Raw genomic sequence first — 144,179 nt, 5'->3', positions numbered from 1 at the left:
CCTGTGTGGAGTTTGCATGTTCTTCCCGTGCCTGCGTGAGTTTTCTCAGGGCACTCCGGTTTCCTCCCAGATCCCAAAACATGCGTGGTAGGTTGGTTGACGACTCTAAATTGCCCGTAGGTGTGAGTGCAAATGGTGGTTTGTTTATACGTGCCTTGCGATTGGCTGGCGACCAGTTCAGGGTGTACCTCCCCTCTCGCCCAAAGATAGCTGGGATCAACTCCAGTATGCCCGTGACCCTTGTGAGGATAAGCGGTACAGAAAATGGATGAATGGATGTTTCACTCTGTCACTCTGCCTATACATTTTGGCAGAGGAAAACTGCACTTTCATTCTAAAAAGTTCCCACTCTAGTTTGTATGGTGTCTCAGTTTAGCCTTTCAAGAGTTCCAGATGGATGTGGAAATTTATGTAAAAAATAGGTTGTTTTATAGAAGGTACATACAGTTTATAGATCTACTGTTATCTCTAAGTTGCAACTGTAAATGAAAACATCCAAACATCCATCCATTTTCTGAGCAGCTTATCCTCACTAGGGTCACGGGCTTCTGGAGCCTATCCCAGCTATCTTCGGGCGGGAGGCGGGGTTCACCCTTAACCGGTCGCCAGCCAATCGCAAGGCACATAGAAACAAACAACCATTTGCACTCACATTCACACCTACGGGAAAGTCTTCAATCAACCTACCATGCATGTTTTTGGGATGTGGGAGAAAACTGGAGTGCCCGGAGAAAACCCACCCAGGCATGGGGAAAACATGCAAACTCCACACAGGCGGGACCGGGATTTAAACCCCGGTCCCCAGAACTTTGAGGCAGATGTGCTAACCAGTCGTCCACCGTGCCGGCTAAATGAAAACACTGATTCATAAATATTGTTGACATTTTGTGATGAAATTTGAGGTTGCTCATTTGATTTGAAACAAGATTGGCAAGATAAGAATGAATAAATGTGAATCTTTTCCCAAATGTAGTTGTAATTATGTGCACCCCAAAAAAATGGTAAAAAAAAAAGAAGGTTGAACTGTTGTTATTTATAGCTTATAAGGCAACTGATATACTGGGCTGGCCCACTTGAGATCAAATTGGGTTGGATGTGGCCCGCAAACCAAAATGAGTTTGACACCCCTGCATTAGATTGCAAAAACCAGAGATGTAATTGCGGCATCTGCGAAATGGTCCAAAAATCCCGCTGCACACAGTGGGCACTATTTTCATGATTGGTATAAATCCGGCGTGGCAGGCAGTGCAACTGTGCACCAGAGGCGGGTTAGACCGGTGTTGGCAATTTCGTAGACGAGCGCAGCCCAGCGGACCTAATAGTGGGCATACTGTGCTACTGTGGGTGTGTTTACAGCCAACTTAATTCACCACAAAAAAAACCGACTCCTTTTATTCCCTTTAAATGTGGCCCAATGACAGTCTTGACAGAGACATTTCTGTGCGGAAGAGTACGATGCGTAATCGCAGCGATCATGCGTGAGTGGAAGATTGTCACTACTCTGGCGATGGTGTGGCGGCAGACAATTCGAGTGGGTACACAAAATGAGCTGCTGAGAACCGCTGGAGACTTAAATACTGTGTCCACAGAGCTCAGGATCAGTCTAGCTGGGACCCATAAAATTCACCAAAATCACATTAGTCCAGCAGTCAAGCCTGTTAAGACGTGATCTGAGCAGGCATAGGTTTAGACCGACTCTCTGCCCCCAAATTGTCACTCTGCCAGGTGCATCTCAAAGGACACACCTTTGCTGTGCCGGAATGCCCAGCTTGGCTCAGACCGGTCTGCTAAATTGGCAAACACGCGCAATGAGCCTTACGCTTGCACTAAAATCAGAATCCGCTGGCATTTGCACCCCATTGCATATGCGCTGCCTATGAAAATCGAGCCCAATGTTTCCAATAGCACAGTGGGCTCTAGTTGATCTCAACTCTTATTTGAGATTTTTGGCTCTGACTGATCAGTTTTCCTGGGAAGTTGTCCCAAACTTGAGTTATTTAGGAATTAAAGAGGCCGCTATTGATCTTGGGATCATTAGTGTAGCCTTATCCTAATGTATGCTCCGCCATTATCCTATCGGTGAGCACTTGGGTCTTGTTTTTCAGACGTATGTAGTTTTCAAAATCATGTCATTAATTCCCGTGAAGGAGTCATCTTAAAGATGATCAGTTTGCACAAAGTTGGAAACATAATTTTCCAAAATATCACAATGGGATAAAATTATAAGTACAGGTAACAAAGACTATTTGATTTAAGGTACTCCCAAGTCTTTAGTTGTCTTTGCCATTGCAGCTAGGACTCTGCTTCCAATGTTTGAATAGTTATCTCACTTGGGGACACACTGGAATTAAAGTTTGCCATAGCCGCTGCTGAGATTTTGGGGTGTCAGATTTTGTGTGTTCATAACGGTACTTGAAATTTTGATATTTTCCGCCATCGAGTCAATGTCATTATAAAGACAGATTACACTTTAATTTGAGCTGGCCTTTTATTAGACTCTGAATATTTTGTTGTCCATACAAACTCTATGTAAACAATTAGAAGTTGCCAAATGAGATACACTGTGGTTGTCCTTGACCACACATTTCTAGCTTCATGAGTAATCATTTTAGGTTGGTTAATCCATGCTTATTCATTTGTAAGGAATTGAATTGAACTTACCAACTGTTGTGAATACTGTGCACACGAAGAACATGGAGCCAAAGAAGGTCCAGCTGTCAGGTTGCTGGAGCCATGAGGTCTGAAAACCATCTTTAATCATAAGCTCCATCTCCTTGACTATGTCTTGGTGGCTGTATGATGCGCTATCTATAATTTAAAAAAGTTCGATCATTTGTGTGTGAGGGGTAAGTAACCTAATTAGCAAATTCTGGATATGGATAAGTTTAATGTTAACCTGCAAAAGAATGCACACTCCATGCAGTAGGTTTGATTCAGGATTAGAGAAAAGCAAATGAGATACAGTAAATGAAACAAAATGCAATTGCAGCAATCAGCATTAATTGTCAAACGTACTGGTGCGATGTTGGACATGCCGGATAATTTGTCCCAAGAAGTAATGGTACTCCTGTTTGGTGGGGGGTGCTCTCCCTTCAATGTATTGGAACAAAAGCGCGCCCAGCGCTGCGTAAATTACCAGAGACAGGCACAGCATAATGTGAGGAAGCAGCTTCCAAAACCGTGCAATACAAGCGTTAGGCTCGCAGATGGGGTTTATTTCTTGCTTGTCTAGCGCAGATTTCATTTTCTCCCTCCTCCTATGTCCTCGTCTTCTTGCACCGTTGCACAAGCTCTGACAGTTGCCGTTGGAAGCGTCTATGCTCCCGTCTTGCCTTGATGTACCACAAATGTGCTCAGGGTCTGCTTAGTCAGTGCGCACGCACGCACACACACACACACACACACACACACACACACACACACATACACACACACACACATAAACACATTACTAACACAACACTTGCACTCCCAGGGGACATCCACTATGTACCTAAGTGTATTGCTGCCTTAGTGCATGGCAGAGAAGACACTTGTACTTCTTTGGAAATTTAGCTCACTAAAAGGCCTATAGCTATGGGAATATATATATATATATATATATCTATATCCATCATCAATCCATCCATTATCTACACCGTTTATCCTCTCACTAGGGTCGCGGGTATGCTGGAGCCTATCCCAGCTAATTGCGGGCAGGAGGCGGGGTACACCCTGAACTGGTTCAACCATTCGCACTCACATTCACACCTACGGGCAATTTAGAGTCTCCAATTCATGCATGTTTTTGGGATGTGGGAGGAAACCGGAGTGCCCGGAGAAAACCCACACAGGCACGGGGACAACATGCAAACTCCACACAGGCATTACATTATTCACTGTGAAAACAAGGTAAATGTTAAATTATGCCCCATCTTGTAATGTGACCAAAAGAAAATATATGTATCTGCACCTTTTTTCAGGATCAGCTCCAATATCTAATGGGTTCTTCTTTCTGGCTCTTTGGTTTTTCCGACCCCTCCCCTCCACAAAATCGGCAGTCTCTTTTGTGTTATCCTGATAAGTAATAATAAAAAATGTAGTACCAAATTGCACTTACAAATGTAAGACGGCAGCAAATCCAAGTTGCATGAATACATCACATATCAACAGTACGCCGCATAGTAGATGACATCAGTGCTAATGCTTAGGAAACACGATCTTCAAAGCAATTATATGAGACATCACGTTTGCATCATTGTCTTTGTGTGTGACATACTTTTATTCCCCCTCCACACTATGTCATATGTTTATACTGTATCATCCATTGTATATTCATGAACGGTAATAATATTGAATCAGCGTAGTTGTGAGACAGGATTGAAAAAAGGATTCACTGTAGCTGAGAAAACAATAATTTTAGACCAGACCAGACTTGGAAAGTTGGAAAGGAATCTTTCTCCCAACATCAAATTGGAGCACAGTATCAAGATTAGGGATAAGAATAATACATGTAATCGAACGGGCATAATAATTGATTAATCTTTTTTTTCTGTCCTGTTTGGCTGTTAGGTGAAGCAGAATGGAGGATCTGCATCCCTTTTATGCCGGAACAGTTTTAATGTGTCACAGTGGAGTTTTTAAGCTGCCGCTGTGGTTTCTTAGTATTATAATTGATATTTATGGAGAATCAGAGTCGATCAGTCGAACAGAACAAAGTTTCGAGAGGGGAGTGAGAAACGAAGACAAAGGACAAAGCACTAGTTGTAAACAAGATGAGAAAGGTAAAGCATTACATATCTAGAACAATGAAACATTAGATATGAGTGTTGTATGGGCAGTAGTGCTACACTCTGTGAGGAAAGGACTGGACAAGATAGGACACGACTGGACAGGACAAGAACAGGAGGGGAAGCATGCAGGACAAGGGTCGTGAATCCGGCTCTCCAACTGAAGTGTAGTGGGAGTGGCTATGTAAATTATAAACGTCTACAGGACCAGAGAGTGAGTGAGGGGATACCCAAGAAAGTCGCATAGTCATAAGTCAATTGTCACAATGAGTGAGTGTTCCCACACCCAGCAAGAATGTCCCAAGGGTGTGTGCCTGCAGACACATGCAAGTGAATTGACACCATTTTGCATGCACAATGACCATCAGAAGTGTCCCAAAATTGCTGTGCCTACACCACGGTGGCTGAGGACCCCACCCAATCAATCGAGAGGCAGGATCGAGCCCAGGAGTCCACCCTAGAGCAGATCGGCGGATGGCACACGTCCCACACCGAGGGACCCAGGGCGGTCCGCGGGCCCCACTGAGACCCCCCGACAACTGGCCACCCAGTGGGGGCCGCAGGGATCCAATGCAACCCCCTAGCCAACCCCCCCCCCCCCCCCCCGACCCCCAAGAGAACAAGATGACCCCCCCAACCGGCAGGGCCCATGATGCAGCCCAGGGCGCCTGGCCTCAGGAGCACCGCCATGAAGCTTAGTGAGAACCCACCTCCCCCCTGTTACATGTCCCCAACCGGTGTGGTGCATTAAAATCTGAATAGGCCATTGAGCTGGGGGGGGGGGGGAATATTGCTAGGCTATGACTCTAAAACAATCAAATGAAAAAACGTAAGTACAGAGGTCACCGAGCGTACATTCTACCCCATGATGACATTCTTATGGCGCTGTGCCTAGAAATTCATTCCATAAAAGTTATGAACAGAATCAATGACAAGGGCAGCCTTGTCAGAGTCCCAACACTCACTGGAGACGAATCTGACGTGCTGCTGGCAATGAGAGCCAAACTCTGACACCGGTCCTACTAGGACTATATTATGGGTCCCGGAGCACTCTACACAGGACTCTCCAAGGGACACGGTCGAATGTAGACTGGTTGGGGAACTCCCATGCACACTCTAGAACCTTGCAGAGGGTGTAGACCTGGTCCACTGTTCCACAGCCAGGATGTAAACCACACTGCTCCTCCTCAATCTAAAATTCGACTACCCGATGGACCCTCTTCTCCAGCACCCCTAAATAGACTTCACCACGGAGTCTGATCCCTTGCAGTTGGAACACACCCTCTGGTCCTCCTCCTTAAACAGGGGTACCACTACACCGGTCTGCCAATCAATCAATCAATCAATCAATCAATCAATCAATCAATCAATCAATCAATCAATCAACCAATCAACCAATCACTCAATCAATCGATCGATCAATCAATCAACCAATCAATCAATCAATCAATCAATCGCAGGAACTATACAAAACCCAATCCCTCCAATCCTCACATATATAGTGGGTACGGAAAGTATTCAGAGCCACTTAAATGTTTCACTCTTTGATATGTTGCAGCCATTTGCTAAAGTAATTTAAGACATTTTTTTTTTAGCTAATACAGCCATGCGTCTTTTTGGAAGTTTTTCACCCCTGGATCTGGGGATCCTCTGCCATTCCTCCTTGCAGAGCCTCTGCAGTTCTGTCAGGTTGGATGGTGAACATTTGTGGACAGCCATATTCAGGTCTCTCCAGAGATGCTCAATTGGGTTGAAGTCAGGGCTCTGGCTGGGCCATTCTTAGCTTTGTGCTTAGGGTCATTGTCTTGTTGGAAGGTGAACCTTTGGCCCATTCGGAGGGCCTGAGCACTCTGGCGAAGGTTTTTGTCCAGGATAATCCCTGTATTTGCCCGCATTCATCTTTCCTTCGATTGCAACCGATCGTCCTGTCCCTGCAGCTGAAAAACACCCCCACAGCATGATGCTGCCACCACCATGCTTCACTGTTGGGACTGTATTGGACAGGTGATGAGCAGTGCCTGGTTTTCTCCACACATACCGCTTAGAATTAAGGCCAAAAGGTTCTATCTTTGTCTCATTAGACCAGAGAATCTTATTTTTCACCATCTTGGAGTCCTTCAGGTGGTATTTTAGCAAACTCCATGTGGGCTTTTCATGTGTCTTGCACTGAGGAGAGGCTTCCGTCGGGCCACTCTGCCCTGGTGGAGGGCTGCAGTGATGGTGGACTTTCTAGAACTTTCTCCCATCTCGTGACTGTATCTCTGGAGCTCAGCCACAGTGATCTTTGGGTTCTTCTTTACCTCTCTCACCAATGCTCTTCTCCCCCGATTGCTCAGTTTGGCCGAACGCCCAGCTCTATGAAGGGTTCTGGTCGTCTCAAACGTCTTCCATTTAAGGATTATGGCGGCCACTGTACTCTTCGGAACCTTAAGTGCAGCAGAAATGTTTTTGTAACCTTGGCCAGATCTGTGCCTTGGCACAATTCTGTCTCTGAGCTCCTCAGCCAGTTCCTTTGACCTCATGATTCTCATTTGCTCTGACAGGCACTGTGACCTGTATGGTCTTATATAGACAGGTGTGTGGCTTTCCTAATCAAGTCCAATCAAACACACCTGTACTCCAATGAAGGTGTAGAACCATCTCAAGGATGATCAGAAGAAATGGACAGCACCCGAGTTAAATATAAGAGTGTCAAAGCAAAGGGTCTGAATATTTATGGGTGTGTGATATTTCATATTTAATTTTTTAAATAAAATTTAAAAAAATAAAAATTTCAACAATTCAGTGTCCTCCTACGATCAGCCAGTTTTGTAGGACCGTCCTTGGCGGAGCAGCATCTGGCGGGCTCGCTCCCAGGTCCTCCTGCAGCGTTTCTCACCAAGGTCAATGCAGCTGGAACCGTGGATTCTGGGGCTATGGCAGGAAATGAGAGATGGTTGGTAACCATGCACAATGTGAAAAGGCGATAGACCAGTGGATGCAGAGGGGAGAGAGTTGTGAGAGAACTCGACGCAAACCAGTGTCTGAGACCAGGATTGTGGCTCCTGTGAAGCGAGACATCGGAGCCCAGTCTCTCGGTCCTGGTTCAGCCTCTCTGTTTGTCCGTTGGTTTCAGCATGAAACCCATATGACAGACTGACTGACCGTAATCGTGGAATGAATTGGGGGCCAGACTGCAAAACTCTTTCCAAAATCGTGAAAAGAATTGGGGGCCCCTATCTGCTACCACATTCTTGGGAAAACCATGAAACTTGAATACATGGTTAATCATCAACTCTTTAGCTGAGCGGAGTTTCGGAAGTGCAATGAATTGTGCCATCTTAGAGAACCTGTCAACAACTGTGAGAATGGTAGTATTTCCTTTAGAGGCCGGCAATCCCATCACAAAGTCTACGGAGATGTCTGACCAAGGACGTTGTGGTATTGGCAGGGGTCCCAATTCCCCCAAAGGACGTTGAAGAGAGGGCTTGTTAGCAGCACACACCTGGCAAGCATTGACGTAATTGATAACATCGCTCCTAACATTAGACCACCAAAAGCGCTGTTTGAACACAGATTGCGTTTTGGCAATGCCTGGGTGACATCCAGTTCGTGTGAGCCCAGTGGATGACTCTTCCCCTTAAGGTCGGGACCACATAAAGCCTGTCTTCAGGGCAATTTTCAGGGCTGAGTGTTATTCAGAGCCTCTTTTACCACAGTTTCAACGTCCCAAACAAAAGCAGAAATAAAACGTGTTGGGCAAAATAGTTTTAGGGTCGGACAAAGAATTTTCGTCGCAGAAAATACGTGACAAAGCATATGGCTTACCATTTTCAGAACCAGGTCGGTAGGATAACATGAAATTAAATCTGGAGGAAAAATCGTGCCCATCTGGCCTGCCTTGCATTTAATCTTTTAGCAGATTTAAGATACTCGAGGTTTTTGTGATTGGTCCAAACTAAAAACGGAGTCTATGCCCCCTCCAGCAAGAGCCTCCACTCCACCAAAGCCACCCTGACCGCCAGCAGTTCACAGTCACCTATGTCATAATTTCTCTCGGCTGTAGTCAGTTTTTTAGAGACATAAGCACAAGGATGTAACTTACCATCCTTGAGACATTTCTGGGAGAGCACTGCTCCTATTCCGGCATGAGACGCATCAACTTCTCCAACGAACTGCTGGTTAGGATGTGGCAAAGTGGGGACGGGAGCGGAGGTAAAGCTCGATTTCAGTTTCTGTAACGCTAACTGACAAACCGGGTTCCACACAAATGGTCTGCGTGGCGAGGTAAGATCATGCAAAGGCGAGGCTATAGAACTGAGATTTCTAATGAATCTTTTGTAAAAATTTGCGAACCCTGAGAACCTCTGTACATCCTTGCGTGACGTGGGAGTGGGCCAATTAATCACGGCATCAACCTTGCAAGGTTCCATTGTGACTTCACCTTGAGCCAGCACGAACCCCAGAAAAGAAACGGACGCCTTGTGGATCTCACATTTCTCAGCCTTGACGTAAAGTTCATTCTGCAGTAGCCGCTGCAACACAGAGCGCACATGAATAATGTGAGTCTCCTCACCCGGGGAGTATATCAAAATATCGTCCAAATAGACAAAAACATACACATTGAACATGTCACGCAAGACATCATTGACAAGGTTTTGGAAAAAAGCTGGAGTGTTAGTGAGTCCAAAAGGCATTACCAAATACTCATAATGTCCCGTTGGTGTGTTGAATGCTGTTGTCCATTCATCCCGCTCCCTTATCCTGACTAGATGATACGCATTTCTTAAGTCCAGTTTGGTGAAAACCTTGGCTCCCTCCAGGAACTCAAAGGCGTTGGAGATGAGAGGAAGAGGGTACCTGTTTTTCACAGTTATCTCGTTGAGACCCCGGTAATTGATACAGGGTCGCAGGGTATTGTCCTTTTTTATCCACAAAGAAAAATCCTGCTCCCGCAGGGGATGAAGATGGGCGAATGATCCCGGCTGCCAGTGATTCTTCCACATACTCCTTCATCGGCTTGTGTTCCGGCCCTGAAAGAGAGAACAACCCCGTGGAGGTGTGGTCCGAGGCAGCAAGTCAACTGCACAGTCATAAGGTATGTGGGGTGGAAGGGATTTGGCCTTGGATTTGGAAAAAAAACGTTTCTAATGTCATGGTAACAGGTGGGCACTTGAAATAAGTCAGGATCCCCCGATCGGGTCTTTGGAATTTCATTAGAAACATATCCCTGAACATTACATGGAGGCTTGAAACATTTCTGGGCGCAATTGCTGCCCCATGACATAACATGCCCAGAGGACCAGTCAATGTGGGGTTTATGTCATTTCAACCATGGGTTCCCTAAAATAAGGTCATAGTTCGTGGCGTCAAAAACATGAAAACTAATGCGTTCCGAGTGAGAATCAGGAAATGTCAATGTGAGTGTTTGGGTGCGGTGAGTGATCTTGCCCATAAAACTGCCGTCTGCAGCATAAGTGTTGCGGTGGTGCCTTACTTGAAAGGTTCTAAGGTGCGTACGTCTAATGAGGAGGGAGTTGAGTAAATATGCATCAGAACCGGACTCAATCAATACAGGTGTATTAATCTCTTGATCAGGAGAGCATAGTGTCACTTTAGGAAGAACCCTGGTAGGGTCTTCCTTAATAGAATTTACACTCACTGCTCCCGTACCCTTGCTACCGGCACCGGCAACCTTGACGTGACAGTTGCTCACGGAAAGACCCAACTGCCCGCAGTAGAAGCACCGCATTTCCCTCAGCCGGTGTTGACGTTCCTCAGGGAAGAGACGGAACCTGCCCAGTTGCATGGGTTCATCCGTGGTGATGCTAGCCAGTGGATTGAGACCAGCAACAGGGGATCTGCCTTGGTTTGGCTGGTCACTGAGGCTCGTCCTCCAAGTGCGCGGTGACGCATCCTTCCGCCTATCTCGGTCCAGCTCGGGATCCAAAAGCCTTTTGTCGATCTTCATGGCGAGAGCGATGAGAGTGTCCAAGTCGATCGGCAGGTCTAGTGGGACCAAATGATCCTTGATGGCGGGGGATAGTCCTTGAAATTGAACTGGCGACCAGAAAGAATGAGACAGGAGGTTAAATGCATGGGGTAATTAGGGTAAACGAGGCACAGGTGGGGAAGATGCTCTCAGGAGCAAGTGTGTACGAGACAGGGGGAAAACAACAACCAATATCTAAAATACAATTAAGAAGGGCATCAATTGGACCATCAGGAGAAATGGCGATGTTCAGCTGTATGTCATCAGCCTAACTGTGGAAGCTGATGGCTTGTCTCCTGATGACATCCCCAAGAATTGGACCTAAAATTGAACCTTGGGACACCCCACACTCAATTTCATATGTGCTGGAGGAACACAACACACAACAGGTATGGATACATCATACCGACAAAGAAACTGCAATCTGTGAGATAAGGGGCTTAACCAGGTAAAAAGAGAGGGAGACCAGGTTTCGGTCTGGTTAGTAAAATGTTATGATCAGAATCAGAATCAGAATCATCTTTAGTTGCCAAGTATGTCCAAAAAACACACAAGGAATTGAAGGCAGTGCTGTGATACAATAGAACCAAAACAGTGAGTTTTTGTGAATCTGCATTGCAACGGATGTCATTTAAAATCTTTAAAAGTGCTTGAAACCACATTGCTATTTCTCTAAAACATTGTTTTTATCTAAGAAACAATTAAATTGGTTGGCGGCATGGTGGACAACTGGTTAGCACATCCACCTCACAGTTCTGAGGACTGGGGTTCAATCCCCGGCCCCGCCTGTGTGGAGTTTGCATGTTCTCCCCGTGCCTGGGTGGGTTTTCTCTGGGTACTCCGGTTTCCTCCCACATCCCAAAAACATGAACTGTAGGTTTATTGAAAACTCTAAATTGTCCCAAGGTATGAGTGTGAGTGCGAATTGTTTTTTTATATGTGCCCTGCAATTGGCTGGCAACCAGTTTAGGGTGTACCCCGCCTCCTGCCCACAGTTAGCTGGGATAGGCTCCAGCATACCCGCGACACTAGTGAGGATAAGCGGTGTAGAAAATGGATGGATGGATGGAATTAATAGGTTAAGAGCCAGTTTTTCTTGTATTTTACTTCAAAATGTTGTAAACAAATGTGTTAAAGAAAAGCAATGAGGGCTGTCAAAGATCTTGCAGTTATAAAATATCTTTGACAACAACAATTTACAATAATATTAAAATCCCTTTTGAAAGCACCAAGGGCAACAGGTGCTGTGGAAGATCTATTTTTAGGTGACAATCCAGAACAAGAGAGCAACTGGGACCACTTTCCAAAAATACTTCAACACTAAAACATTCTGTTTACAAGACTGAAACTTTCAATTTCTAAGTCTCCTGATCCTGGCTTTTAACAACGATGATCAAGGTGTCATAAAATTTTATAAATTTCTTCTGAATTTCTGAACCAACAGCTTGGACTTCATTGATTCACTGTTGATTTGCTTTTGCGGGTTGTGTCTTTACTTTAGTTTGGACTAGCGCTTTGTGAAACAGCTGTCCTAAGCACTAATGGCTATTTAGGTGATTTTTTTTTATCGATTGCTTTATTAATTACTTTTGACCAGCATCATATGCTGTATCACCAGCATATTTTCAGCCCCACATTATATTCCTGTGTCATCCAGAACCTCATAATATCCCCACCTAAAACAGTATAACTCGTCTTTCCCTTCAGCCCAGAATTGTTTCATTATACACATCTACAGTAAAAAGATTAACATTACAAAGGAAACAAATATAAAAGCATTTTAAGATGGAACAGATGTTTTGTTTGTTGTTTTAGTAATTTAAAGGTAGCGCGTTTGTAGCGTGGCTTCATGTAAATACATTGCTCAAAGCTCAAGTCGGAGGTTCACTCTGCCAAATTTTGCTAATGACCAAAAGTAGCTCATGGCCACCTCTTTAAGTGTGACACTGTAAGAGAAATGGAAGAGACGGACACTGCAATGGCTTCATTTAAAATGCAGACTCGATGTTATAAATCCATTTACAAGGCCCCCGGTGGTTATATACTGTATTTCCTATACTGCTTATCCCTTGCAGTGTCCATTCACAAAAATGGTGGGGTGTCAGGAAGGGCATCCGACATAAAAACTATTCCAAACAAATCATGTGAGTGACTCGCTGTGGCGACCCCAGAGGGGACAAGCCAAAAGTTGCAAAGAGAAAAAAAAAGATTCACAACTTTTATTGTCCTTTTAGTCGGGAGTATGATTTTGGCTGTAACAACCCAGCAATCACAATAGGTTGTTATAAATCATGAGAATAAGGGATGTCCTAATGAAATTAGAGTCCAATCAAGTTTGGGTAACTGGACTGAGGATTGTAAAGGATGTGATGTAATCAATGGTGCATTGCTGCTTGGCACTGCCTCAGGTCCCTTGTGTCAGTCTTCAGTAATTCTGATTTACAGTACTTACGCGTTTGATAAGTTCTGTTTGTAAAAGCACCATCCTCAATATTTTGATATTCACAATTGATGTTAAACACCGAAATGGAATGTGTATCCATGAATGTATGCGGTATACGTGGAATATAAATGATAGCTTGAAAACATGTTCGTTGTTAACAGCCTCTATGTCTGCTTGCCATCAATGGTTTCTCGCTGGCATAGTTTGTTAACACAAACACCATAGAATCACTGTGCTCTGGACTCATCACATTATCTGGCATGTGACATCATACCACAGCAGCTAGTCAGAGATATAAATGGACCTCATGCCTCAGACCACACTTTTAAAGGCAAACAGTGTCAGTTGTGATGGTGTAAATGTGACTAAATGGGGGATTGTGGCGGCGAGCTGCGTGGAGTTCAAATCGAGAAGACTTCTCAGCATTATAAAGTTAGGTCCAGAAGTATTTGAACAACTACAGAGTTTTTATCATCAGTGTGAAGCGTAGACGTTCAGTTTTAGTTTAAGAACATGTTTGTCTGACATGTCCGCCCTTTGTCATTCAAACAGCCTATTGAGCATATGTCCTTCAGGGTACAAATACCTATAAATGAGTGACCATGTTTAGTTAGCACAGTCCAGCTGTAAAGCTTTTTTTTTTTTTTTTTTAATGATCATGAATTAATCAGGCCTGCACAAATGCTAATGTTGCATTTTGAGGAGATATTGAATTTGATAAATATATCACAATGTAGATATGGTTGTACCAAAGCTCTTGATGACCCAAAGGGCCAATGCCCATCTGGAGGAAGAAAACAGAGCAGCATTGTAACATCATGTCTCAAAATCTGTACATACTGGTTTCCAATATTCCAATAAATAAAGGTGAAGCTAGTGTCAAGCAAAAAAAAAACTTGAACAAAGCACTCCACATAAGATCTACTCAAATATTGTATTCACTATATGTGGTATGGAAGATCCATTAAGCGCTTAACCTACACAAATGCAGTTTAATCATAATTTTATAAGGATTAATTATTCATAAAAAAACGTGAATATGTAATGTGCTATGGTAAAGTACTGATTAGCACATCTTCGCAGTCGAGAAGACTTGTGTTCCAATCTCAGCTCAGGCATTCCTGTGTGAAGTTTGCATGTTGTTTTCATGCATGGGTACTCCCCTGGCTTCCTCCCACATTCCAAAACAATGTATGTAAACATTCTAAATCTCAGTTGTCCTTTGGTGTGAATGTGAATGGTTGGTTGTCTGTACGTGATTTTGGACAGACCAGTCCGGGCTGTATCCCCGCTCCCGCACACGACCCAAATGAGGACAAACGATATAGGAACTGGATGAATAGATGGATGTAATTGATCCCTTCTGCTCAAAGAGGATTTTGAATGCACCTCAATCTGAGAATCATACTGTAAAGACATTACTGCAATCTAATCAAGTCTTGGGCAGTTCTTTCTATGGTGAGATACTTATTTCCAAATAGATAAATAGACAAATGTTGCCTCTCTTCCACAGCTCTTTGTCTGTCTTTTGCTTGAAACCAGGGCTACCACTGGAAGGAGGAGGAATAAGTTTTAAACACACTCTTACATTTTTATAAACACAGTATTTCACAAGAACAGCAGTATAACAAAGCGAGAAGCAAATTCCTTGGATCACCGTGGTCTTGACTTTTTATATTCCTGAAAAACCCAACAACCCATATTTCATAAAAAAGAAATGTATATGCCGTGACATAAACAATGCCAAAGTCAATTTTATTCACACTGTATAGCGACAATTCACAACAGAAGTATTTCCTTTATAATTGTTGCTCTTTGTTGTTTGCCAACTTCATGAATTATAATAGCAGCCTGTCAGACTAAGGTGTTAATGTCAGCTTGAGTGGATTGCATGCTTTTAACTAACATTGGGACAACGCTTTAGGACAACACAAAACCAAGCAAACCTGCAAAAGTGTGATTATATGGTTAACAGTGGACGACCGGTTAGCACATCTGCCTCACAGTTCTGAGGCCCCGGCTTCAAACCCGGCCTCACCTCTGTGGAGTTCGCATGTTCTCCCTGTGCCTGTGTGGGTTTTCTCTCGGTACTCTGATCTCCTTCCACATTCCAAAAACGCGCATGGTAGGTTAATTGGAGACTCTAAAATTGTCTGTTAGTGTGAATGTGAGTGCGAATGGTTGTTTGTTTATATGTGCCCTGGGAGTGGCTGGCAACCAATTCAGAGTGTCAGTCAGCTGGGATAGGCACCAGCGCGCTGGTGACCCTAGTGAGGATAAGCAGTAAGGAAAATAGATGGATGGATGTGTGATTATATAATGGTGTGTCAAGTCTCACTTACCCCAGGCTCCCATGCACCTTTAGGCACTGTGAGACTCCTGACCGGTTCTCCGTTTAAAGGGTTAAAGCTCCCTGTTGTCCCTGCGTATTACACAGTGGACCATAAACGTCGACAGGAGCTTGCTTAAGCCGGTGCCAGGAAGGATTCGTCTAGGGTCTCACGGCCATCTATGACGGGTCGGTCCCGCTTATGTTCGGCCTCAACGCATGTTGGGTGAAACGCTAACCATGCTCCTTTAAATCTGCTCCCTCCTTATTGACTTGTTGCACTTAGAATGACCAAGGATATTTAGACGGTCTTGCTACGACAGTCAGGACCTGTTGTTGTTTATATTATAGCTGAAACAACCTTTCAAGAATTGGAGTAAAATATTTATGAGCTGTGTGGATAAAGTCTTATTACTGCTAACATTAATAACAATGTGCTCATTACTCTTAAGATAAAAGGGACATTTTTCCATAATCAGAAAAAGGCTCTTTAATAGACAGAGTTTGGCAAGGGCTAAAGCATCAAATAATCAAAATTATGAAATCCACAAAAAGGAACTGTAAATAAAACATCTACTCACTCATAAATGAGAGAAAATATTTCAGGCTGATTCTCTGAAATTAAAACCAAAAAACAGTCCAAAATGTGAAAATTCAAAACATGACAAATTGGGTATTTGACTAGGCCAGAAACATCAAATAATCAAAGTAATGAAATTCACAGAAAGGAACTGTAAATGAAACATCTACTCACTCATAAATGAGATCAAATATTTCAGGCCGATTCACTGAGATGAAAACCAAAAAACAGTCCAAAAACAGCAGTTCAGGGCAAAAGTTGGTAACATTCAGAGTCTCTTATGTTGGTAAATTAAAACAGTCCAAAATGTGAAAATTCAAAATTTGAAAATAATGGAATAAATAAATAAATGAAAAATAAAAACCAATTCAAAAAAGGAACATTCGATTGATCAGGCCGAGCATTCCTCCAACAAGCTTGTTCTTCAAAATTATATTACGATTAGATGTGGGTTTTGAGGAGAGAGGTCAGGGTCTCTTGTCCCTAAAGCTACGGCATAACTCCTCAATTTGGCTGAATATAATCTTTGTCAAGGACTTTTCAAGCTATCTTTTTAGAAGCAGACTCTCTAATCATCCTGCGTCTTACACAAAGATAGAATCAAAGCTTTTGATAGTACCTCAAATGCTGGCTGACGGGAGGCAAAGAGCACTAAAAACTGGATTTTTTACTTATAAGGCACTCTCTCTCTCGTACAGTGCAGACATTTTTTTGCTCGCTCTGCTTGCTTCGCTTCTGTTTACATTTTTTTCTTGCTGATAAGCTTGTTTTTCTTCTAAAAAAATTTAGAAGCAGCAACTCCTGGATATTTTTAAATCTGTGGGACTGTACTTGTTTTTTGTAGATACAGTCAGCTGTTGCCATATTCCAATATTTTTTGATACCCTGTCACCATTACGTGAGCGTGGCCGGCTAATTAGCACAAGCCTGCTATTATCAACACGACCAGCAATCAAGATGCCTCCCTTTTCCACTGAGGACTATCACAGACTGCTGCAGAGGATGTCAATCTTGGAAACAAAAATCCACCGTCTTTAAGTGTAGGTGGATGTAAATGGACAGTCAGGGAATGAAACCACTCTACCGATGTATCTAAATGGTGAGCAGAAGTGTGCTAACAGACAGCCACTTAGCTCAACAAAGAGGACGGATGTGGACTGTGGAAATGGTAATGGACCATCCAGCAGTTCTCCCTAGAATTTACTGGGAGCAAAACCGAAAGATATGGGACAACATATAAAAGGGAGGAAACAACACCAGCAGATTAGAGGGGAATCTGGCTGGCCTGTGTTGCGGGCTGCTTCAACGCCGAGTGAGCGGCCGTGGACGGTCGCGACAGCAAAGGGCAAGAAAAAAGGACGCGAGTCAATGCAAAACATTGACATCAGACTTACAAATAGATTTGAGCCACTTTTACAAGACCCTGGCCAAGAATGCTCATCCACCACAACCCCTGAAAGGTATGAAACTAAATCATACAAGAAAAAAATGACACCCCAAACGTTAATAGTTGGTGATGGAGCTGTCAAGGATGTGAAACGTTTGTGCAGTGAGAAGAACACCAAAGCACTGTGTTTTACCAAAGACATGAGTGGTTTTCCAAAATCCTGGAGATCACTAATCAGCACCCAACTGTGAAATCTGTCCTTATACACACAGGGGCCCTGGGTGTTCTTAAGCAGCAATCAGAAATTAAGAAGCGAGATTTAATTGATCTCCTAACAAAAGTGCAATGCTTGTATCAGAATCAGAATCAGAATCATCTTTATTTGCCAAGTATGTCCAAAAAACACACAAGGAATTTGTCTCCAGTAGTTGGAGCCGCTCTAGTACGACAACAGACAGTCAATTGACAGAGAACACTTTTGAGACATAAAGACATTGACAGAAAAAAAAAAAAAAACAGTCACTGAGCAGTTAAGGGTTGCAAGTTATCTGGTAATGCCGGTACATTATTTTTTTTTTTTTTGACAAATGTGCAAAAAGATGCATAGTCCTCTAGCACTTAGAGCAGTTCGAATGACTAATATTGCAATAGTCCGGTGCAATGACCATTGTGCAAAGGGCGCCGAGACTTCAAGGAGTCTATGCGGTTTAAAGTGACGAGTAGTGCGATAATCTGGGACAATGTTGGTTGTGCAAATGTTGCAGATACTCCTCAATCAGTGTGCAAATGGAGCAGATGCAACTCTGGCATGAGTGGCCAGTATTGGTCAACTACAGATATGCAAATAGTGCAGCGTGGTGAGACAACTACAGTGAGTGCAGGAGTAATGTATAATTGGCCCCACAGAAATGTGACAACGAACTCAAGTCAAAAAATTGCCAGCATGTTGTAATGGAATTGTAGGTTAGGTGTTTAAGAAGTTGATTGCAAGAGGGAAGAAGCTGTTGGAATGTCTGCTAGTTTTAGTTTGCATTGTTCGGTAGCGCCTACCTGAGGGAAGGAGCTGGAAGAGCTGGTGACCGGGATGCGGAGGGTCCGAGAGGATTTTGCACGCTCTTGTCTTAGTTCTGGCAGCGTGCAAGTCCTCAAGGGTGGGTAGGGGGGTACCGACAATCCTTTCAGCAGTTTTGATTGTCCGTTGCAGTCGGAGTTTGTCCTTTTTTTGCTGAGGTTTTTAAAAGTGGAACTCCCACTTGTACGATTTGGAGATGAATGTCCCAAGACCCCTATGAAGAATACATTCAATGGATCTAGGTTTCCCTTGCTCGGACGCGGGTCACCGGGGCCCCCCTCTGGAGCCGGACCAGGAGGTGGGACTCGAGGGCGAGGGGGATTCTCTTCCACTCTGGAGTTGCCCACGGAGAGAGGCGCCGAGTAGGTGTGGGTATACTTACTGCCCCCCGGCTCGGCGCCTGTACATTGGGGTTCACCCCGGTGGACGAAAGTGTAGCCTCCCTCCACCTTTGGGTGGGGGGACGGGTTCTGATTGTTCTGTTGTTCTGTTTGTGCCTATGCACCAAACAGCAGATCAGAGTACCCACCCTTTATGGAGTCTTTGGGGGGGTGCTGGAGAGCGCTCCCCCTGGGGACTCCATCGTTCTGCTGGGGGACTTCAATGCTCTCATGGCCAATGACAGTGAGACCTGGAAGGGCGTGATTGGGAGGAACAGCCCCCCCGATCAGAACCTGAGCGGTGTTCTGTTATTCGACTTCTGTGTTCATCACGGATTGTCCATAACGAACACCATGTTCCAGCATAAGGGTGTCCACACGTGCACTTGGCACCAGGACACCCTAGGTCGCACTTCGATGATCGACTTTGGTCGTGTCATTGGACTTGCGGCCGCGTGTCTTGGACACTCGGGTGAAGAGTGGGGCGGAGCTCTCAACTGATCACCACCTAGGGGTGAGTTGGCTCCGATGGTTGGGGACGATGCCGGTCCGACCTGGCAGGCCCAAACGTATTGTGAGGGTCTGCTGGGAACGTCTGGCAGAAACCCCTGGCAGAAGGAGTTTCAACTCCCACCTTCAACAGAACTTTGCTCATGTTCCGGGGGAGGCGGGGGACATCGAGTCAGAGTGGACCATGTTCCGCGCCTCCATTCCTGGGGCGGGCGACCGGAGTTGTGGCCGTAAGGTGGTTGGTGCCTGTCATGGCTGAAATCCCTGAACCCATTGGTGGACACCAACGGTGAGGGATGCGGTCAAGCTGAAGAAGGAGTCCTATCAGGCCTTTTTGACCAAAAAACTGTAGAGAAAACGGTTCAGCAGCTGAAACCATCGAGCTAGAACGCTGGATGCTCCCATGTTAGCAAGCTATAGACCCATCTCAAATCACCCTTTCATAGCCTAGATTTTTGAGAAAGTTATTTTTAATCACCTCAGCAATTTCTTGAACTTAAATTAACTTTTTGGCAAATTTCAACCAGGTTTCCGAACTCATTACAGTACAGAATCTGCTCTTATCAAAGTACTAAATGATATAAGGTTGAATACTGACTGGGGAAAGGTGTCAATTCTGGTCTTGTTGGACCTCAGTGCGGCTTTTGATACGGTAGATCATAATATACTGCTGAACAGGTTGGAAATGTGGGTAGGACTAAATGGAACAGTCCTTAAATGGTTCAGGTCCTACCTGGAGGAAAGGAGTTATTTTGTAACCATTGGAAGTGTTCAATCTCATCGAATGGCAATGTCCCTCAAGGGTCAGTTCTTGGACCCGTACTGTTCAGCCTGTATTTGCTACCCTTGGGTGAAATTCTTCAGAACTTTAATTCTAAAGATATTTAATGTTAAAACTGATAAACTTGATCGTTAACTTCGAATTTTATGGCTGCAACACGTTCCATAATAGCTGGGACAGGGTCGCGTTGTTGTTCTGGGAGCTGTTCACGAACCAGGTCCCAGGATATTAACAGTGAGTGAACCTTTTTATTTTCTATCATGGATATTTCCATCCACAGCGTATTCTGTACACGCTATACTGTATAGTTAGTAGAATTCTGGACTCTATGGGCAATGCCAATTCCAAGGTGCAGCAGTGACAAGAGTCACCAGGTAACAGTTCCTTGATGAGTCAAATGCCTCTGTCCTAAAATAAACCATCAGGTCCTGATATTAATTTTAATTTCATTTGAAAGTGTTTGGAGGTCTTTCATGCCACAGAGGATGCTGAACCTGCCAAAGTGGTCAGCAAACAAACTGCCTCACGCTTTACAAAAACCTGTCACCTCCTGTGGGATATTTGTGTTGGAAGTAAGTTCATTTCATGTGGGTAAGCACCTTTTCATGCAGGTTTCATATCTAAATGACATACTGTTATAATTTATTCAAAATGGATTTAAATAAAGCTGCATGGAACTTGTATGCATTTACTATAAGTTTTTTTCAATCACACAATCCTAGTATGCCAAAAAGGTGTTGGCAGAGGAGCCTCCTATTTTTGACCGGCCCGAACAGGCAGTATACTGTATGGACTGGTGATACTATGACATTTTGTCAGTGTGGCTACACTGCTGCATAAAACTTGTTTTTTGTGTGTTATTTTGTTTTCTGTCTTTCCAGGGTGAAATATATTGTAGCAAATGGATGGAATGCAATTTTCCGTCAAAGCTTGATCTCTGTTTAAGTTCTCGAGATTTGGAAGTGCACCACGGTGAAAGCAATAGAAGCTAGTCAATAGTGCCACCCTCGCGCTGAGCTGAGTCCCCTTGAATAATCCATCCATCCATTTTCTGAACGGCTTATCCTCACTAGGGTAACTACGCATAAAAATAAGAATTTGAGAAGGGGGCAAATACTTTTTTACAGCACTGTTTGGACACACCATTGGCTGGCGATCAGTTCAGGCTGTACACCACCTCTTGTTGTTCAAAATGTACTGAAAAATCGAACAGATGGACACTCACAAGTTGAGATGTAGTCAAATTAGGTTCACCTGTAAAATATATTGTGTATTTCAGGTTCATCCTCAAAAGTGTGTTTGTCTGTTGTGGCAGATCACAGTTTCAGTGTGGCACACAGTCATGAAGCAATTATGCTTCATTCCGTCGTCTCTCGCGGCCCTCTATTGCTCGAGTTTACAGACATGACTTTCAAATAGGCATGTGTTAATAGTAAAATATTATATAATATAAAATATAACAGGCGGCAGGTTGGATGACTGGTTGGCACATCTGCCTCACAGTTCTGAGGACCCGGGTTCAAATCCGGCCTCGCCTGTGTGGCGTTTGCATGATCTCCCCGTGCCTGGGTGGGTTTTCTCCAGGTACTCCGGTTTCCCCCCACATCCCAAAAGCATGCGTGGTAGGTTGTTTGAACACTCTAAATTGCCTGTAGGTGTGAATGTGAGTCTGAATGGTTGTTTTTTTTACATGTGCTCTGAAATTGGCTGGCGACCAGTTCAGGGTGTACCCTGCCTCTTGCCCCACGATAGCTGGGATAGCCTCCAGCGTGCCTGCGACATTAGTGAGGATAAGTGATACCGAAAATCCATCCATCCATCCATCCATCTTCTACCGCTTATCCGAGGTCGGGTCGCGGGCGCAGTAGCTTTAACAGGGACGCCCAGACTTCCCTCTCCACAGCCACTTCATTCATCTCTTCCGGGGGGATCCCGAGGCGTTCCCAGGCCAGCCGAAGGACGTAGTCTCTCCAGCGTGTCCTGGGTCGTCCCCGGGGTCTCCTCCCGCTGGGACGTGCCCGGAACACCTCACCAGTGAGGCGTCCGGGAGGCATCCGAATCAGATGCCCCACCCACCTCATCTGGCTCCTCTCGATGTGAAGGAGCAACGGCTCTACTCTGGGATCCTCTCGGATGACCGAGCTTCTTACCCTATCTCTAAGGGAGAGCCCGGACACCCTGCGGAGGAAACACATTTCGGCCGCTTGTATCCGGGATCGCGTTCTTTCGGTCACGACCCACAGCTCGTGACCATAGGTGATACCGAAAATGACTGGATAAAATATAATACTTTTTTTTTAACCCTTGTAAAATAACAATGACATATTCTATTTAATCTAACCCAGAAGTTTTCCTCACTACTCATTTATTTCAGTAGTTAAATTTAAAAAGTGAAACTCATACTTTACAAATTCATTAAACACAAGTGAAAGAATTTTTCAGAAAGCCAATCCCGACCTAAATGCTATATTAAAAAACATTTCTATGATATTCAAGAAATATCTTGGTGTGAGTGGCATGTGGAGGGAATGTGGCGGCAAGATACTGAACCCAAATGTGCTCCCTGTGGGCCTGGCAGTGCCTTGCGTGGCAGCATCTGCCCATTGGTGTATGAATGGGTGAATGAGAGGCTTTGTAAAGCGCTCTGGGCACTGTGATGGTGTTGATAAAACCGCTACCTGTATATAAGTGCAGTCTATTTACCATTTACTTTGTACATCCATCCAGGGGCGGGGTGGCAATTGGGAATTTTGGGACAATTCCCGAACCACGTCATATTTTTACAAGTTTAACTTGAGGCGAAATGACGACAAACCTTTGTAATCCGTCTCTTAACGGAAGGTGGCTACATTTTAAGAATTTTGAGTTCTAGACTTTAGAGGTTTCGTTCGGAACCCAAGCACAAATATAATCAATCCAAGTGGTGAATTTTATAGAAAATGTTATAATAAAAAGGGCTTTCTACAGGATAAAACACAGACAAACACAAAACAAACAAGGTATCTACGAACATTGGCGAAGGAAGGGATTTGTGACGTGAGATGAGCAGAATGGGCGTGTAGTGAATGTGTATTGCTGAGGACTCCTGGTCTCGTTAATATAAACCCAAATATGCACTAATCCGTACTTTTAGTAGACCGCAATGTTGGATTTACGTGTCTGGAACATGTTTGAAGAAGGCGAGTCGGGCTCCCGAGTGTTCGGCGGGCCCGGTCCGCACCGGCAACAGGTGGATTTGACGCGAGGGAGGAATGGGAAAACAGGACCAGCCAGGAGGCCAACGAGTTCTCAGGTAGGACGTCTCGCTGCGTCCGCTTCCGTTCCCTCAGACTGAGTTCGGGCCCCCAAGCAGGGTGGCTCGGAGCGCTTGCAGAAAGCGGCAGCCGGGGATCGTCCGATGTGTCCTTGCCACCTCGGGTATGGTGGGCGTCCTTTGGTCGGAGTAACCAAAAAGACTTGCGCACCAAGACTCCAAAAACATCTCAACTTCTCCCAGCTCCGGCCCCTTTTATGGCCAGAGCGGGTCAAACAGGAGGGTTTTACCCCCTTCTCCCCGGCTCCTTTTCTACCACCTTCGCGAACACCGAGGGGCTGGACTGCCTTTTGGCGTTATTTTTCCATTCTAGAATTATTTTGTGCCTTAAAACCAGTGGAATAAAATATGAATTATTGCATTTAAGATAACGAGACCATTTCCCCACCCTGCATTGCTGCGCGCTCATTCTCTTTCATATCTGTAATGAATGTTTCAAATGTTATGTGGTGTGGAGAACATTACTATTTTCATGTGACATTTGTGGCGTGGGGTGAGACATTCCATCTGGTTCAGTTAACAACAGATTTGACGTTAGACATTCAAGTTTGCAGCAATAAAGTCACTCGTGGCGTTCATGTAAAGTTCTTAAAATATTGATTCCCCGTCGAGTCACAGACTGTCTTATGAACCCATGTCTGTAGTGTCGTTCCATCGCCCGTGGGTGTCGCTGTTGCCTGTTCCAACTCCCAAGTAGCAGCTCTCAGCAGGGTGGAGGCGTCGCTGCAGGTCCAATCCTTCGACTGGCGGGGAGTTAATTAACTCAGCATCCTTGTGTCTCCGCTTTGAAGTACCAGGCAGACGTGATCCACTTAGCGTCGGCATGGCAAAGCAAATGTCTGTGTCTTGTTGAAGATAGTTTATTGTGTTAATCCGTTTAGAGTCTGCGTGTGACTCTGGAGTTAACGTCTACCTCGGCGGGGAGCGGTGGTAGTGCGAGGCTGGGGTGCCGGGTGGCATATTTTGCGTGGCATGTCCGCTACAGAAGGATCCAGCAGCACCACTACAGGTGGGCACAGTGGGAAAATGGCAAAATATTAGACCAGGAACAGGAAGCAGCAATAACCAGACCGGTAGAGATGCCGCGTGTACTGGGTAGGATATTGTATGATGCATACAGTGTGCACAGCAAAAATGATGACCGCTCAGTGGTTAGTATTCGGGGCTTAGTTGCAAGGCAGGAGGAATCCAAAAAATTCGGTGGACTCTCCATCTAAATTCCAGGGCTGAATTTTGGACCCATTGGGAGCATTTTCAAAATGGCCTATCCTCACTAGGGTCGCAGGTGTCCTCGTGCCGATCTCAGCTGACTTCGGTTGGGAGGCAGGGTACACCCTGAACTGGTCGGCAGCCAATCACAGTACTTTGTACATGTCATTGACAAAAACTCAACGTAAATGCTGATGCACATGCCTTTATTGAACTACAGGTAATTTGTTGCACGATAACATGACACAAACAAGTAACTAAACAAAGTACATCTGCTAAAATCAACATGTTAGTGTTCAGTTGAATTTATTTCCTGACTGAAAAGAACTTCAAAAAATGTTGGAATAGCAATGAAAATTGTATTGCTACTATAAATGTTTTGGGGTTTTTAAAGTAACATGTTGGAGGAAACTAATGATTCTGTTTTGTAAATTTTAATTGAAAATAAAAGGAAGTTAATCTATTTATTGTTATTTATTGCCAATAAATATTTATTACCTCCCAGCACAGCTTGATAGGCATGTACACTACAGACATTTGACCATTAACAAAATAATTCTGCCTTAATATTATTCACCAGAATCTAATAAAATGTCCATGACAAACCATCTAAACGTGTATACAAACCCACACAAAAGAATAACCTGCCTACTAACCGTCCCCCTGCAGGCCATTTGCTTTATCTCAGACAAGGGCAATAGTATTTGTACGGGAACTGACAATGAAAGAATACGAGTATTTGGAAAACTGTTGACTTCCAACTTTGTCCAACAGTTTCTTTTTGTGGATAGTACCTACAGAAGACCTTTGGTAAGGTCAATGGTTTTAGCTCCCAAACTCAGCTCATTTCATCCCAATTTGTTTGATGGGGTTGTTTGTCAGGTTCTTTGACACCAATCTCATCTAATCACACCGTTACGGCTTTGCTTTGTGCACTGGGCCACGCAGTTGGAAGTACAGAATTATCTTAAATGTCTTGCTGAATGGAAATTAAAGCTTGAGGGAGAACGAAAAGCGTTCATCAAATCTGTGATTGATTCCTTATTAATGAAGATTTGTGTCTCAAATTATTACTTGAAGGAACCCCCCACTGGTCACAGAACATGTTATCACTTAGCATTATAAATGTGATATCAAAATCTCTTTAGAGGATTTTCCTGTCTTAAATATACAAAGGAATATCAAGACTAGCTAAGTCACCATTTTTTAATTTTTTTTTATTTTGTCTTATCGCCTGGCTCCCATTAGTTTGCACGAGACTGCTGAGCATCAAATCAGTTTGATGACACACAAATTTTATTATAGCGACAGTACTGTGTGAAAGTCTTAGACCACTATGTTTGAGCAATGTCCTCAAACTGGAGTCCCTGGTCCCCCTGGATGTCCGGGAGGAGTAGCTCGGGCATCCGCAAAATTATTTGTAAGAAATTATACAATATAAGCAATAATAATAAACTAATTATGCCTTCTTATATTATATTTAAGCCAATTCAAAGGTCTATGATTGTATATATTGTATATCATTACATAAATCTGACATTACCGAATGAATAAAGTTGATTTATTTTTTTTCCGCAGGGGACATAGAAACAGACCACCATTTGCACTCACATTCGCACTTACAGGTAATTAAGAGTCTTCAATCAACCTCGCAGGCATGTTTTTGGGATGTGGGAGGAAACCGGAGTGCCTGGAGAAAACCCACGCAGGCACGGGGAGAACAGGCAAGCTCCACAGCGAATCACAATCGAATTGTTATTGCTTGTAGTATTCCAAAATAAGTCCAACAAATGAAAAATCCAATTTATTTATTATTTGAAAACTATATATTGAACCGGTATGCTAGCAAGCTTGCACGTTTTGACTGAAGCGTTTTAGCCGCCGCATCTCCGTAGAGTTTTTCTTTTTTTTTTTTAAAATGGCTTACTTTAACGAGGATCCCCGGCTGTAACTTGGCCACAGGTAGCATCCTGGCAGGGCCTGTTTCTTACAGACCGGACCAAGCTGCCACCTGTCCAGCTAGCCTGCTGACTACCTAGCCAATCTGGCTTCATGCTGTGTTAGATCAACTTTCTCCCATTAAATCTGCCACTGTGCTGCGGTCACCCTCTCCAGCGATGGCTCCTTTTCCATTTCCGTGACTTCTATGTTATCCCTGGAGCTCATTGGAGAACTAGGCTAAACCCAAGCCTCCGTCAGCGGATAGCCCCTTTTTTAAATTTTTTTTTAACAAACTTCATGGCGGTCTCAGTGACCCTACAATGCATACATGCGTAAATTTTTGACTAGAAGTAAGAAATATTCTTGCTAAGATTTTGAGTTTTTTCAGTGGTGGACGAAGACTTTGCCACAGTACTGTATAATACAGCATTTGTAGTTTTAAATTGTATTTTGAATTTATTGTACTCATTTTAATCACTGAAAGATAAATAAATGAAGGAGTCATGGGAGTCTCCAACTTATATCTCTACTGTCATTTTAGATTTCAAGATCTTATTCAACGTTTCAATGATGCTTTCCTTGTTGTTGGCAACATTATAGGCAGTTAAATTCACGAGAGTGTCAAAATCCTCTTCTGAGTAGGAAATGTTTTCAGTGGTGTATGGAGACTCGCTGCTGCACACATCCACCTCTCCAGCTTTTATTTCTTCTGCAGTCTCGCGCTTCACACCTGTAAAGTCACAATGAGGAGGATCATTGTTTGTGTTGTTCTATTATGAAACTCATTAAATATATCTGTTGATCCAAACAGATGGATAAAACTACTATAAAAGGAACACATACTCATCAAAATAGATCAATGGATCTTGATAAGTTAGGAAGCAATAACGATTATGAATGAATTACAGTTGCTGGGCTCTATTTTCGCACAGCGCAAATGCTGCCGAATTTTGCTGCTGGATTTTCATCCAAGTGCAAGGCTGGTCTCGTTTGCCAATTCTATTGTCGTTATCACTATCATTAGTATATTTTTTCAAATCATCCCACTGGCTGGCACAGCTATGTGGGGGTGGCAGGGTCACACGAACGATCACGGATGGGGATAGATACATGATGTCCGTGGACATATTTAAGTCGCCAGTGGTTGTCACCAGCTCATTCTATATTTAATAAGGGCTCCCGCTCACATTGTCTGTTGCCACACCGGCCAAGAGCAGTGACAATGCTCCGCTCACGCACGGATCGCTGCGGTTACGCATCGTCCTCTTCCGTGCAGAGATGTCTCCATACGAGACTGTCATTGGGCCACATTTAAAGGAAATGAGAGCAGCCGCTTTTTTTTTTTTTTTGTTGACATGATTGAAATTGGTTGTGTTCACTCCCACAGCCACACAAACCTCCCTCTTTTAAAAACACCGGTTTGCACTTGTCTGTGAAATGACCAAATCCTCAACATCTAACCCCGCCTCTGCACAGATTTGAGCCACCGGTCACGCCAGATTTTATGCCGGTCATGAAAATAGAACCTGCTTTTGTGAAAATTTGACAGTCAACATGTAGAAATGAGGGTCAAAATAAGCAAGGCAACCCCTATTTAGGAATTGTTTCACACGTGGTAGCACTAGATCACAGAGGCCATTAGGAAACAGCTCCAACACCAAGAGATGTGGAGGGGGCTTTAGGAGGGCAACATCCCAGCAGACTGCGAGCAATGCCCGAGCCGTACAAATTGACCTCCTACAGGCCTATACTCACAGCTTGGCAGTGTGCATCCCAATGTGCATCCCAATTGCCAGACAAAACCAGAATTGGCAGATATGCCATTGGTGTCCTGTTCACATCACAGATGAGAGCAGCTTCACACTGAGAAGACGTAAGAGAGTCTGGAGACACTGCAGATTCTTTATGCTGCCTGCAATCTCCTCCAGCATGACCAGTTTAGTGGTGGGTCAGTTATGGTCTGGAAGTGCATATTTTTGGAGGTTTGCACAAACCTCCATGTGGCAAGCAGAGGTACCCTGACTGCTGTAAGGTACCAGGACAGATCCTAAGAAGCCATTGTTGCAATGAGCCCTGGTTTCCTTCTGGTGTGTGCCAATACAGCATCATTTAGTCTTAGTGTGTCAGTAGTTCGTCGATGATGAAGACAACGGTGCTAATGACTGGCTCACCCATTTCCTAGACCTGAATCTAATCACCCCCCCCCCCCCCGCGGCACATGGTACAATGGTATATCCCTGCCACATCGCACGACAGTCCACAGGCCGTCGATTGCACCCCTTGGCCGAACGTCAAAGGGGACGGGGGGTGGGGTGGTGCTGTTTGAGATTTGCCTCCGGGAAACTTTGCGCACCTTTGGCCGATCATCAACTGGGGGTGGGGGGATATCAGAAACCGCCCCTGTATACAGCCTAGTGGAGACCATACTGCGCCACATCACAAGTTGAGAAGTTGCTAATGCCTGTGAATTCATTTTTCCCATTTACGTTAGATGATTGTCATTCTATCACTCATTTGATTATGATTTGGGTTTCAGTGTTTTTGAGTAGTATTTATCTATCCATCCATTTTCCATACCGCTTATCCTCACTGGGGTCGCAGGCATGTTGGAGCCTATCCCAGCTGACTCTGGGCGAGAGGCAGGCTGCGACCTGAACTGGTTGCCAGCCAATCACAGGGCACATATAAACACCACTCACATTCACACCTATCGGCAATCGCGAGTCATCAGTTCACCTACCATGCATGTTTTTGGGATGTGGGAGGAAACCGGAGTACCCGGAGAAAAGCCACGCAGGCACGGGGAGAACATGCAAACTCCACACAGGCTGGGCCGGGGATTGAACCCCGGTCCTCAGAACTGTGAGGCACATGTGCTAACCAGTCGGTCACTGTGCCGTTGTAGTATTTATCATTTTATTAAATACAGTTATGTTATTTTTTACACTCATTAGTTAAAGGTTGCGTGGTTTATAATCATTCGTTTTTGTACATGCAGAATGAATCCAGCCCTTTAAATTAGCATACCTGGTTGTTTGAAATGTCTGAATGAAATATTGACAAGTGGGAAGTGAATCACTATCGGTGCCCTGGGATTGTCCTTATCTTCAAAGATGTAAACCTCTCTCTGAGGTTCGCCTTCCACAGTAGTAAAATCAATATGGGGGAAGGGGATGTCATGGTCTTTGCAGTGAACTGCTGTCTGCTGTATCTCCTGTTGACATGAGAGCAATGATCATACTTATGGAACATTGTAATTACTTTCAAACAGATCAGCTAAAAAAGACGTTCACTTTCACCTTGAAGATGTTGTCTGGGTGCCAGGAATTATCAAACACAATTATAACATCCACTTCTCTCTCTGGACGTAGGACAGGGGCACAGCCAATATTGATGACGAGACCAGAATCAATAAGATGCAGAATGGAGTCGCGGGGTGTTAATAAGTTTGGAAAGGCATCAGGGTGTGTTTCTGGGAAGAGAATGAATTGGGAGTGTGTCACAGAAATTCTTTCCTTTGAAAGTAACTCGATCCTTGTGCCAGCATAACCCTGACACAACTTCCAACCTAATACTATAGATAGAAAATGGATAGATGGATGGAACAGAATCCTGATTAGCAGTAGCTCACTATTTTTCAAGAATCCACACCGATAGAAACCGTTTATTATTCTCACACCCCCTATCAAAGTAACATACCATTTAAATAAAAAGACTGTCAGAAAAAAAACAGGAGCACATGAGGGAGCGCGAATGCAGGACAGACGTTTGTCCATGTTGTTGTTCAGAGGCCCAAAGCGTGGACATGACAATGAGAGACGGATTCGACAAAACCGATCAGGAGGCTCGGAAAACTTGACCAGGAGACCTCAGGGCCCGCAAGCCTTCATATGGGAAAAGGATATCGGAAAGATATGATGGGTTTATAACCAAACCAAAGAGGTATTTTCACATATATTGTAATTTAAGTCAATTTTAATATTAAAAGTCATGATAAACAACAAGTTAATTTATAGCAATAAATTAACCTGTGTTATTATTAAGATCTGCAAACAATAAAACAAGGTTTTAACATGAATGTTGATTGATGATGTCAATGCGCTCTCTGCTTGGTCTGAAGCGAGGGATGTTCACTTATTCTCATTCATATCAATTAGCTCATAATGCATTGCTATAAAAAAGCTTGTGTTTAAAAAAAAAAACACTGAGTGCGTACCTTTCCAGGCTGTGAAGTTGCTATGCGTGTTGTAGTTTGAGTGCAGAAAAAGACCGTTCATGAAATTGTATACTTTAGAACTAATTGGGCGATTCTTCACGCAATCACTGATGAATCTGGAGACAGCTGTGGACGAATCAAAGAGTTGTGTATCAAGAGTCGACGGCTCATTTTCAGGCTCTGCCAAAAGAAGGAAAACACAAGCCCTTCATTGATCATTGATATGGAATGTTGGTTAAATTCTGGATTCAACAAACTTGAGATATCAAAGACAAAAACAAACAGGTAGGAACACTCCATGATGAAGTACACTGTCAACAAAAACTACAGTGGGTATAAGAAGTTGACATTACTTTCAACAGGGGTTATGTCCTTTTAGAGTTGAATGACCGTAAAGCCAGTCGTCATCCTGTCTCGCTTTATCTACCCTATCACAGTGCCCAAAGCGCTTTACAAAGCCTCACATTCATAAACCAATGGGCAACGGCTGCAAGGAGAAAATTAGGGATCAGTGTCTTGCCCAAGAACACGTCGACATGCGGACAGTTGGAGCCGGGATTCGAACCAGCTCCCCTTCGGTCACTGGATGACCCACTCTACCTAATGAACCACAACCTTACACAGCCAATGATTTGACTTCACTGCCTCAGATACTGCTGGGCGAGTATGGATTTTGTTACCATGATTAGTTGTGGAGCAAAAAGGGCTGCATGTTGAGTCGGAAAATGCCTGTCAAAAATGCGTGTGCCAACTGTGAAGTGACACAGCATGGACTGAATTTTCTCTCATGGAGTTTAAACCTGATCTAATCCCTGCCTGATTCATTTAAAAAAAAAAAAAAATTTCGTGAGTCCTTTTTACTGTCTGCTAAACCTTTATTAAATGATCCTGTCTTGCTTCATCGTATGCCATCCATCCATTTTCTGAGCCGCTTCTCCTCACTAGGGTCGCGGGCGTGCTGGAGCCTATCCCAGCTGTCATCGGGCAGGAGGCGGGGTACATATAAATATTAAAATCGTAGACTTGAAGCACTAAATTGCATTTCTAGCAACTGTCATTGTAATATTCTGCTAAATTCCAAAAATGCTGGAAAAGCGTATAATAAATGAGCTTTGTATGTATGAATAAAATGGATGGCTGAAGAAAAACAATGTAAGAATTGTAAATGCAAATATATATATATATATATATTCTCAGTACTTTATTTAGTCCTGTAGCTGTACCTGTTTGTTGGATATCTGGTCTGGACTGGGGCTCTCCAGTGGCGACTTGAAATAATTGAACCAGGTTGACTGAAAAGAAACTGCTCCATATTCCTAATTGAAATAATAATAATAAACATTACCCTTACATTTTTTTTTTTACAACGTATATCATTGTATTAACGTGACAGTAGCAAAACTAATATTCATTTTCTTATCAATCTCAGGACATTGAATTGATCATATCTGGAATGTTCTGGTTGTCTTAGAAGACGTTTCACCTCTTATCTAAGCTACCAATGGAAATTTGCCTTTTGGATGTAATTGGGTGCTTCTACATTTGTTATGAATTTGTTAAAAAATGTTCATTGATGTACATTGTCCCTCTACAACAAATAAAGGAAAAAATGAAAGCAGGCTTCATCATTCCATGCACAAGGCTGGTTAGGACAGCACTGGCCTGTGTGTTTGTGTGAAAACTAGGGGTAATTTCACATTTTATTTCTAATATATTTAAATCAGTTTTTAAAATCAGATTATTCACTTGAATTGTGATTAATCTTGATTAATCAGAGGCACCAAATATATCAAACATGATAGCACATGTTTGAGATGGTATTTTAAACTTGATGTGCTTCGATGAGAGAGCTCAGCACTGCACTCGATGCAAATTACGATTGTTTTATTGAACGACCAATCGGGGTGACTGGCACACCAGTCGGCGTCTCCTCACACATCTTTGCACCAGCGTAAGCATTAAACTGATCACCGACCTTACAGCAACTTGCGCCACCTTTCAGCTATCCATCTGCAGTTAAGGTAAAATACCATGGGCGCTCAAAATAGTGTGAGTCATCTGCGTTAATACGTGACTAATGTGATAATTGTTTGTGATGAATCATATGCATTAACACATTAATTTTGACAGCCCAAGTGGAAACCCAATTATTTGTCCTCTGATTTAGAGGCACACCAAAACTTTGGAAGTGATGAAATAAAGGCATTGTACAGTATGTGAGAGATAAGTGGTGTTGTAAGCCTCCTCCCCTGTTTCGAGACTTTTAGATCTTTCTGACTTCAGACTTTAGTCTTTCAACCTTAACATAGATGGCCACTTTCACTCCTCTTTCAAACAATTTGTCTTCTCAGTTCAGAATATGAACATTTTGTCCTCTAACGAGTGCTGTTTCTTTTTGAGGTGCAGATAGAGCGCATGCAGTTTCTAAAGGTGACTGGTATTGTCATTCATTCATTCGTTTCCCATACCGCTTATCCTCACTCGCGGGCATGCTGGAGCCTATTCCAGCTGACTCTGGCCGAGAGGCGGTATACAACCCTGAATTGGTCGCCAGCTATGTGCAGGGCACATATAAACAAACAACCATTTGCAGTCACATTCACACCTACTGTCATGGGTGTGTGTTCCGGTTTTTGTCTTCCCCCTGTTTCACACACAACTGCTCCTGTGAGCATCTTCACCACCTGTGCCTCGTTCACCCTAATTACCCCTTGTATTTAACCTCGTGTCTCATTCCCTCTCGTCGCCAGTTCGTTGTACCTTGTCGTCGCGTTCCAGCATTCCTTGTTTCCACGTCACAGACTCACAGTAAGACTTGACCCTGTTCCGATTATCGACCTCGCCTCTTTGCCTCATGTTTTTGGATACTGTTGCCTTTCTTGGATTCCCTGCCTGTGTACCGACCTATGCCCGTATATTAAACCTCTCTTTTAGGAAACTGTCCATTTGTTTTGGAGTCGTGCATTTTTGGGTCCTATCCTCTGTTCCGTTCATGGCACCTACGGACAATTTTGAGTCTTCAATCAACCTACCACGCACGCATGTTTTTGGGATGTGGGAGGAAACCGCAGTGCCCGTAGAAAACCCACGCAGGTACGGGGAGACCATGCAAACTCCACACAGTCAATGCCAGATTTGTGCTGCACTGCACTGGTATTTTGAAATTATTTATAATAAATGTATCCAACAACATTATACGGTGCATACATTTCTAGATTTAATCTTTATCTATTCTAGAAACACATTTTTACATGACTGTCATTATTATGTATATCAAAATAATCACTTACATTTATGTACTTCCTTGTCCGTTGCACCATGTAAGCAAGCTTTTCATCAGTCAATGGCAGTTCCATACCCCTCGCTTTTCAAGTCCGGTCCACACTTGGCTTCAAGGGCTATACACCCCCTTCATCTTAGCCCTCGGAATTGGGACACCCATTTGTTCTTGTGCATGTGCAAAACCAAGGGCTAAGACGAAGGGGAAGGGCTAAGGGCTAAAATTGAGATTGGCCCTTGATTTGAAGAGTTATCCCTCTACGTTATGTCATGCGCCTGCACAATTGTTGCTTCTGTGGCAGAATAGTTACACGCCCACCACAAGGGGTAGTATGGCGGTTTGTTACTTGGTGGGTGCCCATAAATACCTGTACTCCCAGTCGGCATCTTTTTGCCTCTCGCTTGCTCTCTACCTCATGAAGTCAACACACGTGTGACTGTGTGAGACGTCCTGGCTGTTGGTGTTGGATTCTCTACAAGGTATGCATGTTCTGTTGTTCAGCTCAATCCATTAAGTTACATGGGTGCGATGTTTACTCCAGTTCTACTCCATTACAACAGTGTGGTGTGACCTGGAGCTGGGCTGCCTTGTGGAGTCTGGTACAGGGTGCTTTCTGCGGGTAATGCATTTTGTCCGTCTGTTTTACATCTCGCTGCTGATGGTCTTGTGAGGGAATTCATGATTATTCTCTCCAAGCCATCAATTGCAGGATCAAGCTGCCTGCTTCCTTTTCCCACCACCTGATTCTGACCCTGCTCTCCGGTAGGGAATCTTTAATTGTAGTGTTTGTTCATTTGTTTTCTTCCAAACTTGGATTCTGATTAATTTTGTTTGTTCATTTTTCAGTGTGGCTGTCATTCACTCCTGTCTTGGATTTTCTGACACTCTTTTGAGGTTCCCTCATGAAACGCTCTTTTTTTGTGAATTGCTCATGAATTCAATTGTCTTCATTTACCAGACACATGATTGTGCGGCTCATGTGTAAATTGGGCATACTGTCACCCAAGTTGCGTAGAGTGGTGTGCCCTGATCGAAGATCACCTACTGTTTGTCTGGCTCTATTTATCATTAGTTAATTCGTCTGTTTTTTTTTCTTTGTTTTAAGGTGTTGTTTCCTCCATCCATCCATCCATTTTCTGAGCCGCTTCTCCTCACTAGGGTCGCGGGCGTGCTGGAGCCTATCCCAGCTGTCATCGGGCAGGAGGCGGGGTACACCCTGAACTGGTTGCCAGCCAATCGCAGGGCACATAGAAACTAACAACCATTCGCACTCACAGTCATGCCTACGGGCAATTTAGAGTCTCCAATTAATGCATGTTTTTGGGATGTGGGAGGAAACCGGAGTGCCCGGAGAAAACCCACGCAGGCACGGGGAGAACATGCAAACTCCACACAGGCGGGGACGGGGATTGAACCCCGCACCTCAGAACTGTGAGGCTGACGCTCTAACCAGTCGGCCACCGTGCCGCGTGTTGTTTCCTGTTTTTGATAATTTATTGTTTAATTGTTAGTCATGTGTGGGCAAGTTTATAGTGGTATGAAAGCTGCTGTAACTGTATGTACTTAATCGTGTTGTCTTTTAGATTGTTTGACAGTTGCTGAGGGCCCTGGAGTGACTTTTTCACTTATTTTGGTTTGCTGTTTCGTGGGTGATTAGTAGTTTTGGATCCTCCTCTTTTAAGTTACCCCAGTCCTGTCTGTGTTTTTTTTCTGTTTGCTGGTCTCGTAGCACTTTTAATTTAGTCTGCTAATCATTACTCTTTGTTTAATGTTATTTTAACTCTTTCAATACCAGCCATCTTCAGAAAGGACAGCCTCTAAAGTGCCAGCCAATTTAGAGCATTATGACTGATCTTTCAAGGCCGACAGAATATTGTGTTTTTTGATTATGTAAACATGGAGACTACCAAATGAAAGAAGATGAAAGACACCTTGAATGCGTAGCTGGTTTGTGGGTCCGTAAATGACAGGTTTGGCTTGGCCAGAGAATGTGCGCAGTCAGAAAAGTGCACAGATGCACACCTTTTCTGACTAACGTACATGGGAGAATATAGTCGAAAGTACCCATGAGTTGGTTCATTCTTTTGGGGTTAAGATAATAATCATGACCAATTAAGTACATTGCTCCCCACGGTTTCGAGGCGACAAGCTGTCGTAACCAAGCCACAGACACCATCTTACCCCCACATCTCACGTTCCTTTCATTATTTATTTTTGTTTCTTCCCTCAAATATCATGCATGTAATATTTACCCCTATATTGTCCAGTAAACTCCGTTATCACAAAGTGCTCCATATTCGTGGACTGCGCAACATGTGGTAGATCGCAAATGGTGCGCATCTTGATATTCGTGCCACCGCAAGGCTCGCTGCACGTGGCAGACAGGCATGTGCCAGGCATGCGCCAAGCTTGGCGGTGTCGGCAAAGCGGGGATGTGTCCTTTGACTTCCGCCCGGAGCATGTGGTGTTTGAGGGACAATGGGCTCTATTTCCAGTGATGCATCTTCATTTTCGTGCAAACGCAAGATGTGAGGGTATGTCCTGCTTGGTGGTGTGACATTTTGGTGTCAAAAAGTCCATCTCAACAAGTTGTGGCATGGGGATCTAACGCAATATTGGTGAATCTGAACCATGCACATGCAGGCAGAAAGGCATGCAAGGTCCTTGGACGTGTGTGGTGACAGATTAACTTCAACAGTGGGGTTTCAAAACCTCTTGATCATTCTCATTTCATTGAATGCATTATTATTATTATTTTAATTCTGCTTACTAGCGGGCACACCGCCATGGGGGACGTAGAGGGGTTGGTGGTAATGAACAATCGTTTGAAGGGATATGAGGTCTGTGGACACATTTAAGTTGCCAGCGATGTTTCACCTTTTAATATTACCGCTAGCATTCAGTGCTCCAGTCTTGGACGGCCCCTCTTCCGCATATATGACGTCACCATATGCGAGACTATTTGCGCCACTTGTAAAGGGAATGAAAGAAGCGGCTTCGATTGGAAAGTATTGAAGTATGCCTACAGCAGTGCAAACGTACAATTTTCAATGCGCTGGGGGTACAGCCACGAAAGTATCAGAACAGGGTCCAGCTCGCCTCCTCGCAGAGTGAGTAGAGAGATGCAGGAGCTTTTTATGTTTAAATGACCCAAGTGGCAAAGACGTATGTTGGGGGGAGGTGGAACATGCACAAACGATCATGCATGGGTTCCCCGGACATATTTTAATTGTCCGTGGTTAGTCGGTATATCACCAGCTCATCCTGTATTTAATGACGTTGTCTTTTGCCACCCAGCCAAATAACGATGGCACGTATTGCGCTCTCCATGGGTCCGTTTCTCTTTTGGTAATTGGATATAATGTTTGGAGACAGATCCATCCATTTGCTGCACCGCTTATGCTCACTAGGGTCGCAGGTGTGCTGGAGCCTATCCCAGCTGACTCTGGGCGAGAGGCAGTGTACACCCTGAACTGGTCACCAGCCAATCGCAGGGCACATATAAACAAACAACCATTCACATTCACACCTACGGGCAATTTAGAGTTTTTCAATTGACCGACCATGCATGTTTTTGGGATGTGGGAGGAAACCGGAGTACCCGAAGAAAAGCCACGTTGGCACAGGAGAACATGCAAAATCCAGACAGGCGAGGCTGGATTCCAACCCTGTCCTCAGAACTGAGAGGCAGACGTGCTAACCGCTGACCATGGCGTTTGGAGACAGATATTCAAAATAAAAAAACTATTGGTTATTTGATTTTTAAAATTGAAAAAAATAATTTAAAAGAGCTGGTTTTCGTTTTTTGTTTTATATTTGTTTTGGATTGGCGGAAGTTGTCACCGACAAGAACAGTGCTCATGCTGGCCGGTAGAGGATGACAGCGTGGTGCCTACACATGCCAACCATTGGAAAACACTGAAGAAGAACGAGGTGACGCAATTATTTGCCTATAGTTGTGGGAGAAATCAAATTAGTGGTACGTAGTAAGCACTTTTGAGATGAGATAGAGATGGAACATTATATTGTCTTCATTTGACTTCTCTTCCTCCCACACCTACAGTCTACAAATCTCATTAATTGCGCCCCTTCCTCCTTCTTTCGTGTTTTCCGACGGTTGGCATGTGTAGGTACCACTCTGTCGCCCTCTACTGGCCAGCATGAGCACTGTTCTTGTCAGTGAAAACTTTCAGCAATCCAAAACAAATATAAGATGGTCAGGAAAATAGAACACAAGAGTCTAGTCGGAGTTTTGTGTATGAGATTATTAGAAAGACCAATGTTCTCCGAGTTAAACGCTCATATGTAACGCACCTTCAGATAAATTATTGAGAGGGTAACCAGTGTTTCTCTGTTCACTGCTAATCAAAGACAGAGTGGCACTCCGCTGTTAACGTCGGCTAAAATAGCTTTGAGTTAAACTTATGAAGCAAAAGATTTAATCAAGTTTTTGACCGGATGGTGGATGGTGACATCCAGCTCTCACTTAAACAACTAATTAATTCTACATTCAAATAGTGATATATACTACACTGTGTGGGTGGTGTGAGTCAAAATGTATGTCATTGTTGGTTGTCTGTAAACCCCATCATGGTGGCACCTTTCGTCTCCAAAAGCAACTTACTGTGTTGGGCATCCTCACGTGTGAACTTATTGGTTTTGTCCGATGTGCTCGGTGAATGCTTGCACTTCTTTGCTTCTGATTGTAACCCAAGTGCCAATGACTTTGAACTGTTCCCTTAAAAGAGTTCAGACCACCCCTTTCCATGTCCTCCATGTAAAGGTTGGCCACGATGGGGGATAGCAGAGAACCCATAGCCCCTTTTTGTCTGTAAAAAAATTCCCATTAATTGAAAAAATGTAGCCCGTGACCCGAGTGAGGATAAGCAGAACGGAAGATGAATGAATGAATGAAAAAATGTAGTGTTAAGACAAAGTTCCAGAAAGTGTCAAATCTGTTGCAGGTTAAGTGTGAATCTGTCTTGGATCCTGTGATCAAGCAGTAACCGTTGCCTCACAGTTTCCACTTGATCCTGGGTTGAGTGACCAAGGAGGTAACAATGAATTAAACCATAGTTTTCACACAAACAGCCAGGCTAGTGATTCTCTCGTACAGTGCAGACACTTTTTTGCTCGCTATGCTTGCTTCGCCTCTGTTTACATTTTATTATTGTTGATAAGCTTGTTTTACTTCTAAAAAAATTAGAAGCAGCGACTCCTGGATAAATTTTAAATCTGTACTTTTTTTTGGTAGATAGTCAATTGTTGCCATATTGCAATATTTTCTAATACCCTCTCATCATTACGTGAGCGTGGCCTACTAATTAGCACAAGCCTGCTATTAGCAACAAGACCAGGAATCAAGATGCCTCTCTTTTCCACTGAGGACTATCACGTACTGCTGCAATGGATGTCAATCCTGGAAACGAAAATACACTGTCTTGTTGTGTATGTGGATGTAAATGGACATTCGGCGAATGAAACCAGAAAGCAAAAAGCAGATTACCGAGGAATCCGGAAGGCCTCCGTTGCGGGCTGCTTCAACCCCAAGTGAGCGGCCGTGGACGGTCGCTACATCAAAGGGCAAGAAAAAAGGATGCCAGTCGATGCAAAACATTGACATCAGAGTTACAAATAGATTTGATCCACTTTTACAAGACCCTGGCCAAGAATGCTCATCCCCCACCACCACTGAAATGTATGAAACTAAGTCATACAAGAAAAAAATGACACCCCAAACGTTAATAGTTGGTGATGGAGCTGTCAAGGATCTGAAACGTTTTTGCAGTGAGAAGAACACCAAAATACTGTGTTTTACCAATGACATGGTGTCTGATATCTCTAAAAAAAAAAATCCTGCAGATCACTAATCAGCACTCAACTGTGAAATCTGTCATTATGTATGAGGGGGCCCTGGATGTTCTCAAGCAGCAATCAGAGGTACTGAAACGAGTTTTCATTGATCTAACAAACATGCAATGTTTGGATGCTGAAGTTTTTATAAGTGGACCTCTCCCACAGATAAGGCGACACGAGGTGCAGACGGATTCATCAGTGTCATCCAAATAATCAGAGGAGCGAATGAAAAATGAGATGAGCCAGCACGTTGAATCTCCCACACCCCTCCCTGCCCCATTGGAGCAAAGCCCAACGCAAAACTCATGCTCTACTAGCCTGAATGCTCTGGTAGGTGTGACGGACAGGATGAAGACTATTGTCAATATTGGAACCCAACGCACCAATATAAGGTCACTGGGTACCAAATCAATGTTGATTAATGACATAATTACAACCTATAATCTGGACTTTTTGTTCCTAAATTAAACGTGGTTAACAGAAAGTAGCTGTGACACCATTTTAAACTAGGCAACACCAGAACATTTTTATTTTATGAACAAGTGTCGAATAGGGAAAAAAGGCGGTGGTGGTGCCATTATTTTTAAGTCATTTTTTACATTTCAGTGTAAAGAAATGACACAAGGTGATTTTAGCTCTTCTGAATATTTCTGTTTTTTAGTTAAAGGTGACGCAAAGGTGATTGTTTTAATACTTTATAGGCCTCCAAGATACAATACTAAATTTATGGAGGATTGTTCAGAACTGCTGTCAGTTATTTCTACTGACTACAACTATTTTGTCATAACGGGAGACTTTAACATTCATACTGACAAGAACAAAAAAAAAAAAACTATCTAAAAAACTTTCTGCTATACAAGACACATTTGACCTCTCTCAACATATTAAGAGTCTAACCCACACTGAAGGTCACATCTTAGACCTGGTAATCTCTAAGGATGTTGAAATTCTATCAATTGACATTAAGGATATGGCTATTTCTGACCATTTTTGTGTATTCTTTGAATTACAGATTCTTCCAAAAGTTCAGACAACCTCTATGTCTATTAAGAAAAGGTACATACATGAGAGTACCGCCACTAAGTTTATTGAGACCATAGCTGTGCCACAAACTGTGAATGTTGAGACAGTTGATGAACTTTTGGATAATTTCACCTGGAAAATCTCAAATGTCATCAATGCTGTCGCTCCTATTAAAACTAAGATCTTGAGGTGACCTAGAACACCGTGGAAGAGCACAATGATGGTAAGGACATCTTAATCAAAGTGTCGGAAAGCAGAACCTAAGTGGAGAAAAACTAAACTCCAAATTGACTATGACCTCTACAGACAAAGTCTTTGTAATTTTAACCAAGAGTTAGTCAGGGCTAGACAGCAACACTTTATTGAAAGTCAGAACTTCAACAATACTCGCACTCTGTTTGCTGTGGTTGACAAGTTCACAACCCCCCTGAAGCAGATAGCTCCAGAACTCCTCTAACAGCAGATAAATGCAATGAATTTGCTCGTTATTTTAGTGAAAAAATACATTCATCAGGTTAAATATCAGCACAAATCAGCAAAATGATACTACATCTATATCTGAAGCCACCCAGGAAAAACTCTATTACCATATCAGAATTTGATACAGGTGACCAAAAAACTGAATAGAAAAAGGTTCAGCAGCTGAAACCATCAACAAGCTGTCTTTACTCAATACCATCTGACTTTTTCAAAGCTATTGTGAAGTCTGTGCTCGCTGATTTGCAGCAAATAATCAATTGCTCACTTCAGTCAGCGAGTTTCCTAAAGCTCTTAAAGTAGCTGCCATTAAGCCTCTGCTAAAAAAAAAAAAAATAGAGCGCTGGACGCTTCCATGTTAGCAAGCTATAGACCCATCTCAAATCTCACTTTCATCGCCTAAGATTATTGAGAAAGTTATTTTTCATCAACTCTGCAATTTCTTGAACTTAAATGGACTTTGACAAATTTCAATCAAGTTTTCAGAATCTGCTCTTATCAAAGTGCAAAATGATATAAGGTTGCATACTGACTCGGGAAAGGTGTCAATTCTGGTCTTGTTGGACCTCAGTGTGGCTTTTGATACGGTAGATCATAATATACTGCTGAACGGGTTGGTAACGTGGGTAGGACTAAATGGAACAGTCTTTAAATGGTTCAGGTCCTACCTGGAGGAAAGGAAGTGTGACCTATGAGGTCCCTTAAGGGTCAGTTCTTGGACACCTCCTGTTCAGCCTGTATATGCTACCCTTGGGTCAAATTCTTCAGAACTTTAATTCTGACTGTCATAGCTATGCAGATGACACATAGTTATATCTAGCAGTGTCTCCAGATGACTACAGTTCAATTGAGGTGTCGTGTCACTGTCTAAAACAGATAAATAACTGGATGAGCCAAAATTGTCTTCTATTAAACCACAACAAAACTGAGATAATTGTTTTTTAGCAAGTGTTTTTAGCAATAAAGAAAAGAGGATTCCTGTTAGTAAATACCTGGAGTCACTCTCTTTAAAAGCCAAAGACCTTGGTGTTCTGATAGATTCTGACCTGACTTTCAACAGTCCTATCAAATCAACTACTATAACTGCCTTTTACCATCTGAAGAACACATCCAGAGTGAAGGCTTGCATGTGTCAAGCAGACAAGGAGAAGCTCATCCATGGTTTTATCTCAAGTAGACTTGACTATTGCAAAGGTTTTATGACTGGACTCCCCAAAAAGAGCATCAAACAGCTGCAGCTCATTCAGAATGCTGCAGCTCGGGTTCTGACCAGAACAAAGAGGTCAGAGAATGTTTTTCCAATTCTAAAGTATTGGCTTCCAGTCAGCTTTAGAATAGATTTTAAAGTTCTGCTACTGGTTTATAAATCACTAAACGGTTTAGTTCCTGAATACGTGAATGAAATGCTAATGGAATATAAACCCAATAGGGCTCTGAGATCGAAAGATTCAGGTCAAATAGTGGAGCGCAGAGTCCAAAGCAAACATAGTGAAGCAGCATTTAGCTATTATGCTGCACACAAATGGAATCTGTTGTCAGCAGAAATGACGTCAGCCCCAAGTGTGAATGTTTATAAGTCCCGGTCTCATGCTTTTTAGAGCATTTTCACTTTTAAATGATATTTCTTGCACTGTACACTGTTTTAATTGTACTTTTATTTTTTTTCTCTTTGTTTTAAATGTTTATAAGCTGTCTTTTGGGTTAAATGCGCTATATAAATAAATTTGCTTTGCTTAGTGCTGTCCCAGCTAGCCTTGAACTGATGAAGCCTTCTTAGATGAGAGCCGAAATGACAGCCTGAACAACCAGAACAGTCTAGCTGCGATAGATTCAATGCCCTGAGAATAAAATGACCTGGGTGAATGAGAATATTCATAGGCACATTCTTACCAATCAGATAAGGGATACGAACTTCTGGAAGTTTTTTGATGAGATGACCAAGGAAGAACTGACTGCCAAAGTCTTCAGTTCGCACAAAAGCTCCATACTTTTGAAAGCCAACTTCATAGGGGGTGAACTCGCACCATTCTGGTCATTTGTATTAAAGAGTAAATAAATATAAAAAAAAAAAAAACTTTAAATGCTCTTAATGTGATGCATTAATGTTGACAACATCATCAAATTGTCACTTATTAATATTGAGCTTGAACAAAATGTAAGTACTATATATATACAATACCTGGTAAAGGTGCCAAAAGAATACAATCCCTACAATGGATATTTACCAGCTTCTGGTTCACAGCCTATGTTCTCCTTCATATTGACAGCAGTGTATATGGGGAAAGGGTTTTGACCTTGATTTACTGTCTTCTGCTGCTCAGACAGGGTACTGATAATTTTCTGTAAGTATTGACCAATATTCTTAATATTCTTTTTAAATTAAAAGGTATCGTCTGAATACAAATATTGATTAAGTTTGCAGTTACTCACCTTCCCAAAAATGACATGTTCAAATAGCAGCCCTGCTACATCAGTATCTGACACAATATGCCCTTCATTATTTTTTTTTTCCAGTTCTTGCTTGTAGTATTCCAGGTTTTCCAGACTGAATAAACTAAGTAAATTCTTCGATATCTCTTTTCTTATTTGAGCGATGGTACTGTCTATACCATCTAGTGACCAGTTTGCTTCTTTAGACAAGGCAGCCATAGTCCTATTAACAAGGAAAATGCCAATAGTGTTAAAAGTTCAAAACGAATATGTAACCTTATTTCTAAACAATGTATGAAAAAAAAATCATCCTTAATTTAACATGAGAACAATTAATTAGTTTAGTTAATAAATTACAGTCTGGGAATTTTGTTAAATCACTCAACATTGTGGTATACAAAATTTCAAAACTAGTCCTTTGTGGTAAGGTTTATCCATATCCAGCGACATTTCCACTTTTTTTTTTTTTTTTTTAAACCACAGCATAAGATTACTATGGAGTTACATTTCAATGTCTGAAACACTTAACTCACCAAGTAGATCCAGACACTCCTGTGATATAAGAGACAGTATCCAGAACATTTATTTCTTTCAGGCTCTTTAAACTGCCAAACAAGCCTGTCATTGCTCTGGATCCTCCCCCTGAACCCACCAACGCTATAATTGGCACCTAGATAATGAATACACAGGTGGAAAGAAGACAACAAGTGAAACCTAAGAGACGCTTTGGATCAAAAAAACAATACTTATTTCCACTTGGTATAAATATTTCATTTATACAGTGGAAACTGTGAAGTCAAACAAAATATATTCCAGGTTGCTGGTCAAGCTCTAATTCATTCCCCATTTAGAATACATTTGCCCATGAGAAATAATTGGGATAGAAATGATCTGTTCCAGGGATGCTTATGCTTGGACATGTGGCGCTCCATATAAAGTAAATAATTATAAGTAATAATTCCAAGGTCTTAATAAATGTATTTAATTTTAAAGTGTTATGCTATATTTTTTAGTTCCAAATACCTGTGACTTAAAGTTTTTTTGCCTTAAAATGCAATCATGAGGTGTAGACTCAAGTCACATGAATGGACTCGAGTCAGACTCAGTAATGAATTTGATGACTCGACAAAAATCGACTGACAACTCGACTTGGACATGAACATCAATAACTTGTGACTTCAGACTCGAGCCCATTGACTTGAAAAGACTTGCCATTTCTACCGAAATATTGAATTACGAACACTCTGCAGCACGCTCTCAAGAGCTTACCATGCAAAAGTTCATTTTAATACAGGAATTTCAGAATGATGTAACCGTAATGTTGATGTTTTCCACGGATATGACCCAGTCGGAAGTGACCCACCATACTAAAGCTTTTTTAAAGCGCATTTCTTTCAATCTGTTGGCAGTTCGTGGAGTGGTCTCTCAGGCACTACCATAAGTAATTATTTCATTAAAAAACAAACAAAACAAAAGAACAACTGCAAAATAAATCAACAATAAATGTGGCAGTTACATAAGGTATACATTCCACAAAGTACTGGTAACATACATAGGAACGACAACAATTCATGTTAATTATTTTAAAAAATGTAAAAAAAAAATCCACATTACATTGTGGGAATCGCACGGCTTGACATCATGTATGCTCGTTTTCGTTAGCATTAGCAACTAGCTTTGTGAGCGATCATGCAAACATGGCGTGCGGGCCAGCCGTGCGCTCTCTGGGCTTCCTATTCATTACAGTCTGGTTTAGTCAGTGTAGTGTTCTCAAGAATTAGTCTTGTACAGTATTTCTTTTTTTATTCACTTTATTTCATCACACAGCAAGCATCAATTCAACATGAAACTACATTCTTCTTCGTGTACTTTTCTACTTCGCCTGTTATTTATGTAATATTTTGTTGTTGTGTTGTGCCCCCTAGTGTTCCGACTGAGATACCACAGTTGGATAAAATTGTGCCTTTATAACAAGATGACAAACTTGTGTTCCTCTTTTTTAAAATGAATGCTTTGTTTTTGATGCTCACAAGAAATGCCAAATTTATACTGAAACCTATTTATTTGTTTTATTTATTTTTATCTGTGTTTGAAATTGCATCACTAGAAATGTTTGCAGACAAGAAAATGCAGTTTCCTCCTGGAGTAGATGCACATCATCCTCATAAGGGTCACGGGAGTGCTGGCGCCTATCTCAGCTGACTCCGGGCGAGAGACTGGGTACACCCTGAACTGGTCACCAGCCAATAGCAGGGCACATATAAACAAACAACCGTTTGTACTCACATTCACAGCTCCGGACAATTTTGAGTTTTCAATTAACCTACCATGACAGACTGGCTTTTGGAAGAATGGGTAAAAATTCCCATATATGCCTATATAAGTATATAATATATCAGTTAAATATTGGACAACTGGTTAGCATGTCTGCCTCACAGTTCTGAGGACTAGGTTAAAATCTGGCTTCACCTGTGTGGAGTTTGCATGTTCTCTCCGTGCCTACGTGGGTTTTCTCCGGGTACTCCAGTTTCCTCCCACATGACCAAAACACGCATGGTAGGTGAATTGACGAAGAAATTGCCAGTAGGTGTGAATGTGACTGTGAATGGTTGTTGGTTTTTATGCGCCCTGTAATTGGCTGGGGACCAGTTCAGGGTGTAGCCTGCCTCTCTCCCAGAGTGACCTGGGATAGGCTCCAGCGCGCCAGCGACCCGAGTGAGGATAAGCGGGACAGAAAAATTATGGATGTATGCTGTTAAAATGACTCGAAAGGACTCGAAACTCAAAGTGAAGGACTTACTTGTCCTGACTTGATACTTGACAAGTGATTTGACTTTCAAAGCAATGACTTGGTCCCATCCATCCATCCATTTTCTACTGCTTATCCTAGGTCGGGTCGCGGGGGCAGTAGCTTTAGCAGGGACGCCCAGACTTCCCTCTCCCCAGCCACTTAATCCAGCTCTTCCGGGGGGATCCCGAGGCGTTCCCAGGCCAGCCGAAGGACGTAGTCTCTCCAGCGTGGCCTGGGTCGTCCCCGGGGTCTCCCCCCGGTGGGACGTGCCCGGAACACCTCACCAGGGAGGCGTCCGGGAGGCATCCGAATCATATGCCCCAGCCACCTCATCTGGCTCCTCTCAATGCGGAGGAGCAGCGCCTCTACTCTTTCGGTCACGACCCACAGCTGATGACCATAGGTGAGAGTAGGAACGATCTCCCATTCCATTCTGTTTGGTGCATAGGCACAAACAACAGTCGGGACCCATCGCACCACCCGAAGGCGGAGGGAGGCTACCCTCTCGTCCACCGGGGTGAACCCCAACGTACAGGCGCCAAGCCGGGGGGCAATAAGTATACCCACACCTGCTTGGCGCCTCTCACCGTGGGGAACTCCAGAGTGGAAAAGAGTCCAACCCCTCTCAAGAGGACTAATACCAGAGCACAAGCTGTGTGTGGAGGCGAGTCCGACTATATCTAGTCGCAACTTCTCAGGCCCGGGCCCCATGGGTGCAGGCCCAGCCACCAGTCGCTCGCCTTTGAGCCCCACCACCAGGCCTGGCTCCAGAGGGGGGCCCCGGTGACCCGCGCCCAGGCAGGGGAAACCTAGATCCATTTGTTTCTTTCTTCATAGGGGTTTTTGGAGCCGTGCTTTGTCTGGTCCCGCACCTAGGACCTGAAGCCCCAGACAACTTAGCTCCTAGAATCATTGGGACACACAAACCCCTCCACCACGATAAGGTGACAGCTTCCAGGAGGGTTGACTTGGTCCTACCTGTGGTTATTATGCACACATGTACATGACAAACTGAACAAAAACTGAACAAAATTATCTCAAGAAATCTGAGATTGTTTTGTAAAATAAAAAAAGTCATTGGATCTAAAGATTTTCCAAATGCAGTTGTTTTGTTTTGCATTTAAAACAAAAGGAAGCACTTGTTAATACATTATTTATTATTATATTAAGTATAGTATGATTTTCGTGAGAGCGTTTGCCTCACAGTTCTGCGGACCGGAGTTCAATCCCAGGCCCCGCCTGTGTGGAGTGTGCATGTTCTCCCCGTGTCTCCGTGGGTTTTCTCCAGGCACTCCGGTTTCCTCCCACATCCCAAAAACACATGTGGTAGGTTGATTGGAGGCTCTAAAATTGCCTGTTGGTGTGTCTGTGAGTGCGAATGGTTGTTTGTTTATGTGTGCCCTGCGATTGACTGGCGACCAGTTCAGGGTGTACCCTGCCTCATGCCCGAAGATAGCTGGGAGAGGCTCCAGCACTAGTGAGGATAAGCGGTTCAGAAAATGGATGCATCGATGATTTTAGTGGTCCAGCCACTTTGACATCAAATTAGGCTATATCTTCTTCTTTTCCTTTCGGCTTGTCCCTTTAGGGGTCGCCACAGCGCGTCATCCTTTCCCATGAAAGCCTATCTTCTGCATCCTCCTCTGGAACACCAACTCCCCTCATGTCTTCCCTCACGACATCCATTAACCTTCTCTTTGGTCTTCCTCTAGCTCTCTTGCCTACCAGCTCCATCCTCATCATCCTTCTGCCAATATACTCACTATTTCTGCTCTGGACGTGAAGTCTGCTTTCTCTAACTTTGTCTCCAAAACATCAAACCTTGGGTCTCCCTCTGATGAGGTCATTTCTAATTTTATCCAACCTGGTCACTCCGAGAGCGAACCTCAACATCTTCATTTCCGCCACCTCCTGCTCTGCTTCCTGTTGTCTCTTCAGTGCCACTGTCTCTAATCCGTGCATCATGGCTGGCCTCACCACTGTTTAATAAACTTTGCCCTTCATCCTCGCAGAGACTCTTCTGTCACATAACACACCCGACACCTTCCTCCACCCGTTCCAACCTGCTTGGACCTGTTTCTTCACTTCCTGGCCACACTCACCATTGCTCTGGACGGTTGACCCCAAGTATTTAAAGTCCTCCACCCTTGCTATCTCTTCTCAATGTAGCCTCACTCTTCCCCACCACCCCTCTCATTCATGCACATATATTCTGTCTTACTTCGACTCATCTTCATTCCTCTGCTTTGCAGTGCATGCCTCCATCTTTCTAAGTGTTCCTCCACCTGCTCCCTGCTTTCACTGCAGATCACAATGTCATCTGCACACATCATGGTCCACGGGGGTTCCAGTCTAACCTCATCTGTCAGCCTATCCATCACCAGTGCAAAAAGGAAGGGGCTCAGGGCTGATCCCTGATGCAGTCCCACCTCCACCTTAAGTTCATCTGTCACACCTCACCGCTGTTATGCTGCCCTCATACATGTCCTGTATTATTCTAACATACTTCTCTGCCACTCCAGACTTCCACATGCAGTACCACAGTTCCTCTCTGGGTACTCTGTCATAGGCTTTCTCTAGATTTACAAAGACACAATGTAGCTCCTTCTGACCTTCTCTGTACTTATCAATCAACATCCTCAAGGCAAATAATGCATCTGTGGTACTCTTTCTAGGCATGAAACCATACTGTTGCTTGCAAATACTCACTTCTGTCCTGAGTCCAGCCTCCACTACTCTTTCCCACAACTTCATTGTGTGGCTCATCAACTTTATTCCTCTATAATTTCCACAGCTCTGCACATCCCTTGTTCTTAAAAATGGGCACCAGCACACTTTTCTTCAATTCCTCAGGCATCTTCTCACGCGCTAGAATTCTATTGAACAAGCTGGTCAAAAACTCCACAGCCACCTCTCCTAGATGCTTCCATACCTCCACAGGAATATCATCAGGACCAACTGCCTTTCCATTTTTCATCCTCTTTAATGCCTTTCTAACTTCCCCCTTACTAATCATTGCCACTTCCTGGTCCACCACACTTGCCTCTTCTACTCTCCCTTCTCTCTCATTTTCCTCAATCATCAACTCCTGTATTATTTCCATCTATCTAGAACACTACTGGCACCAGTCAACATATTTCCATCTCTATCCTTCATAACCCTAAGCTGCTGCACATCCTTGCCATCTCTATTCCTCTGTCTGGTCAGCCTGTATAGATCCTTTTCTCCTTCTTAAGTGTCCAACCTGCCATACATGTCATCATATGCCTCTTGTTTGGCCTTTGCCACCTCTACCTTTGCCCTGTGTCACATCTCAATGTATTGCTTTCACCTCTCCTTGGTCCTCTCAGTGTCCCACTTCTTCTTAGCTAACCTTTTTCCTTGTATGATTTCCTGTACTGTATGGTTCCACCACCAAGTCTCCTTCTCTCCTTTCCTGCCAGAAGGTACACCAAGTACTCTTCTGCCTGCCTCTCTGATCACCTTGGCTGCAGTGGTCCAGTCTTCTGGAAGCTCCTCCCGTCCACCGAGAGCCTGTCTCACCTCTTCCCGAAAAGCTGCACAACACTCATCCTGTCTCAGCTTCCACATGGTTCTCTGCTCTGCCTTTGTCTTCCTAATTTTCCTCCCCACCACCAGAGTCATCTTACACACCACCATCCTATGCTGTCTAGCCACACTCTCCCCTACCCATACCTTACAGTTGGTAACCTCCTTCAGATTACATCGTCTGCACAAGATGTAATCCACGTGCATGCTTCTACCTGCGTTATTGTAGGTCACTTTATGTTCCTGCCTCTTCTGGAAAAAAAGTGTTTACTACAGCCATTTGCATCCTTGTTGCAAAGTCTACCACCATCTGTCCCACTAAGTTCCTTTCCTGGATGCCATACTTACCCATCACCCCTATTACCTTCTCCAATATGTCCATTACAATCTGCACCAATTACGACTCTCTCTGTCTGGGACGCTCAGAACTACTTCGTCTAGCTTTTTCCAGAATTTCTTTCACCTCTAGGTCACATCCTACCTGTGGGGCATAGCCACTAATCACATTACACATAACACCCTCAATTTCAAGTTTCAGCCTCATCACTCAATCTGATACTCTTTTCACCTCCAAGACATTCTAAGCCAACTATTCTTTTAAAATAACCCTGACTCCATTTCTCTTCCCATCTTCACCATGGTAAAATAATTTAAACCCTGCCCCTAAACTTCTAGCCTTACTGCCTTTCCACCTGGTCTCCTGGACACACAATATATCAACCTCTCTCCTAATCATCATGTCAACCAACTCCAGAGATTTTCCTGTCATAGTCCAAACATTCAAAGTCCCCACATTCAGTTCTAGGTTCTGTGCTTTCCTCTTCTCTTTCTGCCAAAGAACCCACTTTCCACCTCTTCTTCGACTTCGACCCACAGTAGCTGAATTTCCAACGGTGCCCTGCAGGTTGACGCCGCCAGTGGCGGACATTGTTAACCCGGGCCACGACCGATCCAGTGTGGAATTCTTTGGATGAACGCTCATATTTGTTTGGCAAAGTTTTAAGACGGATGCCCTTAATCTAAGATTCTGATATAGTGCCCAAAGAAGGACAACCACCTCTAACACTGCACCACATCTTTGGTGTGGTTATATCCAGTAAGCGACTCCCGTTAAAATAACCTAATAGCTAAATGTCTCTGGGGCTGTCCAGGAAGACCTTAATTCAGATCACTGAAGTAGTCACCAAACAGTTTGGTGCCAAAATAATGGGTGGATATCTTGATAACAATAACTGCAGCGAAAACATAAGCCTTGGCATTCAACGCATTTTTCCTCACCAATCCTGTAGGTTATGTCCATCGATCTAAAGGCACCATTAAGAAGAATATCTTGAATGAGGACCTCAGGGTAAGAGTGAGCACACTGGCCATCATAGGAAAAGTGCCAACAATTACATTTTTGACAGTGATTAAAATATACTGTAAATTGTGCCCAAAGTCAAGGATGTACTGTTTATTTAACATCATAACATAGTTCTGTACCTGGTCTGGTGATGGTGGAGATGCAAGGCCAAAGAGCTTTTGCATATTCTGCCCGACAATGAGCTTCCTCTTCTTCAAAGACTCTTTCTCTTGTTGTGGAATGTCAAAATCCAGACGAACTGCAATTTGGTCATGGACCCTGCAGATTTTCATGGGGAAAAAAGAAAATGGTTGAAACCAACAGTTTGTAAATATGGATAGTCAGTTAATCGACATTGCATACTTTCATATTTAGAGCACATAAAAAAGAAGGATGTTTACCATTCATGTGTCTCAACCTTTAAATCCACCGTATCCTGTGGTGGAGGGGAAACACCAGTCGTTACAACCAATTTTCCACCAAGTTTTTTTTTTTTTTTAAACTTACTCATACAGTGGGTATGAAATGTTTTCAGATCCCCTTCAATTTTTCACTTTTGTAATATTGCAGCCATTTGTTAAAATAATTTAAGTTCCGTTTGTTTCTCATTAATGTACACAGCACCCCATATTGACAGAAAAAAAAGTGTAATTGTTGAAATTTTTGCTGAGTTATTAAAAAAGAAAAAATGAAATATCACACAGCCATAAGTATTCATACCCTTTGCTGTGACACTCATATATTATCCATTTCTTCTGATCATCCTTAAAATGGTTCTACACCTTCATTGGAGTCCAGTTGTGTTTGATTATACTGATTGGACTTGATTAGGAAAGCCACACCCCTGTCTTTATAAGACCTTACAGCTCACAGTGCATGTCAGAACAAATGAGAATCATGAGGTCAAAGGAACTGCCTGAACAGCTCAGAGACAGAATTGTGGCAAGGCACACATATGGCCAAGGTTACAAAAACATTTCTGCTGCATTTAAGGTTCCTAAGAGCACAGTGGCCTCCATAATCCTTAAATGGAAGACGTTTGGGACGACCAGAACCCTTCCTAGAGCTGGCCGTCCGGCCAAACTGAGCAAACGGGGGAGAAGCGCCTTAGTGAGAGAGGTAAAGAAGAACCCAAAGATCACTGTGGATGAGCTCCAGCGATGCAGTTGGGAGATGGGATAAAGTTCTAGAAAGTCAACCATCACTGCATCCCTCCACCAGTCGGGGCTTTATGGCAGAGTGGCCCGACGGAAGCCTCTCCTCAGTCCAAGACACATGAAAGCCCGCGTAGAGTTTGCTAAAAAACACCTGAAGGACTCCAAGATGGTGAGAATAAGATTCATTGGTCAGATGAGACCAAGAGAGAAATGTTGGCCTTAATTCTAAGCAGTATGTGTGGATAAAACTAGGCACGGCTCATCACCTGTGCAATACAGTCCCAACAGTGAAGCATAGTGGGGGCAGCATCATGCTGTGGGGGTGTTTTTCAGCTGCAGGGACAGGACGTCCGGTTGAAATCGAAGGAAAGATGAATGAGGCCAAGTACAGGGATATCATGGACGAAAACCTTCTCCAGAGTGCTCAGAACCTCAGACTGGGCCGAAGGGTCACCTTCAAAAAAGACAATGACCTTAAGCACACAGCTAAAATTCCGAAGGAGTGGCTTCAGAACAACTCTGTGACTGTTTTTGAATGGGCCAGCCAGAGCCTTGACTTAAACACAATTGAGCATCTCTGGAGAGACCTGAAAATGGCTGTCCAACAACGTTCACCATCCAACCTGAGAGAACTGGAGAGGATCTGCAAGGAGGAATTTCCGAGGATCCCCAAACACATGGCTGTATTAGCTCGAAAGGGTGCTTCTACTAAATACTGAGCAAAGGGTCTGAATACTTATGGCTGTGGCTTTTTGGGCGTGGACTGGGAGGAGTCGGCTACTCCAACATGTGCGCTCATTTCCACGTTGATTGGAATGTACGAAGGAAATGTGCTTGGATTCATGAGTACGCAGAGTTTCATACATCGGAATATTTTTGTGCGTACGACGTTTTCTGGATTTGAGCATATGCCATGTTTTAGGAGGAAATCCACACAAGTCTTTGTACATGAGGCCCCAGCTGATCTGCGTTCGTGAGTCGACACTGCAATCCTTGCTCTGATGTACAACATCAGTGCGTAGTAATTGCGGGGAAATTACTAGCTTCATACAAAATCCCAACTTTACCTTCTCTCACTCTGAGTCAACGCATTAAACACTCACACGCTCATTTAGTTTAGCCCAGCGACCACACACGATGTCCTCTTTTCCATTTTCGTACGCCTCATTCTCTTCCTTTCGTTTACCCTTGGTGTTATTTGCTTGTTGTAGTTGTGTGTTTCATTAAATATACCATAAAATTCCAAACGTGGTCGTATTTTGTGTGTGTTCTGAATTTGAGTAAACCTCTGTGACCTAGGACTCAAAATGTCGTAAAGTGTAGCAACCTACAGATCATGAGACTGATTTAAAAAGGTTTGTCGTCACTTCGCCTAAAGTTAAACTTGAAAAATTTGACGTGGTGCCCTTTTCGAGACATTAGTTTGATTTTAACAATCGAAGCAAATTTACGATAAACCGGAAGTAACGCAAACGTCGCTCCCGGGTTATTACTTTATCCTAAATTAATTAAAATTTCCCCTCCTTGAGCCGTCACCTTGTCGTGGTGGAGGGGTTAATGTGTCCCAGTGATCCTAGGAGCTAAGTTGTCTGGGGCTTTATGCCCCTGGCAGGGTCACCCATGACAAACAGGTCCTAGGTGAGGGACCAGACAAAGCACGGCTCAAAGACCCCTAATGATGACGACAAACAATGGACTTCGTTTTCCCTTGCCCGGATGCGGGTCACCGGGGCCCCCCACTGGAGCCAGGCCTGGTGGTGGGGCTCGAAGGTGAGCGCCTGGTAGCTGGGCCTGCGCCCATGGGGCCCGGCCTGAGCTGGTGTGTGAGGTCGAGAAGTTCCAACTAGATATAGTCGGACTTGCCTCCACACACAGCTTGGGCTCTAGTACCAGTCCTCTCGAGAGGGGTTGGACTCTCTTCCACTCTGGAGTTGCCCACGGTGAGAGGCGCCGAGCAGGTGTGGGTATACTTATTCCCCCCCGGCTCGCCGCCTGTACGTTGGGGTTCACCCCGGTGGACGAGAGGGTAGCCTCCCTCCGCCTTCGGGTGGGGGGACGGGTCCTGACTGTTGTTTGTGCCTATGCACCAAACAGCAGTTCAGAGTACCCACCCTTTTTGGAGTCCTTGGAGGGGGTGCTGGAGAGCGCTCCCGCTGGGGACTCCATTGTTCTGTTGGGGGACTTCAGTGCTCACGTGGGCAATGACAGTGAGACCTGGAAGGGCGTGATTGGGAGGAAGGCCCCCCCCGATCAGAACCCGAGCGGTGTTCTGTTATTGGACTTCTGTGCTCGTCACGCATTGTCCATAACAAACACCATGTTCAAGCATAAGGGTGTCCACACGTGCACTTGGCACCAGGACACCCTAGGTCGCAGTTCGATGATCGACTTTGTGGTTGTGTCATCGGACTTGCGACCGCATGTCTTGGACACTCTGGTGAAGAGAGGGGCGGAGCTGTCAACTGATCACCACCTGGTGGTGAGTTGGCTCCGATGGTGGGGGAAGATGCCGGTCCGACGTGGCAGGCCCAAACGTATTGTGAGGGTCTGCTGGGAACTTCTGGCAGAATCCCCTGTCAGAAGGAGTTTCAACTCCCACCTCCGGCAGAACTTTGCTCATGTTCCGGGGGAGCCGGGGGACATCGAGTCCGAGTGGACCATGTTCCGTGCCTCCATTGCTGAGGCGGCCGACCGGAGCTGTGGCCGTAAGGTGGTCGGTGCCTGTCGTGGCGGCAATCCCTGAACCCGTTGGTGGACACCAACGGTGAGGGATGCCGTCAAGCTGAAGAAGGAGTCCTATTGGCCCTTTTTGGCCTGTGGGACTCCTGAGGCAGCTGATGGGTACCGGCTGGCCAAGTGGAATGCAGCTCTGGTGGTCGCTGAAGCAAAAACTCGGGTATGGGAGGAGTTCGGTGAGGCCATGGAGAAAGACTTCCGGACGGCTTCGAGGAAATTCTGGTCCAGCATCCGACGTCTCAGGAGAGGAAAGCAGTGCACCACCAACACTGTGTATAGTGGGGATGGGGCGCTGCTGACCTCGACTCGGGACTTTGTGAGTCGGTGGGGAGAATACTTCGAAGTCCTCCTCAATTCCACCGACACGCCTTCCCATGAGGAAGCAGAGTGTGGGTTCTCTGAGGCGGGCTCTCCTATCTCTGGGTTTGAGGTCACCGAGGTAGTTAAAAAGCTCCTCGGTGGCAGGGCCCCGGGGGTGGATGAGATTCGCCCGGAGTTCCTAAAGGCTCTGGATGTTGTGGGGCTGTCCTGGTTGACACGCCTCTGCAACATCGCGTGGACATCGGGGACAGTGCCTCTGGATTGGCAGACTGGGGTGGTGGTCCCCCTTTTTAAGAAGGGGGACCGGAGGGTGTGTTCCAACGACAGGGGGATCACACTGCTCAGCCTCCCTGGCAAGGTCTATTCAGGGGTGCTGGAGAGGAGGTTCCGTCGGGAAGTCGAATCTCAGATTCAGGAGGAGCAGTGTGGTTTTCGTCCTGGCCGTGGAACAGTGGACCAGCTCTACACCCTCGGCAGGGTCCTCGAGGGTGCATGGGAGTTCGCCCAACCAGTCTACATGTGTTTTGTGGACTTGGAGAAGGCGTTCGACCGTGTCCCTCGGGGAGTCCTGTGGAGGGTGCTTTGGGAGTATGGGGTACCGAACCCCCTGAAACGGGCTGTTCGGTCCCTGTACGACCGGAGTCAGAGTTTGGTCCACATATCCGGCAGTAAGTCGGACTCGTTCCCGGTGAGGGTTGGACTCCGCCAAGGCTGCCCTTCGTCGCCGATTCTGTTCATAACTTTTATGGACAGAATTTCGAGGCGCAGCCAAGGCGTAGAGGGGGTCCGGTTTGGTGGTCTCAGTATTGCATCTCTGCTTTTTGCTGATGATGTGGTTCTGTTGGCTTCATCAAACCGTGAGCTCCAACTCTCGCTGGAGCAGTTCGCAGCCGAGTGTGAATGGGCTGGGATGAGAATCAGCACCTCCAAATCTGAGACCATGGTCCTCAGTCGGAAAAGGGTGGCGTGCCCTCTCCAGGTCGAGGATGAGATCCTGCCCCAAGTGGAGGAGTTCAAGTATCTTGGGGTCTTGTTCACGAGTGAGGGAAGAATGGAACGGGAGATTGACAGGCGGATTGGTGCAGCGTCTGCAGTGATGCGGACTTTGTTTCGGTCCGTTGTGATAAAGAAGGAGCTAAGCCGAAAGGCGAAGCTCTCAATTTACCGGTCGATCTTCGTTCCTACCCTCACCTATGGTCATCAGCTGTGGGACGTGACCGAAAGAATAGAGCCGCTGCTCCTCCGCATTGAGAGGAGCCAGATGAGGTGGCTGGGGCATCTGATTTGGATGCCTCCCGGACGCCTCCCTGGTGAGGTGTTCCGGGCACGTCCCACCGGGAGGAGACCCCGGGGACGACCCAGGACACGCTGGAGAGACTATGTCCTTCGGCTGGCCTGGGAATGCCTCTGGATCCTCCCGGAAGAGCTGGATGAAGTGGCTGGGGAGAGGGAAGTCTGGGCGTCCCTGCTTAAGCTACTGCCCCCGCGACCCGACCCGGATAAGCGGTAGGAAATGGATGGATGGATGGATAATTAAAATTTGTATTTCATACATAATCGCTACATATATATATATATATATATATATATATATATATATATATATATATATATATATTTATATATATATATATCCACCCATCCCTATCCATTCTTAATACCACTTATCCTGTGGGATGCTGGAGCCTATCACAGCTGATTTTGGGCGAAAGGCGGACTACACCCTGAAATGGTCTCCAGTGAGTCGCAGCTCATATATACTGTATATATACTGGATGAACCTCGATTTGTGCACTGATGCACAGCCGTGTTGGAACAGGAAGGGACCATGTCCAAACTGTTCCCACAAAGTTGAAGATGTCCAAAATATTACCCCAGTGAAAGGAAATCTGAATGCTTCAGCAAGAGATTTTGTACAGTCAAAAGGTTTAGGGATTACCCTTTACTGTTCTAACATGTCTGCACACCAGTGCACAAACCAAGGTCCAAGACATGGATGAGAGAATTTTGTATACATTAACTTGACTGGCCACACACACACACACACAAAAGGCTGACCCTGACCAAATTGGGGCCCTAAGCGAAATTTTATTTGGAGGTTGCTTTCTGACCTCCTGGATGAGTGGTGGCTGTGCTCTTGGGGCAATTTAGGTAGGTCGGCCACTCCTGGCAAGGTTCACTACTGTTACATGATTTCTCCATTTGTGGATAATTGCTCTTGGTTTGCTGGAGTCCTAAAGCTTTAGAAATTGCTTTGTAACCCTCCACAGATTGATAGATGTCAATTACTTTGTCTCATCTGTTCTTGAATTACTTTGGATCGTGGCATTTTGGAGCAGCTTTTTGAGATCTTTTGCCCGACATGTTCTATTGAAGGGATTTCTTGGTTGAACAGGACTGGAGATAATCGGGCTTGTGTGCGGTCAGTGAACATGAACTTTTTCCCAAACATTTTATTAGCCACAGTTAATTCATATATATATATATATATATATATATATATATATATATATATATATATATATATATATATATATATATATATAATATTTTTACTTACTTCTCTACCACTTTTATTGTTCACTTTATAATTTCCTCAGTTCACAAGAATGAGGCTGTTCAAATTTGTACTGAATCATCCTGGATTTTGATACATAAATTATTTCTTACCTGATCAATGACAAGGGACACTTTGCTCGTGTCTTCAGGTCGTAACGGCTGAAGCCTTGTTGAACTCGAGGTGGTATCAACAGCAGAGGACTGAAAGACAATAAGCAGAGGTACTATAGACCCTAATCCCGCCACTTGCATCAGGTTTCAAGGGAAACCACACAGCCTTGAACCAATACCAACACAACATACAGACTGACTACAAAGACATACAGTACATTTATTTGACAGAGGTAATAATCAACCCCAAGTTATATTATCTATACAAAAACTCACTGCCACTCCAAGTTCAGTTTCCAAATCTCTGTTGACATAGAAACGCAGCTTGGTGATTTCCTTCGCCGACAAACTCTGATTCTCAGGACAGGCACCATGAACCTTTATAATTTTACCCAGAAAATCTATCAAAAGAAGGAAGAAAAATATTGATTGATTTATTATGTTTGATGTTCAGGGATATACTGTACATATACATCTCTGCATCAGTCGCGAAGGTTTGTCATAACTTAAAAAGTAGTCACCATTGCTAGCATTCGAGAAGGCCATTTTTGAATTGTCCTAACCATTGTATATCAAAACAGTTTCTAATGTCAGTGGATATTAAGATTCATGTTACAAATGTGATCAATCAAACTGAGTCATTGACAAGTGTAAACTTTAAGTCTTATACACTGTATCGTTGAGCAAGAACAGAATTGTACATTCCACTCTAATTTATTTGGCTAGGCAGACACTAACATATTGTACAATACCATAATTGTTTAGAAGATTGTCAACACTGATGTCCAAAACAGAGAATGGGCCAGCCTAAAGGAAAGATGCATTAGACATTCTAATAAGTACTACTGAACATGTAAACGCAACAGAATATAACAGTTTGATATTTGACATTACAGTATTTATTTATGTTTTGCTTTTGATTTGTTGCTGCCTGGTGTAGTGTAGTTCAATTATGAAATGATGTGTGAAATTGATCGTCTGCTCATGTGGGTGGTTTCATGTGTTCAGAGAACGTACACACAGTCGCACCGGAATGGGTCATTTGAAATGTACACGTTAATAGACAATCGCTTAATGTGGTGAACACATAATGGTGCTATTAACGTGTCTCACCATGAGGATGCCATTACTGAGATATTCACACGAGGGCTCCTCACTAAAAATTTGAAAAGATAGAATTGATTAAATAGCGTATTTCTTAAATTGGACAGCAAATATTTGATCAATATGTTAAAGGTCTATCACCTGTGAAGCATCTCAAGTTGAATACAAATTTGGTCCGTTGTCTGAAAAAAAACAAAAAAACAAGGTCGGGGTTAGCAGAGAGAACATCTCACTATGATCTAGTGTTGTAGTCAATACACATAAACCAAAAACAAGACATTGATTCGATTACACTAAGTCAAGGCCAAGACCAGGTTAAAGCATCTACAGTAAGTCCGGTACCTACAAAATGGTACTGAGGTGTGTGTATATATATTATATTACGATGGCCTGCAAAACAATATAACAAATTGTGAAACACTTTTCAGAAAACAAATTCACAAAAATCAAAACACTTCAATTCACAAAAGACGAAACAAATTAGAAAAGACGAAACAGCTGGAAAGGGAACGTCCCATTTCACAGACATTCTTAGGAATCCCACGCCCTTTCTCAGCAAGACCCGCCCCGCTTCAACATGATTGGCTCCTGCATCGCGGGAAGGGTAGGCTACGCAGATATACCAAGATGTCCATCCCAAATATCATTTTTTTTTAAACTAAGAAGTTTCTGATGGTTAGGTTTAGGACTAGGGTTGGGGTTACGGCAGTTTCGGATGAGTTAAGGTTCGGATTATGGTGGTTGAGGCTGGCGCACACCGAGCACCGGAGCCAAACCCGACTGAACTATGGCGCAGTGCGCGTGGCTTGGCAACTGTTTCCTTGAGCGGCTGGTCGGTCGGCCACTGGTTTTGACGCGATTCAAAATGATAATGTCCGTTGCACGGTGTCTTCACGTCCCAGTTTACATTCCATCAAAATGCACAGAAGCGTTCCCATGCATGCTCTCCCCGTACCTGCGTGGGTTTTCTCCGGGCACTCTAGTTTCCTCCCACATACCAAAAACATGCATGGTAGGTTCATTGAACACTCTAAATTGCCCGCAGGTGTGAATGTGAGTGCAGATGGTTGTTTGTTTGTATGTGCCCTGCGATTGGCTGGCAACCGGTTCAGGGCGTACCCCACCTCCTGCCCTATGATAGTTGGGATAGGCTCCAGCACTCCCGCGACCCTTGTGAGGAGAATCGGCTCAGAAAATGGATGGATGGACTTTAAGCGTGGCCGTTTCAGCATGGGAGACATTTATCATATAAAACCAAGTCGGCATAAAAAAAATTGCTAAATTAGGCTTTATTTTTTTTGTCTTTACCGTTATTGACCAAATTACATGAAAATGACCCATGTGCTGATTCACAATCCTGGTTATTTCACAAACAAATCCCACAGTGCATTGGTGAAATACTGCTGTCAGTAGTAGCTGGTCTTGAAACGGCTTGACAATATATCCTGAGTTTGAGACGAGACTGAGATCCCCCAAAAGTATTGTTTGCATTTACCTCAGAATTTAAGTTGAACGCGATTCTTTCTTTCTTCCCTAGGGTGAGGTTGTTGAGATCGAACAGAACAGTTGAAATGATGTCATCATGTGAAATGGGGTCCTCGTCATGTAGCTTGATCTCCAAAACATTCTGAGGAAACATTGGCCATTCTTATTATTCACAGTCTGCAGTCATGAAATCCTCTTCTGCTCTACACGTCAAGACAATGAAATATATGCAGCCTTTTTAAAATGTACAAATACACCAGACATCAGAACAAGATTTTATAATAAAACAGTCCCTCCTTTCATCTGATGTCTGTTGATTTTCTTTGGACTTACTTTCAGATGGGAGGGGACTCTGAAGGTGAATGTTTCATTCCACACTGGATTGCACTTATTGTGCACTGTCGTCGTGTTGAAAGCACTTGCGGTCGCCGTAGGAAGACAAAGAGTGACATAGTAGTCTGACTCTGAAACTGTAATTTCAGTTAACCATTAAGATTCAATGTTTGACCTTCAAAATGCATGAAGAGAATGTTGTACTTACAGTAATCGCTGGAAGAGCTTGTTTTGGCTTTTAGTACGGTAACATTTAATTTCCAGTAAGAAACCACTTCCTTCTGTTGAACGACCCAACAGAAAAAAATTACCAACTGAAAAAATGCGGCAAATGCCGGCATTTGGATTGACTTATCTTGTTTGAATAAAACAACGGAACATAACTCCAAGCTTTCAGTGCAACATGGAGAAATGAATAACATAAGTGACCAATTGTTATTTTACAGTACCTACAGTATTCCAGTTTGCAGTTTAATAGAGTTTCAACAAAAATGTTCTTTCCTCAATAATTCACTGGGGTTTATAAAAAACAAAAACAAAACCTTCCTGCTTGATAACTCTGTCATGGAATTTTAACTATTTTCTGCTGTAGACCACTAGTACCTGCTAGACCACATAATCTCATTTATCTACAGTAAATGTCGGCGAGCCAGGACTCCTTGGATTAGAATGCTTGCCTGACTTGTGCTTAAACAATCTTCCGTTTATTTAAAATGTGTTCATCGCTGTTACCGTCGCATTCACATTCTTTATTGCTGCACATTGATGGATGTCTTACCCCCGAATGAAGGCCTTTGAACGGACTGGCAACTTTCCTGTCACTAAAGAAACGATAAAGAGTAACACTTACACATTTCTCTAATTTCCATGCATTTAAACAGTCAAAATCAAAACAAAAACGTTACCTCTCCTTCAGGTCAAAGGCGATCCAAAGTTTACCCTTTAAAGATACAGACGATACACAGCAGTATAAGGCAAGGAATACACACGCGATTACATAATTGACTTTGATATGAACGGCCCGTTCACATGCAGACTACAACAAAACTATACTAAGTATACGGTACATATGTCCAGTATATACAGTAGGTCAATGTCAAATAAAGCTACTAAAAATAAATTTTTTTAAATGATTTTCAATATAGATGTAATGCATATTTTTCAGTGCCGAACAATGTATTTGAAGTCTCATTTAACTTAACTTAACTCGAAACGTATTAACAAATTTTTTGAACAGTATTTTTAAGTTCACGACAAAAAACAAAATGTCAGGTGGGACAGCCAAATATTTATAAAACAATATATACATTCTTAATCTTTTTTTTTTTTTTTTAATCTTTTTATTCAACTTTTCCAAACAATACACAATAATAAAGTGTCTCGATAAAACGTTAAGAAAGATAAAACATTTTTTTAACAATGTGCTTTGAAAGATAACAATAATATTGCGAACCTAAGCACAAAGAGCTTGATCAATAAACAATTATTTTCCCTATTTTTTTCTCTTAATGAGCCACACATACCCATACACACATATTGACATCTGTTTATTATATAACCTTGCCCGAGCCACCTCATCTGTGTCCTCTCGATGTGGAGGAGCAGCGGCTCTACTCTGAGATCCTCCCGGATGACAGATGACCCTATCTCTAAGGCAGAGCCCGGACACCCTGCGGAGGAAACTCCTTTCGGCCGCTTGTATCCGGGATCTTGTTCTTTCGGTCACGACCCACAGCTCGTGACCATAGGTGAGGGTAGGAACGTAGCTGGACAAGTAAATCAAGAGCTTCCCCTTTCGGCTTAGCTCCTTCTTTACCACAACGGACCGATACAAAGTCTGCATCACTGCAGACGCTGCACCAATCCGCCTGTTGGAAACGACCGGAAACGAGTCCGACTTACTGCCGGATATGCGGACCAAACTCTGTCTCCGGTCGTACAGGGACCGAACAGCCCGTATCAGGGTGTTCGTTACCCCATACTCCCGAAGCATCCCCCACAGGATTACCCGAGGGACACGGTCAAACGCCTTCTCCAAGTCCACAAAACACATGTAGACTGGTTGGGCGAACTCCCATGCACCCTCGAGGACCCTGCCGAGGGTGTAGAGCTGGTCCGCTGTTCCACGGCCAGGACGAAAACAACAGTGCTCCTCCTGAATCTGAGATTCGACTTCCTGACGGACCCTCCTCTCCAGCACCCCTGAATAGACCTTACCAGGGAGGCTGAGGAGTGTAATCCCCATGTAGTTGGAACACACCCTCCGGTCCCCCTTCTTAAAATGGGGGACCACCACCCCAGTCTGCCAATCCAGAGGCACTGTCCCCAATGTCCAAGCGATGTTCCAGAGGCATGTAAACCAGGACAGCCCCACAACATCCAGAGCCTTGAGGAACTCCGGGCGAATCTCATCCACCTTGCCACCAAGGAGCTTTTTAATCACCTCGGTGACCTCAACCCCAGTGATAGGAGAGCACGCCTCAGAGAACCCAGGCTGTGCTTCCTCATGGGAAGGCGTGTCGGTGGAATTGAGGAGGTCTTCGAAGTAGTCTCCTCACCGACTCACGACGTCCCGAGTCGAGGTCAGCAGCGCCCCATCCCCACTATACACAGTGTTGATGGTGCACTGCTTCCCCCTCTTGAGACACCAGATGGTGGACCAGAATTTCCTTGAAGCCATCCGGAAGTCTTTCGCCATGACCTCACCGAACTCCTCCCATGCCAGAGTTTTTGCTTCAGCGACCACCAAAGCTGCATTCCACTTGGCCAGCCAGTACCCATCAGCTGCCTCAGGAGTCCCAAAGGCCAAGAAGGCCCAATATGACTCCTTCCTCAGCTTGAAGGCATCACTCACCGTAGGTGTCCACCAACGGGTTCGGGGATTGCCGCCACGACAGGCACCGACCACTTTACGGCCACAGCTCCGGTCAGCCGCCTCAGGAATGGAGGTGCGGAACATGGTCCACTCAGACTCGATGTCCCCCGCCTCCCCCGGAACATGAGCAAATGTCTATCAGAGGTGGGAGTTGTAACTCCTTCTGACAGGGGATTCTGCTAGACATTCCCAGCAGACCCTCACAATACGTTTGGGCCTGCCAGGCTGGACCGGCATCTTCCCCCACCGTCTGAGCCAATTCACCACCAGGTGGTGATCAGTTGACAGCTCCGCCCCTCTTTTCACCCGAGTGTCCAAGACATGTGGCCGCAAGTCCGATGACGAACTGCAACCTTGGGTGTCCTGGTGCCAAGTGCACGTGTGGACACCCTTATGCTTGAACATGGTGTTCGTTATGGATAATCCGTGATGAGCACAGAAGTCCAATAACAGAACACCACTCCGGTTCTGATCGGGGGGCATTCCTCCCAATCACGCCCTTCCAGGTCTCACTGTCTTTGCCCACGTGAGGATTGAAGTCCCCCAGCAGAATGAAAAAGTCTCCAAAAAGGGTGAGTACTCATAACTGCTGTTTCGTGCATAGGCACAAACTACAGTCAGGACCCATCCCCCCACACGAAGGCGGAGGGAGGCTACCCTTTCGTCCACCAGGTGAACCCCAATGTACAGGCGCTGAGCCGGGGGGCAATAAGTATACCCACACCTGCTCGGCGCCTCTCACCTTGGGCAACTCCAGAGTGGAAGAGAGTCCAACCCCTCTTGAGAGGACTGGTACCAGAGCCCAAGCTGTGTGTGGAGGCGAGTCCGACGACATCTAGTCGGAACTTCTCGACCTTACACACCAGCTCTGGCTCCTTCCCTATTTGGGAGGGCTATTAAATTTAGATCACTCAACAGCCGAATATTAGGGAAGATCGGAACCTGACAGTTGAAAATTTAGGAGAGTTTCTGTGTATCTAGTGACCGGAAGCGCTGTACAGGTGTACAAGGCCAAAGAGCATGAAAGTAAGTGTCCGGAATGTTTTTCGTATAATGAGTACATACAGCATGTCTGACTGAAATTAGCCCTTTTTATGCATCCTATATTGTTTAACGTGTGATCTAATCCAGTACCTTTCACTGGATTAGCTGTAAATTACTGTTTTTTCTCATTGAGAATGTGTTTCTGCAGATTTGCATCCAGTGGACACTGACAGGTCTTTTTCCCATTTTGCAATTGGTAAGTCTATTGAATTAGTCCTTGAGATAAATTTGTATATGCTTGAAAGTATTTTTGTTTTGTTTTTGGGAGTAGTTCCACTATTTTCGAAACAAAAACGTGTGATTCTGAAGTACTCACGAGTGTTGGGAATTTTTTAGGATTTAGGATAGTATTGAAGCAAGTTACCACCTCTAATTTGAAAGTCTTGGAATAAAGTAAAGGGGTATTGTTAAAGACCCCCAAAACAAAAATCCATATTTTGTTTCAAAATACATTAATTATGTTTGAACTTAAGTGCTGAAGATGTGCAAAGACTGAGAAAAATATATTACTGGATTGTTGAGATACGGTTTAAAACTCTTAAAACTTAACTCTTCAACATTTTTGGGCGTGGGTAAAGGCTATCTCCGTGACATCTTGAGGATGCGGCTCCCCCACTATATCAACACAAAGCGCCCTTATTCCATGCAGTGGCCATTAGGCGGAATTGCACTTCCTTGTTCATAAACAACTTCACCCAGTTCTACCAGTATAGCGTGCACATGGCCATGAACTATGCCCACAACTTAGAAAAAAATACATCTTCCCTGAAGTGTAATGTGTTTTGTGTTGGGCTATGTGTTTTGCCATTTGCCACCACGAGTTGGGTTGCAAGGCAGGAGCCACACGAGAGCCGAACTGGATGAGATCCGCCGCCCATTGCTGGCCTGAATGCGGTTAGAGAAGCCGCCAGAGGTCCAGTAAAACAGCATTACAGCCATCAGCCTCAGTTTCCCAACTACATGTTGCGGGAACGAGAAGGGAGGAGAAGGAGAAAAATGTATCCATGAGGACCGGTGTGCTCCGTGCGCTGTGGCTGCATAGGGTGCGCTATGAAAGTGTGTATTATCTCCATCGCTGAAAATTCCGCTTATGACCTGTAATAGAAGGAAGTATTTGACATCTGAAAGGTCCAGGAAGGCGGGATTTTCAGAGCTCTCATGCGACATGCCCATAGCATCTGGAAGCTAAAAGAATGCCTCAATTCTTGACCATTTTGAAGCCTGAGTTCACATAACGGTACTTGGTGATTTATTTTTTTAATCGATTCATTCATTGTCCAACTTGTTAACAAGAGTCATTTTTTGCTCAATTCTGGGGGTCTTTAATCTCAAAATTGGGATTATGCAAGATCGGGGTGAATGATATGATGCTGACTGAGATTGTGTGGTTTTGAGATTTTTCCACCAAGATGATATTTACACGTAACCCGACTGAACAAAGTGTTGGCCATTGTACCTGTGGCTGGATAGCAAATTCCTTGATTTCCCGCTTCCCTACTGTCAGGGTGCTGATATCAAACCTGATTGTTTGAATCAAATCGTCAAATAGGAGGTCCTCATCATACAGCTTAATCTGGAGAGTCGTCTGGGAACAGAAGAGAAAACATTGAAGACTAATGTTTATGACATATTGACATGCAGTGAAATGTATTTCATTATATATGTCTCTTGTGTGCACCAGACTGAAATCTAGTATAACACACACGCACGCATGCACACACACACACACACACACACACACGTATACATTGGGAACCTTAATGTAACAGATACCAATTTAATGGCAAGTTGATGTAACAGACAGTTTCCAGTGTAGCGTTTATTGCGAGACATCAAATTGTGCGTAATTTAGAAGAAAACCATGAGTTGGAAGCGGCGCCTGCGTCACTTCTGGGTTATCGTAATTTTAAATTACAGCATTATAAATCAAGATATTTGATAGATATGAGGGGCACCACGTCATATTTTTACAAGTTTAACTTGAGGCAAAATGATGACAAACCTTTATAATCAGTCTCCTATCGGAAGGTGGCTACATTCTAGGAACTTTGAGTTTTAGACTTTTCCAGAGGTTTGGTTCCGAGCCCAAACACACACATAATCAATGCAAGTGGTGAATTTTATAGAAAATTTAATAATGAAAAGGGGTTTCTACAGGATAAAACAAAGACAAACACAAAACAAACGAACATTGGTGAAGGAAGGGATTTGTGACGTGAGATGAGCGGAATGGGCGTGTAGTGAATGCATATAGCTGAGGAGTCCTGGTCTCGTTAATATAAACCCAAATATGCACTAATCCGTACTTGTAGTAGAAAGCATTGTTGGACTTACATGTCTGGAACACGTTTGAGGCAGGCGAGTCAGACTCCCGAGTGTTTCGCCGGCCCGGTCCACACCGTGAGCAGGTGGATTCGACGGAAGGGAGGGAGGAAAAGCAGGAGGCCGCCGAGTTCTCCGGCAGGACTACTCTCGGGTGATGTTCGGAGCGGGCGCATTGCGTCCGCCTCCGTTCCCTCAGACTGAGTTCGGGCCCCCAAGCAGGGTGGCTTGGAGCGCTTGCAGGAAGCTGCTGCCGGGGATCGTCCGATGTCTCCTTGCCACCTCGGGTGAGGTGGGCGTTCTGCCTGGCTCGGGCGTTGGCGAGTTGGTCGGAGTGACCAAAAAGGCTTCTGCACCAAGACTCCAAAAATGTTTCAACTTCTCCCAGCTCCGGTCCCTTTCATGGCCGCAGCGGATCAAACAGGGGAGGTTTAGCCCAGTCCCCCCTGCTTTTCTACCACCTTCGCGAACACCGGGGGCTGGACTGCCTTTTGCGTTATTTTTCCATTCTAGGATTATTTTGTGGTTTAAAACCATCCATCCATCAATCCATTCATTTTCTGAGCCGCTTATCCTCACAAGGGTCGCGGGAGTGCTGGAGCCTATCCAAGCTATCTTTGGGCAGGAGGCGGGGTACACCCTGAACCGGTTGCCAGCCAATCGCAGGGCACACATAAACAAACAACCATCCGCACTCACAGTCAAACCTCGGGGCAATTTACAGACTTCAATTAACCTACTCTGCATGTTTTTGGGATGTGGGAGGAAACCGGAGTGCCCGGATAAAACCCACACAGGGACGGGGAGAACATGCAAACTCCACACAGGCAGTTCCTCAGAACTGTGAGGCAGACGCTCTAACCAGTCGTCCACCGTGCCGCCGGTTTAAAATCAGTGGAATAAAATATTAATTATTGGTTTTAAGATAACGAGACCATTTCCCCACCCTGCATTCATCCACGCTCATCCTCTTTCATAACTGTAATGAATGTTTCAAATGTGTGGTGTGGCGAACATTACTATTTTCATGTGACATTTGTGGCGTGGGGTGAGACATTTCATCTGGTTCAGTTAACAACAGATTTGACGTTAGACATTCAAGTTTGCTGCGATTGGCTGGCAACCAGTTCAGGGTGTACCCCGCCTCCTGCCCGATGACAGCTGGGATAGGCTCCAGCACGCCCACGACCCTAGTGAGGAGAAGCGGCTCAGAAAATGGATGGATGGCATTCAAGTTTGCAGCAATACAGTCACTAGTGGCGTTCATGTAAAGTTCTTAAAATATTGACTCCCCGTCGAGTCACAGACTGTCTTATGAACCCATGTCTGTAGTGTTGTTCCGTCGCCCGTGGTGTCGATGTTGCCTGTTCCAACTCCCAAGTAGCAGGTCTCAGCAGGGTGGAGGCGTCAGCAGGCTGGGTCCAATCCTTCGACTGGCAGAGAGTTAATTAACTTAGCGTCCGGGGGCGAACCCAGCATCCTTGGGTCTTAACTTTGAAGTCCCAGGCAGACGTGATTCACTTAGCGTCAGCGTGACAAAGCAAATGTCTGTGTCTTGTTGAAGATAGTCTATTGTGTTAATCCGTTTAGAGTCTGCGTGTGACTCTGGAGTTAACGTCTAGGGGAGCGGCGGTAGTGCGAGGCTGGGGTGCCGGGTGGCATCTTTTGCGTGGCATGTCCGCTACACCAGTTTCTAGTTTCAATCAAAATCGTGGTTGACAAAGTCTGGTAGTTCCACAACTGGCCATTGTTGTTTACTGGTGATGTGAACCAATATAGGCAGGTCCTGAGCGACTGCAATTCCCAGGAACTTAAAGGTCTCGACGGTTGACACAGGGCAGTTGGACAGCGTGAGGGGCAGCTGTGGTGAAGGATGCTTCCTGAAGTCCCCGATCATCTCTACAGTCTTGAGCGTGTTCACCTCGTTGTGTCAGCCGCATCGCAGCTCCACCCACTCCACTTCCTCTCGAGACGCAGACTCGTCACCGTCTTTGATGAGGCCAATGATTGTGGTGTCATCTGCAAACTTCAGGAGTTTGACAACTGGGTGCGTTGAGGTACAGTCGTTCGTGTAGAGAGAGAATAGCTGCGGAGAGAGGACAAATCCTTGGGGCGCCCCGGTGCTGATGGTGCATGTGGATGAGGTGGTGTCCCCCAGCCTCACCTGCTGTGTCCTGCCTGTCAGGTAGCTGTAAATCCACTAGCAGATGGCAGGCGAGATGCTGACCTGGAGAAGCTCGGAGGAGAGGAGTTCAGGGATGATGGTGTTGAACGTAGAGCTGAAGTCCACGAACAGGATCCTCGGTTAGGTCCCCACGCTGTCGAGGTGTTCTAGCATGAAGTGCAGTCCCATGTTAACTATGCCATCCACAGACCTGTGTATTTGGTAGGCAAACTGCAGGGGGTCCAGCAGGGGACCTGTGATGCTCTTGAGATGGTCCAGTACGAGGCATTCAAAGGACTTCGTGACCACACACCACAACAGGCCTGTAGTCATTCAGACCCGAGATTGCACGTTTCTTGAGGACTGGGATGATTGTGGAGCGTTTGAAATATGATGGTACTTTCCACAGTTCCAAAGATCTATTGAAGATCTGTGTGAAGACTGGAGAAGACTGGTCCACGCAGACTTTGAGGCAAGATGGGGACACAAGGTCTGGGGCTGCTGCTTTGTTGATCTGCATAATTTCTCTTTGTGATGTTAATTTCTTTAGTCAGCTGGCTTCTCGCGCACTTATACAGGGCTCTATCCTCACTTCGATAGGCGTCCTCTCTAGGCTGGCGAAGTTGCTTCAGTTTAGCGGTGAAACACGGCTTGTTGTTATTGAACGTGTAAAATGACTTTGATTGTACACAACTGATGTAGGATTTAACAGTGTCCATATATTCATCCAGGCTGCCAGTTGAAGTTTCAAAGACACGCCAGTCTGTGCAGTCTAAACAGCTTTGTAGTTCTATCTTTGCTTCATTGGTCCACTTCTTCACTGTTTTCACTATAGGCTTTGCCCATTTACAGTAAGTTTTTACCTGTATGTTTGTATTAAGTGAATTAAGCAGTGATCAGATGAGCCCAGAGGTGCAGGCGGGTAAGCACTGTTTGCGTCATTTCGCGTAGTATAACAATGGTCTCGAATGTTGTTTTCCCTGGTAGGACAGTCCATGTCCTCCTTGTATTTAGGGAGTTCGTGGTTGAGTTTAGCTTTGTTAAAGGCCTCGACAATAATGATGGGAGAATCTTCGATAATTGACTTTGTGGACACGTCATCACAGTGGGATTGGCAACCAATCACCACCTGGTGGTGTGTTGCCTCCAATGGTGGCGAAGATGCCGGTCTGACTTGGCAGACCCAAACGTATTTTGAGGGTCTGGTTGGAACGTCTGGCAGAGTCCACTGCGAGAAGGAGTTTCAACTCCCATCTCTGGCCGAACTTCAACCACGTCCCGGGGGAGGCGGGAAACATTGAGTTCAAGTGGGTCATGTTCCTTGCCTCCATTATTGAGGCGGTTGACCGCAGTTGTGGCTGTAAGGTGGTCGGTGTCTGTCCTGGATGCAGTCAAGCTGAAGAAAGAGTCCTATCGGTCCTTCTGGCCTGTGGGACTCTGGATGCAGCTGATGGGTACCGGCTGGCCAAGCGGAATGCAGCTTTGGTGGTCTGGGAGGATTTTGGTGAGGCCATGGAGGCTTTTGGAAGGGTTTGAAGAAATTCTGGTCCACATCCGATGTCTCAGGAGGGGGAAGTAGTGCACCATGTGACACCAACACTGTGTCAAGTGGGGACAGGCGCTGCTGACTTCAACTCGAGATGTGGTGAATTGGAAGGGAGAATACTTTGAAGACCTCCTCGATTCCACTGACATGCCTTCCCATGAGGAAGCAGAGTCTTGGCACTTTGAGACAGGCTCTCTTATCCCTGAACTTGAGGTTACCGAGGTGGTTAAAAAAGCGCTTTGTGACAGGGCCCCAGGGGTGAGTGAGATCTGCCTGAAGTTCCTAAAGGATATGCCTCTGGATTGGCAGACTGGTAGTGGTCCCTTTTTTTAAGAAGGGGGACCGGAGGGTGTGTTCCAACTACCGGGGGGGGGGGGGGGGGTGACACTCCTCAGGCTCCCTGGTAAGGTCTTTTCAGGGGTTCTGGAGAGGAAGGTTCATTGGGAAATCTAATCTCAGAGTCAGGAGCGGCAGTGTGGTTATCGTCCTGGCTGTGGAACACTGGACCAGCTCTACACCCTCAGCAGGGGGTGCATGGGAGTTCGCCCAACAAGACTACGTTTCCTTTGTGGACTTGGAGAAGGCGTTCGAGCCTGTCTTCCCCTGGGGGTATAATACTCCCAGGAGAACTCAGGACCGGAATCGATTTGTGATGGTGGGTATCCGGCGCCTGGCCGGGGGTTTTCAGATTGGGTGGGGGTTAAAATTCAATACACACTTACCGAATATCTTATAAGAAATAAAAATATTTCAAGAAAAAAATACAATAATTTCAATAAACAAACAAATGTGAAATCAAACACTTACAGCGCTCTCCACCAACTTTTCCATTGGTAGCACTGGACGAACCATGATGTTTGTAGTCTCACGTAATTGGCATATCGTAGCTTTGTATATAATTAATTCAACAGTGACTCCAGTTATATCTGAAAAATATTTTACTGTGAAGATGAAGTTTGTCTGCAACAAGCAGTGGCTGACTAAACAGGTTATATCTTTTTTATACTTGTAATTTTAAAAGACAATGGAAACTTCAGATAAAAGCAAAGCATAACAAAAGGCATGTATCTCTTTACATGTAGTGTATGTATTCTGCTTTTTTCACTTTTTATAAATGCTGTACTTAAAATGAATGTAATAGCAGCATCCCTTAATATCAGCATAAATAAGATGGGTTACAATAAGGGAAAAACAATGAGTGTGATTTGAATATAAAACGTTTCTTTGTCAACAAATGAGCAGAACTTGATTTTTGGTAACAATGTAGTTGTTTTCAAAGCATGCAGTATTGTACATAAAATTGCAACACAATACTTTTGTTGGAACTTTTTCAAAATTATTTTATGAACAACGTGGCTTTACAGTACAAATCCTGTGGCCATATGAAGTCAAGTGGGATGCTGACCTGACGCTGTCTTGTATTAATGGTGGACATGAGACTTAACAGTTGCATATACAGTATCCCCGGCCCCACCTGTGTGGAGTTTGCATGTTCTCCCCGTGCCTGCGTGGGTTTTCTCCGGCCACTTCGGTTTCCTCCCACATCCCAAAAACATGCATTAATTGAAGACTCTAAATTGTCCATAGGTGTGAATGTGAGTGCGAATGGTTGTTTGTTTCTATGTGCCCTGCGATTGGCTGGCAACCAGTTCAGGGTGTACCCCGACTTCTGCCCGATGATAGCTGGGATAGGCTCCAGCACGCCCGCGACCCTCGTGAGGAGAAGCGGCTCGGAAAATGGATGGATATACAGTATACTGTATCCTTATTTGTTTCACAAAGATCATTTACATCATTTTAAAACTGTTTAACTGTGGACAAAGGAGTCAATTTACACGTTGGGGGGGGATTCATCGTGCTCGGCAGTGCAGCTTTGGTTGGCGGCATAATCCTAAACTTAAAAGGTCCTGAAGACTGTACGCAGGCCTTTCCAAGCGAAAATACACACAAATACCAACGAAAACAGTACCGATTGTGCTGTGATGAGACACCATTACGCCGGCTGGAGCAGCGTCACTGGCAAAGGGAAGGATCGATACTGTCTGAAATGTCGCTGATACCAGAAGAACGTGTCTCAAAATTAAATATCAATACTTGTAATACTTTAGTAATTAGCGAAACCGTACTTTCAGCATGGTAGCAGAAAGAAAATCGGTGGTATGGATCATTAGCAGACAAACAAAAGAAGCACATCACGGCACAATTTCCACGCAGAAAAAGCCAAAATCGGCGGGCAAAATTCAATTGTGGCAGCCTGCCACAATTGTACAACCCCAATTCCAATGAAGTTGGGACGTTGTGTTAAACAAAAATAAAAACAGAATACAATGATTTGCAAATCATGTTCAACCTATATTTAATTGAATACACTACAAAGACAATCTATTTAATGTTCAAACTGATAAACCTTATTGTTTTTAACAAAAAACAAAAAAATTCTTTCCCATTCTTCCTTGATGTACAGCTTCAGCTGTTCAACAGTTCGGGGTCTCCGTTGTCATATTTTACGCTTCATAATGCGCCACACATTTTCAATTGGAGACAGGTCTGGACTGCAGGCAGGCCAGTCTAGTACCCGCACTCTTTTACTCTGAAGCCACGCTGTTGTAACACGTGGAGAATGTGGTTTGGCATTATCTTGCTGAAATAAACAGGGGCGTCCATGAAAAAGACGTTGCTTGGATGGCAGCATATGTTTCTCCAAAACCTGTATGTACCTTTCAGCATTAATGGTGCATTCACAGATGTGTAAGTTACCCATGCCATTGGCACTAACACAGCCCCATACCATCACAGATGCCGGATTTTGAACTTTGCGTCCATAACAGTCCGGATGGTTCTTTTCCTCTTTGGCCTGGAGGACACGACGTCCACAATTTCCAAAAACAATTTGAAATGTGGACTCGTCGGACCACAGAACACTTTTCCACTTTGCGTCAGTCCATCTTAGATGAGCTCGGGCCCAGAGAAGCCGACGGCGTTTCTGGGTGTTGTTGATAAATGGCTCTTGCTTTTCATAGTAGTTTTAAGTTGCACTTACGGATGTATCGCCGAACTGTGTTTACTGACATTGGTTTTCTGAAGTGTTCCTGAGCCCATGTGGTGATATCCTTTACACATTGATGTCGGTTTTTGATGCAGTGCCCCCTGAAGGATCGAATGTCACGGGCATTCAATATTGGTTTTTGGCCTTGCCGCTTACATGAAGTGATGTCTCCAGATTCTCTGAACCTTTTGATGATATTATGGACTGTAGATGATGAAATCCCTAAATTCCTTGCAATTGTACGTTGAGGAACATTGTTCTTAAACTGTTCGACTATTTTCTCACGCACTTGTTCACAAAGAGGTGAACCTCGCCCCATCTTTGCTTGTGAATGACTGAGCAATTCAGGGAAGCTCCTTTTCTACCCAATCATGGCACCTACCTGTTCCCAATGAGCCTGTTCACCTGTGGGATGTTCCAAACAGGTGTTTGATGAGCATTCCTCAACTTTCTCTGTCTTTTTTGCCACCTGTCCCAGCTTGTTTGGAACGTGTTGCAGCCATAAAATTCTAAGATAATTATTATTTGCTAAAAACAATAAAGTTAATCAGTTTGAACATTAAATATCTTGTCTTTGTACTGTATTCAATTAAATATAGGTTGAACATGATTTGCAAATCATTGTATTCTGTTTTTATTTATGTTTAACACAACGTCCCAACTTCATTGGAATTGGGGTTGTACATGTGGAAAACCCTGCTGGGTATTGTGGGGAGTGCTCCAAGAGTATGGGGTATCCGACCCCTAACACGGGCTGTTCAGTCCCTGTACAACCGGTATCAGAGTGTGGTCCGCATTACCAGCAGTAAGGGGGATTCGTTTCCAGTGAGGGTTGGACTCCGCCAAGACTGCCCTTTTTCACCAATTTTGTTCACAACCTTTATGCACAGAATTTCTAGGCTCAGCCAAGGCATTGAGGGGGTCCAATTTGGTCATGTCAGTATTACGTCTCTAAATATTTTCGATATGATTCTTTCTGAGGGCATTTAATTGATCATAACTGGACTTTTCTTATTCTCTTAGAAGACGTTTCACCCGTCATCCGAGTAGGCTTAGTGTGGAGAATCTCCTATTTATGCCACACAAAACCACACATGGTATCATTCTTTTGGAATGCAAATAAGGGACAGTCCACACCAAGTCAGGCTCGTGTTGTCCTAACTAAGCCTTGTTGCATTAACTGATGAAGCCTGCTCGGCTGAGAGGCAAAGCATCTTTTCAGACAACCATAACATTCCAGTTGCGATTGATTCAATGCCCTGAGAATGAAATGACCTGGATGAATGAGAATATTCATAGGCATGATGTGGTTGTGTTGGCTTCAACATGCCACAATCTTCAACTCTTACTGGAGCAATTTTCAGCCAAGTGTGAAGCAGTTGGGATGAGAATCAGCACCTCCAAATCTACAACCATGCTACTTTGTTGGAAAACGGTGGAGTGCCCTCTCCAAGTGGGGGATGAGAACCTTCCCAAAGTGGAGGATTCAAGTATCTTGCTCATGAGTGAGGGAACAATGGATTGAGGGATGAACAGGCGGACTGGCAAGACGTCTGATTTGCCTGTCGAGCTACTGTACATCCCTACCCTATGGTCACGAGCAGTAGTTCATGACTGAAAGAACAAAGATACAAACCTCGGTATCCCCCCGGAAGAGCTGGACGAAGTGGCCGGAGAGAGGGAAGTTTGGGCTTTCTCGGTTAAATTGCTACCCCACGACCTGACCTTCGATAAGCGGAGGATGGATGGATGGATGGATGGATGCTGACCTATTCTAAAGTGTTCAAAATGTCTTGCTCTTGCTGGTAGTTTTGCACCAAAATGAAAACGCTTGGCCAAAAGTGAGGAAACCAAAACACCAAGTTAAATTACGATGCCAATTGTAAGTAAAATTGCATTTATACAGTAGGTATGTCTGCAGAGCTGCCAACCTGTAGAAATTCATTTCTAGAACAATTTTTCTGAATTTCCATATTTTTTAAATTATGACAAGAGCATTACCACCTTTGGAACCCACTCCAGCGCATGTCCTGCAGCCACATTCCGAACCTGTTCTGATCGCGCACGTCCTGCGGCTGCCTTCCAAATCTGTTCCGGTTGTGCACTTCCTGCGTCCACCTCCCGATCCCGTCCTGGCGTTGCACGTGCTGCGACCTGTCACCCACCCTTCTGCACCATGGCGCACGTCTTGTGGCCACACCCTGACCCTTTTATGATGTTGCACGCCATGCTTCTGCCTTTCAACACTCTTCTGACGGTGCACATCCTGCGGCCATTTTCTGACCCTGCACATCCTGCACCTGTCTTCCGACTTTGAGTGGCCTCAACATTCCTCATGCACCTGGCATCACAGCTGTTGTGCAGAGGGGTGTGAGCGATCTCCTGTTGGGCGTCACGGGCACCAACCAGACTGGCCTCAATGGGTATTTTTCTCTGGTTGTGATCAGCCTCCAGGTACAGCTTTAGCTAGCTGGCCATAGCTAGTAGGTAGCTGGGGCAGTGCAAAATAGCCTGCAACAAGCATTCCCCGATACAAACAGCAGAAAGCAGGGAGATTGTTCAACGCCATTAGTTTTGTTTTTTTAAAATAATATAGCATACACAACCGCGTGCTTTGCTTGCATTATCCCAAGATCCTATTTCGGCCTTTTTATTTTGACGGCAGCAGTCTTTCGGACGAAAACCAAATTTGGTGGGCGAAGGTTCAGTGCATCACCAAATAATGGCTCATCAAAAATCCTTTTTGGGGGGTTTTCTGAAAAGTGATTGTTTGGGAGATGTGAGGATTCCACCGAGCAACAGCGATATGGATGTTGAAAAGATGCAACACAACTTCTTGAGCATCATCACTCCCCCAAGACTCAGGCTAGGGACATTCAATCTTTTGTTGCCTGGATCCCTGCATTTGTTAGAGTTTTTTTTGCAGACTAATACTTGTAAAATAAATACCTATATGTACAGTAAGACATACCATTTTTATTAAGTTAGTTGATAATAATGTTTCCCAAGAAATGTCTACTTATTTCCTACATTTTTTGCCATGTGTCTGCTATTCACATGAAATTCCATGTATTTGGAATCTTTGAAGGTCTCACCTGGAAATTATTATGGAGTCTGAAATTAAAGCTTTGGTTCCACTCTGGGTTTTTGTTGTTGGCCACAGTATTTGTCTTGAAAACAATTGCAGGTGGGAGAGTCAGGGTGATGTAGCAATCAGACTCTGACCCTGAAATACAGATCAGCAATAACACAATTAGGACAAAATAATAAATAATTTTCTTGGTCTCCCAAATTTTAGGCAATTTAAAATGGCAATTTAGATACACACTTGAATTTTAAAAATACGAATGACATATTCATGAGAATTAATATCACAAATACAACCATGTACATTTATTCTGTTAAAAATAAAATGACATTCTCACATACAAAAGTCTGATGAGCGAATGTTTTCTGCCCTCAGTATGGTGACACTCAGTGTCCAGGAGGAGACAGGCTCATTCTGTAAAAACATGCAAAACACATAACACTTCTCTTGTTCGGGTCTGATGCAAAACATCATGCAAACCAGCTAGCTTAATGATCATAGTTTAAATACCAAATATGAGACATTTGAGTTCAATATTTTTAGCTGAAAATTTGCAAGTAAATGCTTTTCGGGGCACAGCACAGTATAATATAAATGCAAACATGTATTGCCTTAAATGGTAGTCTTCGTATTTATTATTCAGGGCAAAGTGAAGTACCAACACAGTAACTCAAAGTTTCTGCACTAAAGTGCAGCGCTCAATATAAGTACACCTCAGCAGATTTCTTAGAGAACCTTGAGTCTTTCAGAATATATTTTCTATGGTATACCATACACGACAGTACTAAAAAAAAAAAAAACTCAATCCTCATACAAATGTTGGACATTTGTTCTAAATGTACACACTCATGCGCACGCGCACACACACGCAAAATATTTAAATTTCCAAGACAAACTGCTTTTAGCAGGCAAGTGTAGTCAAAATTCTGAAAAATGTTCGGCTCAAAAGCTCACTCTTCTACGTGGGTGTACTAATTTATGTATTGCTCTGATATTCCATGAATTGAAGTGACATATTTCTTCAGCAATTAAACATTTTATTTTCAAATGTGTTCCCCAAATGTGTTAAATGTTTTTAGTGATTACGAGAATAATAGACCAGACACAAGAACTGAAGTCTATTGCTTCAGCCAGGAAAATTGTCGTGTACAATGAGTCAAACGAGTCCTGTCAGTGGACTGATTGGAGAGGTCTACTTAGTACTCGAAAAGGTGAACGACTGTCATCAAAGCACATGAAACTACTCTTACTATAGTATTATTACAGTGTTCACTAATACCCACTGTAATGTGTATGTAAACCCAGTTTATTCTCAGGGCATGGAATCGATGGCATGCCCTGAGAATGCAATGACCTGGCATAAACACAGTTTGAAAGCAAAGCCTTCCTTGCATAATAAGGTTTCCATTTTACTTCAACTCAGTGATAATGCAAATGGAAACAAAACATATTTTTACACGAACACAAACTATCAAGTCAAAGCATCATTATTATCAGCACTAAATGTCGCTAAATTAAATCAACTTACCATTGCCATTGCGACCGTTACAGCTCAATACAAGTGAATGAACAGTCTCACTCAGTGAGCTCTCTCTGAACGATGATACATTTATAATGCAAATAACGTGCATGTGTATTTATATTTCTGCTTGAACCCATCAACTACTCCCTCCACCCAACAGGTGGTTCTACAAGGTAGCTGTAAGGTTTATCTTAGCCTCATTTCCAGCAAATGGTACAGTTTGGTTTAGTACATAACATTCATTTGGTTAGCATTTCCATCGCTGGTGTGTTGCTGATGGCAGATTAGCATAGCAGATAACTATATGAACTCTGTAACTAGCTTGAAACCATAGCTGCAGGACAGCATGCAAGAAAGAATAAAACAAGTAAACAAAACATCTTTAAACTCTAGACTCCGGTGGTGGCGAGGTAGATAAAGAAGACAAAGACAGAGCAGAGAACCATGCGGTGGAAGCTGAAAAAAGGAAGAGTGTTGTGCGACTTTCGAGAAGAGGTGAGACAGGCTCTCGGCGGACAGGAGGAGGTTCCAGAAGACTGTACCACTACAGCCAAGGTGATCAAAGAGTCAGCCAGGAGAGAACTTGATGCGTCTTCTGGTAGGAAAGGAGAGAAGGAGACTTGGTGGTGGAACCTTAAAGTACAGGAAATCATACAAGCAAAGAGGTTAACTAAGAAGAAGTGGGACACTGAGAGGACCAAGGAGAGGAGGCAAGGTAATAATGTGACGTAGGACAAAAGTAGAGGTGGCAAAGGCTCAACAAGATGTATGCCAGGTTGGACATTAAAGAAGGATAAACAGATCAATATCGGTTGGTCAGACAGCGGGATAGAGATAGATTAAGGATAGAGATGGAAATTTGTTGACTGGTGCCAGTAGTGTGCTGGATACTGGATACTTTGAGGAGCTGATGAATGAGGAAAATGAGAGAGAAGGAATAGTAGAAGAGGCAAGTGTGGTGGACCAGGAAGTAGCAATGATTATTAAGGGGGAAGTTAGAAAGGCACTAAAGAGGATGAAAAATGGAAAGGCAGTTGGTCCTGATGACATTCCTGTGGTGGTATTGAAGCATCTATGACAGGTGGCTCTGGAGTTTCTGACCAGCTTGTTCAATAGAATTCTAGAGAAGATGCCTGAGGAATGGAGGAAAAGTGTGCTGGTGCCCATTTTTAAGAACAAGGGTGATGTGCAGAACTGTGGCAACTATAAAGTTGATGAGCCACACAATGAAGTTGTGGGAAAGAGTAGTGGAGGCTGGATTCAGGACAGAAGTGAGTATTTGCGCGCAACAGTATGGTTTCAGGCCTAGAAAGAGGATCACAGATGAATTTTTTTGCATTGAGGGTGTTTTTGGAGAAGTACAGAGAAGGTTGGAAGGAGCTACATTGTGTCTTTGTAGATCTAGAGAAAGCCTATGACAGAGTACCCAGAAAGGAACTGTGGTGCTGTATGCCGAAGTCTGGAGTGGTAGAGAAGTATGGGGACATGTATGAGGGCGCGGTATGGTGAATGCCTGGTTACCATATATGCCTCAAAGTTCTGAGGACCAAGGTTCAATTCCGGCCTCGCCTGTGTGGAGTTTGCATGTTCTCCGCATGCCTGTATTGGTTTTCTCCAGGTACTCTGGTTTTCTCCCACATTCCAAAAACATACATGGTAGGTTGAATGAAGACTCTAAATTGCCCCTAGATGTGAATATGAGTTTGAATGGTTGTTTATCTATGTGTGCCCTGCGATCGACTGGCGACCAGTTCAGGGTGTACACCGTCTCTCAACCAGAGTCAGCTGGGATAGGCCCCAGCACGCCCGCAGCCCGAGTGAGGATAAGCGGTTCTGAAAAAGGATGGATGGATAGATGAGGGCAGCAGAATGGCGGTGAGGTGTGTTGTAGGTGTGACAGAGGAGTTGTAGGTGGAGGTGGGTCTGGATCAGAGATCAGCCCTGAGCCCTTTCCTGTTTGTAGTGGTGATGGATAGGCTGACAGATGAGGTTAGACTGGAATCAACATGGACCATTATGCAGTGAAAGCAGGGAGCGAGTGGAGGAACAGTTAGAAAGGTTGTTGTCATGCACCGGAAAGAAGAGGAATGAAGATTAGCCAAAGTAAAACAGAATATATGTGCATGAATGAGAGGGGTGGTGGGGGAAGAGTGACGCTACAGGGAGAAGCGATAGCAAGGGTGGAGGACTTTAAATACTGGGGGTCAACAGTCCAGCCTAATGGTGAGTGTGGTAAGGAAGTGAAGAAACGGGTCCAAGCAGATTTGAACGGGTGGAGGAAGGTGTCAGGTTTGTTATGTGACAGATAGGATGAAGGGCAAAGTTTATAAGACTGTGGTCAGGCCAGTCATGATGTATGGATTGGAGACAGTGGCACTGACAAGACAACAGGAAGCAGAGCTGGAGGTGGCAGAAATGAATATGTTGAGGTTCTCTCCTGCAGTGACCAGGTTGGATAGGATTAGAAATGGTTTCATCAGAGGGACAAGGTTATATATTTTGGAGACAGAGTTAGAGGGAGCAGACTTTGATGGTTTGAACACGTCCAGAGCAGATATAGTGAGTATATTGGTAGAAGGACGATGAAAATGGAGCTGCCAGGCAAGAGAGCTAGAAGAACACCTAAAAGAAGGTTGATAGATGTAGTGAGGGACGACATGAGGGCAGTTGGTGTTCGAGAGGAAGATGCAGGAGATGGGCTTACATGTAAAAGGATGACACGCCATCGTGACCCCTAACGGGACAAGCCGAAAGGAAAAGAAGATTACATTAGTTGTGCAAAAGATTCAAGTAAAATTGGCTCATTGCCGAGTGTAGCGGACATGCTCTCGCCCAATGGCACCGTGACCCCAAACTCCAGACCGAGCTGCACCGCTGTCTCCCCCGCTGAGGCAGACAATCACGGGGATTCCAGATTTCACGTCGCACACAGACGCTAAACGAATTACAAGACAGTAGCATCAAAGCTGAGACACAGACACCTGGTTTTGCACCCGGATGCTAAATTAATTAACGTCCACCCCCAGCCAGCCTGAAGAGGCTCACCAACAAAGACTTCTCTTTCCTGCTGTATTCAGTGACATAGGGGTCAGGTGCAGTGCGAGCTGGGCGGTGGCCGAAGGCGGGGACCTTGGCGTTCTGATCCCCGGCTACAGAAACTGGCTCTAGGGACGTGGAATGTCACCTCTCTGGCCGGGAAGGAGCCCGCGCTGGGGTGTGAGGTCGAGAAGTTCCAATTAGATATAGTCGGACTCGCCTCCATGCACAGCTTGGGCTCTAGTACCAGTCCTCTCGAGAGGGGTTGGACTCTCTTCCACTCTGGAGTTGCCCACGGTGAGAGGCGCCGAGCAGGTGTGGGTATACTTATTGCTCCCCGGCTCGTCGCCCATACGTTGGGGTTCACCCCGGTGGACGAAAGGGTAGCCTCCCTCCGCCTTCGGGTGGGGGGACGGGTCCTGACTGTTGTTCGTGCCTATGCACCAAACAGCAGTTCAGAGTACCCACCCTTTTTGGAGTCCTTGGAGGGGGTGCTGGAGTGCGCTCCCGCTCAGGACTCCATCGTTCTGTTGGGGGACTTCAATGCTCACGTGGGCAATGACGGTGAGACCTGGAAGGGCATGATTGGGAGGAACGGCCCCCCCGATCAGAACCCGAGTGGTGTTCTGTTATTGGACTTCTGTGCTCATCACGGATTGTCCATAACGAACACCATGTTCAAGCATAAGGGTGTCCACACGTGCACTTGGCACCAGGACACCCTAGGTCGCAGTTCGATGATCGAATTTGTGGTCGTGTCATCGGACTTGCGGCCGCATGTCTTGGACACTCGGGTGAAGAGAGGGGCGGAGCTGTCAACTGATCACCACCTGGTGGTGAGTTGGCTCCGATGGTGGGGAACATGCCGGTCCGACTTGGCAGGCCCAAACGTATTGTGAGGGTCTGCTGGGAACGTCTGCGGAATCCCCTGTCAAAAGGAGTTTCAACTCCCACCTCCGACAGAACTTTGCTCATGTTCCGGGGGAGGCGGGGGACATTGAGTCCGAGTGGACCATGTTACGCGCCTCCATTGCTGAGGCGGCCGACCGGAGCTGTGGCCGTAAGGTGGTTGTGCCTGTCGTGGGGGCAATCCCCGAACCCGTTGGTGGACACCAACAGTGAGAGATGCCGTCAAGGTGAAGAAGGAGTCCTATCGGGCCTTTTTGGCCTGTGGGACTCATGAGGCAACTGATGGGTACCGGCTGGCCAAGTAGAATGCAGCTTTGGTGGTCGCTGAAGCAAAAACTCATGATCGGTGAGGCCATGGAGAAAGACTCCTGGACAGCTTCGATCCGGCGTCTCAGGAGGGGGAAACAGTGCACCATCAACACTGTGTATAGGGGGGATGGGGCGCTGCTGACCTCGACTCGGGACGTTGTGAGCCGGTGGGGAGAACTCCTCAATTCCAAAGACACGCCTTCCCATGCGGAAGCAGAGTCTGGGTTCTCTGAGGCGGGCTCTCCTATCTCTGGGGTTGAGGTCACCGAGGTGGTTAAAAAGCTCCTCGGTGACAAGGCCCCGGGGGTGGATGAGATTCGCCCGGAGTTCGTCAAGTCTCTGGATGTTGTAGGGCTGTCCTGGTTAACACGCTTCTGCAAAATCGCATGGACATCGGGGACAGTGCCTCTGGATTGGCAGACTGGGGTGGTGGTTCCCCATTTTAAGAAGGGGGACCGGAGGTTGTGTTCCTACTTCAGGGGCATCCCACTCCTCAGCCTCCCTGGTAAGGTCTATTCAGGGGTGCTGGAGAGGAGGGTCCGTCGGGAAGTTGAATCTCAGATTCAGGAGGAGCAGTGTGGTTTTCGTCCTGGCCGTGGAACAGTAGACCAGCTCGACACCCTCGGCAGGGTCCTTGAGGGTGCATGGGAATTCGCCCAACCAGTCTACGTGTTTTGTGGACTTGGAGAAGGTGTTCGAACGTATCCCTCAGGGGGTCCTGTGGGGAGTGCTTCGGGAATATGGGGTACCGAACCCCCTGATACAGGTTGTTCGGTCCCTGTACGACCGGAGTCAGAGTTTGGTCCGCGTATCAGGCAGTAAGTCGGACTCCTTCCCGGTGAGGGTTGGACTCCGCCAAGGTTGCCCTTTGTCACTGATTCTGTTCATAACTTTTATGGACAGAATTTCTCGACGCAGCCGAGGCATAGAGGGGTCCGGTTTGGTGGCCTCAGTATTGCATCTCTGCTTTTTGCAGATGATGTGGTTCTGTTGGCTTCATCAATCCGTGATCTCCAACTCTCACTGGAGCAGTTTGCAGCTGAGTGTGAAGCAGCTGGGATGAGAATCAGCCCCTCCAAATCTGAGACCATGGTCCTCAGTCGGAAAAGGGTGGCGTGCCCTCTCCAGGTCGGGGATGAGATCCTGCCCCAAGTGGAGGACAGGATCAAGCGGACAGCACAAATCAACTCCAAACATATTGCGAGCAGCGACACCGGGGCTCCGGCCGTCCTACCTGGGAACTTTTTGTGCTCCTTTTTTTCCTTCCTCCTTTCCGCCAAATCCACCTGTTCCCCCGTGCGGATCGAACCGGCTGAACATTCGGAAGCTCAACTAGCCTGCCTCAATCGTGTTTAACACATGTAAATCCAATTTGCGGTCTACTAAAAGTACAGATTAGGGAATATATGGGTTTAAATTAACGAGAACCTTCCAATTACAAAACTGAGGAAAAAAGGTTTGTCATCACTTTCCTTAAATTTTATCCACATCAAAAGTGACGTGGTATCACTTTACTAGATAAAATAGCCTGATTTATAACGCTTTAACTTAAAATTACGCTAAACCGGCAGTCACGCAGGCATCGCTTCCGGCTTGATCTTTTCCCAAATTAATTACATTTTTAGTTCATCCTCATATACGCTACACTAGTTTACACATTACTTAACATTTTAAGTCGTAACAAACACACATTACGTTTATTCAAATAAAGACATTCAATAAAACATCTTCTATTAATTTAACTCCGTAGGACATTGAGTTAAATTCATTTTCATCTTTTCATCTTTCTTACTTAGGTTTGTTTTCTTTAAGGTTTACTAGTATTTTCAAGTAAACTCAAATATTTCGGGTGACCAAGGAAAAATCTTAATCCTTTAGGACACAAGAGACAGGACAAGCACTTTGAGAATAATGAGAGATACAATTTATTGAAAATTGGCATACAAGGAAACAGTTCAAATCCAACCTGATGGGTGCTTTTTAAGCAGTGTCTGCCTATTTCTCCGATCCCAAGGCAAGGTCATGTATACACACATGAAAAGGTTGTCATCATATGCCTCATGCAACTGCCCCCCAATCTACGAACCACAGACATCAAGCTTTGTCTCACAGCAACGCGATTTTACAATATCAGAGAGAGAGACAAACAATCTTATCTTTGCACTGAAACAAAAGGCAGTTATAATTAACATACAATAAATTCTATAAGTCCAAAGGCATATACTTATCTAACACCGGGTTTACAGTGCACTTCTGTACTGTTCAAATACTTTTTAGGAGAGTTCCATTTCCTATTAATTGAAGGAGAATATTTAATAACTAATATTTCCCTGGTAATTCAAAGCACAAATGTTTTTAATGTCTAATAGTGAGCACTAGAGTATACAAGACTGGACACAAGAATGCAAGTAAGATGCTGAAGTCTTATGTCTGGGCCAGAAGAATTATAGTGTACAATATATAAAGGAGTCAAGTAATGAAGTACAAACATTTTAGGTTATTTTTTTTGTATAGTATAGTATTTGATGGCCAATGCGCTAAAACCTATCAAAGTTTAATGGAAATGAGATTTGAAAAGCAAGCATTGGACTAAGACATCGTAATGCAGTATTTATAAGTTCAACCATCAAGAATTTTCATGTCTGACTTATTTCCCTCGATCTCATGCAATTTTAGCTTTCAAGACCTTGTGCAATGTATCCATGATGGCTTCCTTGTTGTTGGCGACATTATAAAATGTCAACTGCACCAGAGAGTCAAAATCTTCCTCTGAGTAGGTGAGATTCCCAGTGGTGAATGGAGAGTTGCTGCTGTGTACGTCCACTTCTCCAGCTTTTATTTCTTCCGCAGTTTTGCGCCTTACGCCTGTGAACAACAAGGATAACCATTGTTTGTCATCCTAAGGTACAAAACATCCATCCATCCATCCATTTTCTGAGCCGCTTCTCCTCACTAGGGTCGCGGGCGTGCTGGAGCCTATCCCAACTGTCATCGGGCAGGAGGCGGAGTACACCCTGAACTGGTTGCCAGCCAATCGCAGGGCACATAGAAACAAACAACCAGTCGCACTCACATTCACACCTAGGGACAATTTAGAGACTTCAATTAACCTAGCATGCATGTTTTTGGGATGTGGGAGGAAACCGGAGTGCCCGGAGAAAACCCACACAGGCACGGGGGAGAACATGCAAACTCCACACAAGCGGGGCCGGGGATTGAACCCTCAGAACTGTGAGGTAGACGCTATAACCAGTCGTCCACCGTGCCGCCAGGTCCAAAACATGAAAATACATTTTTGGTTCAAAAGCGGGAATCAATAGATTCCTTGAAAAAAAAATTAAAGGAACACAATCTTAAAAGTTATTCAATGGATATCAATCAAATGGGTAGCAATAATGATTGTGAATGAATTTCACCATTATTGTTTAAAAATTTGACAAACAACATGCAGAAAGGAGGGTACCCACAGATCACAAATCTCCCTTTCTGGTTTATTTTTGGCAAGTTTTGTATTTCCCCAGTGCCGTTGCCACTAGTGGTAGCTTGCATTGGTATCGTCAGCCTGTATAGGTGGCTGAATTAGAGTCGTTCATCCTCCGTAGCCCGAAGGTTTGCTGTGTCTCCCAGCACAATGTCAAGAGCATGTAGGTGGAGGGAGCCATAAGAGGGCAACCAACCCAGCATGAACACTATCTGCTTCTTTGTGCAAGTGCCAACGAGAGGTAACCTGGCTGATGTCATCCTCTGGCCCATTGTCAGAACATATGCTAAGGCAATGGGCCTTGGGCAGGCTGTGCAGGACAAAGTCCAGCCTAATTTTGTTTGAGTATATCAGTGGTTCTCGGATGATGAAGGCCTTGATGCTACTGAAGTCAATCAAACACCTCCTGTTCATGTATCGTTGCACTACAGAATGTCCTGGAGTTAATTGATGCCCAGATCCAAGTCTGGAAGACGATTCCCTAGTAGACCAGCCACCATCATATTAGTTGCATGCCCAGACATTAAAAGTGCATGCAGGCAAGTGGAGGGCATAAATCATTCATGTGCCAGATCATTAGTTGTCTTTCGGCAATTAACAGAAGTTGGTTCACCCTGTGATCCAATTTTTCACCTCTGACTTTGAGTGTGATTGTAATTCTGATCCTCAATGCATTGATGATTTGGATTTCCAATGATCATTCTTGACCATTAGTTAATTATGGATTAAATAACATTTAATCATTTACTTTTGTAGACGCAGCATACCTGGTTGTTTGAACTGTTTGAATGAAATATTGACAAGTGGGAAGTGAATCACAATCGGTGCCTTGGGATTCTCCATATCTTCAAAGATATAAACCTCCTTCTTAGGTGCTTCTTCCAGAGTGGTAAAATCGACATGAGGGAAGGGGATGTCATGGTCTTTACAGTAAGCTGCTGTCATCTTTAGATCCTGTTAACAGGATAATAATGATTACATGAATGGAACATTGTAATTACTTTCAAACAGATCAGTTGAAAAGAGGTTCGCTTTCACCCTGAAGATGTTGTCTGGATTCCAGGAATAATCAAGGGATATGATAACGTCCACTTCTCTCTCGGGACGTAGGACGGGGGCACAGGCAACATTTATGTGATGACCAGAATCAATGAGCTGGAGAATGGAGTCGCTGGGCGTCAGTAAGTTTGGAAATGCATCAATGTGTGTTTCTGGAGAAAGAATAAATACAATCAATGAATACAATAAATGTATGAAATTGATACAGTCTGACAAATAAGCAGTAAAACTATGTACTGTAAAACAGATGAGCATTACAATATGTATCAGACTGGCAACTTTATCAGACAGAAACTAATGGGAACAACAGGGACAAGGGGTGTATCCAGAAAGTACTCACAGCGCTTTACTCTTTCCAAATTTACTGTTACAACCTCATTCCAAAATGGTTAAATCAATTGATCACTCAAAATTCTGCACACCACACCCCATCATGACAAAATTTAAATGTTATTCACATTTTCTCCCTCAAATGCATAAAAAACTGAAATCACATGTCCATATTGTTAGTACTGACTACATTTGCTCAGTATTTTGTTGATGCCAGAAGCTTGGCAACTCTTTGGTCAGTTTATGTGCTGGAGAGGAGGAACTGTCGGGAAGTCGAGTCTCAGATTCAGGAGGAGCATTGGAGGTTTCGTCCTGGCTGTGGGACAGTGGACCAGGACTTCACCCTCAGCAGGGTTCTGGAGTGTTAATGAGAGTTCACCTAAACAGTGCACATATGCTTTGTGGACTTGGAGAACGCGTTCGACTGTGTCCCTCGAGGAGACCTGTGGATTGTCTTCATAACTTTTATGGACAGAATTTCTAGGCACTGTTGAGGGGTTGCGGTTTGGTGGCCTCAGCATTGCTTCTCTGCATTTTGCAGATGATGTGGTGCTTCATCAAGTAGTAATCTTCAACTCTTGCTGGCGCGATTCACAGCCGAGTGTGAAGCGGTTGGAATGAGAATCAGCACCTCCAAATTTAGGCCATTTTCCTCAGTTGGAAAAGGGTGGAGTGCCCTATCCAGGTCAGGAATGAGATCCTGCCTCAAACTGAGGAGTTCAAGTATTTTGGGTTCTTATGCACGAGTGAGGGAAGAATGGAGCGTGAGATTGACATGGGGATGGATTGATGCAGCGTCTGGAGTGATACAGACTCTGTATCGACCTGTCATGATGAAGAAGTAGCCGAGCCGAGAGGAAAAGTTCTCAAATTACCGGCCGCTCTATTGTACGTTCCTACCCTCACCTATGGTCACGAGCCGTGAGCCGTGACCAAATAAATAAAATAAAAAAGATTGTTGTTACAAGCGCCCGAAATGAGTTTCCTCCGTAGGGTGTCCAGGCTCTCCTTTAGAGATAGGGTGAGAAGTTTGGTCATCCAGGTGGGGGTCAGAGTTGACCCGCTCCTCCACTGCCTATAGAGAGTGGCCAGATGAGGTGCCTCGGGCATTTGTTTAGGATGCCTGCTGGATGCCTCCCTGGTGAGGTTTTCCGGGCACATCCCACCTGGAAGAGGCCCTGGGGAAGACCCAGGACACACTGCAGAGACTACCTGTATGTCTCTCGGCTGGCCTGGGAATGCCTCAGGATTCCCCCAGAAAAGATGGAAAAAGTTGCTGGGGAGCAGAAAGTCTGAGCTTCTCTGCTTAGGTTGCTGCACCCTGCGACCCAACCATGGATAAGCGGAAGAAAATAGTTGGATGGATGAGCTGTATTATTTACTATAGTTCAGTATGTATTGCAGTATTTATTAATTGTCTTTAATTTTTTTTCTTTAATGATATTCAAATGTTAGTGCTGTTCCAAGGTCAAGGTTGACATGGTTACATAGACGGGTAGCTGTCCTGTGTTCCAGCCTCAAGGACACATACAGCGCATCTCGGTGCCTGGTTGTTATACCAACACAAAGCTTTACTAAAGATCCTGTTGATTCACCTAATGTCAACTAAATATGCTGTATTTGGCCTTAATATAGTATCCATGTCTTTAATATGCCACAAATAGCTTTGACATTGCATACATAGACATGACAGGGATGTAGAACTGAGTAAGTTGTTGCCTGTGACCTAAAAATGCGTGTCACGCTGGTGAGGAGTTGAAGTTTGGCACCCGCTTCTACGTGTGTGTGAGTGTGTGTGTGTGTGTGTGTGTTTATTATCTCTTTGCTTTGCTCCTAAAACAGAGACAACAAAGTGCAAATTCTTTTGTGAACTAATTCTTTTTCCATTTCAGAAATGCCACTGCAATGATGAGTGCCTACCTTTCCATGCTGTGAAGTTGCTATGTGCATTGTAGTTTGTGTGCAGAAGGAGACCATTCATGAAATTGTGTACTTTAGAACTAATTGGGCGATTCCTCAAGAAATCACTGATGATTCTGGATACATCTGTGGATGGATCTATGAGGTGTGTATCAAGAGTTGAAGGATCATCATCAGTCTCTGCAGAAAGTGGGAAAACATAATTACTTCACTGGACCATTAAAATAGCATTAAAATGTATATTAAATCAACATTTAACTAGTGTATATAAATAATATTGGTTAAGATTTGCATTCAACAAAATTGTTATCAAAGAAAAACAGGCAGGTCGAAACATTCCAGGATAAATAAATATGAAATGAATATGTATTGTACATGGTTATGTCAGCTTTATATGCTCAACATGGCGATGTAATCATCCTGAAGTGTCCCTACGTCAGTGAATATTTTTGGAGAGATTATCCCTGTATTGCTGGAACCTATCCCAACTGACTCTGGGCGAGAGGCGGGGTACACCCTGAGCTGGTCGCCAGCCAATCGTAGGGCACATATAAACAAACAACCATGCGCACTGACATTCACACCTACGGGCAATTTAGAATCTTCAATTAACCTACCATGCATGGTTTTGGGATGTGGGAGGAAACCGGAGTGCCTGGAGAAAACCCACGCAGGAACAGGTAGAACACGCAAACTCCACATAGGCGAGGCCGGATTTGAACCCGTGTCCTCAAAACTGCAAAGCAGAGGTGCTAACCTGTGGTCCACCGTGCCTCCTGACCAAAAAAACTAAATACCAAATATATTTTTCAACTCAAAGCACCCTTATATTCCTATACTTGTAGTGGAAGCTTTACCTATGTTGTCGATATCTGGCCCAAACAAGGAGTCAGACTCAGCTTCCGAACCAGTGGCGAGCTTGAATAATTGAGTCGGATTGACTGAGAAGCAACTGCTCCATATTCCTAATTGAAAAGAAAAATGTTAACTTTAAATTGCTTCTCGATTATTGTATATTGTAAAATGACAGTAGTAAAAACAATATTGTATAGTTACAAACACACACATACATATACGCATTATATACAGTGTGAGGGAAAAGTATGTGAACTGTTTGGAATTACTTAAATTTCTGCATAAATTCATCATAAAATGAATACAGAAGAAATAATCAAAAACAGGAAGAGATGTTAAGTTGTCCCTTGTGTCAATTTTGTGCCATTTTAATAGAGCTCATTTCATACACAAGGTAACTCAATGTGGTTTACTTGAGCATTTAAAAACAAAGAAAGAAAAAACTGCTTATAAACATCCATCCATCCATCCATCCATCCATTTTCTGAGCCGCAACGGTCGCGGTTTGGCTGGAGCCTATCCCAGCTATCATCGGGCAGGAGGCGGGGTACACCCTGAACTGGTTGCCAGCCAATCGCAGGGCACATACAAATAAACAACCATTCGCACTCACATTCACACCTACGGGCAATTTAGAGTCTTCAATTAACCTACCATGCATGCTTTTGGGATGTGGGAGGAAACCGGAGTACCCGGAGAAAACCCACGCAGGCACGGGCAGAACATGGTGGAGTCCTCAGAACTGTGAGGCAGACACTCTAACCAGTCGGCCACGGTGCCGCCTGCTGTTAGGAGTTCTGGAGCTATCTGATTCAGGGGCTTTGTGAGCTTGCTGATGATTTCAGAAAAGTGTAGCTGACTTTGTCTTAGTCAATTTTGAGTTTAGTTTTTCTCCACTTACGTTCTGCTTTCCTCCACTTTGATTTCATTGTGCGCCTTCATTGTATTCTAGGTCGCCTCAAGATTGTCTTAGTTTTTATAGAAGTGACAGCATTCATGGCATTGGAGATTTTCCAGGTGAAATTATCCAAAAGTTCATCAACTGTCTCAGCATTCACAGTTTGTGGCACAGCTAAATTAGTGGCGGTAGTCTCATTTATGTACATTTTTTTAATAGACATAGACATTGTCTGAAATTTTGGAAGAATCTGTAATTCAAAGAATACACAAAAATGGTCAGAAATAGCCATATCGTGAATGTGAACTGATAGAATTTCAACATCCGTAGGGATGACCAGGTCTAAGATGTGACCTTCAGTGTGGGTTGGAGTCTTAATATGTTGAGAGAGGTCAAATGCGTCTAGTGTAGCAGAGAGTTGTTTAGATTTTTTTTCCATGTTATTATCCATAGAACTGCTCGATGATCCATTACCATTTCCACAGTCCACATCTGTCCTCTTTGTTGAGCTAAGCATGCTTCTGCTCACCATTTTTAGACATTGCTAGAGTGGTTTCATTCCCCAACTGTCCATTTACATCCACATACAGTTCAAGATGGTGGATTTTCGTTTCCAGGACCGCCATCTTTTGTAGCAGTTTGTGATCTTCAGTGGAAATGGGAGGCATCTTGTTGCTGGTCTCGTTGCTAATAGCAGGCTTGTGCTAATTAGCAGGCCATGCTTACATAATCGTAAGGGGGTATCAAAAAATATTGGAATATGGCAACAACTGACTGCATCTAAAAAAAGGTACAGCCCCACAAGTTTAAAAATATATAGGAGCTGCTTCTTCTAATTTCTTTGGAAGAAGAAAAACAAGCTTATCAGCAAGAAAAATGTTTACAGAGGCGAAGCAATCAGAGCGAGCAGAAAAGCGTCTGCACTGTTCTTTGGATCAGTCCTCAGATTGTGTCCCATGCACAGCCATCCCTGAAATTCAACCTGTTGTTCTCATGATCTTCATCTAAATCATAAGAATGAACAAACAGGCTGCTTAAACTAATACCACAAACAATTACAGTATATTTTTTCATAGAGCATAACGTAAATATTCACAGGGCAGGGAGGAAAAAGTAAGCGAGCCCTTTGGATTTAATAACTGGTTGACCCTCCTTTAATAAAAGTTTCAGTTTTGCAAGAATCCTGTGATGTCTGGTGGGAAAATCTCTCGAAGTCATTCCACAGCATCTCAATCGGATTGAGGTCAGGACTTTGACTGGGCCACCGCAGAACACACATTTTCTTCTTCTGAAGACAATTGCGCTGTTGATTTGCTTTTGTGTTTTTAATCATTGTCCTGTTGCAACACCCATCCTCTTTGGAGCTTCTACTGTCGGACAAATGGCCTCAAAGTCTTACGCAAAATATCTTGATGAACTTGGGAATAAGTTTTTCCATTGATGATAACAAGTACGCCTGTGCCATAATGCTCCGTCCACCAGGCTTCACAGTTGGGATAGGGTTTTGATGTTTGTGTGCCGAGACATTTTTCCTCATTGTTCCGCCGAAAAAATTCTATTTTGGTTTCATCTGAATATTTTGCCAGTCGTGCTGTGAAACCTCCAAATCCTCTTTAGCAAACTTGTGTAACAATGTTTTATATATATATATATATATATATATATATATATATATATATATATATATATATATATATATATATATCGTCCACACATTCACACCTAAGGGCAATTTAGAGTCGTCAATCAACCTACCATGCATGTTTTTGGGATGTGGGAGGAAACTGGAGTGCCCACGCAGGCACGGGGAGAACATCCAAACTCCACACAGACGGGGGCCGGGATTTGAACCCCGGTCCTCAGAACTGTGAGGCAGAAGTGCTAACCAGATTATTCAATGTTCAAACTGATCAACTTTATTGTTTTTAGAAAATAATCATTAACTGAGAATTTTATGGCTGCAACGTTCCAAAAAAGCTGGGACAGGTGGAAAAAAAGACTGAGAAAGTTGGGGAATGCTCTTTAAACACTTGTTTGAAACATCCCACAGGTGAACAGACTAAGTGGGAACAGGTGGGTACCATGATTGGGTAGAAAAAGAGCTTCCCTGAATTGCTCAGTCATTCACAAGCAAAGATGGGGCGAGGTTCACCTCTTTGTGAACAAGTGCGTGAGAAAATAGTCAAACAGTTTAAGGACAATGTTCCTCAACGTGTTCTCAGTCTTCTGTGGTCCGACGAGTCCACATTTCAAATTGTTTTTGGAAAATGTGGACGTTGTGTCCTCCGGGCCAAAGAGGAAAAGAACCATCCGACTGTTATGGATGCAAAGTTCAAAAGCCAGCATCTGTGATGGTATGGGGCTGTGTTAGTGCCAATGGCTTGGGTAACTTACACATCTGTGAAGGCACCATTAATGCTGAAAGGTACATACAGGTTTTGGAGAAACATATGCTGCCATCCAAGCAAAAAAAATGTTCATGGACGCCCCTGCTTATTTCAGCAAGACAATGCCAAACCACATTCTGCACGTGTTACAACAGCGTAGCTTCGTAGTAAAAGAGTGCGGGTACTAGACTGGCCTGCAGTCCAGACCTGTCTCCCATTGAAAATGTGAAACTACAAGAACGGAGACCCCGGACTGTTGAACAGCTGAAGCTGTACATCAAGCAAGAATGGGAAAGAATTCCAGCTACAAAGCTTCAACAATTAGTGTCCTCAGTTCCCAAACGTTTATTGAATGTTGTTGAAAGAAAAGGTGATGTAACACAGTGGTAAACATGACCCTGTTCCAGCTTTTTTGGAACGTGCTGCAGCCATAAAATTCCAAGTTAATGATTATTAGCTAAAAACAATAAAGTTTATCAGTTTGAACATTAAATATCTTGTCGTTGTATTGTATTCAACTATATATAGGTTGAACATTGATTTGCACATCATTGTATTCTGTTTTTATTTATGTTTAACACAACGTCCCAACTTCCATGGGGTTCTAAGTGGAGAAAACATGTGCAAAGACAGAACTTCTTCTTTTCCTTTCGGCTTGTCCCGTTAGGGGTCGCCACAGCGCGACATCCTTTCCCATGAAAGCCTATCTCCTGCATCCTCCTCTAAAAACACCAACTGCCATCATGTCTTCCCTCACGACATCCATCAACCTCTTTGGTCTTCCTCTAGCTCTCTTGCCTGGCAGCTCCATCCTCATCATCCTTCGACCAATATACTCACTATTACTCCTCTGGACGTGTCCAAACCATCGAAGTCTGCGCTCTCTAACTTTGTCTCCAAAACATCGAACCTTGGCTGTCCCTCTGATGAGCTCATTTCTAATTTTATCCAACCTGGTCACTCCGAGAGCGAACCTCAACATCTTAATTTCCGCCACCTCCAGCTCTGCTTCCTGTTGTCTCTTCAGTGCCACTGTCTCTAATCCGTGCATCAAGGCTGGCCTCACCACTGTTTTATAAACTTTGCCCTTCATCCTAGCAGATACTTTTCTGTCGCATAACACACCTGACACCTTCCTCCACCCGTTCCAACCTGCTTGGACCCATTTCTTCACTTCCTGACCACACTCACCATTGCTTTGGATGGTTGACCCCAAGTATTTAAAGTCCTCCACCCTTGCTATCTCTTCTCCCTGTAGCCTCACTCTTCCCCCTCCACCCCTCTCATTCATGCATATATATTACTTCAGATAATCTTCATTCCTCTCCTATCCAGTGCATGCCTCCATCTTTCTAACTGTTCCTCCAGCTGCTCCCTGCTTTCACTGCAGATCACAATGTCATCTGCAAACATCATGGTCCACGGGGATTCCAGTCTAACCTCATCTGTCAGCTTATCCATCACCACTGCAAAAAGGAAGGGGCTGAGGGCTGATCCCTGATGCAGTACCACGTCCACCTTAAATTTGTCTGTCACACCTACAGCACACCTCACCGCTGTTCTGCTGCCATCGTACATGTCCTGTATTTTAACATACTTCTCTGCCACTCCAAACTTCCCCATGCAGTACCACAGTTTCTCTCTGGGTACTCTGTCATAGGCTTTCTCTAGATCTACAAAGACACAATGTAGCTCCTTCTGACCTTCTCTGTACTTTTCCATCAACATCCTCAAGGCAAATAATGCATCTGTGGTACTCTTTCTAGGCATGAAACCATACTGTTGATCGCAAATACTCACTTCAGTCCTGAGTCTAGCCTACACTACTCTTTCCCATAACTTCATTGTGTGGCTCATCAACTTTATTCCTCTATAGTTGCCACAGCTCTGCACATCACCTTTGTTCTTAAAAATGGGCACCAGTACACTTTTCCTCCATTCCTCAGGCATCTTCTCATGCACTAGAATTCTATTGAACAAGCTGGTCAAAAACTCCACAACCACCTCTCCTAGATGCTTCCATACCTCCACTGGAATGTCATCAGGACCAACTGCCTTTCCATTTTTCATCATCTTTAATGCCTTTCTAACTTCCCCCTTACTAATCATTGCCACTACCTGGTCCACTACACTTGCCTCTTCTACTCTCCCTTCGCTCTCATTTTCCTCATTCATCAACTCCTCGAAGTATTCTTTCCATCTAGCTAGCACACTGCTGGCACCAGTCAACATATTTCCATCTCTATCCTTAATCACCATAACCTGCTGCACATCCTTTCCATCTCTATCCCTCTGTCTGGCCAGCCTGTATAGATCCTTTTCTCCTTCTTTAGTGTCCAACCTGCCATACATGTCATCATATGCCTCTTGTTTGGCCTTTGCCACCTCTACCTTTGCCCTTTGTCGCATCTCAATGTATTCCTTTCGGCTCTCCTCGGTCCTGTCAGTGTCCCACTTCTTCTTAGCTAACCTTTTTCCTTGTATGATTTCCTGTACTGTGAGGTTCCACCACCAAGTCTCCTTCTCTCCTTTCCTGCCAGAAGATACACCATGTACTCTCCTGCCTGCCTCTCTGATCACCTTGGCTGCAGTGGTCCAGTCTTCTGGAAGCTCCTCCCGTCCACCGAGAGCCTGTCTCACCTCTTCCAGAAAAGCTGCACAACACTCGTCCTGTCTCAGCTTCCACCACATGGTTACAGTTGGTAACCTCCTTCAGATTACATCGTCTGCACAAGATGTAATCCACCTGCGTGCTTCTACCTCCGCTCTTGTAGGTCACCATATGTTCGTGCCTCTTCTGGAAAAAAGTGTTCACTACAGCCATTTGCATCGTTGTTGCAAAGTCTACCACCATCTGTCCCTCCAAGTTCCTTTCCTGGATGCCGTACTTACCCATCACTTCTTCATCACCCCTGTTACCTTCACCAACATGTCCATTACAATCTGCACCAATCATGACTCTCTCTCTGTCTGGGATGCTCAGTACTACTTCGTCGACCTCTTTCCAGAATTTCTCTTTCACCTCGAGGTCACATCCTACCTGTGGGGCATAGCCACTAATCACATTACACATAACAACCTCAATTTCAAATTTCAGCCTCATCACTCGATCTGATACTCTTTTCACTTCCAAGACATTCTTAGCCAACTCTTCTTTTAAAATAACCCCGACTCCATTTCTCCACCATGGTAAAATAATTTAAACCCTGCCCCTAAACTTCTAGCCTTACTGCCTTTCCACCTGGTCTCCTGGACACACAATATATCAACCTTTGTATATCAACCATTCAAAGTCCCCACATTCAGTTCTAGGCGCTGTGCTTTCCTCTTCTCTTTCTGCCGAAGAACTCGCTTTCCACCTCTTCTTCTTCTTTGACTTCGACCCACAGTAGCTGAATTTCCAACGGCGCCCCGCAGGTTGACGGCGCCGGTGGCGGACGTTGTTAACCCGGGCCACGACCGATCCGGTATGGAATTCTTTGGATGAACGCTCATATTTGTTTGGCAAGGTTTTAAGCCGGATGCCCTTCCTGACGCAACCCTCTGCATTTATCCGGGCTTGGGACTGGCCTACAGCTTGCACTGACTTGTGCCCCCCATAGGGCTGCATTGTGTGCAAAGACAGAACAATTTATTTATTTATTCATGATTATTATTTATACTTTAACCTCTTCTGTTCAGCTGCATGGCCATGCAGAATGGTGGATCTGTATGCCTTTTGTGCTGGAACAGTTTTGCTGTGCAGCAGGGGAGTTTGAAATAGTGCCTCTGGTTATTTTTTAACTTTGTTTTAATTCTTCTGATGTTTATTGAAAATGCAGCTGGACAGAAAAGGCCTTTAGGGGGCAGAAAGAGAGACAGAACAGACAAGAGGAATAGGGGTGCGAAACACAGTTGTACAGTAGTTAGACATTCTAGATATTTGACCACAAGTAACGTTACAAAGGTAAAATCGTGTTCTTATTTGTAGATGGGGGGGGGGGGGGGGGGGGTGATGTATGTATGTTCTTACCAATCAGATAAGGTATGCGGACTTCTGGAAGTTTTTTGACAAGATGACCCAGGAAGAACTGACTGCCAAAGTCTTCAGCTCGTACAAAAGTCCCATACTTTAGAAAGCCAACCTCATAGGGGGTAAACTCGCACCACTCTGGTAATTGATAAAACAGAGTAAATAAATATTCTGGGGGGAAAAAAACTGAAATGCTCGTCATGTGAATTGCATTTTATATTGAATCCCCAACCTTTATTTGAACTTTGGCACACATTTTTGAATATAACAAATTTGTATTGGTTACACTCAGCTTGAACAAAATGTATAGGATATGTTAAATACCTGGTAAAGTGCCAAACTAATACAAAACCAACAATGATATTTACCAGCTTCTGAATGAAAGCCACTCTTCTCCTTCATACTGACAGCAGTGTATATGGGGAAAGGGTTTTGGCCTTCATTTACTGTCCTCTGCTGCTCAGAGAGGGTACTGGTAATTTTCTGCAAGTGTCCACAAATATAATGATTATTCTTTTTAAAGTAAAAATATATGCTGAACAAAAATATGACTAAGTATGCAGCAACCTACCTTCCCAAAAACAATTTGTTCATAAATCAGGCCTGCCATATCAGTAAGTGACACAATGTGCCCTTCGTTCATTTTTTCTTTCATTTCTTGCTTGTAATATTTCAGTTTCTCCGGAGAGAACACACTCAGGACACTCTTACATAGCTCTTTTCTTAGTTCAGCGATGGTACTGTCTATGCCGTCCTGTGACCAGTTTTCGTCTTTGGACAAGGCAGTCATAGCCCTGCTCATAATAGAAAAACAATTTTAAAAGGCCAAAATGAGTGGTGTGCATGTTTTCCAGCCACATTGTCCCATTAAAATAACAAACAGAACTTGAAGTATATGATTTTTAACCACAATGTAAGACTAGTATACAGTTACATTTTGTTTTTTAACTTGGAAAGCACACTCACCAAGTTGATCCAGACACTCCAGTGATATAAGAGACAGTATCTAGGAATTGTATTTCCTCCAGGCTTTTCAAACTACCAAGCAGGCCTGTCATTGCTCTGGATCCTCCCCCTGAACCCACCAATGCTATAGTTGGCACCTAAATAATGAAAGGCAGACAACAACTTCATATGACAGCTGCAGATTGAGAAACGCTTTGGCTTCACCTTCATGAACTCTTGGAAGTGTTCTACCAACAAAAGATAATATCACATTTACGGAAAATAAGGCAGAGGAGAAGTAGGTAGAGTAGATGATGAAATGCAGGGATCCCTGGAGCACACCCATAGTGGTCAGATGAGGGCTACCTGAATTAAGTGAGCGTAGTATGTGAGGTATGAATGGAACCATTCTATGGTGGTGTGGTCAATGCCAGTTGTGTAGTAAGTATGTTCACAGCTACTTCCCGCCTCTCACCGGTGGAAAATCCAGAGTGGAGTCCAACCCTTCTCAATAGGACTGGTACTGAAACCCAACTCATGGGTTAAGGCAATCCCAACCACGTATAGCCGGAACACTTTGCACTGCATACCAATGCATAAAGCCACCAACAACTTAGCTCCTGGAACCATCCCCTCCTCCACAATATGGTGACAGTTCAAGTTTACATACTTGTCATCCAAAATGTTTTGCTCACCAATTCTTAAGGAGAGTATCCTGTTTAAAGACCTCAGTTTAGCACACTGGCCATCATACTGTTTTTGAAAAGTGCTGCAATCACTCTTTTAACAATGTTGAAAATTGCGCCCCACAGCCAAGAATGTATACATGTAGCTTGTTGATATAGCATCATAATGTAGTTGTTCTGCACCTGATCTGGTGATGGTGGAGAATCTAGGCCAAAGAGCTGTTGCATTTTCTGCCCCACAATGAGCTTTCTCTTCTTCAAATACTCTTTCTCTTGTTGTGGAATGTCAAAATCCAAACGAACTGCAATACAGTTGTCGTTGCTGCGGATTTTCAAGGCAATAACAGAATAGCTGAAGTAAACATTTGGATTTTCACAGGATCTTGTAGATAAGGCGCACATGAAAATACTTTTTGTCATAAGAGGTACAACAAAACTGAAGCTTGTATTTTGAGCATAACATTGAAAAGGAGGATATTTACCATTCATGTGTCTCAACATTTAAGTCCACTGTGTCCTGTGACAAGGAAAAACCCATTAGTCAGCTTTATAACTTGGATAATCAGGATTAAAATTAAAAATCAGAAGACTGAGTAGGATTTTGGTGAGATTTTTTGTTTGTACTATAGTTAGCATAAAAGGCAGCACATCGATGCAATTGTTCAAAGGAATTAGTGAGGGAAGTGTAGATTTAGAAAGTTGTATACAGTATATGCTCAGTGTGAAGAGTGCATTATCTATCTATTTATCTAAATATCCATCTATTCATCTATTCATCTATTGCACCTATTTTGATTTGAAAATCGATTTTAGAATTTTAACATCTGGTATTGGAGGAATCGATCATTTACACGAGGATCTGTACTACTGCTGTCTCAATGCAGACCATATATTCTATGGCTTTTTCATCAACGATACAGTATTCATTAATTCTCCAATTCTTTTTGCACTCACCCAGACATCCATTTACTTCTGCTTATTCGAGGTCGAGTCACAGAGGCAGCAGCTTAAGCAGCGAACCCCAGACTTCCCCATACCCAGCCACTTCGTCCACCTCTTCTGGGGGAATCCCGAGGCATTCCTATGCCAGCCCAGAGATACAGTCTCTCCAGCATGTCCTGGGTCATCCCTCTGGTCTCCTCCCGCTGGGACCTGTCCTGAACACCTCACCAGGGAGGCGTCCAAGGGGTATCCTAACCAGATGCCTGAGTCACCTCATCTGGCTTCTCTCGATGTGGAAGATTAGCGGCTCGATTCTGAGCCCTTCTTGGATGACCGAGCTTCTCACCCTACGTCTAAGGGAGAGCCCGGACACCCTGCGAAGGAAACTCATTTCAGCCGCTTGTATCCACGATCTTGTTCTGACAATAGGTGAGGGTTGGAACGTAGCTCGACCGATAGTACAAGAGCTTTCGACTAAACTCCTTCTTCACCATGGCAGACTGATACAGGGTCTGCATTACTGCAGACACTGCACCAATCCTCCTGTTGATCTCCTGCTCCAGTCTTCCCTCAATCGTGAACAAGACCACGAGATACTTCAACTTCTCCACTTAAGGCAAAATCTTTTAACCGACCCAGAGAGGGCACACCATCCTTTTCCGACTGTGGACCATGCTTTCACATTTGGAGGAGCTGATTTTCATCCCAGCCGGTTCACACTCAGCTGCGAATCACTCCAGTGAGAGCTGAAGCTCACATCTTAATGAAGCCATTAGAACCACATCATCTGCAAAAAGCAGGGACATAATACTGAAGTCACAAAACCGGACCTCCTCAACACCTCGGCTGTGCCTAGAAATTCTGTCCAGAAAGTTAATAAACAGAATTGTTGACAAAGTGCAGCATTGGTGGAGTTCAACTCTCACCGGAAACCAATCCAACTTACTCAATGTTCCACGGCCAGGTCGAAAACCATACTGCTCATCCTGAATCTGAGATTCGACTTCGTTATGAACGCTACTCTTCAGAACCCCTGAGTAGACCTTACCAGGGAGGTTGAGGAGTGTGATCCCCCTCTAGTTGGATCACACCCTCCAGTCCCCCTTCTTAAAAAGGGGGACCATGACCCCGGTCTGCCAATCCAGAGGCACTGTCCCTGATGTCCACACGATGTTGCAGAGGTGTGTCAACCAGGACACCCCCACAACATCTAGAGCCTTCAGGAACTCTGGGATGCTTTTATCAACCCCTGGTAGCCCTGCCACCGAGGAGCTTTTTAACCACCTTGGGGACCTGAAACCTACCTAACGATAGAGAAACCACCTCAGAATGGACAATCCGTGACGGGCACAGAGGTCCAATAAATGCACACTGTTCAGGTTCTGATCGGGGGAGCCATTCCTCCTAATCATGCCCTTCCAGGTCTCACTGTCATAGTCCACGTGAGCATTGATATCACCCAACAGAAGGGAGTACCCAACGGGAGCACTCTTCAAGACCTCGTCCAAGGACTCCAAAAAAGGTGGGTACTCTGAACTGCTGTTTGGTGCATACGCGCAAACAACAATCAGGACTGGTCCCCGCACCCAAATGGCGGAGAGAGCTACCCTCTCATCCACTAGGGTGAACCCCAACGTACAGGCAATAAGTATGCTTACACCTGCTCGGCGCCTGTCGCCGTGGGCAACTCCAGAGTGGAAGGGAGTCCAACCCCTCTCAAGAGGACTGGTACCAGAGCCCAAGCTGTGTGTGGAGGTGAGCCTTACTATATCGAGTCAGAACTTCTCAACCTCGAACACCAGCTTAGGCTCCTTCTCTGCCAGAGATGTGACATTCCACATCCCTAGAGCCAGCTTCTGTTGCCGGGGATCGGACCGCCTTCGGCCGCTACCTAGCTCATACACACCCGACTCCCTTGGCCCCTCCTATAGGAGGTGAGCCCACGGTAAGGGGGACCCACGTTGGCTCTTCAGGTTGTACCCGGCAGGCACTCGCCAAGGCACTCGCCTTCAAGCCACACCTCCAGGCCTGGCTCCAGAGACGGAGGGGGGGTGGGGTCCATTTATATTTTTCACCATCAGGGATCTCTGAGCCGTACTTTGTTGGATCCCTCACCTGGACCTGAGGGATCTGTTTGCCATGGGTGACCCTACCAGGGGCGTAAATCACCAGACAACTTAGCTCCTAGGATCACCGGCACACACAAACCCTGCACCACGATAAGGGAGCGGCAGGGAAGGGAAGGGGTCATTTTGTTTTGTTTTGTGTTGTTTTTTTTTTGTTTAACTTGACAATATGTGACAATATCTATGTAATGACTTACAGTATTGTTCTGCTTGTTTATTTGAAAAATTTAGTGCATAACCCAAATTGTTCATAAACAAGGTCATTCATAAACTGAGGTTCCACTCTATCTACAGTATTTTGTGAGGACAATCATACCTAGTGTTGTCTTTGTGCAATACACAAATAATATTACCTTATCAATGACAACGGAAACTTTCCTTTTGTGTTCAGGTGGTAGTGGTTGAAGCCTTGTAGAATTCAAGTTGATATCATCAGCAGAGGACTGAAAGACATGAAAATAGGTACAGTGGAGCTTAACCCTATCACTTTAATCAGATTTTTTTTTTCAAGCAACACACGACAGTCTAGAACCAATAGAAGCATAATAATGACTATACACTTGTTCAGTGTGATAAGAAAATAATAAATAATAAATTTTACATATATAATACAGATTTTCTTCTCACAAAATTAAATGGGATGATCTTTCGAAGTAAACCTACTCATCGTGGAGAAGTTGTACACAAACACAAATAAACCAGACCCACAGAGTTAACTTCATTGACCAAAACTCACTGAGACTCCGAGTTCAGTCTCCAAGTCTCTGTTGATGTAGAAACGCAACGTGGTGATTTCATCAGCCAATAAAGTCTGTTTCTCAGGACAGGCGCCCCGAAGCTTCATCACTTTACCCAGAAAATCTATGGCGAGCATATAGACAAATATTGATTGACTTATGATTAATGACATTGCCGCACCAATTGCCATAGTTTGCTATTTTTCTACAATTTTAAACATTGTCACCATTGTTAGCATCCAGCAGTGTGTGGATTATTAATAACTGTACTGATCGGTGTATATCAAAACCGTTCTTAATATCGGTGAAGCTTCAATACATATTGAAAAATCTGATTGATCGTTCTCAATAACGTTCATCAGGCAGAAATGAGAATATGAACTATTTTCTACGAACTTTCGTTCATTGAACTTGTTCAGGCACAACACTGACAAAGTCTGACATCCTGGTGAACAAAAACAGAATTTTACATTCCACTCTCATAACATACAATACCAGAATTGTTTAGTAGCTTGTCAACATTGATGTCCAAAGCAGAGAACGGAGCAGCCTAAAGGAAAGACATATTAGACATACTATAGGGCTGGGCAATTATGGAAAAAAATAATAATCACGATTATTTGACTGCTATTGAAATCACAATAAATAAACACGATTATTGATTGATTTCGAAACAGTATTTATTTAACTGCCAAAACTCAACTTTAAATATTGCGGAAAAAACCAGCAAGAAAATAAATTAGTAACAAGTAATATAATAGCATCTTAAAAAATAGAAATAAGAAACAATAAATGAGAACAAATACAGCCATAGCTAAAAACAAAACATTGGCACTACTTGGGTGACTCTATTGTCTATAATATATATTTGTCCATCCATCCATCCATATTCTACCGCTTAACCGGGGTCGAGTCGCCGGGGCAGTAGCTTGAGCAGGGACGCCCAGACTTCCCTCTCCCCAGCCACTTCATCCAGCTCTTCCGGGGGGATCCCGAGGCGTTCCCAGGCCAGCCGAAGGACGTAGTCTCTCCAGTGTGTCCTGGGTCGTCCACGGGGTCCCCTCCCGGTGGGACGTGCCCGGAACACCTCACCAGGGACCCGTCCGGGAGGCATCCGAATCAGATGCCCCAGCCACCTCATCTGGCTCCTCTCGATGTGGAGGAGGAGCAACTCTACTCTGAGATCCTCCCTGATGACCGAGCTTCTCACCCTATCTCTAAGGGAGAGCCCGGACACCCTGCGGAGGAAACTCATTTTGGCCGCTTGTATCCGGGATCTTGTTCTTTCGGTCACGACCCACAGCTCGTGACCATAGGTGAGGGTAGGAACGTAGATCGACCGGTAAATCGGCTTAGCTCCTTCTCTACCACAACAGATCGATACAAAGTCCGCATCACTGCAGACGCTGCACCGATCCGCCTGTCGATCTCCCGTTCCATTCTTCCCTCACTCGTGAACAAGACCCCAAGATTCTTGAACTACTCCACTTGGGGCAGGATCTCATCCCCGACCTGGAGTGGGCATGCCACCCTTTTCCGACTGAGGACCATGGTCTCAGATTTGGAGGTGCTGATTCTCATCCCAGCCGCTTCACACTCGGCTGTGAGAGTTGGAGGTTACGGCTTGATGAAGCCAACAGAACCACATCATCTGCAAAAAGCAGATATGCAAGACTGAGGCCACCAAGCCGGACCCCCTCTACGCCTCGGCTGCACCTAGAAATTCTGTCCATAAAAGTTATGAACAGAATCGGTGACAAAGGGCAGCCTTGGTGGAGTCCAACCCTCACCGGGAACGAGTCCGACTTACTGCCGGATATGCGGACCAAACTCCACAGGACTCCCCGAGGGACACGGTCGAATGCCTTCTTCAAGTCCACAAAACACATGTAGACTGGTTGGGTGAACTCCAATGCACTCTCCAGGACCCTGCCGAGGGTGTAGAGCTGGTCCACTGTTCCACGGACAGGACGAAAACCACACTGCTCCTGCTGAATCTGAGATTCGACTTCCCGACGGACCCTCCTCTACAGCATCCCTGAATAGACCTTACCAGGGAGGCTGAGGTAAGGTCTATTCAGGGATGCTGTAGACCTTACCTCAGCCTCCCTGGTAAGGTCTATTCAGGGATGCTGAATAGACCTTACCAGGGAGGCTGAGGTGGTCCCCCTTCTTAAAAAGGGGTGGTGGTCCCCCTTCTTAAAAACCAGGACAGCCCCACAACATTCAGAGCCTTTATGAATTCCGGGCTAATCTCATCCACCCCCGGGGCCTTGCCACCGAGGAGCTCTCATCCACCCCCGGGGCCTTGCCACCGAGGAGCTTTTTAACCACCTCGGTGACCTCAACCCCAGAGATAGGAGAGCACTGCCTCAGAGAATCCAGACTCTGCTCCCTCATGGGAAGGCGTGTCGGTGGAATTGAGGAGGTCTTCGAAGTATTCTCCCCACCGGCTCACAACGTCCTGAGTCGAGGTCACCAGCGCCCCATCCCCACTATATGCAGTGTTGATGGTGCACTGCTCCCCCCTCCTGAGATGCCGGATGGTGGACCAGAATTTCCTCGGAGCCGTCCGGAAGTCTTTCTCCATGGCCTCACCGGAGCCAACTCACCACCAGGTGGTGATGAGTGGACAGCTCCCCCCCTCTCTTCACCCAAGTGTCCAAGACATGCGGCCGCAAGTCCGATGACACGACCACAAAGTCGAACTGCGACCTAGGGTGTCCTGGTTTCAAGTGCATGTGTGGACACCCTTATGCTTGAACATGGTGTTCGCTATGGACAAACCGTGACGAGCACAGAAGTCCAATAACAGAACACCGCTCGGGTTCTGATCGGGGGGGGCCGTTCCTCCCAATCACGCCCTTCCAGGTCTCACTGTCATTGCCCTCGTGAGCATTGAAGTCCCCCAGCAGAACGATGGAGTCCCCAGCGGGAACGGTCTCCAGCACCCCCTCCAAGGACTCCAAAAATGGTGGGTACTCTGAACTGCTGTTTGGTGCATAGGCACAAACAACAGTCAGGACCCGTCCCCCCCACCCGAAGACGGAGGGAGGTTACCCTCTCGTCCACCGGGGTGAACCACAACGTACAGGCCCCAATCCGGGGGGCAATAAGTATACCCACACCTGCTCAGCGCCTCTCATCGTGGGCAACTCCAGAGTGGAAAAGAGTCCAACCCCTCTCGAGAGGACTGGTACCAGAGCCCAAGCTGTGTGTGGAGGTGAGTCCGACTATATCTAGTCGGAACTACTCGACCTCACACACCAGCTCGGGCTCCTTCCCTGCCAGAGAGGTGACATTCCACGTCCCTAGAGCCAGCTTCTGTAGCCGGGGATCGGATCGCCAAGGTCCCCGCCTTCGGCCACCGCCCAGCTCACACTGCACCCGACCCCAATGGCCCCTCCCACAGGTGGTGAGTCCATGGGAAGGGGGACCCACGTTACCCTTTCGGGCTGTGCCCGGCCGGTCCCCATGGGTGCAGGCCCGGCCACCAGGCGCTCGCCTTCGAGCCCCACCACCAGGCCTGGCTCCAGTGGGGGGCCTCGGTGACCCGCCTCCGGGCAAGGGAAAACGAAGTCCATTGTTTGTCATCATCATAAGGGGTCTTTGAGCCGTGCTTTGTCTGGTCCCTCACCTTGGACCTGTTTGTCATGGGTGACCCTGCCAGGGGCATAAAGCCCCAGACAACTTAGCTCCTAGGATCATTGGGACACAGAAACCCCTCCACCACGATAAGGTGACGGCTCAAGGAGGGGTATATATTTGTCTTTAAAAAAAAGAAATCATTCGCTCAATATTCTGGCAACTAGCAAATATAAATAATGTTGGTAATCGTAATTGACCTATTACAGGATAATTTTAGTCTGATTTCATGTCAGACAGTCGGGGAAAATAATTTGTTTGTGTCATTTTATACTAAGCAATGACTGTATCTGCTGTTCCTGCTGTGCGCGCCTTGGCCTCATAGGGGCAGTGTGGTGCGATTCAGAAATGGAGTACATTTTTACAGCAAGCTAAACAAGACTAGAAGATCGATCCATCCATCCATTTTCTGAACCGCTTCTCCTCACTAGGGTCGCGGGCGTGCTGGAGCCTATCCCAGCTATCATCGGGCAGGAGGGGGGGTACACCCTGAACTGGTTGCCAGCCAATCGCAGGGCACATACAAACAAACAACCATTCGCACTCACATTCACACCTACGGACAATTTAGAGTCTCCAATTCATGCATGTTTTTGGGATGTGGGAGGAAACCGGAGTGCCCGGAGAAAACCCACGCAGGCACGGGAAGAACATGCAAACTCCACACAGGCGGGACCGGGGATTGAACCCCGCTCCTCAGAACTGTGAGGCTGACACTCTAACCAGTCGGCACGGTGCCGCCAAGAGTAGAAGATGAAAGTCGTAATACAACTTTTTGAAACTTGTTTTTCACAGATTAGGAAGAATATATGACGGTGTATATTGTTACATTACCTGTTTGTATGTGTTACTACGGCGTTTGTGTGTGAACATTCGTTATTAGAAGGTAAATCCCTCTCTTGATCCAATGCTAATCTGAGCTATCCCGTCAATTGGGCTTCCATTGACGCGTTATTAGGATTCCCTCATAGCTTCTAGGCAGGACACGCCCTGTTCCAATATTACTGACTCCAGGACACGCTTCTGCACTATGATTGGCTATTGCATCCGTGTAGAACACACCCTTCTGCTTCCAGAAGGGAAAAGAAGTACTGTCAATGACAAAAGTGTGGCGGCGTTAACACATTTCCCACTCACCCTAACCCACCCTAATCCTAACCTTAACCCATCCTAAACTGCCATAAACCCCAACCTTAGCTCTAAACATAACCATAGCAATGGTTAATTGTTTTTCTTCTTTATGATCATGAGAATCCAAAATCGAAATTGTGATTGAATTTCAATTAATTGCCCAGTCAAAACATACTGTAAGTATTATTGAATGTGTAAATGTGTGATCAAGATGATTACTTGCAACTTTTGGACTTAAATATGGTAGACTCAGACACTAAGTGTACTGTTTACATAAATGCAAATGATACTCTTGATGTGTCTTACCAGGAGGATGCCATTACTGAGATATTCACAAGAGGGTTCCTCACTAAAAATAAAGAAAAAAAGAAATAAGGACATAGTTGCTGTAGTATGCAAGGTCTCTCAAAAATGTTGTCACAAAAGATAGAGAATATTTCAAACCCAAATTACAAACTACAAGTTCACGCTCATGACGGCCTTCCGAGGAAAACCATAACTACGATGTGGCCCGCAGCAAAAATGAGTCTGACACCCCTATTCTAGGGGCTTACGTTGAAGGGTAAAACTTGGAGTCTGTAGATTCGATTTGAAACATAGCGCCACTGTCTGGCAGAAACCTAGAAGTCTAAACCACCCAATCGGGCAAGGAAAAACTCAAAACCCCATTTGTGGAAAAAAGAAACCTTCAGAAGGGATCGCAGATTGGTGGGGGGGATCCCCCTTCCGGGATGACCAGGCTGCAGTGGATGTCGAGTTTATCACAAAGTCTGGGGCTGTACAATGTTCATTATGAGGGCAAGATGTACAATGTTCATTAAGATAGCATAAGAGTCCATTTAAAGAGAAAAGATGCCACAGGTTAGACGCCTTCGGCGGTTCTGCCTCAAGACCTGGCCTGGTCGGTCGGCGCAGAATGCTCCATGGCAATGACTTTGGGGGCAATGGTCGTGTGTGAAGATTAAATTTTGCCTATTACACTGTCTAGTCATCTCATCGTTTTTTTGTTTTGTTTGTTTTTTCTACTTTAATTGCATCTCTTATGGCTCTTGACGTGTCTGTAACATTCTAATCAATTTACACCGATCTGATCGGTTTGATCTGTATCGGCCGATAATTAGCATTTCATGCTGATCGGCCGATCGGCTTTCATGTCATAATTCACCAATCTGGTAATTAATTAATTAGTAATTTAATTTCAATAAAGTAATTTAATAACAGTAAGTTAGCACTCATTATTTCTGTCATGTTGTAATGTTGATCTGACCTAAACTTATGTCAGTGGCCAAGCCTTGAATGCCCCCTGGAGGTCAGTGATGTTTAACTTTTGTCAAAAATGCCAGAGAATACTTGAAGATAGTATACAGTACACAAGTGTACACAATAAATGAATAAGTCATGTAAATAGACACATTGTTCCATCCTGTGATCGGATCAGTGATCAGTTATCGTTTTTTTTAAACTTGCTGATCGGTGATCTGCCCCAAAAATCCCGATCGTGTAAAGCCTAGTAATAAATTAGCGATTGAACATGAGTATGGGTAGGTGTTGTTTTGATATGCAACAAAATATGATAGCGCTATAAGGTATAATACTAACTTTAACCATTCTGTATTTGGTAACCCAAGTAAGATGGCGTTATTTTGATTTCCTGAGTAATGGTTTTAGAGATGCGAGAATTCCGCCTGACAGAGAATGTTGGCTCAGGTGACAATATTGTCGCTGTCTGGTAATTACCTGTGGAGCATCTCAAACTGTATTGAAATGTGGTCAGTTGTCTAGAAAAACAAAACAAAACATGGAAACGTGTTAGAGGCATTTTGTTTTTTAGCCAATCGTAATATATATATTTTTCAGAATATTATACATATACAGTATATAGACATTGTAATTCATAAGCCCTAAGGACAATGACTCCCTTTTGTGTGGCGCACACGTCAGTAGTCAGTTGATGTGATGAGGACTATATGGAGGCGAGGGATGACGGCCTAAGGGGACAGAACTAAAGTCTGCCACACACTGGAGCTAGCTGCCGAGACAAAAGTCATTGGAGAAGATTTGCTTCGCCAATAGCTTGCTATGTGTGAGTAATTTTCAGTGAAAATTACACGCACAGAGCAAGCTATCGTTTGAGAAAATCGTCTCAAATGACTTTTTTCAGACTTAAGGCTGAAAAGGGGGAAAGGAAATGGAGGCGTGGAACGGAAAACATCTTTGACCTCACTAAGGCCCGCCGCACAACAAGCAATGTGGCTTAAGGTGACCGAAGAGGAAAGCGATTCTTCGCCAACCAACGCACTGCAACGGAAAAACTGCGACACTTTGTTTGGTTTTGAGGCTCCACCTACAATATACTTTACTAATATACTGTATTGATTTTTATTGAACCACAACAACATGCCACGATTGTCAAGGAAGAAACGGATGACCACAAAGAAGAGGAAACGGTTGACACTATAGGAGAGAGTGTGTATATTTTGAGATGCTGTTGGCATTGATCGATTGCCCCTTCCGCTAACTGCACCCATGCATTTTGGCGACATTTTGCTTTCTAGCCACAGAAACATGAAATTATAAATATAGTTAAGTATGATGGGAAAATATATATACTGTATATCAGTGGCGGGCGGTGCATTTCGGACATGAGCCTTCGCTCAGCAGCCCCCCCCACCCTCCCCACCCCCTCTTTAGAGATGTACATCAATGGGGAGGAAGTTCCATCAGAACGCCCCAGCCCCACAGTGGTTGGTGACCAAAATATTCTTTAATTCATTCATTTTCCGTGCCGCTTATCCTCACGAGGATCACGGGCATGCTGGAGCCTATCCCAGCTGACTCTGGGCGAGAGGCGGGGTACACCCTGAACTGGTTGCCAGCCAATCGCAGGGCACATAGAAACAAACAACCATTCGTATTCACATTCACACCTATGGGTAATTTAGAGTCTTCAGTTAACCTACCATGCATGTTTTGGGGATGTGGGAGGAAACCAGAGTGCCCCGAGAAAAGCCACGCAGGCACAGGGAGAACATGCTAACTACACACAGGCAAGGGCGGATTTGAACCCAGGTCTTCAGAACTGTGAGGCGGATGAGCTGATCAGTCGTCCACCGTGACCTAAACATTTCACGTTAAACCCTTTTAATCTTCCATTACCAACATTCAACTATGTTGCGAGCCTACCGGGCTAATTAATTATGATGTAATTGTTCCGGCATTAGCGGCAGTGCCCAGTAGATTTTCAAAGGCAGTTAATTCGGCAAATCTGCACACTTTCACCATGACACGATCGCAGTCCCTATTGATCCATTTATAATAAACCAAGCTCGCTCAAGTCAAATGGGCTGTTTTAGCAGCAACAGTGCGAGTGTGGTTCTGATGCCAAATCTCTACAAATAGCAGTTCACAATCATTCTTTATCTAATAATATGACAAAAAGCTAAAAACTTGAAATAAAACACATCATACTCACCAGATATGATATAAATTGACAACAAAATAAGAACTGTAGAAAAGCTTTTAGAACTGGCCACAACCACATGGTCAGAACAAGCAGCATGACAACTTTGGTCATATCAACTAGTGTTGTAGCCAATACGTAATCTAACACCACATCAAGACTTATTTCACAATACTTGAATCCCGGTTACATCCAATCACAGTCTTGGAAAAAAATTCACAATCCAGTACGAGATGAGTCTGAGAGTGAGACCCCCAAAAAGTGTGTTACTATCGTTTGCTCCTACCTCTGGATTTAAGGTGAATGTCATTGTTTCTTTCTTCCCAGTTGTGAGGTTGCTGAGGTCAAATAGAATGGTTGAAATGAGGTCATCCTCAGAAATCGGGTCTTTGTCATGCAGCCTAATTTCTAAAACATTCTGGGAAGCAAATTGTACATTCTTACTTTTCATTTTCTGCAGTCATTTTCTGGCTTGCATGTCAAGCCTGTATACCATACACAGCCTTTTTAAAATGAAACACAAACAGCCCCTCCTTTCATCTGATGTCTGTTGATTTTCTGTGGACTTACTTTCAGATGGGAGAGGACTCTGAAGGTGAATGTTTCATTCCACTCTGGATTGCACTTGTTGTGCACTGTTTTTGTGTTGAATGTACTTGCAGTCGCCGTAGGGAGATGAAGAGTGACATAGCAGTCTGACTCTGAAACTGTATCATATGGATAGGGAGGATGGGGAAACATACTTACTAAAAAATGATGTTTGAAAATAACCAAGTGACAAATCAGTGTTTGAAATAGATGAAGGGAAAGCTGTACTTACAGTAATCCGTGGAATAGCTCATTTTGGCTTTTAAGATGGTCACATTTAATCTCCAGTAAGAAACCACTTCCTTCTGTTGAATGAAGATATATTTGAAGAAACTGGACAATGAAATGCCACACATGCTACCATTTAGATCTAGATTCGTTGCTAGTACTACGGTACTAACTAGACATCATCATCATCAGAAAAATATTGTTTCTTCTCATAATTAGCTGGGGTTGTTTTTAACAGACCCCTTCATGATTGATAAACAGAGTATACTGTATCATGAAAATCTACTTTTATTCTGCTGTCGATCCCTCGTATCTGTAGGCCATAAAATGTATCAAATGTATTTAAATGCCAGACTGACTGGGTGGTGATCAAAGAACTTTGTCCATGAGTATAATGTTTGAATTATATATATTTTTTTATTGGACTACATTTGTCAATCTCTTACCCCCAAGTGACAATCTTTATGGGGACTGACAGCGTTCACATTACTAAAGAAAAGAAAACACAAAGGATTACAAAAGGCCATTCATTTTCAGATGAAATTTTGTATTGAACAGAAAAAAAACGACCTCTCTTGCAGCTCAAAGGATATCCAAAGTTTACCCTTTAAACACAAAGAAGAAAGAAATACTTGAGATTCATGTGATTTACATACTTTATCTCTCCATCTATCTGTTGGTCTGTCGATCTATCAATATGTATGTGTTTTTTCATTTCTGTTATTATTTCCAATGATTTATGGGTGAAACTCAGCTCTGGCCTTCCTGTGTGGCCTGTGCACGTTCTCCCTGTGCTCCCCGTGACCTTTAACAGGATAAGAGGTATAGAAAATGGATGGCTACATGGATATCAGTTTATTATTGTATTTTGTTTTTAAGATAACATTTTGCTAATATGTCGATGTAGTACATCTCTCCTATACCACTTGTCTTCACTAGGGTTATGGCTTACTGGTACTGGATCCTATCCCAGCTGACTTTGGACTGCATGCCAGGCAATCACAGTGCACATTGAGACAAACAATCATTCACACCTATGGGCAATTTACTCATCAATTCAACTAAGAAGCATATTTTTGGAACAGGGAGCTGCAGTGCCCGGAGAAACCTCACGCAAGCATGGGGAGAACATGAACACTCCACCATATTATTCAGCCATCATGAAAATCTTTCTTGTCAACAGATAACACTTCTAATGGCTCACACTCCTCAGCACCTTGGGAAAATCTATTTCAGAAGAGAGAGAGTCTGGCTGTTAAACCTCAGATTATGTCCACGAGTATGCTGCAATGGCCCATTTGGTCTCTACAAAAAGAACAACAACGTGGTCCACGCCACCGTCATTAATGCTGCTTTCCCAAACACTGAGAAGTTGAAGATTTCCACACTCGGACAAACAAAAGTGCATTGAAACACCACTTGAAATCCAATTAAAGTTTTAAATCCAGTTTGCAATCACTTCTTAAAAGATATTTACTTGTATTCCGATCATCATAGATAATTGTTGCCCATTTACTGTACCTGAGGTTGGATGGCAAATTCCTTGATTTCCTTCTTCCCCACTTTGAGAGTGCTGATATCAAACATGATTCTTTGAATCACATCGTCATACATGGGGTCCTCATCATACAAATGTATCTGGAGAGTATTCTAGGAACATAGCACAATATTAACAGTTGACTATAGCTTATAACTGTAAAACATTCAAGACTTTAAGACATGTCACACACATACTGTAGTTATAAATGTATTACATGCAGTGAAATGTAATTCCGTCACCTTATCGTAGTGAAGGGGTTTGTGTGCCCAATTATACTAGGAACTAATCGGGTCTTTATGTCCCCCATAGGATCACCCAGGTGAGAGACCAGACAAAGCACGGCTCAAGTGACCTCATGTGAAGAACAAACTTATTGGACCTCGTTTACACAAGGTCGCAGGTCACCAGACCCCCCGGAGCCAGCCCTGGAGGTGGGAATTTGTGTCGAGCGCATGGTGGCTCGGCCTGCACCCATGGGGCCCGGTCAGGCACAGCCCGAAAAGACAAAGTGGGTCCCCGTTCCCATGGGCTCACCACCTGTGGGATGGCCAAGGGGTCTGGGTCATTGTGAATTGGACGGTGGCCGAAAGCAGGAGCTTGGCAATCCGATCCCCGTCTACAGAAGCTGGCTCTAGGGAAATGGAATGTGACCTCTCTGGTGCGCTAGGTCAAAAGATACGACTAGATAAAATTGGGCTCTTCTCAACACACACCTTGGGCTTCTGTATCAGTCTTCTTAAGAGGGGTTGGACTCAATTTCATTCTGGATTTGCCCCCGGTGAGAGACGCTGAGCAGGTGTACAGGTACTTCGACTAATTTCCTGTACGTTGGTGTTCACCCCAGTGGAAGAGCGCGTAGCCTCCCTCCATCTTCAGTTGGGGGAATGGCACCAAACAGCAGCTCATAGCATCCACCCCTTATGAAGTCCTTGGAGGGGGTGATGGAGAGCTTTCCCACTTGGGACTCCCTGATTCTGCTGGGGGACTTCAACGCTCACGTGGGCCATGACAGTGAGACCTGGAAGGGCGCGATTGGGAGAAACGGCCCCCACGATCTGAACCCGAATGCGGCTTTGTTATTGGAGTTCTGTGCTCATAACGGATTGTCCATAATGAACACTATGTTCAAACATAAGGGTGAAGTAGAGATGGGATCAAGTCACAGATGTGCAAGTCTCAAGTAAGTCACAATTCGTAACCTTTTATTCTGCAGCAAGTAATTTTGTCTTAAGCAAGTCAAATCAAGTTACAGGTTATCTCAAGACAAGTCTTGTGATAGGCTGAGTCAAGGAAGTCTTAACTGCAGTATCTTGTTTCCCTAAACAGAGACCAATTGATAGATTTCGATCACGTGATCTCTTTTTGTTTGTCTGCCATTTTGGAGGTTAAGATGTGGAGGAAAGATTAGGCTGGAAACTTTTGAAACTTGAAACTGTTGGACGAGTAAACTAAATCGTCTTTGTTTTCTCTGCATTACAGTCATCAGTTAATATCAGCCAGGTTATAAAATGTTCAATCTCATTAGAGGTGTATACAGAAACTTTGGATGCAGTGGCAAAGACACAATACCTCCACAAACATCTCTCACCGCCAAACTGTTTGGCAACCAGAAATCAATGTGAGATGAACTGTGCGTGTATGGATACGTGCTCGTGTGTGTGTGTGTGTGTGTGTGTGTGTATCAGAGATGGGGCATTCAACTCGAGTCGAGTCAAGTTGCCAATTTTATGACTTGTGACTTGCTTGCCAAATACTTGAGAAAGACTTGATAGACTTGACTTTGACTTGAACAACATGAGTTGAGTCACGAGTCGTCTCTTTTTGCGTTGGAAATCTGCATTTTAATTACAATGGTTTAGCTTTTAAAAAAAACAAAAAAACATTTGGGGTGGGTCATTCGTGCCAACCTGGCAACAACAGGGGACAACAAGGATTGTGTTGTCGATGAAGTATTCAAAAAGAGGATGGCAACCTACATGGTTTGCAACTCGCCCATTAAACACCCAACGACAACGATGACGACCTTCAGCCGTCCCTACGAAACTCACAAAGACAGGTAAGCTAATTGAATAGTTTAGCTAGCTGGTCAAACATTAAGTTTCATCGACCGGGTTGGGATGATGAAAAATAAAAATGATGTGATTGTGAACGTTTTAGTACAGCTAAGTAACATAACTAAGGGTGAAACGGTTTATGATAATAATTGTCTAAACCTTTCGTTTTCGTTCGGTTCATAGGCACGTAAAACTTTTTTTTTTTTTCCTTGCTCTCATTTACTAATGAGGTGAAGCGGTGTGCACTCAAGAGAGGAAAGTAGCACCTAAAATATAATGCCAACCGCTGAATGCAGAAGAAGTGAAGCGGCATTGGTAGCGATCAGTTATGGAGAAGAAAAAAAAAAGGTGTCAGGTTCGGCCTTTCACTGTATTGGAAAGCAAGTTAAAACTTGTAGGACCCAAGTGCTGTGGGAGGCACAGACGCCAGGCTGGAGACCAGGAATTACAAAAATGATTTATTTACAAAAACAGGCAACCGAGGCGGGTGGAAAAATCTAACAAAGAAATCCTTGAGTAAACCCAAAACAGGAAACAAGACATTACTAATGACATGACTTACAGAAACGACAGATGACATTCGACAATGAACCAACACCCACTGAAAAAAAACCAGGGAACTAAATACAAACAAATTAACGAGACAATGAGCAAAACCTAGACAAGACACGAGTGGCTGGAGGGAGCCGATTGGTCGACATAAGGTAGCGGGTTGACGAGAACAACATGGGACACAGGAAAACATGAAACAAAACTAGATAGTCTAAACTAAAACACAGACCATGAAAAAAGGTGTGAAGATGTTTACGGGCATGAATGAAAGAGTTGGCGCTTGAAGATGCCAGGTGGGTCTGCTGGATTGAATCTCTTTGCATCATTTTCATACGACTGAACGTGTTTATTGAAGTGTCAGTCAAAATGTCATCTCTTGTGCCAGATCTGTGATGAAGCTGTCTGCACTGTTTTTAAAATGGAGACCACAGCTTGTGAAACATAACCTTTTAATCTAATGACAATTGTCAGTGGTTCTCAATGAGATTGTTTGTTTAATTCTGAACACAGCCACATCCTTAGTTATGAGAGCATGTGCACATGTAAGCGACCACATTATCTCTGTTGTCTATTTTTACTTATCTGAAAAAGTTTTCCATTTATTATTTTTTTTTAACTCACTAGGGTCACGAGCGTGCTGTAGCCTATCGGAGCTGAATGTGGGCGAGAGGCCAGGTACACCTTGAACTGGTCGGCAGCCAATTGCAGGGCACATATAAACAAACAATCATTCGCACTCACATTCACACCTACGCGCAATTTAGAATCTTCAACTAACCTGCCATGCATGTTTTGGGGATGTGGGAGGAAACCGGAGTACCCGGAGAAAACCCACTCAGGCATGGGGTGAACATGCAAACTCTAGACAGGCGAGGCCGGATTTGAACCCGGGTGCTCAGAAATCTGAGGCAGATGTGCGAACCAGTCGTCCACCGTTATATATATATAACCTTAAAAATGGATGGACTTTAATAGGGTTATGTAGTCTTTTTAAATCCACTGTAAAATTTACAGTGATCTGCCAGTCTTTGTCACCTCTCTGGCAGAGAAGGAGCCCGAGCTAGTGGTTGAGGTCGAGAAGTTCTGACTAGATGTAGTCGGACTCTCCTCCACACACAGCTTGGACTCTGGTACCAGTCCTCTCGAGACTCTCTTCCACTATAGAGTTGCCCACGGTGAGAGGCGCCGACCAGGTGTAGGTATACTTATTCCCCCCCAGCTCGCCGCCTGTACGTTGGGGTTCACCCCGGTGGACGAGAGCATAGCCTTCCTCCGCCTCCAGGTGGGAGGACGGGTCCTGACTGTTGTTTGTGCCTATGCACCAAACAGCAGTCCAGAGTACCCACCCTTTTTGGAGTCCTTGGAGGGGGTGCTGGAAAGCGCTCCCGCTGGGGACTCCATTGTTCTGCTGGGGGACTTCAATGCTCACATGGGCAATGACAGTGAGACCCGGAAGGGCGTGATTGGGAGGAACGGCCCCTCCGATCAGAACCCGAGCGGTGTTCTGTTATTGGAATTCTGTGCTCATCACGGATTGTCCATAATGAACACCATGTTCAAGCATAAGGGTGTCCACACGTCCACTTGGCACCAGGACACCCTAGGTCGCAGTTCGATGATCGAGTTTGTGGTCGTGTCATCGGACTTGGGGCCGCATGTCTTGGACACTCGGGTGAAGAGAGGGGTGGAACTGTCAACTGATCACCACCTGGTGGTGAGTTGGCTCTGATGGTGGGGGAAGATGCCGGTCCGACGTGGCAGGCCCAAACGTATTGTGAGGGTCTGCTGGGAACGTCTGGCAGAATCCCGTCAGAAGGAGTTACAACTCCCACCTCCAACAGAACGTTGCTCATGTTCCGGGGAGGTAGGGGACCTCGATTCCGAGTGGAGGCTGAGGCGGCCAACCGGAGCTGTGGCTGTAAGGTGATCGGTGCCTGTCCCCGAAGCCGTTGGTGGACACCAACGGTGAGGGATGCCGTCAAGCTGAAGAAGGAGTCCTATCGGGCCCTTTTGGCCTGTGGGACTCCTGAGGCAGCTGATGGGTACCGGGTGGCCAAGCGGAATGCAGCTTTTGTGGTCGCTGAAGCAAAAACTCTGGTGTAGGACGAGTTCCGTGAGGCCATGGAGAAAGACTTCCGGACGGCTTCGAGGAAATTCTGGTCCACCATCCGCCGTCTCAGGAGGGGGAAGCAGTGCACCATCAACACTGTGTATAGTGTGGATGGGGCGCTGCTTACCTCGACTCGGGACTTTGTGTTAAGTCGGTGTTAAGAATACTTCGAAGACCTCCTCAATTCCACCGACACGCCTTCCCATGAGGAAGCAGAGTCTGGGTTCTCTGAGGCGGGCTCTCCTATCTCTGGGGTTGAGGTCAGCGAGGTGGTTGAAAAGCTTCTCGGTGGCAAGGCCCCGGGGGTGGATGAGATTCGCCCAGAGTTCCTAAAGGTTCTGGATGTTCTGGGGCTGTCCTGGTTGACACGCCTTTGCAACATCGCATAGACATCGGGGAAAGTGCCTCTGGATTGGCAGACTGGGGTGGTGGTCCCCCTTTTTACGAAGGGGGGGCGGAGGGTGTAAGGTCCCTGGTAAGGTCTATTCAGGGGTGCTGGAGAGGAGGGTCCGTCGGGAAGTTGAATCTTAGATTCAGGAGGAGCAGTGTGGTTTTCGTCCTGGCCGTGGAACAGTGGACCAGCTCGGCAGGGTCCTCGAGGGTGGATGGGAGTTCGCCCAACCAGTCTACATGTGTTTTGTGGACTTGGAGAAGGCATTCCACCGTGTTCCTCGCGGGGTCATGTGGGGGGTGCTTCGGGAGTATGGGGTACCGAAACCCTGATATGGGCTGTTCGGTCCCTGTATGACCGGAGTCAGAGTTTGGTCCGCATATCCGGCAGTAAGTCGGACTCGTTTCCGGTGAGTGTTGGGCTCTGCCAAGGCTGCCCTTTGGCACCAATTCTGTTCATAACTTTTATGGACAGAATTTCAAGGCGCAGCCGAGGCGTAGAGGAGTCTGGTTTGGTGGCCTCAGTATTGTTTCTCTGCTTTTTGCAGATGATGTGGTTCTGCTGGTTTCATCAGGCCGTAATCTCCAACTCTCACTGGAGCAGTTCGCAGCCGAGTGTGAAGCGGCTGGGATGAGAATCTGCACCTCCAAATCTGAAACCATGGTCCTCAGCCGGAAAAGGGTGGCGTGCCCTCTCCAGGTCGGGGATGAGATCCTGCCCCAAGTGGAGGAGTTCAAGTATCTTGGGGTTCACGAGTGAGGGAAGAATGGAACGGGAGATCGACACTCGGATCGGTGCAGTGTCTGCAGTGATGCGGACTTTGTATCGATCCGTTGTGGTAAATAAGAAGCTAAGCCAAATGCCGAAGCTCTTGATTTACCGGTCGATCTACGTTCCTACCCTCACCTATGGTCACGAGCGGTGGGTCGTGACCGAAAGAACAAGATCCCGGATACAAGGGGCCGAAATGAGTTTCCTCCGCAGGGTGTCCGGGCTCTTCCTTAGAGATAGGGTGAGAAGCTCGGTCATCCGGGAGAATCCCAGGTGCAGGTGAGAGAATGTACATCTAGCAATGAAACATTCAATAGATTATGTCATAATCTAATGATGAGTTTGCCTTTGTTTCTTTGTTTTGTAGTGGTTTTACTGTATTTTGTATTTTTTATATTTTTTGGCTGCAAGCACAAGGAAAAGGAGATGAGGATAGAGAGAAAGAACAGAGACAGCAAGATGAAAGCGGTGAGAAGTTAGAACATGAGGAATTTGCCAATATGTATCTACTCAATCTTGACTTTTCGGTCACACTGTATATGGAAGACCATGTACAGTATAGTTTACATTGAAAATCAATGTGTTTTAGTAACTGTGTAAATACAAAAAAAGGATAAAATACAAAATGGTCAATGTTTCTGTCCAGAGGTGTGTGACCTCAAGGGGTAAACAATCTAAAATTTACTTCACTTTTCCTTTTAAATCCAAATTCATTCCATGTACTGTTTTTAATTTAACTTTACTTCACTTTAAAGTTTTACTCCTCCTGTGTAATGTTTTCGACTTGACTTGACTTCATTTAAAAATGAGATTTATGCTGTGAACTATTTTTAGCTTAAATATGCAGTATTTTATTTCACCGATTTTGTTCTCAACCTTTTTGGACATAATTTCGATGCGCACTTGAGGTTCTTGAGGGGATCTGGTTTGGTGACCTCAGGATTGCATTTCTGCTTTTTGTGATGTGGTTCTGTTGGCGTCATCAAGCCACAATCTCCGACTCTCACTGAAGCAGTTTCCAGCCGAGTGTGCAGTGGTTGGGGAGAGAATCAGTACCTCCAAATCTGAGGCCATGGTCCACAGTCAGAAAAGGGTGGCCACTCATGACAAAAGTGTAAGAATTCAAATACCTTGGGGTCTTGTTCACGAGTGAGGGAAGAATAAAGCGCAAGCTTAGTGCAGCAGCTGCAGTGATGCCGACTGTGTATCGGTCTGTTGTGGTGAAGAAGGCGCTGAGCCGCACAGCAAAGCCCTTGATTTATAGGTCGATTTTACGTTCCCAGAAGCTGTGGGTCATGACCGTAAAAAAAACAAATTACAAATACAAGTGGCTCAAATGAGTTTCCTCCACAGGGTGTCCGGGCTCTCCCTTAGAGAGAAGCTCAGTCACCCGGGAAAGCTTGGATTAAAGCCGCTTGTCTTCCGCATCGAGAGGAGCCAGATGAGGTAGCCCGGAAATCTGGTTTGGATGCTTCCTGGACGCTGAGAGAGGACCCTGCGACACATTGGTGAGACTATGTCTCCCGGTTAGCCTGGGAATTCCTTGGTAGCCTCTCCGAAGAGATGTAGGAAGTGGTTGGGAAGAGAGAAGTCTGGGCTTGTTTGGATGTTGTCCCGTGCCCCGGATAAGCGGATGAAATGCACTTCTTCAACATATAAAATTGTTGTAATCTGGTGCCCACCGGTCTGATGCCTCGAGCGCTATACTGTACTTTGCTCCTCTTCACCACATACTTGAACGTGACCCAGCTTGTTCCCTACTTTGGCTTAATTAAAACATTTTTGGTAGGTGAAATGTCCGTCAAGACATGTCTTGCCTTTGTGTTCAGTGCAAGTTCAGGAGTTCATAAACACACACAACATAAACTAAGGGATAATGCTTCAACATAGATTGGAGAAATACAATAGGAAATATACTACTAATTGATTGAAATGCATGATTTGCTTCAACATTTTTCCCGAATTATCATGGAAAAATACTTCTATACCTTTGGCTAAATGTTCTACATCTGAAAATTAATACTTGGCTAAATCCTTTCATCATTGATGGTGTCAACTTCTGAGCAGGCAGCACAGGTTCAGCTCCCGCTCAGTGACGGTGTGAATGTTAGTGGGAATCGATGTTTGTCTCTATGTGGGCTGCGATTGACTGGCTGCAAGTCCAGGGTGTCGTCTGCCGATTGCCCGAAATCAACTGCGATAGGTTCATTACCTGCATGTGACGGATTGTCTGTGTTGTTTACATGCGACATAAAGTCCTGTATATCGCTAGTGTCTGGTGGAATTCTCGCATCTCCAAAACCAACAGTTTTCATGAAAACACAAAAATGGCATTTCTGTTGAACCATTAACATTGCATTGTCAAAGAGGGCAAGCCATTTTCAACACTTTTGATCGGTCAGTCGTTCGTAAAAATGAATAAATAAATAAATAACAGACCCATGTGGGGACTGACCAATAATATACATTTGTGAAAATTGTTTTTGAAATTGACCAAATTTGGACAGAAGGGGTATCTGCCTGACAGTGACAACATGAAGCATATTAAAAGAGTGCATCCCCTTGGGGATTATATCATTTCAAAAAAGTTACTCAATCATAGAAGTTCCAAGTAGTTGGAATCTGTCACACCTGTAGATTACTGTAGAGCTTGAAATGAAAGGTTTTGTTCCACTCTGGGTTTTTGCTGTTGGCCACAGTATGTGTCTTAAAAACAATTGCAGGTGGGAAAGTCAGGGTGACATAGCAATCGTCCTCAGACCCTGAAAGGTAATATATATTATCAGCATACTTGAGTTGGACGAATGCAAATTATCACTTCATGACAATTGAACATAATTATTTTTTTTAGAAAGTCAGCGACATAACAGACAAAAACAGATTAATAAAATCAGATTCAAAGGATATAGTTACATACAAAAGTCTGTTGAGCGAATGTTTTCTGCTCTCAATACGGTGACACTCAGTGTCCAGGAGGAGACCACCGCATTCTGTAAAATCATGCAAAAGAAAAAAAAATATAGAAAGTATGTGTGTGTGTGTGTGTGTGTGTGTGTGTATACAGACCCCTTCCAAAAAATTTTAATATCAAGGAATAGTGTATTTATTTCCATAATTCCATTCAAAAACCAAATTAGCAAATCGTTTTGAAAGTACCATATTTTCATTGATTTAATGTGACCCTAATTTATTTCTTTTTTTTTTCGACAAAAACTGAGAAGTAAATGGTGATTTCGTCACAAGTATTCTAATTTTTAGAATTCCTGATTTTGTGGGTTTTATGAGCTGGAAGCCAAAATGATGAAAAAAATAAACAAATAAATACTTTAAATTGCGAGTCCTGAATCTATAATCTCAGAAAGTAAAATTTTTTGAATGGAATTATGGAAATAGAGGAAATAAACTTTTCCATCATATTCAAATTTTTTGGAAAGAGTCTATATATATATATATATATATATATATATATATATATATTAGTCAAAGCTACAAGTGTAGTAATGACAAGTGTGTCACACTCACTTCAACTGATACTACATACATGCGTACATGCGTACATACGTACGTATACATACACATACAAGATACTACTTTATCTCTATTAAACTAAATACTATGTTCCTCTATCAAGTCAACAACAGTAATTAATTTTCAACCTGCATAGAAGCCTAAAACATGACACTATCTGTGACTACTTTTGATACATAACAACAATAATCCACATACTTTTGTTGCTCCCATTTCCCATTAAATTAAATATTCAATAAGCAACATTTCCTACAGCAATCAAAAAGCTTATTTCTCTCAAGAGTTGTTCATAAATCTGTTGAAGTAGGTTGGTAGGTTGGTACTAAATAGCAATAAAACATATATGACAGATAGTCAGTAAACCATTAGTTAAAATTTGCATTGTAATGTATTTGCATACCAGTTCAAGAAATTGTATTTGCGTATGAGAAAAAAACAAACTATTATATTTTAGTTCAAGAAAAAATATGAGCACAATAAATAAGAAATAATAATAATTTTGGAATTAAATCCACCTTACCATAATAATATGCATAACATAGCATTAATTTGCCTCACTTTATTGACCAAAAAACAAAGTAATTTTTATATAATTTGGGTAAATAATTAAGATGACTGAATCGTTGTATTACATTAGAAGAGACAATATTGACAAAACATAGTTACTGTACATTGACATGAACTTGAAACCAAGTAAAAATGCCATTAGTACCCTCACCATTAATATTATTTAATGAACTTACCATTGCCATTGGGAATATTACAGCAAAGGTCAATGAAACATCTGCACAGGCCTGCATATGAAGTTTATATGACTGCAAATAACACCGGCATGAGGTTTTTCAGGGAATGTGCTTCACAACATTATCTAACGATGAAGCAAACGTTCCCCCTGCAGCAAAACAACACATACCTGTGTGATGACATACCAATGCTCACATTGTGGCCTCTGACCCAATCTTTACTTTAGCCACATTTCCACCCAAAAATACAATTCTGCTCTGTACATGATTGTACGTCCTAATTTAGTTATCCATTCCACTACTGGTGTGCAAGAGCTTTGGTTACGCTTTTTAAACAGGTCAATCACAAAGAAAATTACAATTACAATAGCTACCTTTCAGTGGGTGCTGCTCGGACCCTAATAATTGGCCATTTCAGAATGCAAGGGCACCCCCCAATCCCATTTAAATTGCAAATACTCCATACTGATAATGCAGAAATATGCACGTGTTATGTAAATTATAGTACTGAGACAAAACATAGGTGTAGTTAAAGTGATTCATCCATCCATCCATCCATCCATCCATTTTCAACACCGCTTATCCTAGTTAGGGTCGCGAGGCGCTGGAGCCTATCCCAGTTGACTTTGGGCAAAAGGCGGACTACACCCTGAACTGGTCGCCAGTCAGTCACAGGGAACATATAGACACGGACAACCATTCGCACTCATATTCACACCATCACTGAGTGGGAACTGAACCCACGCTGCCCTGCACCAAAGTCAGGCGAGTGTACCACTACACCATCAGTGACTTAAAGTTTTTCATCAATGTTAAAATACCAAAAAGCTCTTGATCACCCCCTAATTTTCTCGTTCCTCCCTCTCATTGACCAACTTGGGTGTCAAATATAACAGATAAAATGAGCTTTAAATCAGCTTTCAACAGTATGATTTTGTTGACATAATCTTACTTATATGTACTCCTCCTTGAGCTGTCACCTAACCATGATGGAGGGGTTTGTGTGTCCCAATGATCAGAGGAAAAAAAAGTTTTTGTGTGCTTTAATGCCCTTGGTAAGGTCACCCAGGACAAACGGGCCCTCGGTGAGGGACCAGACAAAGCATGGCTCAAAGACACCTTATGACAATGACAATATATGGACATCGTTTTCTTTACCCGGACGCAGGTCACCTGGTGGAAACGACTGGTGGCCAGGCCCGCAACCATGGGGCCCGGACAGGCACTGCCCGAAGAGGCAACATGGTACCCCTTCCCACCTCACACCCTGTTGAGAGTCAGGTGCACTTTGAGCTGGGCCGTGGCTGAAGGCCTTGACGGTCCAATTCCAGGCAACATGAGCTATCCCTAGGGATGTGGAATGTCACCTCTCTGGCAGGAGAGAGCCTGCGCTGGTGTGCGACAACAAGCTCGCCTTGACACAGAGCTTGGACTGCAGTACCTGTCTTCTCGAAAGGGGCTGGACTCTCTTCCACTCTCAAGTTGCCCATGTTGAGAGGCCCCAAGCAGGTTTGGGCATACTGATTGCCCCCCAGCTCAGTGCCTGTACGTTGGGGTTCAGCCCAGTAAACGAGAGGGTCACCTACCTCGGCCTTCGGCTGGGGGGGACGGGTACTGCATATTGTTTGTGCCTATGCACAATCCACCATTCTTGGAGTCCTTGGGGGAGTTGCTGGAGAGTACCCTTGCTGTGGACTCCCTCGTTCTTCTGGGGGACTTCAACGCTCATGTGGGCAATGACAGTGAGACGGGTGTGTTCAGGAAGTACGACCCCCCCTTTCCCCTCCCCGATCAGAACCCAAGTGGTGTTCTGTTATTGGACTTCTGTGCTCATCATGGATTGTCTATAACGAGCACCATTTTCAAACATAAGGGTTTCATACCTGCAGTTGGCACCAGGACACCCTAGGCCGCAGTTCGATCATCAACTTTGTGGTCGTATCTTCAGACTTTTGGCTGCATGTCTTGGGGACTCAAGTGAAACGAGGGGCAGAGCTGTCAACCGATCACCACCTGCTGGTGTGTTGGCTCCGATGCCGGTCCAACCTGGCAGACCCAAACGTATTGTGAGGGTCTGCTGGGAATGTCTGGCAGAGTCCCTGGTCAGAAAGAGTTTCAACTCCCACCACCGGTAGAACTTCAAGCATGTCCTGGGGGAGGCCGGGGAACATTGAGTCCGAGGGGGCCATGTTCCATACCGCTATTGTTGAGGCGGCTGCCTGGAGCTATAGCCGTAACGTGGTCGGTGCCTGTCGTGCCGGAAATCTCCGAACCCGTTGTTGGAGGGATACTGTAGAGCTGAAGAAGGACTCCTATCAAGCCTTTTTGGCCAGTAAGACGGGATGTTATGAGTTGGTGGGCCAAATACTTCGAAGACCTCCTCTATTCCACCAACACACCTTCCAATGAGGAAGCTGAGTTGGATGTTGTGGGGTGTCCTGGCTGACAGGACGTTGGCTGCAACATCGCATGGACATTGGGTACAGTTCCTCTGACAGACCAGGGTGGTGGTCCCCCTTTTTTATAAAAAGGAATGTGTTCCAACTACATGGGAACACACTTCACAGCCTCCCTGGTAGGATCTATTCAGGGGTTCTGGGAGGATGGTCCATCAGGCCACAAAAACATACAAAAGCGTTTTTACCGTATACTAATATGGGTGCATATGGCCTCGGGAAAATAAATAAATAAATAAAGTGCTTCAATGTAACAAACAATCGGCTATATCGGAAGACCCGCTGCCCCTATTAGTCCGTTCTATCGAGGTTCCACTGTACACAAACCTGTTACTAAAACCTTTTTGGCCATCTAGTGGAAGAGAAGAAAGTGAGTAACATTACCCAGAAGAAGCCATGACCATGGGTAGACCTAAGGTAAATTCTTAATCCTAGTTTTCACATTATTTCAAGGATTCAAGGACTAATTGTCATGCCCAAGCACCTCTACACGATATAGCACAAAATTTGATATCCACGGTCCTCAATTAGCCTAATAAGTCTCAAGACTTGTGAAATATAAGTAGAATAAGAAATAAAATAAATAGAAAAGATAAAAATACTTATTTGCAGTTGTGAATATTTGCAAAGCTGCAAATGCAGCAAGGATTTGAATGCAGCGACAATACAAATGTCAGAGGCATGAATTGCGCATACTATTTACATATTTCCATGGCTCTTTGTACTTGAAAAGAATAAAGTGTTCATCGTACAGGGATGAATAGGCATTCCCAATAACAGCAAATTTGTGGAATCCTGCAGATCAAATCCCAGATTATCCCATTCCTATAGGAAACATTAAGTATTTAGGTATTAATATTTTTTCAAAACTCACAGAGCTAACCAGTCTAAATGACAACCCACTTCAGGAAAAAACTCTCAGCTAGCTTAAAATGCTAGAATAATTTACTTATATTACTTCTGGGAAAAATTGCTACAATAAAAATTAAAACCTTACCTAAATTAAACTTCATTCTCAATGATTCCATTTAAACCCACATAAAAATTGTTTCAAACCTCAGATTCCGCCATAATAAATTTTTATTCAAAGAATGAGAAAAACAGAATTAGCGCAGCGGCTGCGCTCTGTCCCAAACAATGTTTTTGTGTTCTTCATCTTATACCCTCAGTGTTTTAGTCCGTCTTCGTCATGTCTACATGTTCCAAGACGCAGATACAGTCGTAAGCTTCTGCTCGACATCGGCAGAACTACTTTTACGGAGTTAAAGTCCTTTCTCACTGAGGAGCTACGGAATTGTGATCTGCTCTGGCTGTGTACAATAGCTGCGACCCCTACTCCTGCGCCCAGACTGGAGGCGCCACGAACGGCGAAGGAGGAAGCAGAAACGAGGCAAGCGCGGAGGTATCCGGGCTAAACCACACAAGCCGGCTCCATCGTGCTAGCCAATGTACGCTCTCTGGACAACAAGCTGGATTACATTCGACTGGTCTGCTCTACCCATAAGACTGTGGGAGAGTGCTGTGTTTTTGTGTTTGTGGAAACATGGCTTTACAGCAGCGTTCCAGACAGCACCATTAAGCTCGACTGGCTAGCATGCTACCGAGCGAACAGAACTCTTGCGGGATGTAAGACTTGCGGTGGCGGACTGTGTGTTTACATCAATGATGCCTGGTGCCCGGGACGCTATCTTGGTCAGTCAACACTGCTCACCACTACTGGAGTTTATGGCTCTGAAGTGCCGCCCGTTTTATTTATCCAGGGAATTCACTGCCATACTGCTTGTGGCTGTCTATATTCCTTCAAACCCCAGCAGTAACAGGACTGAGGTGCTAAATGAGCTATACCATCATATCAGTGAACAGCTGACGCCCCACCCAGATGCTTTCCTCATCCCAGCTGGGGACCTCAACAATGCTGACCCCAAGGCTGTGTTTCCTAAACTCTACTCAAACATTGACTATCCAACACAGGGAAATAACACTCAGGACAATGTCTTTACCCCTCTGTAGGCCCCTCTCTACAAGGCCCTCCCCCTGCCCCACCTCGACGCCTCAGACCATCTCACTGTTATGCTAATGCTTACAAACCACTGGTTAAAGTCTCCCAACCAGTAGGGAAACAGGTGCGAGTGTGGCCAGAAGGGTCCCGTGAGGCACCTCAAGACTGTTTCACCACCACAGACTGGACCATGTTCAAACAGGCTGCCACCTAAAACTCCATCACAGACAGGCGTGCACAGAGACTGTTACTACCTACATCAGCAAGTGGATGGATGATGTCACCACCACTATGTCCATCACTGTCCGTGCTAATCAGAAGCCACGGCTGTCGGGGTAGGTCTACAGACTACTGAAGGTCCGCAATGTGGCTTTTAGACCTGGGGATGCGGACAACCAGGGCCAATCTGTCCTGTGGCATCAGGGAGGCCAAGAGGAAGTACTCCAGGAAGATTGGCCACCACTTCAGTGACAGCAGTGACACCAGTCAGTGGCGTGGTATTCAGACCATTACGGACTATAAACCCTCACCACCGCTCTGCGACAGCTCCACCTCCCTGCTAAATGAGGTAAATGACTTCTTTGCTCCCTTTGAGGCACACAAGCACCCAAAACACAAGACTCCACCCCCTCCAGGTGACCAAGTGCTGAAACTGACCTGGGACAGCGTGAAAAGATCTCTCGACAGGATCAACACACGAAAAGCACAAGGCCCAGATAACATACCTGTTCGTGTTCTGAGGGACAGCGCAGCTGAACTCACAGATGTCTTCACGGACATCATTAACACCTCCTTGAGTCAGGGTATTGTCCCCGAATAACAGAAACCTTCGTATATTTTGATCTGCAGGATTCCGCTTTCCCCAAGATTGTGCATACTTGGCGACTTAAGCAAAATCAACCTCCCATATAAATATTTCCAATCAATATTCGTTTTGCTAGCTATGTCTAAGAAATGGTAAATGGTCTGCATTTATATAGTGCTTTATCTAAAGCATTCACCCACACACATTCATACACTAATGGGCGACTGGTGCCATGCGAGGCGCTGCCAAGCCCACTGGGAGCTAATTAAGGTTCAGCGTCTTGCCCAAGGACACATCGACACGTGGAAGGTTGTAGCCGGGATACGGGATATTAATCACTGGTTACATTGCATGCATTAGAATTGCATTAGAAAAAAAAAGTGCGGAATGAAAAAATTAATTACATAATTACAAATATAGCTGGTCTCCCTTCTTCAACATGCTGAACCTAGATCTTTGATTCCTCTGCTTGGGTAGAATGCCATGAGAATAACAACATCATATTGTAAATGCAAAGTCAAGTTTTGTCTTCTGTATTCTTTGTTGTTGATGTTGTTTTATTTCTTTTTTATTATTATTTATGTAGCGTATATGAGTTAAATAAAAATGTAATTAATTTATGAGAAAAGAATATGCCGGAAGCGACGCATGCATTACTTGCGGTTTAGTGGAATTTTAAGTTAAATATTTAAAATCAACTATTTTATCTAGTAAAGGGGCACCACAAAGTGGGACAAAGTGACGACAAATCTTTCTTCCTCAGTCTTGTAGTTCGAATGAATTAGATCAGAGTTCTAGACAGCCAAAGTTTTTTTTTTTTCCTCGAACCCAAACACACAGCTGATGCCGGTAGTGAATTTTTATCGAAAATGTAATGAGCTCCAACATGGGAATCTACAAGGGAAACAATGCAGGAAACAACAGCAAAACAAAGGACAGACGAACATTGGCAAAGGAGACTGACTGGTAATGTGAGGGTGGAATGAGCGTGTAGTGACAATGCATATAGTTGGGGGTTCCATTTTCTTGTTAATTTAAAACCAAATAACGAGGCTATTTTCCAACTTTGCGTTGTCACGCGCCCGTCCTCTTTAATCCCTGTAACGAATGTTTCAAGTGTATGTGGTTGTTGAGAAAGAACACTGTAATATTTGCAAAGTGGCATTTGTGTTGTGTGGGGTGCCACATTTCATTTTTGCATTCGAATTTGCAGAAATACAATCACTAGTGGCGTTCATGTAAAGTTCTTAAAATATTAAAACAGTGTTCACAGTTTTGTTTGAAATAAGGTTTGTTTCAAATGCTGTCAAATGTATTTATAGAACCCCTTTTATACATTAAATATGTAACACCAAATGCTTTATGGCGGAAAAACTTTAAAGGTACTGTATTTGGGAGACGAATGCTGGAATCTTGGCCAAGTGTTTGGTGAAAGTGCGTTGTTTGACTGATGACAGGTAGACCTGTTGTTCACTCTGGATACTCTATGTATGTAAATCTATATATATATATTAGGGTTGCCGTGTATTTGTAACAGGGCTGCGCCAAACATTGTCAAATGTATGGTATGACCAAAAATATATATATCATAAAATGCCCACAGTTGATGACTGAGTAGATGGAATCAAATTATAAGTGTTAATAATTATAGTCTGATGTTTGCTCGCAGTTTTAGTCTGATGTTTGCTCGCAGTTTTACTCAAACAAAAACAAATCAATGTTTTTTTTTTTTTCAAAAACGCAGATGCCTAAATTGTCCTCCAATTGTGGAAAGATCCGAATAACATTGCTCAAAGGAAACTACCGGTACTAAGTTCTGAGCCAGTAACGCATTGCACGGAACAAGTACAAATACTACCTTCATTTTCAACAGCAGTTCTTGACCTTTCTCATTCAGTTTGCTCGTATGACTCAAATATTTGACTGTGAAACAAGATCAACTGCTTTGGCCACATGAGGGCCCCAAAGACTGTATTTTAGCCTTCATAGTGTTCCTCTGTTCCAGCACCTTGATTACGTTGCTTGGAACAGAAATGGTCCTTCCCATGCAAACATGTAGTAAACTCGTGACATTTGCTCTACTGAATAGGCATCTGCTCAACTATTGTTGTTTCGTTGTACTTTGTCCGTGGAGATTTACATCGCACCTTAAGTTGTCTAAATGGAGTAAAAGAAAATTTCCCGTTCACTTAGAGTGAATCAATTTGATTTGAATGTAATTAAAGTTTAGGTTGTGTTCTGATAAGCTGCCGTTTTTTTTTTTTTTTGCCTCTTCACATGTGAACATTTAGGCTAAAAACAAGTTCATGTTATAATGACTGTTTGTTGGTTTGTTTGTTTGTTTTTTCCTTTCAGACCAATATCCAGCAGACATTTGTTTAGTGACGAAAGCAGTGGTTGAATACAAAGCAGTATTATGGCCACCCTAAAAAGGTGAAAAATTCTAATTTCTAATTTTCACTGTCGATGTCAGCGTAGTCACTCGCTAGGTTTCCACGCAGTGAAGGGAGGGTTTGAATGCAAGTATGAATGTGTGTCGTGTGATTAACTGGTGACATCGAACTTTTGATGGGCCACCATCTCCCTGTTCCCCTGCGCGGTGGAGAAAATGGATGAATGCAGTCTTAATGTTGTGAGAATAAAGTCAAAATAAGAAAATAAAGTTAAAAGAATACATTTGTAATGCTTCAAGACTTGTCTGATATTTCAACAAACCAAACGCAAGAGGTGATTTCAGTCTATGTTCTTAACTATGATTTGTTTTTTATTATTATTTTTTATTCTGGTAAGTCTTAATTCCTGGTTTTTCAATGTGACCCTTATACGTCTTTGTAGATGAATGATGCCTCAATATTAAAACCAAAGTTGAAATGGCATCAAATCCTACGTATGACTAATTATCTCCCTTCATGAATTCATAATAATCTTTCTGAGTTGTCTTTGTCATCCGTTGGTTTAATATGCGATTGCTCCCGGAGACTAAAACTACCATTGCACTATTTTCAGCACGCCTTTCAAACAAAAGACAAACCACGGCAGAATTTTTGCCGAGTGTCAGGGACAGGGAAATTGCTATGAGGTCAACTATCTTCAAGCTTGCCCAATGATATTTAGATCATAAAAAGAAGAATGACATGAGCTACAGTATCTTGTAAACCCTTTTAAAGCGTTGGCATTGCACATCATTGCATTGTTGCAATAAAAAAGACAGAGTTCAGCAATTAGAGGTACTTAGACCTTATTGGTGTATTACACAAGTGCACGTGTTGTTTTTGAAAGGAAGAAAGTAAATGTAGCTCCAAGGACATCGTTCATCCAGCGCAAGAGTCATTTGGAACGGTGTTTTAATGTGAAAAGATGATCACACAGTGACATTCGGATTTTTATGATGGATGAAAATGAGTCCACTGAATTAACATTCCCCCTAAATACTGCGCAAAAAAAAAAATCGGAAAAAATAAACTGTCGCTCTAATACCATTATTAACCACCGATCTCAGATACAGTGGTTATATTGGTGATATTTGTTGTAGCAAAGGCAGCAGCCAAGCTACTGACAATGACAATCCACGTCACAAATCACAGAGTCCATAACTCAACCAAACAATTTTTTGATGTATTTTTTAAATTGTTATTATTGTCAATACTCTATTCTCGATATCCAGGGCATGCTTAAAAAGGGAAATGCAGTGTCTCTCTCTCTCTCTAGTAACGAATAAATGAATACGCAATATAAAATTAGAAATATGCACAGTGCCCTACTGCAGTATTGTATGTTATATTTACAGGAGGGTGCGGCAAAAGTCACGATCCACTTCCCTTTTCTATTTCAGGTATCGCGAGGCCGTCATCAGCATGAGACAGTTTAGGCTTTGTGGTTTTTGTAAGCACGTCAATGGCTCGCCCATTGACAATGCAAGGTGATCACCTGGTGATCACCTTTTTCTATCCCAGACTGTAGTTCAGCGCCGGTTTGAGAAGCTTTATTGACGTCCCACGGCACGAAACACTGAAGTTCTAGAGCAGGTTTTCGGGTAAAGACAGGAAAAGTCTTTTGGGGTACTGCACTGGACTCAGCATCCCCAAAAGCTTGATGAAGCAGATTCTTCGGAGAGATCTAAAGCTTTATCCGTATCAACTTCAGTTTGATGTTGACCAATATCAAATAATTCTGTATATGGAATGTTTTTATCTGTGTACGCCGCTTAAGCTAAAATACAGTATACACAGCATAGTTTTAGATACCTCATCGCAATATTACTCGATTTATAACACGGCAGGTTTCTAGAGTCTGTTGCATTGATTGGCAACAAATGCAATTGCATTCTTGAAAATGTTTTAAAAAGAAATCATTATACCGTGGCCCTTATTCTCCTCGTACAAATGGTCTTATCTCTTAGTACGTCGTGTAAAATATTGAGGGGCGGGGGGACAACCTAAAACTCTGTTTATTTGAATTTCTACATTAAGTATCTTTTGTGTTGTGCGTGCTTCATTTCTTTTGATAAGCTGCTAAATTTGAGTTGAGGGTAATTACACTGTATTGCACCATTAGAAGCTTTGTTCTGAGAACACGAGTGTAAAATAAGACAGACAAAAAAAAGAGTACGACAAAGGAAAAGCTGATCGTGTGTAAGATACAGCAGGACTAATCGGATGAATGAAAAGAACAAAAATGGATACGTCCTCCATGAGTTTAAAAATAAATTGTGGGTTGTCAAACGGCAAGCTAAGATGCAAAAGAGCGAAACAAACAAAAACAAAAAAATACTTTATTTCCGCAGTTTTTATAATCCTCCCTTTTGTTGCTGTGAGGCTTTAGAGGACAAGACGACTGCCAATGAAAATGTAACTGTTGCAGCAATAAAGGAAGTGCTCAAATTACACCTGTGACAAAAACGTACGGCAAGGCGCCACCTGTGGGACAAAAGATTGTCACCTAAAACTATTCAGGGAGAGCATATAGAAAAAAATAAATTACTGTTCCGGCTTTGTTGTGGATTTTAGGCTGTCTGCGCTTGACAAGAGCAGATTAGTACAACAGCATTGAGATACTTTCAGTGGAACAAATATTGCCAGTGCTCGCCAAAACATGAGCTCCTGCTAATTTAGTTGAGTTTCGAAACACACGGCAGCGACTTTCAGTGCTCATACACATGCACACACTCATACAAGGCCTCATACGTTACGTTATGTACCGAAACTCATTTTTTTGTCACGGGCCACATTGCGGTTACGGTTTCCCTCAGAGGGCCGTTGTGACTGTGAAACCATACAAAACGTTTTGAAATCAGAAGTCAACGATAATAGTTTGTTCAACTATGAAGCTAAAAAAAAAAGGGGGTTTGGTCACAACAACAAAAAAATGCTTGCAATATCTCAATGTTATAAGTCATTACATATGGCAATTTGAAATTTTGGTCCAGATTTTAGCAAGAATAATTGATGTTGACACACATTATTTGCTTTCGTGGGCCCTATAAGATCATGTGGCGGGCTGGATCTGGCCCCCGACCCTTGAGTTTGAGAGCTTGGCTTGAAACTAATTAATGTTATAAAATGCTAAGTTTATTGATTTTCTTACCGACGTCCTTCTATCCCAGTCCGTTTTGAGTCAAACGGAAACATTTCAGTTGGATGCCCTGCTCCGAATTCAAATTACAGTCAAGGAAAGAAAACGATATTCGCATCACTTGAAACGAGCAAAGTATTTTTCAACAATTGCGAACTGAGAAAAGAAGTGACGGCTTTGTTGTTTTTCTTCCAGTGTAGGAATTAATGTGCACATTGCCTGAACAGAGGGACCTCGTGGCTGTTAATTGGCTTGTCAGCAGCGAGATCTTATACGCTTCTGTGTAAGCACAACTTCAAAATGTTTTATGGATTCCTAGTACAAGTCGAAGAAAGTGTTTTTTTTTTAAATACATATATTTTAAAAACTCCAGACAGCCGTAAAAGAAAAGAAAAAAAAAAACTCATCACATAGCAGAATTTGAGCTCAGCTGCCAACACAGCCTTCCGCCCGAGCTGAAAACATGTTATTTAGAGGGTTCAAGAACAGCTTGCTCTCTTACTGTGGAACATAATCAGCACATTTTGAAACATAAAGAAGGCCTATGAATGTAGCCATTCATCTTGAGTTACCATGTTGTCACTCAGACATCACGGCTCCCCAAGGCCTGCGCTCTCCACAGAAACCTACCTCGCGTTGGAGAACCCAAAAGGGGTTTCCGGCAAACTACTAAGTAGCTCCCAGTTGTAATAATGCAAGCAAAGACATACAACTTCTTCATTTCAAGTTGAGACTATTAAAGGGTGTGTGGCACATGGAGCTTTATGTCTTCGCATTGGAAAGAAACAACAGGTCTTACAAGGAAAAAAAAACAACCTTTCGCGCTTCGCAAATAGCTCGTAACTCTGAACTCCTCACTTATTCAAGGCAGGGTTGCATTGTTTTATCTCGACACATTTATTCCGACTCGCGGAAATAAACGTGCTAAACATCTTTCACCAGTTCAAAAAATGTAGGTGTTCAAATGATGCATTTCAATACTGGGTATTCAGTCCAGCCTGGCAGTAATTATTGGAATATTGTACAGCATCCGAGCTGGAATCCTGCGAAATAGATCTATTAAAACAGCCAGAAGAAATAATTGTTGAATTTTTTTTTTTGGGTGCTCCTGGACTTGCGCTTTGCGAGCGTCGATGCTAAATAGAAATCTATACCGGGAAACGTTTATTGTCAATACCCCGCTCAGTGGCCCTAAAGTAAGCAGCATAATACAGTTAGTACACCGAGAAAAAACATTGGAAAAATGAACATTTATTATCTTTCTTTAAAAACAGCATTAGCTCACAATAAAAAATAAAAAAAAAGAACAATAATTAATTCTCATGAATTGTTTGAATTTTTCTATCCTAGATTGAACAGTTACCAACACATCTTCATTTTTTGGTGACAAATTAATTCAATCATTTCTGCACCGGCTAAGAAAAAAAAAGGGACCATTTGTGAAATGCTTCAGCCAATGAGCACACAAGACAAATGGTGAGAGTGAAGCTTGGGTTGTGTTGCGCGATATTGTCCAAGTGTGGAAAATGACGGTGGCTCATTACTCATTGTTGTATTAGGGTTGGGGTGTTGTTGCTTGTAACATGGCCCAAGACTTTTGCTGTAGTGTTGATCACTCCAAATTTGTTCTCCGAAACATATTAGAGAAGGAAAGGAGAGACAGAAACAGAAACAGGCCCTGGCCAATTCAAAGGCAACCCAACTAAGTTAGTGAGGGATTGCGCAATCAGAGGTGAGGCGAGGCTGCTCAGTGCTGCATTTTGCGACTTGCCTGTGTATTTCGACAGGAAATGCACAAATCCCTTTCGGAAATAGGAAAAAGAAAATCAATATCAAGCACCAGGTTTGGTTTTGTTTAGTTCTTGTGTTGTAGGCGAACAACACGCGCGAACGCTGCTGAACGGTCTCGATAATAAAGTGGAATTTGCACTGCGACTGTACTAATTGTTTCTGTCGGTTAGAGTGAAACCCCAACAATACAGTCACACACAACTGAAGTCATTGCCGGGTTGACTCTATTTGTACCTGTACTTGGGAATTTTTATCGTGTTGTTTAAAATATTGCCCCCTACATTTAATAAAGTTTATACGATGGCCCTCAAGCGGATTATTTCAAAACGGAGGCGGTCGGGCGGTCCCCTTTGAGCTCGGATTTATCATGTATCAACCGAACATTTACAAATAAATATACACCAACCTTTATATAACTTTACCTTTTCCAAACCGTTGATGTTTTCAGGAAAGCTTTGTGTATGTTTATATGAGAACAAGCTCGGAAAAAATTGGGAGTTTGGTTTCTTTGCGTTTTGGAAAAGCGTTTTGATAACAATCCCCCGTTCATAATGAGTTGCAAAAAATGCTTTTCAAACCACGTCAGTGCAGAGCGCATGCTCACAAATTGCTTGTAAAAATAATTTATATGTAAATAAGCTTTTCTCTGATTGGATCGCTGTTATTCTTAATTTAAATATGGAAAACAGCAGCACGCGATGGTCATCTCTCGCGCACGACCGCATAAGTTGCTATTTCATCCACAGTTACATAATAAATTCTCAATATAGTTAAGGTTTTGTTTTAAAACTCAACATATGCTGTGGAGGAAATGCTGTGTTGACTGGGTGGGTACCAAACACCAAGTGAGAAGGTACTTGAATATTCATTGACGAAACGACAAATTTAAATCCACTCGCTTTGCAAGCCTTACGCCGTCTATTGCCTTTTGCATCCAATCGACAAACCGTATAGATGTCAAACCTAAACCATGTCACGGACTCATTTTGACCTATGTTATGCATACAACAGTGGGCATTGGATTTTGATGCCATGGGACCTTGAAATATACTCCTCGACATACAGTTGTAGAATTTGTTCAAACTACGGCTGATGACTGAACAAGGCCCATCTAATTTCCCTTAGTGCCGTTTTGTTCAATGATTGTGCTCATCTGAAATGTGTAATAGTTTATTTTGAATTCCATTAAAAATAAAAACAAATGTGTTTTGCCTGATCACTCATGTTTTCTTTAAACAATGATCACATTTTACAAGTTCTGGCAGGATATGTAAACTAATGAGCACAACTGTGTATACTGTATTTGTATGTACAACCCCAATTCCAACGAAGTTGGGACGTTGTATTAAACAGAAATAAAAACAGAATACAATGATTTGCAAATCATGTCAACCTATATTTAATTGAAAACACTACAAAGACGATATTTAATGTTCAAACTGATAAATTTGATTGTTTTTAGCAAACAATCATTAACTTGGAATCTTATGGCTGCAACACATTCCAAAAAAGCTGGGACAGGGTCATGTTTACCACTGTGTTACATCACCTTTTCTTTTAACAACATCCAATAAACGTTTGGGAACTGAGGACACTCATTGTTGAAGCTTTGTAGGCGGAATTCTTTCCCATTCTTGCTCGATGTACAGCTTCAGCTGTTCAACAGTTCGGGGTCTCCGTTGTCGTATTTTACGCTTCATAATGCGCCACACATTTTTAATGGGAGACAGGTCTGGACTGCAGGCAAGGCCAGTCTCGTACCCGCACTCTTTTACTACGAAGCCACACTGTTGTAACACGTGCAGAATGTGGTTTGGCATTGTCTTGCTGAAATAAGCAGGGACGTTAATGAAAAAGGACGTTGATTGGTTGGCAGCATATGTTTCTCCAAAATCTGTATCTACCTTCATCATTAATGGTGCCTTCACAGATGTGTAAGTTACCCATGCCGTTGGCACTTACACAGCCCCATACCATCACAGATGCTGGCTTTTGAACGTTGTATCCATAACAGTCTGGAGGGTTCTTTTCCTCTTTGGCCACGACGTCCACAATTTCCAAAAACAATTTGAAATCGTCGGACCACAGAACACTTTTTCAACTTTGCATCAGTCCATCTTAGATGAGCTCAGGCCCAGAGACACCGGCGGCGTTTCTGGGTGTTGTTGATAAATGGCTTTTGTTTTGCATAGTAGAGTTTTAAGTTGACTTACGGATGTAGCGCCGAACTGTATTTACTGACATTGGTTTTCTGAAGCGTTCCCGAGCCCATGTGGTGATATCCTTTACACACTGATGTTGGTTTTTGATGCAGTGCCGCCTGAGGGATCGCAGGTCACGGGCATTCAATGTTGGTTTTGGGCCTTGCCGCTTACATGCAGTGATTTCTCCAGATTCTCTGAACCTTTTGATGATATTATGGACCGTAGATGATGAAATCCCTAAATTCCTTGCAATTGTACGTTGAGGAAGATTGTCCTTAAACTGTTCGACTATTTTGTCACGCACTTGTTCACAAAGAGGTGAACCTCGCCCCATCTTTGCTTGTGAATGACTGAGCAATTCAGGGAAGCTCCTTTTCTACCCAATCATGGCACCCACCTTTTTCCCAATGAGCCTGTTCATCTGCGGGATGTTCCAAACAAGTGTTTGATGAGCATTCCTCAACTTTCTCAGTCTTTTTTGCCACCTGTCCCAGCTTTTTTGGAACGTGTTGCAGCCATAAAATTCTAAGTTAATGATTACTTGCAAAAAACAATAAAGTTGATCAGTTTGAACAATAAATATCTTGTCTTTGTCTTGTTTAACACAACGTCCCAACTTCATTGGAATTGGGGTTGTATGTATTTTAGCGGTGGTACGGTGGACGACTGGTTAGCGCGCCTGACTCACAGTTCTGAGGACTGGGGTTCAATCCCCGGCCTCGCCTGTGTGGAGTTTGCATGTTCTCCCCATCTCCGCATGGGTTTTTTCCGGGCGCTCCGGTTTCCTCCCACATCCCAAAACATGCGTGGTAGGTTAATTGAAGACTCTAAATTGCCCTCAGGTGTGAATGTGAGTGCGAATGGTTGTGTGTTTATATGTGCCCTGCGAATGCCTGGCAACCAGTTCAGGGTGGACCCCGCCTCCTGCCCGATGATAGCTGGGATATGCTCCAGCACGCCCACTACCCGCATGAGGAGAAGCGGCTCAGAAAATGGATGCATGGATGTATTTTAGCTGGAATTGGACTGACTGAATAATTTGACTGCTTGTCAAAGTAAATGTACACTCAGTGGAGGAAACTACACTATATAAAACTCATTAACTTGAGCCAGAGACATGCCTTTTGTTCTGACTTTCATGAATTAATTTGTAAGTCACAAATGCGGACATTTTAGAAAATATCTGCTTTTGAGCACTAAGGCAGCTCTTATAATGATTTTTGAAAAGATGACTGCCCCAGGAGTTTTAACTTGGGCGTGTTAAACTGAAACCTCACCAAGCTTGGAGCTGATTTCAAACTTTCCATTAATTGTTTGAACTACATTATAGTGATAACGTTATTGCTGGCTTTAATCACGAGAACGTTGAGATTATTAAGTGGTATCGAGCTCCTTTCTGTACCTTGCATGTACATGTTCTCCAATGCTTCCACTGACAGAAAAAAAATCATATATTAATTTTCTTATTGATATGGTTGTCAAGGGCTCGATGGACTGAATATTTGAATTTACAAAAAAATCAAACGTTTCTTTTAGAATTACAACCTCTTCAAATACAGTAGCCCACTGTATATTTTGAACAAAGACCCTTAACCCTTAAGTGTGTATTATTAAATTGTCCTCACCTAGTGTGAACTACAGAAGTAAACACAATTTCAACCATCAAGATATGTTCACAAGCCTCCGGATTTATTTATTATTTTTTTTACAATACAGAAGCCGAACTCCAGTCTTTGGCCGTCCTCGCTTATTGTGTGTTGCTGAGAGGCCAAGACGCTGTATCCTCGATCTATTTCCCAGGCTGAGCCTGTGCTCTGCAGCTTGAGAAGCTTCTGGTCCCCTTAGTAGCGGCCTTTTTAGCCTCCTTTTTACCTTTCTCAATCAATGGATCCAGCCCCCCCCCCCCAAACATTCAGTGAATAAAGTTAGTTCAACATGCAGCCCTTAAAGCCACCCTGAGACTGCTGCCGGGCAGGCACACTCACAGAATTGTCTGTTAATAGTCCAATTAGATAATTGCCATCTTTCACTCCTTTCCCTCTTTCTTTCTCATAAAGACATGAATGGCACTCAGGGAGGGGGGCAGCTTGAAGGGGGCTTCTGGCCAGCTAAGGTGACAAGAAGGACGAGTGAATGTTCCTTGCACTCGGCCACTGGATTGAATTGAATCTTTGTAGCCTAATCAATGGTCTTATTGGATTACTGACCACTGCTGTGTTCAGAGATATTGTTGCACTGACAATTAAAATAGCTAAGAGTTGGTGCTTGGGTGGATGGTTAGTGGGCTGGAAGGCGAGTTGTGGAGAGAGGTAGGGGCCATTCCAGGGGTAAGCATGTGTGAGAGAGTGTAGGCAGCCTAAGCACTAATGACAAGTTTTGTTCCCTCTTTTTTTTTGTTTTTGTTTGTTTGTTTTTTGCATCTTGCAAATGCATAGGTTAAGATCATGAGAGCTGAAGTCGGTTTCTGGGGATCATTCATCGGGATTCAGGAGGACGCAGTGTCCAGGACCTTGCTGGGTTGCTCTGCATGGCTGGCTGAAAGAAAACAGGACGACACGGGGAAACTTTAACTAATAGCATTCAAGAAAATGTTTGATATCACATGTAACATGGATTTAATCCAAAACCTTTGTTCTCTCTCTCCCTCTTCTCTATCTCTCCTTTTCGTCTGGTTAGTACCCAGTGTGTCTTGCCTACGATAGCGGTATATCTGAGCATTACAGGACGACACTGAATGGCAGCAGAGCCAAAGAGAAATGGGATTAAAGTTCGCTGACATTTGATGGCATTCAGATGCGCAGTGACAAGTTGAGGACAAAATGCCTGCTGGGTTTTGATGGATGAAAGAATGAAACGACCGGGAACCTTCGGTGGCTCTGGAGGAGTCACATCCCTGTGACTGACTATGTTCATGTGAGGATTCAGGGAGGCTTGGTTGCAAGGCAAGACCAATCATTTCTTTTGATTCCCTGGCTGACAACAGACAAACAGAAGGGGAACCATCAAGACCTGGTCAATTTCCCCAAACAATTTAGTGTACTCACGAGGTTACGCAAATGTGGAAGCAGCAAAATTACCGCAATCAGTTGACACAGCGAGTGCTCATCCATGCCTCTGATTATGTGTCGCTCATCTATCAGCCTGATGTCTTTGTAACAAGGAAAGGGGGGCACTGAACTATCATCGAGTTTCACTGAGACGTCCAAGATCATTGGGCAAGGGAGTTGGTCAGTGATGATAGGGTTTCCTTGGTTGGGTGGCGGAAATATTTCACCATTAGATAGCTGACGCTACCTTGCTGAAAGGTGCTGTTTTGAAACTAAACCCACACTGATCAGATGATCTGTTGCACCGTGTTCGCTTGAATTTCCTTTTTTTTTGTTGAAACGGGACAAAGGAAGAAAAACAAGACGGACAACCTGCAGGTCCAAGAACTGAGCATGGAGGTCAGGTACAACCAAGAGACAGAAGGAATGGTGCTGAAGAATGGACTTAAGGAGGGCAAAGACGGAAAGGACTCACAGGGCAGTTTGTCCAAAAGCTTTCTAAAGGAGCAACAGAGCTCTTTTTCCTCCTCTGGGACCGTGGAAAACTGCGAGAAAAACAGGGGGAGCACCGGAGACCCAGACTACTGTCGGAGAATACTTGTGCGAGGTAAATCTTCTGCTCTTTCATAAGCGTTCATCCAACGGAACTCGGAAACCAAGCTACTATTGTTTGACAACAGTGCTGCGAGTACTTCTGTCATTACAAAACAGCCTTCTTATTAGGTTCAAAAATATTCTTTATTTTATTAGAAGTACTTTTTAATGCAACAGTCATGGAATACTTGGGAGTTAATTCAAAGTTATTAAAAAAAAGCAATTAAGACAAATGCGAAAGTAACAGTTATTCAATAAAAATGAAGATTTCTTTCAAATGACGCATTCTTCATTGTTCTACAGCTTTTGGGAAAAGTGTAATTAAATGCCAGTTCCTTAACAATAAGTATGTCAAACAATTGTTGCTCGGAACTTTGCGTGTGGGAAAAGCTATCAAAATGTTCTTGAATTTTGAAATACCTTTTTGCAAAAAAATTGGTAATTACATATGGAGAATTGATTCCTTAATGAAGTAAATTACTGGTTTTTTTTTTTTTAGGTTTTTGCTCCGGTATTCTACTTCCCATTTGTACGGATGCCATTATATAATTATATGACTAAATATTGTAAAAGAATAATAATCAATTCAGTCCATAACGCCTGATGAATTATTTCAGTAAATTATCTTTTTGCACCTTTCTCTGAGTGATGAGCATTCAAGAATCAAAACAAAATATTCCAAATTCAGCAAGGGACAGGGCAATTTTGGGTCGAAGTAAAAATATATATATATTTTTTTTTTCAATTCAAACTATTTACTGGCCAGTACACCAAATCTAAAACGTAAGGGGTATCAAAAGAAACAGAACATTAGAACAGTTTGCACATATTTAAGTTGATTCACCGATCAATCGTTTAATCGATCGATTTATTTAACCCTGCTCTTTGTTGTTTTCCTGTTGCCTCTGCAATAATAACATCTCAATTTCCTTGTAAGAGTTTGGGTATTTTTCACAATCAGCATCTTACTTCTCAAGATGGTTTGCCCCGTGTTACTCAATGGCGAGGCATTTGATGTGTTTCTTGATGAGAAATCATTTGGATTATGGAGTAAAAATGATCGAAGTTGAAATCCTTTTCGGCATGATAAGGGCAATTATTATTCAGAATAATAATGCATGTACCTCACAGAGCAACAATAATGAAGCTTTCATAATAATAATCATAATTGCAATACTATTACTTGGAGCTGTCACACTGTACAGTGCAGCGTGCGAGTCAGCTTTGTTGTCATTGTCGCAGATGCAAAAGGCTCTATCCGAGAGATTATCCTACCA

General features: G+C 43.9%; 4 protein-coding genes and 1 long non-coding RNA gene across 10 annotated transcripts in view; 2 read left to right on the top strand and 3 right to left on the bottom strand.

The window, feature by feature from the left end:
- kcnk18 (potassium channel, subfamily K, member 18) overlaps positions 1–3,550 on the bottom strand; it is a 13,931-nt gene extending 10,381 nt beyond the window's left edge. The window contains exons 1-2 of the mRNA XM_061790293.1: positions 3,016–3,550; positions 2,662–2,808 (exon numbers count right to left, since the gene is read on the bottom strand). Coding sequence (XP_061646277.1) covers positions 2,662–2,808; positions 3,016–3,244 — 376 coding nt within the window. The 5' untranslated portion in view covers positions 3,245–3,550. The remainder of the gene's footprint in view (positions 1–2,661; positions 2,809–3,015) is intronic.
- Positions 3,551–25,641: 22,091 nt separating this feature from the next.
- Positions 25,642–79,139, bottom strand: LOC133485850 (cytosolic phospholipase A2 zeta-like). Its single transcript, XM_061790166.1, has 25 exons — positions 79,069–79,139; positions 77,882–77,954; positions 77,548–77,678; positions 66,831–66,959; positions 62,361–62,395; positions 62,234–62,276; positions 61,664–61,736; positions 61,456–61,592; positions 61,133–61,264; positions 59,779–59,819; positions 59,647–59,689; positions 59,286–59,340; positions 58,810–58,934; positions 58,534–58,623; positions 52,051–52,085; positions 51,790–51,928; positions 44,501–44,637; positions 43,968–44,190; positions 43,763–43,877; positions 43,428–43,565; positions 32,125–32,217; positions 30,902–31,081; positions 29,985–30,157; positions 29,713–29,899; positions 25,642–27,415 (listed from the first exon to the last, which is right to left on the bottom strand). Exons 1-25 carry the CDS (start codon positions 79,075–79,077, stop codon positions 27,204–27,206), a joined length of 2,748 nt encoding a protein of 915 aa, XP_061646150.1. The 5' UTR covers positions 79,078–79,139; the 3' UTR covers positions 25,642–27,203.
- On the top strand, positions 39,293–61,413 carry LOC133485851 (uncharacterized). Its single transcript, XR_009790824.1, has 4 exons — positions 39,293–40,121; positions 40,203–40,367; positions 58,572–58,643; positions 61,175–61,413. It is a non-coding gene; the product is annotated as an uncharacterized LOC133485851 (long non-coding RNA).
- Positions 79,140–85,217: 6,078 nt separating the features above from the next.
- Positions 85,218–124,590, bottom strand: pla2g4f.1 (phospholipase A2, group IVF, tandem duplicate 1). 4 transcript variants are annotated; one of them, XM_061789471.1, is made up of 25 exons: positions 124,436–124,589; positions 123,082–123,154; positions 122,796–122,926; positions 114,268–114,396; positions 113,317–113,351; positions 113,193–113,235; positions 112,751–112,823; positions 112,501–112,637; positions 112,217–112,348; positions 110,208–110,248; positions 108,777–108,819; positions 104,190–104,244; positions 103,694–103,818; positions 103,311–103,400; positions 100,372–100,406; positions 100,073–100,211; positions 99,225–99,361; positions 98,830–99,052; positions 98,627–98,741; positions 98,259–98,396; positions 90,964–91,071; positions 90,107–90,286; positions 87,836–88,008; positions 87,565–87,751; positions 85,218–86,181 (listed from the first exon to the last, which is right to left on the bottom strand). In XM_061789471.1, the coding sequence occupies exons 1-25, from the start codon at positions 124,490–124,492 to the stop codon at positions 85,979–85,981; spliced, it is 2,802 nt and encodes a 933-aa protein (XP_061645455.1). In that variant the 5' UTR covers positions 124,493–124,589; the 3' UTR covers positions 85,218–85,978. The 4 variants fall into 4 exon arrangements, with proteins under 4 accessions (XP_061645455.1, XP_061645457.1, XP_061645458.1 ...); XM_061789473.1 differs by lacking the exon at positions 90,964–91,071 and having other exon boundaries at positions 124,436–124,590; XM_061789474.1 differs by lacking the exon at positions 122,796–122,926.
- A 16,877-nt stretch (positions 124,591–141,467) lies between these two features.
- Positions 141,468–144,179, top strand: part of vax1 (ventral anterior homeobox 1) — an 8,822-nt gene continuing 6,110 nt past the window's right edge. The window contains exons 1-3 of one of the 3 annotated variants that reach the window (XM_061790979.1): positions 141,468–141,570; positions 141,697–142,915; positions 144,145–144,179. The exon at positions 144,145–144,179 is cut by the window's right edge and continues 153 nt beyond it. In XM_061790979.1, the coding sequence (XP_061646963.1) occupies positions 142,702–142,915; positions 144,145–144,179 (249 nt within the window). In that variant the 5' untranslated portion in view covers positions 141,468–141,570; positions 141,697–142,701. The other 2 variants (XM_061790978.1, XM_061790977.1) reach the window with 2 other exon arrangements.

The sequence above is a fragment of the Phyllopteryx taeniolatus genome, chromosome 11 (genome assembly GCF_024500385.1).
Source record: "Phyllopteryx taeniolatus isolate TA_2022b chromosome 11, UOR_Ptae_1.2, whole genome shotgun sequence".
NCBI classification, from domain to species: domain Eukaryota; kingdom Metazoa; phylum Chordata; class Actinopteri; order Syngnathiformes; family Syngnathidae; genus Phyllopteryx; species Phyllopteryx taeniolatus.
This window is presented reverse-complemented; position numbering and strand designations above follow the sequence as displayed.

What these genes read in the sequence shown, in the direction of transcription:
- LOC133485850 (XM_061790166.1), bottom strand. An exon ending in GACTCCATAATAATTTCCAG is followed by an intron (nt 66,960 to 77,547) that starts GTGAGACCTTCA and finishes TTCTGTTCCCAG; the next exon opens with ACGACTCTCCAGATTAAGCT. An exon ending in AAGGTTGAGACACATGAATG is followed by an intron (nt 51,929 to 52,050) that starts GTAAACATCCTT and finishes GAAAATCTGCAG; the next exon opens with GGTCCATGACCAAATTGCAG.
- pla2g4f.1 (XM_061789471.1), bottom strand. Translation starts at nt 124,492, where the DNA reads ATGCAGGCCTGTGCAGATGTTTCATTGACCTTTGCTGTAATATTCCCA. An exon ending in AGACTGAACTCGGAGTCTCA is followed by an intron (nt 103,401 to 103,693) that starts GTGAGTTTTGGT and finishes CATGTCTTTCAG; the next exon opens with TCCTCTGCTGATGATATCAA. An exon ending in GCCAGATATCGACAACATAG is followed by an intron (nt 90,287 to 90,963) that starts GTAAAGCTTCCA and finishes CACTTTCTGCAG; the next exon opens with AGACTGATGATGATCCTTCA.